This window comes from Cyphomyrmex costatus, unplaced genomic scaffold (genome assembly GCF_001594065.2).
Source record: "Cyphomyrmex costatus isolate MS0001 unplaced genomic scaffold, Ccosl1.0 scaffold214, whole genome shotgun sequence".
Lineage (NCBI taxonomy): Eukaryota > Metazoa > Arthropoda > Insecta > Hymenoptera > Formicidae > Cyphomyrmex > Cyphomyrmex costatus.
The window spans coordinates 1,063,551-1,207,729 of record NW_017276192.1 but is presented as its reverse complement, the minus strand read 5'-3'; the positions used below and the strand labels follow the sequence as shown (position 1 = coordinate 1,207,729).

At 33.9% G+C, this 144,179-nt stretch overlaps 9 protein-coding genes and 1 long non-coding RNA gene across 16 annotated transcripts; 7 read left to right on the top strand and 3 right to left on the bottom strand.

Annotated features, from left to right (window-relative positions):
* The first annotated feature begins 23,721 nt into the window (after positions 1-23,721).
* On the top strand, positions 23,722-34,021 carry LOC108773554 (carbohydrate sulfotransferase 5). 2 transcript variants are annotated; one of them, XM_018539394.1, is made up of 8 exons: positions 23,722-24,411; positions 28,389-28,532; positions 29,489-29,545; positions 30,472-30,605; positions 30,684-30,919; positions 31,023-31,221; positions 31,324-31,503; positions 31,688-34,021. In XM_018539394.1, exons 2-8 carry the CDS (start codon positions 28,413-28,415, stop codon positions 32,007-32,009), a joined length of 1,248 nt encoding a protein of 415 aa, XP_018394896.1. In that variant the 5' UTR covers positions 23,722-24,411; positions 28,389-28,412; the 3' UTR covers positions 32,010-34,021. The 2 variants fall into 2 exon arrangements, with proteins under 2 accessions (XP_018394896.1, XP_018394897.1); XM_018539395.1 differs by lacking the exon at positions 29,489-29,545.
* A 107-nt stretch (positions 34,022-34,128) lies between these two features.
* LOC108773579 (uncharacterized) lies at positions 34,129-36,920 on the bottom strand. 5 transcript variants are annotated; one of them, XR_001940701.1, is made up of 9 exons: positions 36,869-36,920; positions 36,452-36,563; positions 35,792-35,850; positions 35,498-35,548; positions 35,150-35,265; positions 34,874-34,963; positions 34,695-34,791; positions 34,440-34,496; positions 34,129-34,149 (listed from the first exon to the last, which is right to left on the bottom strand). It is a non-coding gene; the product is annotated as an uncharacterized LOC108773579 (long non-coding RNA). The 5 variants fall into 5 exon arrangements; XR_001940698.1 differs by having other exon boundaries at positions 34,695-34,963; positions 35,494-35,548; XR_001940697.1 differs by having other exon boundaries at positions 34,695-34,963.
* Positions 36,921-38,258: 1,338 nt separating this feature from the next.
* On the top strand, positions 38,259-49,832 carry LOC108773553 (HEAT repeat-containing protein 5B). Its single transcript, XM_018539392.1, has 34 exons — positions 38,259-38,465; positions 38,653-38,842; positions 38,965-39,176; positions 39,253-39,400; positions 39,530-39,640; positions 39,714-39,897; positions 39,998-40,158; positions 40,360-40,609; positions 40,686-40,829; positions 40,919-41,169; positions 41,248-41,359; positions 41,466-41,718; positions 41,795-41,904; positions 42,010-42,173; positions 42,623-42,655; positions 43,085-43,159; positions 43,312-43,869; positions 43,952-44,141; positions 44,232-44,401; positions 44,475-44,796; positions 44,869-45,135; positions 45,211-45,392; positions 45,475-45,720; positions 45,904-46,123; positions 46,964-47,239; positions 47,350-47,512; positions 47,601-47,716; positions 47,834-48,118; positions 48,196-48,432; positions 48,644-48,795; positions 48,870-49,083; positions 49,184-49,198; positions 49,297-49,442; positions 49,517-49,832. The coding sequence occupies exons 2-34, from the start codon at positions 38,714-38,716 to the stop codon at positions 49,691-49,693; spliced, it is 6,273 nt and encodes a 2,090-aa protein (XP_018394894.1). The 5' UTR covers positions 38,259-38,465; positions 38,653-38,713; the 3' UTR covers positions 49,694-49,832.
* Positions 49,833-53,792: 3,960 nt separating this feature from the next.
* On the top strand, positions 53,793-57,931 carry LOC108773557 (prostaglandin reductase 1). The gene is made up of 4 exons (XM_018539398.1): positions 53,793-54,063; positions 56,088-56,376; positions 57,067-57,340; positions 57,524-57,931. The coding sequence occupies exons 1-4, from the start codon at positions 53,958-53,960 to the stop codon at positions 57,863-57,865; spliced, it is 1,011 nt and encodes a 336-aa protein (XP_018394900.1). The 5' UTR covers positions 53,793-53,957; the 3' UTR covers positions 57,866-57,931.
* A 1,337-nt stretch (positions 57,932-59,268) lies between these two features.
* Positions 59,269-63,601, top strand: LOC108773570 (prostaglandin reductase 1). The gene is made up of 4 exons (XM_018539418.1): positions 59,269-59,510; positions 61,185-61,473; positions 62,132-62,405; positions 62,776-63,601. Exons 1-4 carry the CDS (start codon positions 59,405-59,407, stop codon positions 63,115-63,117), a joined length of 1,011 nt encoding a protein of 336 aa, XP_018394920.1. The 5' UTR covers positions 59,269-59,404; the 3' UTR covers positions 63,118-63,601.
* Positions 63,602-64,312: 711 nt separating this feature from the next.
* Positions 64,313-67,971, top strand: und (methionyl aminopeptidase und). The gene is made up of 6 exons (XM_018539444.1): positions 64,313-64,563; positions 65,558-65,632; positions 65,692-66,017; positions 66,381-66,785; positions 67,118-67,385; positions 67,483-67,971. The coding sequence occupies exons 1-6, from the start codon at positions 64,419-64,421 to the stop codon at positions 67,686-67,688; spliced, it is 1,425 nt and encodes a 474-aa protein (XP_018394946.1). The 5' UTR covers positions 64,313-64,418; the 3' UTR covers positions 67,689-67,971.
* Positions 67,972-68,057: 86 nt separating this feature from the next.
* Positions 68,058-118,293, bottom strand: LOC108773593 (uncharacterized). The gene is made up of 6 exons (XM_018539446.1): positions 118,191-118,293; positions 116,767-117,232; positions 82,805-82,859; positions 72,596-72,755; positions 70,813-70,984; positions 68,058-70,261 (listed from the first exon to the last, which is right to left on the bottom strand). The coding sequence occupies exons 2-6, from the start codon at positions 117,142-117,144 to the stop codon at positions 70,172-70,174; spliced, it is 855 nt and encodes a 284-aa protein (XP_018394948.1). The 5' UTR covers positions 117,145-117,232; positions 118,191-118,293; the 3' UTR covers positions 68,058-70,171.
* A 4,419-nt stretch (positions 118,294-122,712) lies between these two features.
* Positions 122,713-127,364, top strand: LOC108773589 (dihydrolipoyl dehydrogenase, mitochondrial). Its single transcript, XM_018539443.1, has 7 exons — positions 122,713-122,867; positions 123,633-123,918; positions 124,150-124,516; positions 124,599-124,943; positions 125,068-125,159; positions 126,128-126,453; positions 126,762-127,364. The coding sequence occupies exons 1-7, from the start codon at positions 122,823-122,825 to the stop codon at positions 126,825-126,827; spliced, it is 1,527 nt and encodes a 508-aa protein (XP_018394945.1). The 5' UTR covers positions 122,713-122,822; the 3' UTR covers positions 126,828-127,364.
* Positions 127,365-128,898: 1,534 nt separating this feature from the next.
* Positions 128,899-130,811, top strand: HDAC3 (histone deacetylase 3). The gene is made up of 2 exons (XM_018539445.1): positions 128,899-129,246; positions 129,328-130,811. Exon 2 carries the CDS (start codon positions 129,339-129,341, stop codon positions 130,638-130,640), a length of 1,302 nt encoding a protein of 433 aa, XP_018394947.1. The 5' UTR covers positions 128,899-129,246; positions 129,328-129,338; the 3' UTR covers positions 130,641-130,811.
* Positions 130,812-131,332: 521 nt separating this feature from the next.
* On the bottom strand, positions 131,333-143,293 carry LOC108773599 (cytospin-A). Of its 2 annotated transcripts, XM_018539460.1 has the most exons (10): positions 142,768-143,293; positions 138,129-138,497; positions 137,832-138,044; positions 137,305-137,760; positions 136,689-137,124; positions 134,383-136,314; positions 133,735-133,926; positions 133,395-133,568; positions 132,878-133,260; positions 131,333-132,457 (listed from the first exon to the last, which is right to left on the bottom strand). In XM_018539460.1, the coding sequence occupies exons 1-10, from the start codon at positions 143,119-143,121 to the stop codon at positions 132,368-132,370; spliced, it is 4,599 nt and encodes a 1,532-aa protein (XP_018394962.1). In that variant the 5' UTR covers positions 143,122-143,293; the 3' UTR covers positions 131,333-132,367. The 2 variants fall into 2 exon arrangements, with proteins under 2 accessions (XP_018394962.1, XP_018394963.1); XM_018539461.1 differs by lacking the exon at positions 134,383-136,314.
* Positions 143,294-144,179: the final 886 nt, after the last annotated feature.

Here is a 144,179-nt window from a genome sequence, read left to right as displayed (position 1 = left end):
GTATTGATGGACGACTTTCAGTCGTGGTACTCGTAACCACTTTTCCCGTGTGTACAATTGCCTATTATAAAATTTATAATGCAACAAAATAATATATAATAAGTATAATAAATTGCATTTTATAAAAAAAGAGTTCATGTTTATATTGAACAAAAAAAATTAATTCACAAAGTCATCATTAAAACGGAGAGATTCCCTTAGAAGACATGATATTGTGTATCTTCTACTCTCACTCATTCCTCGTTAGAGAAAGCTACATGACACCTACGCTTCCTATCCTTTTCTATCTGATTTTCACTGCCAGGCAGAGGACTCGATCGGTCTATTCTTACTATGTCTATCGAATACTCCATGGCGTGGACTAGAGAACTATAGATTTATATTGCAGAGAATAAAGATGTACTACTCTGTTTCCAATTTCCATAGTGCAAAATGCGAAAAAGCACGAGAATGTCCGCATCGCCATATATACAAAGTAGTATAATGCATACACCTACAATGGTTTTTCTTCAGATAAAAAGTTCTTGTATTTAACGATGTTTAAAAAGCCTGAATCGAAAACGGAAATGAAGTTTTCGGTCTAGCGGTTATAGTCTATTACAGCCTGCACAATATTTCGATCCAGCCGGTTTTCGGTTCTGATCTCACATAATAAAATAACGGTTCACTAATTATAGTTCGGTTATCAATTTCGGTTTCAATCCGACCTGGAGAGTCCTATGGGTTTTCAGATCTGTATCTAGCTAAATTTTTAGGTACTCTAGCGAAACTGTCCTTTACATGGATACATTTTTGGAATTATTTCAAAATTTTCAGAATGCACAGATTTTAAATTTTCTCTCTCAAAAATATTATATGATGCGATGAAAAGAAACTGTTTACAAGGTTGATTTAATATTTCTTAGAACGAATAAATATTATTCGCGATATATATTCAAACGATTCTAAAATATCCTTCTTTAATATTTTTATTTACACTATATATTATTCTTCTGTATAGTACGCTCTGAGAATAGTCTATAATCGAATTACGCAAGATCTGTTCGCTCATCTACAATGCGACGGCCGTCTCGATTTTACTTTCGATCGCTGACACACAGTCGCTGTGACCGACGAAAGCTGCTCAAACTTTCACGGTAAGATCGTATACGCGACGGATGTGCTGATGTCAGAATAGTCGCACGTTTTCAACTGATTATTTAGCAATGAGCTTGGTCGAGATCCGATAATTGAAGGATGTGAAAACGAAATTCATATCGCTTTATTTAATTTTCTTCGATATTTAGCAATTCATTCTGCATTCTACTATCATTCAGTAAGTACAAATGCGATGTGAAAGCGTCAAATGGAACGTTTGAAAATCGTCGAATATAATTAAATGTTTAAAAATTCATATCTTACGAGCTTTAGCCTGCGTGAATTATATCTATATACCTTATAATATCATTACGTTTTCCCATATTCGATTCGTGAGAACTTGACAATATTATAAGAACGTTGTGATTATATTCTTATAGGAGCCTGATTGGTTGATTAAGACGGATTATCCGAGGGAGACAGCCGCCGCCGGATGATCGAGCACAAAAACCACTAAGTCATTAGCTGCAAGTGGTGACGCAATGACACCAACCTCTATCGTCTTTGATCGATTGTGGCGTAATCTTTGCATCATCTTGCATTCCATAAGGCAATGAATTTATAGATAATGATTTAAGTCTTTCAAATTTTCCTATTCAATAACTGATTTTTCGAAAATTTTCAATTATTGATTTTCAATTTAAAAAAAATATACAGGATGTGTGACTAAATGTTTTAAATATATACAAAGTTTTATCAAAATAACTTGAATAATTTTTAAAATTTTTGAAAAAAAAAAAATTTTTTCCCTTCAACTCTATAACAGTTGAAGTATCTTCGAAACTTAAGTCATTTTGAACATATGTATATGCGAAATTTTCGTTTTAAATTTGTGTAAGAAATCACTCCTTCAAACCTTTTAGATTATAACTTAGCTGTCCATATATTCATTAAATTGACTGTATTAATTGCATAACGACGAGCGAGCAATGTGTATACATAAAAAATATATATTTACAACTGTCTGCAGAACATAACTAAAATTCGTATTCACTTAAATAATTATGGAAAAATTTAGCGCTGTGAAAGAAAAAGCCTTACCCCAGATCTACAATAGGTGCTTTAGCCTTAAGAAATTAACTAATTACCATCGAATTCGAGGAGAAAATTCGATTATAATTCGCCCATTTCTTATGGCTTAAGGCTTAAAACTCTATTGTAGATCCGGGGTTAACCATTGATACCGAAATCTGTGTCACAGTTAGAGACGCAGAATCTATAAAACCGCTTTTAATTCGTATTAATTAAAAAAAACTAATTTCAATAAATTAAAATGATATAACTCGTACAAAAAAAAATATTAAATATATTTTAATAATAATCCAAATTTGCAAATGTAATAAAAAATTGAATTATTTGACATGTTTACTAATTAAATAGATGTGTGTGTATATATATATATATATATATATACATATGTATATTTAAATGTGTGTTATAATCGATTGGCACTGTTCAGCTCCGCGGAAGGTTAAATATATAAGCTGGTATTAGAATTCGGCAGAAGGCTTTAAAATCTGAGGTCTAATTTCTCAATTCGCCTTTCGAAATCTGATCGACTGTGACTATCCTCCATCACGTCTGCTGCGTTCACTTTGCAGAAGATAACGACGTCCCTGAGAAAGAGTGGACGATCGTCGCCGTCATCATGAAATGCGTTTTGACTTCCAGTCGGAAAGGCCGATCGCAGAGCTTTCACCTCACGATCGTCCTCCGAGTCGTCCTCGTCACGAGCGCTCTCACCAAGGTCGTTTCGAGGATGTCGTGCGACCTCTACGTCATCATCCTAACTGGTATATGCATGTGCGCACTTAAGTACACTCTGACTAGATAAGACGGATAAATATTTAAATCTCAGCTAAGGCGACTGGGGTCATAGCATTCTCCCCCGCTTCCCCCCGTTTGCTATAGTTTCGCCTAGTCATGCGCCTTCTGTCTCGAATATGATGAAACAATCGTGTTCCGTCAAACGTTTGATAAACATTTAGCTCAAAGGATATTGACACCAAGAATTTCGCGTTGCGCAAGATTTTAATGTCAGTATATCGAAAGTTTGAAAAAATGGATATTTAATAAGAATATGGGAACAGTTAAAAATATGCGAATAAGTAAAAATCGATCAAGAAATGATAAAATAACTAAAGAAATGATTAAATAAGTAAAGAAAACCACATTTGGTCAAAGTGAATCTTCGTGCTTAGATAATAACGCGGACATACTTAGGATTTTATTTTATTCATATTTTAGAAGAGCAAATTAGAGTTAAGATTTTTGAATTGGGGAAGTGGGGAATAATCGAGTGGGATGAATTATTATACGTTATATATATATATATATATATATATTTCGTATAATATTATATTTTTAACTATCGGTACGTGTATAATATAATATACATACATATATATACTACATATATAAACTATATAAATAAAATCACACACATATTTATAATAATTTACTAATAATTACTTCATTTTTCTCTTAAAATTGTAACTGATTCTTCGAATGCAAAAATTTTAATTTATATCTAACATTAGCCGCCTCAAATTCTCTCTCTCTCTCTCTCTCTCTCACGTGCGCGCGCGCACATGCACGCACACAGAAAATCTTTCTGTGATTTTTACTCAATTTTTTTTCCTTTTTAAAATTAATCTTTTGTAAATATTCATTAAGCATATATAGTCCGTTTAAACGATTTTAATTACAATATTTTTGTTCTTAAAGATTAAGGGGAAAGACTATTGACACCTATGCCCCCCCCTTAGTTAGTATTTTTTGTAGATCTTACAATTTCTAGCTTCAATTTAGAACTTCGTTTTAAAACTGTAATAATTACGGCTAATATAGTTTATTCGAATTAGAAATTGTATTCTCTAAATTCTTTAGAATAGAATCTCATTGTAAAGGGTGAAAAATTGATGCGGTCTTGAAAAAGGGTTTCTCAAATTTTAATATTTAAGAGTGAAATTTCACTCTTCAAAGTGAGATTTACTCTAAAAATGAGTTTCTTAAAGTAATTTTAGAGTTTAAGAAAGTAAGATTCGTACAGAAATAAATATTATAGTAGGTATTATATGTATAGCACCATACGATCTACTTTAACCAAATATATATGACATTCCTCATTTATTTGTATTAAAAATATTAAATCACACGTTCCTAATTTACTTTGTATGTGTATGTGTACTCACAGCATATTTAATTTAAGTGGGCCTGAAATACAACAAAAACTATATTTTATTGAATCGTCTGAACGTAAGCAAAAGTTGGCCAGATAGCTGTGTATCTTGAAGTCGCTCGTGCCAGTTCCGCATAAATTTAAAATTGGTGCAAGGAGGGCGATCGATCCGAGGTGGATTTTGGCAGCGGACTGTTATGATTAGCACGGTCGGCGATTGCGTCGGTTGGGTGCAGGTGTTAAAGCCTTATCGACCACTGCGCGCTGGCTGGTTGCGATTGCTCTCGGAGGGGCATCTCGGCTATTGCGATCCGTTCGGCGTTCGATCGTCGTTAATCGGTCGGTATCTCGTTATCGTGCCGCGTTTAAATCCCTTTACTGCAACGATCTTGTTATATCTGCTGCGGCTTTTTGCATCGCTGCAGTATGGGCTAGCGCTTCGAACCTACCTACCTTCCTTCTTCTTGTATCAAACTAATCCCCATTCAATGTGGACTATATAACTTAGATCACAGTACTTGGAACAAAGTAGTATCAAATTAAATTTATTCTACACGAAAAGAGAACGATATTGCTGGCTAAGGTATTTAAAAATTTAGTCTGATATAAATTTGGAAATAATTTTGTTGGATACGCGCTTAACCGTATCTCATATTTGATCAATTAAACGCATTCGCATCTGTCGCTCGTCGTTGAAGGAATGTGGTTTCGTTGTTGTTTAAAAAATTGAATCATTCCGAATCAAATAGAATGATCTTTTATGTATTTCCCTTGTAAATCAAATGAACCTTCGTTTCATTCTGTGCTGTGAATCCGAAAAGAGTTTCTCAAACCTAAACTTCACGCTATTCAAGAACTCAACGAAGAAAACTCAACGGATCATTAAAATAATTATACTAAAAAAAATATATGTATATGTTAAATTTTAATAAACTTTTGTTTAATAATTCTAAGTAATTAAATATTTACAGCAGAATAACATGTATTTATTTGATACAAAAGCCATTAATCAGATTTTTTATTAATACATATTTATTTATTTACTGTAAATATGTATCATGATTGATAAATTTTTTCTCGATGTACCTAAGAATCTCAAGCATAGTGAGCAATACTGGTAAAAGTAATTACTTAAATGACCCAGAAAATTTATATTTTCGCAGATCTATATCTAGCTAAATTTGTAGATACTTCAGTAAAACTGTCCTTTGCGTATAGATTTCTAACATCCTAAACATTAATCTTGTCGCATACGTTTTACGCTTGTAAGAAGAAGCCGGATACTTGAGCGGAACTATATAGAAAAACCACGATTCGCGAGGTCAAATCGATAACAGCCACGGCGATCGTTTAAAGCCGTCGCGCGTCTCTTTCTCCGCGCACGATAGCGCGACAGTCACATCGAGTTGGTAGAGAGTTAATTGAGAATCCGCGATTTATATGTCCGTCACATTGCGAGTCAACGCTCTCGTCCTCGTTTCCACCGCGGTCTCAGCTGCGATCCAACTACTCGCCTTCTATTCGGCACGCGACACAAACTTGCAGAAAAAGAAAACGGAAATTGGAAGGAAGGAGCGATGCGCACGTTACACTATTCTCCATTTTCGCAAAAAATTCGCTGGTTATATATTCAGAATATCTTATCGCGTAGAATTGCTACGGAGTGCAATTAGAAATAATACGTTGCCGCGGTGTGACGTTACACTGAGAGAAATATATGGTATGGTATGAATATACATTATTTTGTTGATATGTAAATTACAAAAACTTTCTCATTTTTTAATTAAAAAATTTTTGATCGAAACACAATTTTTAAATTAAAAAAAAAAGAAAGTTTTCCTAATTCACACATATCAACAAAATAATGGTTATTCGTATATCAAACATTTCTCTCACTGTACGTTTGTACGTAACATGTCATACTGCAGGTAAGACAGTAGTAATTTTCCGTACATATAATGTGCGATAATAATTATCGCAGTCCAGCTAATAATTAATAATTGTTTTGAACTATAATTTATATAATTTGTATAATTTATGTTAACAATAATACGAAATTCGTGAAAATACAATGTAATTTATGGACGATTTACTTAAATTCCAAGTGTTTAACAATTCAAAATGAAGAAAATTAGGATTACGATTTCTTACTTTTTTAATATTATCATATGACGAAATTGATTTTTATGTATAACTGTCAAACATGAGTTTTTAAACATCACTAAATAGTTTTCGTATAAATATATAGTTAAATCTAGTTTTTATATTAATTTGTGAAAATATTGTAAAACTATCTAGAAATAGTAAAAAGTGACAAATCAATAAATGAATATCACAAATAAGTAAAGAATTGAAAAAGGCCTTATTCGATCTTGGTGTCTAATAATATAAAAGTTACAAATTATTTTTAATTCATATAAAATGTGTACAAATTAGATAATTTGTCAGTCTTGAAACATGATCCTAAACTAGAACCCAGAATACCCGTAACATCATGAATGAACTGGAAGTTCGCTTTGCCCGAATACAGTCTTAACTTTCTAGAAAAAATAAAACATAGTAGAAATAAAAAGTAATATAATTATACAGAGATATATTTATATTCTTATAATACAAATATAGTGTTCCTTCCTTGAATAACTTAATTCATTCTCTTCTATAATAATAAGTAGGTATGTGTGTGAGTACGTGCGTGCGTGCGTGCGTGCGCGCGCGCGCGCGTGTGTGTGTAACGTTATCGTTAGAAGGATTCTATCAAAGTAGTCCCGATCAGCAAATGATAAATAATACTTCTAAATCGATCCTGTGTAACACTCATTTGGATGGTGGCCAGCGATCGGAGAAAATGCAATTAAATTTTGGACGCACGATCTCATTGCCAGGAATCAGATTGGGGGCGAAGCCGGCTGAAGCGACCGATCGATTTCCTGCCTTGCGATTGCTGCTTTATACGATACCTATCTTATACCTATCCATTTTCTCTTCCAAATAAAATTATCTTCGCATTATGCTTGTTAAATTTCTTTTATCGCGATTGTTAGATTTTGCAAATGGAATCCGATATTACTCCTGATTTAATAAAATCAAAAATATATTATATCAAAATATTACGAAATATCCCCAAGCATTGTATTAAAATGTTAGTATATCATCATATTTCGTTGAGTCGATTTTGTTGTACGATTTTGCTGAAATATCTAAAAATTTCGCTATATAAATACAGATTTGAAAATAATGTATCAAAATATTTGAGCACATATTCAAGCATAGTGCAAAAATTTTGATATTCTTGCAAATTTTAATAGCTTGAGTGTTTTACATAATTTTTTTGATGATCCAATAAAATTTATTTTCAGATTTGTGCATGTATGTGTATATTCTAACTGAATTTTTTGATACTTCAGTAAAACTACTATTTTTTCCGTGCACATTTCTCTGCATTTTAATATTTAATATTTTTAATTCAACACGACTGTCTGCGCTGCTCGCATTTTGTTATATATACGAAATAGGCTAAACGGTGTTTCTCATTTCACATATAGCAACGGGTAAATTGATACATTGAATCTCGTTTTGATTGCGCGCGATTGATAAGAACTTTTTTTTTCTCGCTACAGTTTACCGATGACATATGGATTCCGTGTTACACAAAAGACATACCAGCGAAGCGTTTAGCAGCTGCACGTTTAAAACACACAATTCTGATGTATAAATCAACAGCAGGAAATTAAAAACGGAAATGATTAACTCTCCTGCGGCATGTGACTCGTTCTGCGCATATAAAATAAAAATAAAAGTAGAGAGACACGCAGGATCAACCTTTGTGTATATGTAAGCGGGGCGATACATTTCGCCGCCGCAATGTGAAACGCGTCAAATAAATAACGATGCGATACCGCTGCAAAATATGAACGACAATGCGATCGTGTAATATCGTGTGCAGGCAGGCAGTAATAAAGTGCACGTACGTGTTGCAGCGATTGCATCGAATCTTTGGTGAAAGAAAGAAGAGATGCGATTGAAAAAAATTTCATCGTTCGAAAATCCTGATTTCGGAGAGAGGGAGGGATCGATCGACCATTGTGAAGTTCATGATTTCAACAATTTCTTCGGACGAACGATTCATTGTCAAAGAATAATTAGCAGAAATTATAACAGCTACCATTATGCATCATGTGTTGTACGTTGGGAGCTGCTAATTTAAACAGCAGCTACTGAATTTTTGACTGATGATTCAGCTACTACTGAAAGAACAATTTTGCTGAAATATCTAAAAATTTAACTAGATACAAATCTGAAAATAATTTTGTTGGTCCATCAAAATAATTATGTAGAATGGTCAAATTGGTCGCTAAAATGTCAGAACTTTTTGTTGTACCATTGCTCATTATGCAATTATTTTGATGTAACAAAATTCTTTCCAGGTCTGTAATCTAAATGGAAAGAATAATTTTGTTAAAGTTTTTCAAAATTTAACTTGTAGACACATAGATCTGAAAATAATTTTGTTACCCTCTCGGAATAATTATGTATAGAGCGCTCAAACTGGTTCCTAGAATATCCTGTACCTTAAATGCGAATATTGGTAATATTAATATTACATTCGTTTGTCCACTGTTTGTCCACGTTTGTCCACCCGTTATTTTCATTGGTCCACCCTCCAAAAATAAGTTATACACAAAAAAAGATTGTAACACCCCCAAGTGATTATTTTACACTATTACGAAAAATATAATAAGCATAGGGTGGACAAACGTGGACAAACAGTGGACAAACGAATGCAATAATGATTTTACCAATATTCGCATTTAAGGTGCCAACTTCACAAAGCAGCTCTGTAAAGTTGGAATCTGTAAATGCGAATATTGGTAATATTATTATTACATTCGTTTGTCCACTGTTTGTCCACTGTTTGTCCACATTTGTCCACCCGTTATTTTCATTGGTCCACTCTCCAAAAAAAAGTTATACACAAAAAAAATTGTAACACCCCCAAGTGATTATTTTACACTATTACGAAAAATATAATAAGCATAGGGTGGACAAACGTGGACAAACAGTGGACAAACGAATGCAATAATGATTTTACCAATATTCGCATTTACAGATTCCAACTTTACAGAGCTGCTTTGTGAAGTTGGCACCTTAAATGCGAATATTGGTAAAATCATTATTGCATTCGTTTGTCCACTGTTTGCCCACGTTTGTCCACCCGTTATTTTCATTTGTCCACCCTCCAAAAAAAAGTTATACACAAAAAAGATTGTAACATCCCCAATTGATTATTTTTCGAGTTCGTATCGATTGCTTGAGAATTCATTTTACTAAATTAATGATTTTTTCGAAAAAATACGACTGAAAAATATCAAAAAAAACGAAGAACAACTGAATAAGATTAAAAGAAGACGAAAATCTTCATGACTATTTCAAAAAGTGGGGAAATATAAAAATATAAAAAAAAATACGAAAATCAATAATTTAAAATGAAAACAGTTAATTAAAACTAACGGAAAAAAAAGAAAAAACAAATAATAATCTCATAAATTAGACAAATCCAGAAAAAAATTTTAAGGATGTATAAATGCTTAAATTTTTTAAAAAATTAAGTAAAGAAAGAACCTACGTTGTAATTTTAGGGGGATTAACAAACCAGTTTGGTCTTTTCCAGATTTGTTTGTGTATCCCCAATAATTCTGAATCGCGCGCGTAGCGGCGCGCAGGAAAAGGCTAGTAATAGTTAAATAACAGATTTTATTATTTTTAATTTCCATATGTACGTACATATATCAAAATGTAAATCAATCAATTTCTGTGGTTCCAAAGTGAGCATCGTCGTCCATTTAGCGTATGAATTTAGTAAATATGATGAACTAAATTTAAGTTAAATACAATACATTTTTCAGTGAAATTGTCCAATTCTATAATTTTAATCAAATTAAGGATTATTGAGTAAGAGCAGTATATAATAAAAATGATTAAAAACAACTCAAATTGAGTAATTTGACATTAGGGGAACTTAATAGTGTATATATAGTAAATATCTTCATAGTCCAACAAAATTATTTTCAAATCTGTAACTGAAGTTTTAAATACTTAATGGCAAAACTGTTCTTTTCGTAATAAATCTTTTAAAAGTTTATATCTTTTCTAAAGAATTTAATAGTCGAGTCATTTTATGGCTGTCGCAATGTTTTAATAATATCAAGTAGAAAGCATTTTAATCGAGAAATTCTATTTAATACGAAAGTATTTTATAATATGTTTGTACAAAACGCATAATTAATCGCAATAAATAAGTATACAGAAACTTATCAATTGTGTAGATTCTATATTAAATATCATCGAAACTTTGAAGAAAAAAACGTCTGGATGGAAATTAATCTGGAGAAACGCGATAAGACGAGAAAACTGTGGATTAATTATTGTAAAATTTACAATTGTATCCAACACTTTTTTCACATATCGTAATGCTTATCTCCGCAACAATAATTTTATGAACAGTCGTCGAATGAGTGTGCCCGATAATCGAATTAATGATCGATGTGATCGGTTTAATGATCAGCAATGGAAAATACTCCGATCGATAATTGGATACTCGAACCATCGTAAAAGATGAAAAATTTAAAAATTACGCATGTTGTGAAATGCTCGTTAATTTTATCGGGAAATCGTTTAGGACTGTTAAAACGATGGGTCGCGGAAAAAGATCTAGAATAAAATTAAAAGTAAAATATATATGTTTTAAAATAAAAAGCAATGATGAGTTGCTAAAAATATGAGTCTTTTTCTACGTTTTAACCTTTGCAGAACAGAATTGGAAAAGGTAACTTTCAGTAACCAGAATATTTAACGCCAATTTCAGATATTTTCGCCAATTTTAACCGTAAACATTAAAAAATTAATAGATTTGTTCCAGCATGTACACCTCTTACTACATTTTCAAATTTATCCTTATTCTTTCTTTTGAAATATTAACAATAAGTTCTCTGTTCTTCTTGGATAGAATTAATATGAAAGTAAATGCAAAATGTAAAAGTGTAGTGATTAAAAAGTTAGCGAAACTAAAGTCTAGTGTATTCTCTTCGCGGGAGATCGCGCGGGAATTTCGCTATTATAGCAGTGAGTTTTCTATTTTCAACATTAAACTTCGTCCGTGAGTAAATTTCGAGTGAAGTCTCGAATGAAAAGTTTAAGTTCATGTCAATTTACAATTAACGAGGAAGAGAGACTACAAAATCTTTATCCGTTTACATCTTTAATCATATCCTGAGTCATAAAGGTCCCTTTTGCATGAAATATGAAATACCTTCTCATAATTAGGATTACCCTGCAGGAACATATATAAGGAGACGTCGACTTCCGCATCTATTACGAAGACTTACTTGTTAGACTTCCTTGTACTTTGTCCTCATGCTTCGTGCGTATGTTTAAGCATGTTCTCTCTCTCTCTCTCTCTCTCTCTCTCTTACACTGATAAAAGAATCTACATAATGATACGCGTGTGGATTCTGATATTCTAATCTAAAATATATTTTTCGATACATCTAAGTTAATAAAGCTTAATTATCGACATGGAAAGAACAATTTTACTCAAGTATCTAAAAATTTAATTAAATATACATCTAATAACAATTTTGTTCGACTATCAAAATAATTATATTATAATAGATCGTTCAAACTGATTGTTAAAATGTCGTCAAAACTCTTTGTAACATTATGTCTAAGATACCTACAAAATTATTTTGATGGTTCAACAAATTATTTTAATTATTTTCAGACCTGTATATCTAGTTAAATTTTTAAATACTTCAGTACAATCATTCTTTCCCCGTAGAAAATAAAATATATTTTTATACTTGAAGATTTGTGATGTCGTGGAAATTCCCCATGCTGATCCTACTGCCGATTTTCCTGCGTGGACAAAAAAACGCGAATCTAAAGAATCGATATCTAAAGTCAATTGGAAAATTGGGATAAAGTCCATTGAAACTTTAAAGACAAATCATCTGAAATCTATAAGGAGCTCGCTCGCCGACAAAAGACTATGGAAAAAACGAGAAAATTGACATGTACCATTCATGCACGGAAAGAATTATTTCTTAAAATTTACCCTGAAAATACGATAATCGTGAGACATTATATTTTAAAGAACTTTTATGTATAAATCTTACATTTATTAATAAAACTATTATACAATAAAATATAAAGTAAGTTTGATTAATTTTACTGAAGTGCATGGTAAAAATGGGGATCATAAGGTATATAAGAAAGTTAATTTGTGCATTGCATATGACACAATTATTATATATGTATAACACAATTTTAGATATTAAAAGCTTTTAATACCTATACACAACTCTAAATAAATCTGTCTTAGCTATTAAATTCTTAAGCGAACGAATTTATTTAAAATCGCGTACACACATATCATTAAAATTAAAAATTTTTGTCATTTCATCTAACAACTGGATCATGTCTACCTCTATTGCACTACAAACTGGTACATTTACTTTAATACTCGCGTAATCATTCTCAAATGTGACGGATATATAATATTAGCGTCCGCACATATTCCGCAAAGTGGCCTCAACGTGACCCAGAGAAAATAAATCGCGACACTTGTGCGACGACTACAATCGACTTTCCATCACACGTTCCCTTTCAGGCTTTATCATGGACTAAATCACTAAATCCATCGGGGAAAGGACCCCCTTTGATTGCACGGTGACCGAGTGCGCGTGCAGACGCATAGACGCGCGTTAGGTGCATGCGATTGCACGCGATTGACAACACGACCCAGCATGCAGAAATAGATTCGACCGACCGGTATATACAGAGTGTTCCCCGCAAAAGGTGCACGTCATGGCGCACCTTAATATTATTACCTCTTATAGATCGAACTTTGTCGTCTCGCCAGTTAAACTTTCTCGACCTTATTTTGAAGTTATTTCACCAGGTTTTCAAGTTATTCTCGCACGGTTACATCGTCTATTCCCCATCGAATTACAAACATATTAAATTTCACGCCGTTAAAGCGAAATGACATCTTACTATGAAGGATAATTTACACGGGTTGCGATCTCGATTAAACACTGAGAGAAAAAAATTACTTATTTTAACTAAATTAACTTGATTGTCTTTATTTTATTTTGCTAGAAAATGTATATATTGAAGTCAAATATATTATATTAATACATTTGACTTTTAAATACATATATTCTTCATTAAAAAAATAATGAAGTTTCTAAACTACATATTTATAATAAAAATTATCAAACTGTTATTTTTGGACCGTGAAATTTCAAATACTGATGAGAATAAGTCATTTACGACGTCTGCTTAGCCACCCCCCTCCTCCCCCACTTAACCAAATCTTAATTTAAAAAATTGTATAATAATGCGCTATTTGGTTAAGTGAGGGGGCCAGCTAGGCAGACATCGTAAATAGCTTATTCTCATCGGTATTTGAAATTTCACGATCCAAATAAAAATTTGTTTTCGTCGCCTGTAAAGGTGTTGGTTCCTAAATATACAATTATTGCGAGGAATATTACTAAGGCCTCGGTAGTCTAATTAGCTAGGACATTTGCGCGTAAAGCAAGCAATCCGGGTTCGACTCCCGGCCAAGGTAATATTTTTCGCAATATATTTAAATTATTTACAGATAGTTCTACAGTAGTTTGTTAGTTTGAGTTGTAAGTTTGAAAAAATTTCGGCGCGCATTTAGGGATCTACATACGTAGTATATAAATTCACACGAAAATTATAATAGAAGCATTCAATATCCAGCTTGAACGTAAATGGCTTATTCTCATCGGTATATAAAAATTATGTCAAACAATACAATATGTATATCATATTATAGAAAGTTTGTACGCTCATAAATATTAAGTCAAATATTTATAGGGGAGAATATCCAAAATCGGCCCGTGTTCCAAATCGGACCTTTTTAATTTAAATAAATACGGTTAAGCAGATTTGCATGCAATAATGTAAAATCCTTATAAGACACCGAATATGTGACAGTAGTTTGGCAGTACTCGGTCATAACGTTCATAGAATAGACACAAAATATGTTTCTTCGGCTATTATGCATAATTTTTTTTAAAAAAGAAAATCCTTGTAAATCATTATTTAAAAGATGTCAAAAATTTTAACAGTAATTGGTTTAAGACAATTAAAGAGTGTAGAATTCAAAAATATCAAGAGTTTTGTGATTGTTTTTGCGGTTAATTGTAAAATTTGTTCCAGTCGTTCGAAAGAACCCGTGTCCAAATCGGACGTCTCCTTGGGTGTCTCACAAAATAGTTCTGTTAAGCTGATCAGAACTATGCGACCTTGAATTTCGTTAAAAAGTTAGAACCCCATTTTTTAAAAATTATTAAAAAATGATTATTAAGCGCATATGTCATTAAAAATCATATAGAGAACTCTTCGTATCGTCAAAAAGAAGCAGAAATTATCATCAGAGCTATTGTATCTAAAAATTAATTTTTCAAAAATTTTTAATTTTTTTTTTATTATTCGAAATTTTTTTTTACATATCAGAAACTCTAGGCAATCGCAAATTGAAGCTTTTAAGCCGCTCAGAACTATTCCACCTCGAAATTCGATAAAAAGTTATCACCACATTTTTAAAAAATGTAAAAAAAATGTTTATTGACTCTTGTTATTAACTATAGGGAACTCTGCATCTCGTCAAAAGAAAGTGGGAACTCTAATCAGAACTCCTGAGTACTATAGTTGGGGTGCTAACTTAACATACCCGAAGATTTGTCACAACCTGGTTGTAATACTACTGGTGAGCCAGATCTGGTCTAAAAAGAAACACTAAATCAATGAAATATCATCAGACTTAGATTAATGAAATTTTTTATTGATTTTAATTCTAATAATATAAACTATATTTTTATCTTTGAGTCTTAAATTTTTACTTGATACTAACTAAAATTTTAAAATTCTATCTAAAAGTTCATAAAAATAGGAGAGATCCGATTCGGAACTCATGGTTTCAAAATGCGGAATTCAAAATGACCGGAAAATGCGTTTTTATATTTTCCATTATAGTTCGACACAGATAAGAAATACATACGTCAAAATGGTCTGAAGCAAAAATGAAGGAAATTAAATGATCTTTCGAACGGCACCATTAGTTTTATGACTTTATTTACGCCTTATAGAGAACAAAAACTGTAAATAGGTCCGATTTAGACCACTCTCCCTATTATAATAATATATTTGACTTAAATACATATTGTACAATACATTCTTCTCTCATCAAAGAAATAAATATGAATTAAATTAATTTAATCAAATGAACAATTTTTTTCTCAGAGGAAACATGCTAACAATATAAGTAATGTTATATGTATATAGAGATATAGATTATATAATAAAAGCGATATTACTTTCTTATAAAAATTCTAGGTCATGTGAAATTAGAATAAAAATTAAATTAGACTGGTCCCTTTCGTGTTCTATCCACGGTTTCCATATATTGGCGCTATATAGAGCCTGCTTATAGATTTATGATATACCTAAATAATGAATCATTCCTCTGTCATCGGAAACTAATCTACGCCGATATCATTCGTGCAAACAATTCGCACCACGCAGCAAGAATTAAACGAAATTACGTATCTGCCAAACTTTCCACAGTATGTCGCGAATCACAGTCTAGAATTCTAGATGATCGAACAATAGAATCGAACATCTCACGGTTATAGGGCAATCATAACCAACGCGTTCGTATACGGGATGTCGCGGAAATTCCCTGCTCTCGATTTTTCTACCAATTCTTCTATGGAGGAAAAAACATGAATGGCACATCTAAAGTCGCGTTATAATCCAAAATTACAATTGTAAAATTACAAGGAAATTTTAAAGAAAATTTCTATATTGAAATTTTCTATTAACATTTTGCAGAAAATAAAGCTGAAATTCGCCAAAATTTATCAAAGCAAAACAGAAAAAAAAAAAGAAAAATTTCTATTTAAAGAAAATATTCTGAAACTGATATTCCTCATCGTGAATTTTTCAATCAATTTGTCGTACGGCGACAAATTCCTTTCTACTTGACGAAAATTCGCCACCAAAATATCAAATAGAATTGACTGAACAATTCAGTGAGTCTCGATTCTTGAAATAAATTAAATTAATAAAAGTTATAAAAATGACTAATATACTAGGATTACACGCACACGAACACGCACACACACACTCCGAAAGTTTCTGCAAAATCGCGCGAAACTGTTCTCGTGATAAATTAATTTTCTTTCGAAAGTGACAACTTTGAACATGTCTCACGGCGAACGAATAAATATTTGTTGATGCATCAAATGCAAAAATGTTATTAAAAACGAAATAAAGTTTGTATATCGAAAGATTTAATGTAACTATTAATAAATGACACTATTCATGCGCGATGGTGTGTATCAATCGATCAAATAAATCAATAATAACCAAACACTTTATGATAAAGCTATTTTTAATTTAAATTAATATATAAAATATATCTTTAAAATAAAACTTTTAAGATATATAATATAAATGTTATTAAACTGTATATTAATTTTTAGTTTCGTAAAAACATAACAGCAATAAAATTTACATTTTTTATTGATATAGATCTAATTCACCATCTGGTTTACCATTCAATGTCTTGTAATAAACTACAAATTGACGTAATAAAAAAATTTGTGTTTTATTTTATTGTTTTTAATAAAAAAAAAAAGAGTCCAATCTTTTGTCGGTTTTTTCCATTGACATGAACTTTATCAAAAAAAACATGGAGTTTTATCGATCTTGACACCAGGTATAATAAGAAAACGAACTATAATTCAACTTTAATGAGATCCCGCACGCGCGATTGTAGTGACTGGTTACTTCCGGCTCGTATTTCACCTTTTATTGCAACCGGCTGCATATCGTGTGTAGCTTTCGAATTTACAAACATCAGTTCTTTCAAAATTGTTCTCATTATCGACCTTATTAATGTTAGAATAATATGTTGACTCTTTATTATTCACCCAGTCTTAAAGATTTATCATACGTACATGCATACCAACAAGAAAACTGTCTGGTTGAAAATGGATGAATTAAAAAATTTTGATTATACTTACATGTATCAAACTTTTGATTATTTTAATTAGAATTTCAGTGGATTTAAATAAAAAAAATTCTGTTTTGTCTATTTTCAATCAGAATCCAAATTAATCCAATCCAATCAGACATTTATATGAATGCTATTGATATACATTATTATATTTCGCACAAATTGTTAATTAAAAAAATTTTCATCTATGTCTAAAAAATAATAATATATATATATATATATGTATGTAAAATATTATCAATTTTTACTTAATTGTAAATCATCGAAGAGAACAATAAAAATTGATATGATATTGAGATATAATGTCAGAAACACATATCATGTAAGTTAATGTAACGTTCATAAATTTTTAATATATTTAATAAAATAGATTTTCACATACACACATATAATAATAAATAATATTAGTATAGATAGTGTTGTCGTGTTTATAGGGGCCTAAATTATTCCGCAATTAAACCACCATATGTTTATTTAAATAGAGAGCTTTATAAAGGGAGAATTTTAAAAACTTATTAACTGTATTGCGTTTCATCTCGCAACGAATAAATGCGGCCACTAAATTGCAATTGTATCCACGGAGCGATCGTATATCTCATGCTCAAGTTTGCGCGACAAACGGACGGAGGAAGGCAGAAGCGGATGAAAACAGCGAAATTCCGCCGTAACGTGGAGCTATGCAATGAAATTTTGCGTTGTAACGAAGTTTCATTGGAAATCCGGCTACCGTCCTGGTAGCACAACGAAGCCTCGATACAGCAAAAGCTGGAGCATTCGACGTGAAGCTCGTCGTAACGAGCTTACGCTGTAATCAAACGCCATCCGTTGTTTGCGCGTTACATTAAGCTGCTTCGAAAAAAAGGCGAGCGTTGAAAAAGATTCGTGAGACTGCCTTCACTATCTTGCGTGAAAAATGCGATTCCAAAATCCAAAGTACATTGATAATATGTGAGAAAAAACGAGAGGAAATAAACAAATTTATTTATTTATTCCTCACGTACAACTACTACACGTTAACGAAATACATATAACAAGTGCATAAAAAAGGCATTGAATTCTTCTTAATCAAAAATCGGACATGAAATAAATGTAATTAACCAATTATTTCAATACGCAAAACACATAAGATAGACCGAAAATGGTTAAAAACAAAGACTTGTGTAGCCTTACACAAAATCAAGGAGCAAAGTAAGACGATTATATTCAGAAATAATGTTTTATACACACACACACACACGCACATTGCTGATGTGTATTGTTAATTGAGGAATAAATAAATGTACTTAATTTTTTAATATCCCATATAATCAAAGAGTTAACGAACCGCCGAAAGATTCACAAGCTTCAACTTGCGTTATGTAATTAATATTAATTTAATTAGATTTGGTTATTACTTAATCGACACGGCAAATTGAATAAACGTTATCGCGGATCGCCTGGCGTGCGTGACGTTCATCTCATTCGTATAAAAACTAAATTACAATTGTCAATCATCTGACAAATGTTGCTAGATAAGGATATTAATCATATCTAATATAAATAATCAAATAACGTAAACAATAAATAATATTTACATTTATTACATATGATTGATATTCTCAATACGATGATTGGAGGATTGATTCTGTGTATATGTATAATGATGTATCAATCATCGAAGAATTCTTCGATATACATCTCAAACAAAACAAAACTCTAATGGCGGCGGAGAAAACGGAATACTTTTTATCTTAAAGAAATAACTGCATTAATTCGTTTTGTTTACTTATGATATAGTTCTCGTTAACTATTTCTATCTTTTATTATGGATCAGTTAGCTTTGTAAATATGTTATTGTAATTTAATTGTTATTAATAAATGTAATTGTAATTTCGGCAATTAATTGCCCCCCCCCCTTTATACTCCTTAGTTATACAATAATTATTCCGTAAGAGGATTCATAAGATCATTCATAATTTATCGCGAAGAAAATGTTCAGTTTACGGTAAATTTTTTGTTTGCGTTGTTATAGTAAAAAGAATTATTAAGCAGCAGTACGAAGCATGTTGGCCATAAAAGTAAATAAAAAAATTTATTACACGCATCGATAATCACGAAAATATTCCGAATCGCAAAAAAGTGTATCACTTCAATCAGGATTCGAAGCTGCGCGGAGTTTGAGATTAAAGTTAATTCTTTATATTAGAGAATCGGGCTTAATTCTTAGAATTAGAAGAAGCTAAAGAATAAATTGAGAATCGAGATATTAAAATTGACAGAAGCAGGTTTCTACCCATATTCACCAATGTAGTTTAATACAATATTAATCTCGATTCAACTAACTCGCTCTTCTTTATCTTTTGTAGCTCAAAGAAACAAAAAAAGATAAAAAGAGTAAGTTGAACTGAGATTAAAGTTAATCTACATTGGTACAGGCATAAGTAATCACACACATGACGCGTTGTTTCTGCGTGCCAGAAGGTTGCCTTGCGAAAAAGATTACCTGACGTTAAAACGAGCGTTGTACATAAACGTAAATTTAAGGTCGTAGTGCCGCGCGCAAGACGAGCGAACGAAAATATCAATTGAAATATTCTTTAGCCAGACAAATCTCAGACTCAATTATTGGATTAAAGATCAAAGAAAGAAAAATTAAAAACATACATTTCGTAGCGTAGAGTGACGTCTGTGAAATCAAGCAATCTTTGGATTGCTTTCGCAATTTCATCGCCGTGTGCATTGTCCTCCTCCATCATAAAGATCCTGACTATCAGAATCTGACAAAACGAGCAGTTTTGTCAAAACAAAAGTGAGATTTCCATTTATACAATATTAGACTCTTTTGGATGTAGAATGACTCTGGTATTTATGCCTCAGAAGTCAGAAAAAATAGAAAGAGTGGGTGAAATTGCACACAACCATTTTTTTCTGTTATATGTCTTTATGTTATATTAGTATTATGTTAGTTTCCTACTGTTAGGATGGCCATATACGCACCTAAAGGCGGCGACAAAAATCGATTTTTTTTTCTTACATATTGTATTTTTTAAGTATAATCGTTACATGAAATTTTATAAACTACGTTGCTTCTAGAGTCTTTTGAAAGGGCATCTTTTTGAACTTTAACATATTTACTCATTTTATTCGGGCTACGAAACGAAACTCTGATATCATTATTATGAAATCTTTTAAATTTTTCTGTATGACACGGAACAAAAGGCACAGTAAGCCAAGAGAAATCTTTACAATGAAATAATCACGAATTTTCTATTTCTATCCATTTTTTCACAAAAAATTCACAAAATTAGGCCTCATTTTGATCCGCCTAGTCGAGGTGTATGTCCCCCCTCTCCTAACACGTTATTAATAAAATTACTGTCAGTCGAATCGATTTGTCAATGTAATGAACAGAGCGCAACCATATATCATAATTCACATTGAATTGATTATTGTAGAGATTGCGAAGGGCTCAATGGTTATTTGATGATATATAAGTTAAAGGGACAGTAAAGATTGGAATATAATAAAGTATGATACAAGTGTTTAGTTCTTATATTCTATATGTTCAGCTTGATGTCTTTTATATTCTACCTGTTTGAGATATACGGCATTTTTAGAGCGGGTGGGATTTATGCCTAAAGCATAGCATATAAAATGCGCAGATTGGATTCAGTGCACTAAATAAAATAAATGCGTTATATGAAATATGAATGAATTTTATGTCATTACTGTAAAAGATTGCAATTATTATCAATTACTTTTTTTCATATACATTCTTATTCCAACGTTGTAAGCTGCACATTTTATAAGTTATTGTGTCATTTTCACATCTTATTTATAAGCATTATTTGTAAATGAACCACATATTCAGCCCCCCCCCGCCTATGAGTAGCCATGTATTCCATCCCTGTGAGATATACAGCAAAAATTGCAAGGGTTTCAAAGTTACTTTTTTTTAATACAAACAATAAATATTTCAGATTTCTAACATTTTTTTTCATTATAGTAGACAAAAAATACTACAAAATTTTTACTGGCTACCTATATAGTTCGTTTACCTTAAATATAATATTTAATAAATTAAGTTTTTGTTAGATGCAGCGTATGTATGGAGTTACCTTATCTGTGTGTTCCAGCAAGAAACACAGTTCATTACATCCTTATTGTTTGGCATATTAAACAAAGACGGAGTAATAACTGTGTCACTGTTTCTTGCTGACAATATTGTGTCTCTTTTTACATATTTTAGAACTGTCACTCCTAAAGGTTGAAAATCGAACCATCCTCTTACAAGACTACGGTTAAATTTTCACTCCTTAGAATGAGATTCTACTCGAAAGAATTTAGAGAGTAGGCTATCTTGTGCTATGCTAAAGTTGAGAAAAAAAATTGATCATCTCGTGACCGGACTCTATTACCCCGAAAGTAATCGCAAAGTAGGCGCGACGAAAACGGAAAGAAGATATTTACCAGCGGCGACAGCAGCTCAGTCTCGCATTCTCCCGGCAACCGAAATGCTCCTTTTCTTCTTCTTCTTCTTCCTCGTCTCCTCCTCCACCTCCCTCCTCGGCCACGTCCTCCTCCAGGGCCGCCCGTTCGTCGGGACGTCGAACAGCCGGTGGTGATCGTGGCGGATTGCACCGGAGATCGCGGCGCACTTCCCAAACTTCTCCAAGGTACTCCAGCACTCGCGCTGGTCACGCGGAATCAACGCGGGGAGTAGAGCGGCGTGGTGCAGCGCGACGCATCTCGCCAGGACGCGTTCAGACGCGTTTTTCTTTCACCCGTAACTGAAAAGATCCTTCGCCTTCTCGCACTCTTCCTCTCTCGCTAATCGCGAGATGTTACCGGTTCGAGATGAGATACTCGAATACAACGAGTTTTCTAGAGTTTTCGGCTCGCCCCGATGAGTGGAAAGGGATGAAGGACGGGTGGGAGAGAAGGAGAGAGAGAGAGAGACACGAGCGTGAGATCAGATATGTATGTGTGTTGCGTTGCGTTGCGTCGCGCCTGCCGTCGAGAAAGCAGCGACCAGCAGCCACCAGCAGCGACTGGCAACGACGAACGCGATGAACGAGGAGACTGATGTCCTTCAGTCAGACGAAAGTGGCAGAAGTGGCTACGATTCGCACGTCACGTCCGTCGGTCGAGGAGACAGAAAAAGAGAGAGGGAGACAGAGCGTTGGGAGGAAAGGGTTATGCGCGCGCGCGCGCGCACGCTGCGAGAGCAACTTCCTCGCGATAACGAACGCGCCGCTCGAATGTCAGCATCCGACTGACACGACGTAGGGGGACGTAAGAGGGGCAAAGCCAGGCAAAGCCGGCAACGCACTGTAGGAGTACTACTGTACCACCCGGCGCCACTAACGCCACGCGACGGCAACGGAGTGTACATACTTTACTGTTGCTATTACCGACGCAATATGATTGACTAGCTATATATTTTTCGCTAAAAAAAAGATACACGTAAAAAAAAATTAATTAATGCCCCAAAGCTGAATCTGTAGTGCTTGAATAATTTCATATATATCCAGAGTTGTAAAAGATAATATCTTTTTTTTTTTTTAAGAACAAAGGTATATATTACTTTTTTTAAAAACACGTTTTTCATCCTTCATATGTATTTGAAATAGTATTATAAAAAGACTTGTTTAAACATGTTAAAAACATCGATCAAGCACACTAATAGCGTTTTCTCTTGGCTGCACCAGGGTAGGGTGATTGCACCAGTTCATCTTTTTTCCTTTTCCCTTCTCCTGGAGAGAAAGATGAACTAGTGCAAAAGTTCAGCAATAAAGAACAGACTTACTGTCTGAGTGTTGCACTGGTGCAGCCAAGAGAAAATGCTATAATTCTGATATCCAATTCCCCCGCTCCATTGTATGCCAAATTTAATTTTCATTCTTCGAATTAAATTGGCTTATTGTATACGGCATCGATTTTAATTATTGTTAAAAAGATATCTTTATCGTTTAGGGCTTTATTTCCTATTTGTTGTATATTCACATTACGGTTTTAAAAGATTTTTTGTTTGAAAAAATTTACAAAAATAAATTATATGTCAAATATCGAAATATAATTGATGTTAGTGCTAATAAGATCTTTGTTCTCACCGTCTACGTCAGTCTACGAAATATGCGAGAAACCATGATATTATATCGAATCTGGAAAAAGAGTTCTTTATATCTTCTGAATTGTGAGTAAAAAAAACTATGTAGTACATATATATTTATTTATCTTACGATAATTATCGATGCTTGGAAAGGAGCATCATTGATTGTATGTATATATTATTTTTACAAATGCGCTTCATACATGTATAAATCTTTCAGAATATTAATCAAAATAAGGAAAAAACACCGTCTAATATACATCAGCTGGAATTAATTAATTCTTTGGCAGTGCGCTTTTGCTTTCAGAAACGAATGAAAACATTCGGCTTCGGAAGGTTCGTAGCAAGCATTGTGTTTGCACTTTAGCTCTTCACTTTCTTTCTCTTCAATGATCGAATATATCATTATATTTGAAGTAGAAAAATTTTTCGAGCAACACGAACAGACTGTTGAAACAGGAAGAGTGTAGGGAGTGCAGTGTCGAACTTGGGACCCTCGTTTAGTACTGTTTGTTTAGTACATGTTCTGTGCTGCTACACTCTACAGCGGACTGAGCGAACTCTGCATTGCTCTGCAGACTGCGTGAGATTGCGCACCACGGCGCACCACGGCGCACTATTGGCGACTACTGGTACAAGCCGCAATACGGGCTCTGCCGTTCGTTTACTCTCGACGCGTCCGGCCCGACCGCGTCCTCGTTAGTAAGCCACGAGCGTCGTTGGCCGACGCGATGAACGTCGTCGTCACTCTCCACCGGCAGCGCGTTATCCACCGCGTCCTCGAGGCGGCCCGCGGCTCATCGCTGCGACTCCCGTTGTCACTCCAGCGTCGTGATTGAATTGAACTGGCCGAATGTACGGCAGCGAGTGCACGAGCACGATTCCGAGGTGAGAGAGAGAGAGAGAGAGAATTTCATTAGACATTTGGCGTGATTTGGCGAACTAAGGTGATTAAAAACGTAAAGGCCTCCTTTTCCACCTCCTCTGCAGTGCAGTCTGCCTGCCACCGATCCTCACAAATTCTCTCGTGGCCGACGCTTATCTCGTCGCGCGTATACTTAATTATCGAGTGTCCGCCGCCGCGCCGCGCCGCGCCGCACTCCGTCCGCATTCGACCGCGAGTGGTCGCGCCTAGTCACTGCGTCGACATAATTCAATATCATTTTTCTCACCATCGTGTCGCGTTCCCGGAACACGCGAGCGGAACGCGCTGCACGTGCGATCTCATTCCGTAAAGTCGTAAACAAGCCGGTCGTATCCCCATTCGAGCGATCGGAAAGTGAAGTTTGTAGTGGAGCTTCGAATGCTTCGAATTATCGACATGCAAATTCTTCTCATGTTCGCGAAACGTTTTAAATCCATTCTGCGTTTGCGTAAACGTATCGCGGAAAGAACGATTTTTGCTCAAGTATTTAAAATTTTACCTGGCTAAGATAAAGATAAATGCATCAGTCAGTCAGTTAATGAATATGCGGCATCATCTAATTATTGGAAGAAATAACAAAAATGTGTAAACTATTGAATTTTTATTAACACAAAAAATTTATTTCGAGTTCTATTAATGACTTAATATTTAACGAATTTCATCGTTTCGTCCAATAATTGGGTTTTGGTCACACTAATTATCTATACTGATATTGCTGGTATGTTTACCTTACAAATCTGAAAATGATTTTGTTGCACTATCTAAATCTAAATAATTACGTAAAAAAATCAAACGTAACCAGCGATATATAGTATATACTGGAGAAAGTTATTTTCAAATCTATATCTAGCTAAATGTAGTACAGGATTGGAACAAAAAGTTTTTTTTCATCATTCTTTTGCCGATGTTTTCAATAATAATTAATAATATAATACAATTTATTTTGGAAATTTTGATTTCGAGATTTGGAAACCATCAAATATTTTTTATTGTTGAAAGAGCAATTTAACATAGCAATGTTAATTAACATTGTCAAGTGCTGACACTACGTCTACATTTAATTGTTAAGTTGCGGTTATAGTATTCCAACACAACATAGGTATGATGTACAAATATTAAACTTCTTTACAAATAATTGTAATTTTCCAGAAAATTTGGCAAAAAAATTTCTCTGTCTTTTTTGTGGCAACCCTATTGTAAGAATTGACCGACCACAGAGTTAAATATTTCAACTGTGATTCATCAATTCTTACAACCATTTAACGGCTATGCTTACGCAATTTTAGGATGGATTTAAAAAATAACTGGACGTTAAACATACATATGTTTGACTACATATGTTTAATCGCGAATTCTGTCACTTGATCACTGCACATTAATAGCTGCGTTATATCGAGTGCCTAATGCAGTTGCATAATATATGTGTAATCAACTTCACCGCGACAATGAAATAATACATATACTCTGTTAAATAATATGATGATGTCATTATCGGATGTTTTATCGTTTTAAATATTCATATGCCTTTACTTTGCTAATTTTATATATAGCAGCTTTTACTAACTTGCTATAAAATTCGATGATACTCGATCAAAAAATGATTTATTAAGTAAATATTTGTTTACTATTAAGTAAATATGTGTGTGTGTAGTTAATATTACATTCTCAAACAAATATTTATTAACATTTTTTCAAAGTGGGCCAAATTTTGTATTCTTCATTTCATGCTAATTTCGCAAAAAATATCGTTTTTTCTTTTTCGATTTCGCTATTATGTCACGGCGCGGTAACATGTGACGACCATCGCGGTGAAAAAACGGCATTTTCCCGCTAGCACAAGCAACAACGAGTGATGGCGAGACCTCATCTAGCGGATCATATTTCGCGGAAGGTGAGACGAATCGACTCCCGTTTCTGTGCCGCCCGTCGATTTAATTCCGATCGATCGTTTCGTCGCGCTCGTGTCTTATCGCGCCCCCGTTTATCGCCGTAGAAAAGAAAGAAAATATTGTCGCAAGGTTATTCCCTGTAGTTATTTTATTTAATTAGACACACTGCCAATTCTTATCGCGATTACACGAAGAAATTTTTAATAAAAAGAGGGACTCAAACTTTCGTGACCGAGTTTTCATTTAATCACGGTATAATTAATCGTATAACGTTTAATTACTACGAATTGTTTTGCGCTTTGGACATTCGGTGAAAAATTGAACAATCATTTTTTTTCCTCTTCTCGTGTCGCCCTTTGAAGTTTGAAGTTTCATTGTTGTTTGTGAATAATCAAGATTCATTCGCCGAAATGTCATTCATTGTGTAAATTATCGAGTGAATTTACGAAATTCAATCACGCTGTTTTTACAATATCTTATTTCAATAAAGAACGTATATTCAGGGTGCAACTAAAAAAAACGCGTGTATGGAGCATACCATGAAATACAGGATAAGAATCCAAGTAGAAAAGTCTTGAGTCATTTATTGATTTGAGCTTTCAATTCGTTGTTATACGATGTTAAAGTTAGCGAATTAACGCCCGGGTAATGGAGACGTAGCAAAAGACTGAGTGGAGCTGACGAATTCGCGACGGTAACCAGCGAAAGTAAATATCAATTTTCTCTCTCTCTCTCTCTCTCTCTCTCTACATCTCTTGTTTGAAGAAATGTTAAAGATCAAAAAACTTGTTATAATTTTAATGAAATAAATAACCGATTAGTTCATTCTAAATCGATAATTTATTACGAAAACACCAAATCATTAATTTTAGTTTTGCACTCTTTTGGATCTTTAACATTTCTTTAAACAAGATGTAGAGAGAGGGAAGGGGAGAGAGGAGAGAGAGAAATTGATAATTACATCAATAAATAAATAAATATCGTCGTTCTCCTGTCGCGAATTTGTCAGCTCCGCCTTGCTACGTCCCTGTTTTCCTTCTATACCCGAGCGCTAATTCGCTAACTTTAACATCGTATAACAACGAACTGAAAGCTCAGATCAAAAAATGATTTTTCTACTTGGATTCTTGTCCTGTATTTCATGGTATGCTCCATATACGTTTTTTTAGTTACACCCTGATCAATAATATATGAGCTATTTAACTCTCTCTGTGATTCAACCGGGGGGGCTCGAGAACACCCACACGAATTTTCAATTTTAAATTATTTTACTTCAAATTCGGACATGTACGAAAAATGAAAAGGTAACACATCATTCGTATTCTTGAATATTGAGAAGAATATGCCACATGTTTTTCAGATTTTTCTAGAGTTCAAAAATTCTTTAAAAAAATATATAATCAGTCACCAGTGACCCGATTGGATTAGAAAAATAATGAGAAAACCGTCAACCACGGATGGTTAAGGAGAATAAAGAAGTTAACAATTTGTATTTAATAATTATCGTGTTAAAAAATTAACCCTTATAGTATATTCGATTGGATTCGTATTCTGCAGGACATTTCTTTTCTACGAAGAACTAGGAGCTTCAAGTAATTAGTTAGAATATTTATATACACACTTAATAATTTTTATGTATTTGTTAAAGTGATAAAAATTAATCCCGGACACGAATGACCTATCGTGTGTGTACCAATAATATTAAATTAATAAAAAAATATACGCGTATTATTTTATGTTATTGATCTTTTAACATGAGTAAATGTATTGTTAACTTTTAAACACATACAATAAACGCATTGTCAACTATTTTTATTCTTAATACTATCTCGTATATTATTAACCGTTATTTTCCTTATTTGCGTTTACATATATCGCGCTTGAGTAACAGTTATTTATAAGTAATTGTTATCTTGATACAATATTTATAAATAAATGTTTTTTCAATAAAATGTCTTGTCGGCACTTTTACAATTGCGATCATCGTGTTTCCCGCCCCGCGGGAACATTTTGTGCGCCAATCTGCATAAATGATCTTTTGTCTTTTCAAGTTGCTGCGCTTTCTAGGATTAAGGATGTCGAAGCGGCTGAGTTTCTATTGTCTGGTAGCCCTGGCGTCCGTCTGCATCTTCTTCCTAGCGTTTAACCAGCGCTACAGCAGCTACCTTGAGCATCGACTGCAACCGGTGATATCGGTCAGTACAAATTCGGAGGTGGGGATTGCTCTAAATTGAGTCACGCCAAACACGCTCTTTCTGACGGTAAAAGTCTAACTTTTGCACCTAACTCTCTCTCTCTCTCTCTTCTCTTTATTCATTTCTTTTGAACATTAAACGTGAAGCGACGCACGAGGAACCGACTTCTCTTTCTCCCTATTTCCATTCCCTTTCCCTTTCATGCATCGTTTTGCGATCATTTATGAAATAAACTTGTTTTGTTTTTTCAGCTAAATTTTCTTTCCTACCGTTTGTTTTTTCTCCTTTTTCTCCAACGTGAAGAGAGATAAGAGAAAAGTTGAACCGTGTTGCAAGCTGTACTACTGTTCAGCTAAAAAAAAATTAAACTAATATCAGAGGAACAACTGTCGTTTCGAAACATTTTGTAAATTTTGATATTTTCTATCAAAGACGTCAATTTATTGGAAATCAGATCGACGATTGTAAGTTCATGGCTTGTTGTAATTCATCTTCTTTATAATAGCTGATAATTCGTGTGAAATTTGATATCAAAAGAAACACCTGTAATATGATTAATTATCGAAACCAGGGTATCAATCATGTAACTTTTTCGCTAGGACGGAAATGCATTTATGTATACACTCATACATATAAAAAATTTTCACCTTTACGTTCTAGAGAAAAAGTTACATGATCGAAACCCAGCATGTTTGCGCGTAGACTAATACTTTTTATCATTTACTTTCACTTTTTACTATATACGATAGATTCACAATATATGAGTAATCTCGTAGATCGCACTTGCATCCTTTGGAATCATAACACGCTACCTAGAGAAAGAGGGAGAAAGATCATTTTATCTTATATCACAATTATTCCATTAGCGATATATTCGTGTACCTATACACGACGCGATGCGAGACGCACAATAGAAACGCTAAAACGTCGATGCTTTTTTTTCTTCCTCGATATAGGATGTTGAGATAAGGCCGCGGACCACCAAAATCCAAGAGCCGGTAACGGTGAGCCAGGTATGCACGTATCAATCTGAATGCGTAAATGCTACCACTTGTTATTGATGACTGTTTGCTGATAGAGCGCCTTATCTTATCGTAATATTGTTTCGGCAAGCTTAGCGAAAAGCATAGCGTATAACTAGCCACGACTCCTGTGTCCTTACAGATATAACATCTTTTTTCTATTTCCAATTGTTTTTCTATGTTATTAATTCTAATGTGTATATAATATGTAAAACATATATTTTTATTAATTATCTCTTAAAACGTATGTATTTATATTTTAAGAATATTATTAACGACGTTGCTTTTAACAGATAAACGTAAATAAAATAGGATAAGCAAAAGAAGTAATTTACATTTTCAATAAAGTAAATTAATTCGCGTTTTAATTTAAAACTTTATATCTTCCTTCATTGCATGATGCCGCATACTACGATTTGAATTATATTCTTGTTACTTTGTGATGCATCTGTTTATTGTATGTATTTTTACTTGTGTTAGCTTTTTACAAACGCATTTTCTTTATTTCTGGATTATGAATTTAAATGTCTACATTGCTTGTTTATGAAATATAAACGATATTTATCATTTTTATTACATTTTATGGTTTATTCCTTTTTAATAATAATAAAAAAAAAAAAAAACATTAAGATATACTGTTTTATTATGAAATAAACTAATACTCATATAATTCGTACAACTTTTGAATTTGTCTTTGTAAAACTAATAGTGTTAAATTTTAAACGGCCTGCTGTAGAAATTTGCTTTTATGTGATTAAATTTTAAAATGTGAATTTGTTTCTGTTTAGGATATATGATCGCATACCTGTTACGAAGATATAATAACTTTTAATACTGCAATTATGTAATGTTGCTAACAAATAGCACGAGTAGTAATAACTTTTTATTTAGTAATTAGCCCTAATCTGTTTTTTTAGGCGTACATTACGGGATTCGCGGACAATGCTACGATCACTGAAATTCAGGAGGTGGTTGACCAACAAAGAAAAACGATTAAAAGAGAAATGGAAAATTATGAATATCCAAATGGAAAATATGGAATAAATGTGAGGTAAATTACACGCACCAGAGTTTTTTTTTTTTTTTTTTTTTTCGAAAATTGAAACGTTTAACCATTACCCATACATAGCAAACTTGAAGATCTAGTGATGGAGAAGGGTGGTAGACCCATGAGAAGCATAATTCTGACGAGTTGGAGAAGTGGTAGCACGTTCCTTGGTGATGTGGTGAACGCGCATCCGGCCAATTTTTACCATTACGAACCGCTGCTCGACTATGGAATCGTGCAAATCCGAGGATCGCCACTTGCCGAAGAATCTTTAACAAGGATACTCTCTCTGCTGAATTGTGAATACAAGGAGCTCGGTATATACATATATATATATATAATAATTTTACACACTTTAAATTTTTATTCGCTTGAAGGCGCTCGTTAAATGATTGCATACAATCGTAATTATCGTAATAGATCGCTACCTGGATTATGGGAAGACTCATCCTTGGGTATTTAATCACAATACGCATTTATGGCGACAATGCCAAGCGCATAAACGCATTTGCTGGGATTCGCGTTTCGTCTCCAAGTTTTGCCGACTCTTTCCATTCCAATCGATGAAGCTTGTGCGATTGAGGTTGCATGCGGTAGAGAGTCTTTTGGCCGAAGAAGAGTAAGAATAATTATATGACAGTTATGAGAAGACATTTTTTAGATTTTATTTGAACATTATATTCTTTTGTACCATAAAAATATGTGTTCATTTGTATTGCAGTCTAGGTGTACGATTAGTTCTACTCATTCGTGATCCGAGAGGCATTCTGCAATCCAGAAAACATAGGGAATGGTGTCCTGCTAAACCAGATTGTTCTGATCCTGCTTTGGTCTGCGCGGACATGGTATCGGACTTCAGCTCGGCGGTAGAACTGTCGAAAAGATACCCCCATTCTTTCAGGTATAGCACTGCATGACTACCTATTATTACAAAAAATTTTTCCAAACCGTATGTTTAACATTAACAAAAATTTATTCCGCATGCGATTTTCAAACGAGATTATTATTAAAATTCATTACCTACTTTACTAGTGATAATTTTATTGATACGAGAAACTCAAGTTCAATCTTTATGTGATAAACAGAGTAGTACGTTACGAGGACCTATCTGTGGATCCCTACAAGCACGTGCAGGAGCTTTACAATTTTTACGGTTTGAACTTTCACATAAACGTGAAGAAATTCCTGGACACGCATACGAAGAATGATGTAGGCGGTGTATCAAGTACTTTTCGGAATTCCAAGGTCGCGCCATTTCACTGGAGGACCGACTTAGACTTCGAAGAGGTTCGCGAAATACAAAGAGTATGCGCTACCGCTATGCGATTGTGGGGATATGTGATGGCCTTAAATTCCACTCACCAAAAAGACTTCGATCCTATCACAAATTACCGGCTCCAGTTATGACAACTGGCAGACGACATGCTCAATGTAGATATGATGTATAGTATATCGGTATAACGAACGGCAGCGGTCAGAAATGTCGTAGTTCATATAGATATTCTGCGAAAGATGCTAGCGGTCACTCAGGAAGATAGCCATGTATGTAAGGAATGAATGTCGATTCATTTGAAAGAAAAATTTAGGAATTTAGCTTTGCAATGATAAGGTTTATAGAGACAACAGGTTTCTACTTCTTTGAAGGGACGGAAACAAGATACGTTCGTAATTTTATATTGTAACATGATCTAAATCACAGGGTGTTAGAGTAAAATCCTGAGAGCTTGACATAAATTATGTCTAACCATATCGATGCGAACGCAGATGCATTCAAAACATTTCTAAATATTATGAATATTTTAGGAGAGAGAAAGGGTCTTTGTGTCTAATGAATCAATATATTCATTAATATTACTTGTAATTGTAGATAGTTTGTAAAGAGAGATTTATAATGGTCATTACACCGTATCTTTTTACATCTTCAAGAAGTACTCCACTATAAGAAAATGAAATTTTTATATCGATTACGGAACACACAAAGTGCACTCACTTCTTCTTGGATTCATACAAAGTTATTGTTAAAAACAAGACGACCAAATTTAATTTTTTAACTTACTGATCAATAGCTACGTTCAGCAAAGAAAGCGACTATGCAACTGTAAAATTTGTTTAATGAGATCGATCTTGCTTTTAGTTCCTCATTAGAGATCTAAATATATAAATCATATTAAAGAATCTCATATAAAATATATAATTATGTTAAAGAATCTCACAACAGTTGCAAAGCTGCGTTTTCTACTAATGCAGCCATTGACACACGACAGTACTACATTATGAACGTAAAAATACATTCATAGTATGGAAGAATATTTATATCTAATAAGGAATGTATCATGTTTGAAAAGAATTCAGCTATAAATTGTGAACGAAAATTGAATCTCGTAACGTTAGAATATCGTATCTTATAATATCATCAACAGTGTTGGGAATTTATTTCTGCGCCGTCTGATGGAAAATTTCTACCAATGTTCAATGTGTATGTGTACGGAGAGAGAAGTACGAATGCAATATCAATTAGCTCGCTCATTCTATGGAACACTTGATCTTATCTTTTGTTCATGTGGTGATCACAACATTTGAGAAAACAATCACAGGCGGTGTCAAGGACGAGAGCACGAGTTTCCATTCTACCGGCCTTCGATGCGGCAGGCGACGAATTATTGCAGAAGTACATAGACTCGACCAACTTACTCACAAGCGCGTGTGATTTTTATAATGTACGATATGTACGACGTAGTCGTAATGGCACTGCACACTTTAGATACAAGATAGAGGTATTACCGTGAGCTGTTCGTTGACGATTTAGAATAAGAATACTTTTTTGAATCTTTACACGCTACATATATATTGATTATCTGGAGCAGCCTAACTGGCTGACACACCCTCTGTTATGTATTATAGTATATTTACGTTATATATTATATATAATTTAGAGATTGTATTCCTCGCGTCCTTGTGTTATGCACCGAGCGCTAAATTATTATCAGCTCTCTGTGATCGATCAGACCTTACCACGCGTTCACTTAAAGTAGGATCGATTTTAATAAGCGTATATCACACGTATTAAATATTATACATAAGAATTTGGATAATTTGGGAAACGAGATATTACGATCCGGTTCCCTTTTGTTTTATTTGGAGGACAGTTTTATTCGCCAAAATCTTGATCCTAATTATTATTTACATCGTTGCAATATCTCGCATTAAACGAAAATTAACGAAGTAAATGTAATGTTTCTCACATCGTACATACATACGGATGAGATAGCATTGCGTACGACATTGACGAGTCATCGACGCGATTGCTAATACAAATTTGCAATATCTTGGTGCAATCTCACGCCATTAACACTATTTCTCGTGGAATAGGTATCTAGTCCAAGAGGAACGCGTATTTCTTTGCATTTTGTACCTTAGATGTAAAGGTTCTCCAATAAAAATCATATTTCTATGGAATATATTTGCTATTTATTTTTTGTTTATCATACACCTGCGATCGATATATATATATATATATTTTTTTTTCTTTTACCTTCATTTCCTTTTCCTAAAATGTAAAACAAAACTTTTCAAGTAACAAAATATATATTACACAACTAATTTATTCCATTCATACATTTCAGTAATGTTTTTAATTATCACTACACATCATAGCGTATATTTGTAAAAAGCATCATTAAAAGAAAAATAACAAATGTTATGAATGTTTCTTGACAAGTTTTAGATTGTTTTTTTGCATTGCAATAATTTATATCTCTTTTGATTTCATATCACAAATATTAATTTAAAAAACTTAAAAATGTTACATAAATTAAATTAATGTTAACGATTTATTACCTATATGTTTAATATCCTCTTAAAGTACTAACAGGTAAACCTCATTTGATAGCGCATCTGCAACACAAAAAAATAGTAATCTTAGAATTATAAAAAAAAGGAGAATTCTTTCTTTTTCTATCAATAAGATCAGCGAGGGCAAGAACCAATCATAGAAAATACTCAGAATAGCGTAAAATTAACATCATACTTTATATTTTACAATATCTCTAATGTATAATTTATGTAATATTCAATATTTTCTTTAATATTTACTTTCAAATAGCTTTGATATGTCACTCCGTGTAAAAACTTGTAAATAGTGGATTCCAGGTTCTGTAACTTGATAATCAAAGAGGAACTTCAGCGTTATCTGCAATATATTTATACATAATAACCTCATTTTTCTTTTTCTTTATCGCTAATATAACTTTTTAGTTCTGGTGATACTTCACTGTTGCTACTACTACATACAGTAGTCTCTTCCACTACAGTATCTATATGGATCACAGACGTGATTACATTGTTACCGCATATTAATCAGTCTAAAATTAAAACATGAAATATTCTTTATGAAGAAAATATTTTTACAAAAAAATCAAAATTATAACATTTTGATATCAGATTAAAAGTTTAACAGCAAGAGATTCTCAGACATATGCTTGTCAAATTCTACAATCATCATACAATTAGAAAAATGTATTAAATATCAAGAGACACACAATTCTTACTTTATAAAAAATATCATTTTGATGTACAATTTATTATTGCAATTATGCTAAGCATAATGAATATTGACATCTTTAAATTCTTTATTACAGACTCTCCCTTACATAATTTTCACATTCTGAAAAAAAAAAAAAAAATTATTTCTGTTAGTTTTGACAGTTATTCACTTTAATTGCGTTATCGGTAATACATATTAATATACATCAGGAAATCATTTTATCACCACGTTTTTACGTAAGACAGGGATAACTATTCATTCATCATGTCTTAATTATTTAGAAAATAAAACTAACTTATGTAATACAACGTTGTTTCCTATTAAATTATTAAGAAATTTCAGACTTACATACTTCTTACTGGAGAATCCATAGACGTTGGTTCAAGTTTCCTCAAATGAATATCTAAAATAAAATATATTGTTATAACATATATATGTATCTTTTTTAAATTTTCTTTTAACATTAACATTTGTCAGAAACAACATTTTCGTCACATGCATTCAGATTGACTGTAGGCGGTTTTGCATTATATTCTCATCATGCGTGTATGGTTAATTATAATATTAGCAAAAATTATTATATAAATATGTATTGCAAGACAATATATATACTTTTTAAATTTAAGTTATAACATTGATAACTTACATAAACATTTGATTCGAAGAGAAAATTTGTAACAGGTTGCTATCTGCTCTTCCATCTTTCTACATAAATGAGATACATGTATATATTAGAATAGATTCTCTCTATAATATATCAGTGAAAAAATAAAATGCAAACAATTTTATCAGTCAACTGAATCAGTCATAGTTCTCAGACTGGGGCAGTAATTATTCATCATATAATTTATTCGTATTGATATTCACAGTTGGCTCTTATATTTAATAAGTAGTATTATAATAGCTACTTCTAGTTACTCTAATAAGTAGTTTGAAGTAAGTAGCGAGTATGGTAGGAGCATGTGGAAGAACTTAACACGAACACACCTATAAAAGCACATGGTAATTTTCTGTTTAGATTTGATTTTTTTGTTGAAACTTTACTGTGTTAAGAATCTTTCAATATTGTGTGTTCATAATAATTAAAAGTTTTATATTCTGTTTCATGAAATAATCTCTTTGCAATTATCATGATTCATAAACAATGAAAAAGTTTTACATCGAGCAACATTCTCAAATGCAATTTCGAGATTGTCCATCTGCAGATGATCGGAATGATCCAAAATGCAACTCAAACGAGAATGTGTGTGGCGAAACAAGAATGAAAATCCGTTTTATTCGAACATAAGAGAAACAAAATACTCACTAAAATTTGTAATTGTGATGATAAGCACAAGCTAGTGGCTCTGTTCTTCATATGAGAGAAAGACAGAGAGAGAGAGAGAGAGAAAGAGGAAGGCAGCTTTACAAATCCAGCACTAAAAGAGAAACGGTAAAATAAAATCGCGATGGTGTTAAAAGTATGCGGCGATACGACGCCATGGGAACCGATATGATCAGAGAAACGTAAGATTTATAATCAAGAGGCAATCATACGAACGAGACAAAAATGTTCATCACGTTGGGACGAAACGAAACGTATTCGCAAGCTCTGCGCTAAATATAATTAAAAAATACAACCAAAATTATTAAATTCAGAAAAAATTGTGCGCAGGAAACCTATCGCGAGATGCCTAGGCGAAGTGTATACGCAGATGACGATAGATTTCGAAAACAATCTTACCTTTTCACGGTGAACTAGGACGTGCAAAAACACCATGCTCTTCGAGAGATCCAACCGCAAAATGAACGAAAGTAATTACATTTGATCGAGAGAAGCTTCTAGCGCTTCTGCGCATACTCCAGAAACCGTTATGACGGATTTGTATGAGGGTGCTGTCCCATGATACGGAAATTACACCGGAACGGAACAGTGAGACCAATCACAATCGCAGAAAGGAAAGTAGAGTAATGATTGCAGAGATCTGATTGGTCTCACTGTTCCGTTCCGGTGTAATTTCCGTATCATGGGACTCCAGTCTGAGCAAAAGCAAAGCTTTTATTGGATGTCGCCCATCGCATCCAGTATGAACTAGGGTCAAAGTCAAAGTCTCGCTACAAATGCTCCGAAGCGTTTGATTGACCAATTAGAAAAAAGAATTTTACAAATTGACCAATCAAGAAACGCTTCAAAGCATTTGTAGCATCGTGTTGACCGTACCCTAGGCAATACAAATTTTCGAGAACCGTGGAAGTGCGTTACAGTGCGTCACCTCACAAAAGATTTTTAACCAATAATAACATTTTGCTGCCGCAGCGTGCTGCACATGAAATATCAGCTTTAAGTATGTATGTACATACATACATGATTATTTCACGAATTTTACGGTACCGCCGCACCGCCGAGTATCAATTGAGTACCTATAATAGAGTAAGACCGGAAGGACGCCATTGCTGGGCGCCAGCCGGAAACAGCACAATAACGCGCGCGCTTGTTTTTGTATGTCCTACGGTCATGAAACAGTGCTCACATCAACTTCACAGATTCACTACATCGAAGCGTCCAGAAATGGCGGCGACCAATCACGAGGCCGTTACCCCTCATGACGATGCTCTATTATAGGCCTTATTTTCAAGACCGTCTTAAGTTCAGTCTTGAAGAGTTACGAACCAATCAGAGGGCCGCTTTAGCATCTTAAGACATTACTTAATAACGTTTTTCATTGGCAGAGCTAGTGCGCACTCAGTGCAGTTTAATGCCGTTGTACATACACAAATCGATATAGAGAATATGTGTAATAAAAATATAGAAATGAGTTAAACTACGAAATCTTAAATATATTTTATTGTGTTATTTGATAAAATATACACTAGGCATTTTATCTTTTTAATCTTACTTTACCATTCAGATTTTGGAGTAGCGTATAACGGCTTTAATGTGCACTGAGTGCGCACTAGCTTTGCCAATGAAAAACGCTATAAGGCAGTCTTCAAATAAGAACTGACTATGAATACCGGCCATAGGTACTCTAGTATCAATCCTACCGACGCGCCATCAGGCGTGGCTGAATGGAGTGATCCAGACCCAGAGTGAATCAGTCTGAAATAGGCTTAACCTTACGTCAAATTTTGTCATCTATACGCATCATTCGTCATTGTGATAATTTGAAGTTTCGTGGAAGACAATGATGTTGTCATCGAGATGCGGTTAATCTGTATAAGTGCTAAAGTGACGAAGTGACATCCCATGAGGGATACCTATAGTACCCGGTGCCATGAAAATATCTTTGCCCATCGGATAACGACACCTAAATTGCTGTTTCTTAATTGCGTCAACACCAGTAAATACTATCCTAATCGCATCTTATCGCGTTCTTGTCTTGTATATACCAAAACGCGGTAATGAAAAATACACTTTCAAAACGCTGACGTCTTAAAATATAATATATTTTTCCTTAATTTAAAATCCCAAATATGTATGTCGCCAATAATTGTAAAGTGGTAAAGAATTTAATGATTGCATTGTAGGAGGTAATTGAGTGACCGATATTTGAAACCAGCCTGTTCGTGCGTGCATTTATTTAAAACAATGATGGAGTTGAGTCATAGTCTGACCCTCAATGAGGATGCTCTTAATCAAATCCCAGAGGCTAAGCGACCAGTTTTCATCTTTGAATGGTTACGCTTTCTAGATAAAGTTTTGGTTGCTGCTCAAAAGGTATCAGCTCAAAAAAGTTTAACATTGTCCAGTTTATTACTAATAGGAGATTGATTAAAATTATTTGTTTAATAATACCTATGATACATTTTTAATTGTGTATACTAAATTCTTACTCGCAGAGTGATATTAAAGGATGCCAGCAAAAGTTAGTAGAACAATTGACAAGACATATGCAAGGAGCACCTGGTCCACCAACTCGGCGTCTCATTGCAAGATGCCTAGCAACTTTGTTTAGTGTAGGCGACACATTTCTGCTGTTTGATACTGTCAACAAATGCAATGATATCTTGAGGAATAAGGATGATTCACCAAGTTTTTTACCCACGAAACTGTGAATATTGTTAATTTTGTTGATATAAAATGTGAAATATTTCTATAACATGTATACATACATATTGTTCATTTAGAGCTGCTATTTGTTGCGTGGGATGCATGTATGAAAAACTTGGAAGAATGATGGGCAGGTCATATGAGGAGACTGTACAGATCCTAATAAAGTCTTTACGTTCTGCTGAATCACAAACACGGATTGAAATTATGCACACGTTAGAAAAGGTGATAGTATCATTGAAAGTTTTTGTAACTATATATTATATACTATAATATAAATAATTATAAAAATTAGATAAAATAAGTTTATAATTTGACATATATTTATCTTATTTATTTTTGTCCTATAATTAGGTGTGTGCTGGAATGGGATCTGCAATAACCAATGTGCATAAGGAGATATACAAAGTTTCCAGGCATTATCTAACCGACAGAGTAATGGCAGTAAGATGTGCGGCTGCAAAGGTACTTATATTTACGAAAGAAATGTTGATTACATATGCTCCGTTTTTTCAAACACAATAATTTGTGTTTACAGTGTTTGTTGGAAATGTTGAATCATGCTCCGTTTTTATATACGACTGAAATCGAAAGCGTTGCAACACTGTGCTTCCGGGCATTCGAAGGTTCAAATTACGAAGTGAGGTGCTCTGTTGCTAAATTACTGGGCACCTTAGTGGCAATGACACAACTTCCTTCACCCAAGATAAAAAATCTTACAGGTATTCAAGTAAAAAATGTATTATAAAGATATATACCCAAAAATTTAGGCACTTTTTATTTTATTTATCCAAATCTTATTCTAACGCATATATTATGTAGTTGCGCACAACAAAGGTGCTAAGCAAGCTTCACTCGAAGAAGTGTTGAATATCCTTATGTCTGGATTTTTAAGAGGAGGTGTTGGTTTCTTAAAAGGAACCGGTGAGATCATAAAAGGAAGCTCCAGTATAAATAGAGAAGTGCGAGTTGGGGTGACACATGTAAGCTATTATATAAAATGCATTCTAAATTTACAATTTATATAATTGTGCAAAAAAATTTTTTTCCTGTTATTTTGTAAGAAAAAACAAAGCAGGACATAATTTGTATTTTTTCTATTGAGTGAAAAGTATGCTTTTAGCTTTATTGTGGAATATATTTTTCCATGATAAAAAATATCTCATGGATAATTGCTATTACAGGCATACGTGATATTTGTTCAAATGTTGGGTGGTACTTGGCTGGAACGAAATATTGGAGCGTTAATCGCGCACGTTTTAGATCTGGTTACAAATCCGAAAGCCGCGAATTCTCACGTCGAAGCGGTATACTCGCGTAAATGCGTGAATTTTATTTTACGCGGTACCATCGGCAAATTATTAGGAGAAGGAGCTCAAGCAGCTGCTTGTAAAGAGATAGCGCATATTATTTTAAAGCAAATGAATTCCATCGGTAAGAATAACATTTCACACTTTAATACTCGTATAACGTGTAGTCGTGCATAATTTCATTGTGCAAATCTTATTAGATTTCAGTCCGGAAAACGCCAAAGATTGCAATCAAGAAACTTTATTTAGTCAGCATTTATTAGTGTGTGCACTACAAGAAATGGGCAATCTGATACTGGGATTAGGTACCACAGCTACGAATTTGCTATCCGATCAATCTTTAAGTATGTATTTGCGCATGCAAAATATATTTTGTTTTTCCAATATAGAAATAGTAGCTCGAAAAGTTTAGTTAATTATGTATTTATCGCAGGTCTGATTGATGCTATAATGGCCGTTCTGGTACATCCATGTCAAGCGGCTAGACTGGCGGCTTCCTGGTGTTTACGGTGCATATGCGTGGCAGTACCGAGTCAAATAACACCCTTGATCGACCGCTGTGTCGACGGAATTGAAAATATGCGTAGCTCACCGGAAGCTATAGCTGGTTACAGTAGTGCTCTTGCCGCGGTGCTGGGAAGTGTTCGTTTGTCACCTTTAGGAGTCCCTCATACTAAAGGAAAGGTATATTTGTTCTTGTGCATTATGTCCTACTTTATATACCAATCACGCCGGTTTAATTATCGAGCTTTCTATTTTCAGATAATTTTCAATACAGCGGAAGAACTTCTGAGAAGCGCGAGTCAAAACAGTCGTTTGTCTTTAAATCGCACGCATGCAGGATGGCTTTTGATAGGAGCGATTATGACTCTAGGTATAAATGTCTTTTATTTGATAATGAATAATAAGAGCTAGATAAAAATAAATAGAGAGAGAGAGAGAGAGAGCCGTAGGTGCATATATAATTTGTGTGCATACAGGTACGGCAGTAGTAAAAGGCTTGTTACCGAGAATGTTACTTCTATGGAGAAACTCCTTCCCGCGTTCGAACAAAGAACTTGAGAGTGAAAAAGCTCGAGGCGATGCTTTCACGTGGCAAGTGACTTTGGAAGGACGTGCCGGCGCTTTGTCCGCTATGTACAGTTTCTTGCTGCATTGCCCGGAACTTCTAAACGATGATATTACACGGCGATTACTCACGCCGATCGAATCCGCTCTAGCAATGCTGACAAAGTACTAAATATTGATATACTTTTTATACATGTAACGCGGTAAAGAAATATCCTATAATTAGGGAATATTTTTTCAGTTTGTCTCCTGTTTTAAAAAATTATGGCCAGCAATTGAAAGCTCCTGCTGCTATGGTTCGTTTGCGCTTATATGAAACGTTATTACTGCTACCACCGCAAATGTTCGAAGGTATACAAATCTATAAATAATATAATTAATATAAAAAATCTCTATTTGTATTTTATTTCGTAATTTGCAATTTACTTACATTATTATATGATTATGATAACATAGGTTCTTACACGCATCTTCTGAGGATGTTGGTATCGGAGTTCACGCTTACGGATAATCCTGGAAACACGACTACTTCTTTATTGAGTGTGGTTTGCCATGCTAACGATTCTGTGATTCTTGGTACATGGCTACAGGAGACCGATCATCGCACAATAGAAGATCAAGTAAGTTTGAATTTTGAATTTTTATATTCTACATATTACAATATGATTTCTGTTGTATTATTTCCATATGTAATCTTCGTGTCTAATGTCTGGCTAAGTCGTTGCTCGTTTGATCTTGTATAAAAATTAAAAATTTATAGAAGCGTTATGGTGTCGAACACGATTTTTAGCAAACTAATACTGCACGTACATATTTTATGTATGCACAGCTCTTTTCTAATCCAGTAATAAAGGATTGTGACTCAATAACTAAAATACATGTATATTTTGTAAAAATCTTTGTGTGTGCAACTTATTTTATACCTGCAAAATTCACATGTTTTATTTGATAATTACGGTTTCATATATATCTAACTAATTTCAAATATAAAAGATAATAAATACTTTTGCAATTTAAACTTTTATAAAATGTAATTTTTGCGTTAACTTGTAAATACCCTCGTGTTTAGATGGAACCAAACAGAAGGGCAGATTTGGAACATGTGAGTAAGGTGTTCTTTAAAGTGTACCTTTCATTTTTTGTTTTCTCTCTACCTATATTTATATGTATAAAATTATAACATTTTATGAAAATAAACAGATTTTTTTAGGTCTCTATCTTATATCTTAATATGATATTATTTTATTAATATGATTATTTTTTAATTGTAGATTTATTTTGAATACATAATATATGATAGAATACTTTATGTATTGTACATGCTATTATACAATGTTTTATTTATGTCATATTGAGAAATATGATTGTCTTACTTATTTTCATAAATAATGTGTATGTATGTATTAATTTATAATAGAAATATTTTTCTTAGGTTTTACATGAAGCAACTTAATTTTTTATTACGATTTAATACTCGTACACTTCATTAATCTTACTGAATTAAAACCCTATAATACGATCTTTCTTTCAGCTTCAACCGAATAGTGCTGCGGGATCTGGGGCATTGGAACATAATACATGCTGTCTTTACAGACCAATGTCACACGTAAGTTCAAGGTTTAAGTAATCATTTTATACAACAAATAAATTAAATAAAAAATCCATATTTCTCAATAAATTAGTTTCAAATCTGATTATTGTAAATTATATACAAATATATAAAAAAATCTAGAACACAAATTTTGTATATGATTACAGTTTGAAATGATTCCTGGTCCTTTGCCATTGGGTGTAGCGGTGATTGATTTATCAGTCGCATTATTCGGCCAGATATTCCCACGTGTAGCGAACAAGCACAGACTACAGATGTTAGATCATTTTAGCGAGTGTATAAAGCATACCAAGTCCGGGAGGCAAGAGGCAATACAAATGAACGTCTTCACGGCTGTATTGAGCGGCCTGAAGGGCCTTAATGAAGCGAAAACAGGTTTTGGACAGGAAGACGTCAAGAAATCCGCCACTAATCTTATCATCAGCACGTTGGTCAGCAGTAATCCTATTTTACGATGGGCGGCAGGAGAAGCGGTTGGCAGAATGGCCCAAGTGATCTCAGATCCCAAGTTCACAGCGGAATTGGCGCAGACCAGTTTCGATCGGTTGAAATCGGCACGAGACGTGGCCAGCAGAACCGGTCATTCATTAGCGTTAGGCTGCCTTCATAAATACGTTGGTGGAATGGGTTCTAGCCAGCATCTCAATACTAGCGTCAGCATCTTACTTGCACTTGCACAAGATAATTCATCTCCTGTAGTACAAGTAAAATACTGTCATATTGTCTCGTTTTATTTATCTTTATGTCAACTTTGATAAAAAAGTTATAAAATAAATTTTCTTCGAGGTTTGGGCACTGCACGCTTTGGCTCTGATAGCTGATTCCGGTGGACCAATGTTCAGAGGCTATGTGGAGCCTACGCTATCCTTAGCGCTGACTCTTCTCCTCAATGTTCCTCACTCTTACATTGATGTGCATCAATGCATCGGAAAGGTTTTATCAGCGCTTATCACGACGATAGGACCAGAATTGCAAGGTATCCAATAACGTACTCAACTAATTATAGAGCAAATGCTAAATATGACTATTGTTTTCGAGAAAGACAATTGAATAATTGATTTTACAGGCAATACTTCAACGATTTGCATGGCACGATCATCATTTTTATGCGCGTGTGCCATTATGCAGGATCATCAGGATCCCCTCGTTCAAGCCGAAGCAACCGGCTGTCTTCAACAGTTACATCTTTTTGCACCTAGACACGTCAATTTGTCTTCCCTCGTTCCTACATTATGTGTAACGATCCTTTGAATACTAAGAGATATCTTGAAGTCTTCATTATTTCTTATACTTATTTATTTATTTGTAGCGTACGTTGTCAAGCAATCATTTGCTTCTGCGTAAAGCTGCGATATCCTGTCTTCGGCAGCTCGCTCAGCGCGAAGCGAAAGAAGTATGCGAGCATGCGATGACTTTGGCTAATGAAAGCAGAGACACTAATGTGGTAGAGGGTCTTGTTATCACCGAGACCGGTCTTCCAGGCGTATTATTCAGTATGCTGGATACGGAAACTGATAGTAAACTAATCAAAGATATTCATGACACTTTGACAAGCATGTTGCAAATATTAGCGGCCGATAATTTGTCTCAATGGTTATCACTGTGCAAAGACGTTCTCACGATAGCTTCAGGTTACAATCAAATTCTTTAATTAATTATTGACGAATAATTCTTTGAATATAATATTCTATTCCGTTACATAGAATCGAGTACGATCGAAGAAGGCAACGCAGCGAATGCGGAGGATAGCGCCGCTGATAATGAATCAGCAGATGCGGAAGGTGACGACGATCAGGCTGAATTTCACGCTGACGAATCCATTAAACAGCGACCGTCTATTACACCGAGATGGCCAACAAGAGTCTTTGCGGCACAATGTGTCCGACGTATCGTCGCGGCTTGTATGAATAACAAGCAGGCTCACTTTGATCTTGCTCTAGCCAAAGAGATGCAACAATCTAAGGGAAAAGGTACGACTGATGAAGCTCTAATGTTACTGTCTCTTCAAATTTTCCTTGATTTTTAATATTTTTCGGATCTTACAGGAGATTTTCTGGTATTACATCTATCGGACTTGGTGCGTATGGCGTTCATGGCTGCAACGAGTGATTGTGATCCATTGCGACTCGAAGGTCTCAAAACTCTGCAAGAGATCATTGATAAATTTGCCAAAGTTCCCGAACCGGAGTTTCCCGGGCATTTATTGCTGGAGCAGTTTCAAGCACAAGTGAGTCTCAATCTACTACACATTTTTACAATTATGTTATTTTTTATAATGGTTATTATATTAAATATATAAATTTTTAAAGGTCGGAGCTGCTTTAAGACCAGCATTTTCTGCGGAAACACCATCGCATGTTACAGCTGCAGCTTGTGAGGCTTGCAGTGCATGGATCGGCAGCGGCGTCGCTAGGGATCTCAATGATTTGCGAAGGGTGCATCAATTACTTGTGTCATCTCTCGAGAAATTGAGAGAAGGTAACACTCGGCCGCAGCTATATAATGAGAGCTTATCAACGTTGGAAAGATTGGCGATTCTAAAAGCATGGGCAGAGGTATACTGACACTATTGTTCTTCAATTATACCAGAAAGGTTTACGGGTTATCGCCGTGTTTTTCTTCGTTATTAATGTCAACGTTTCGTTACTATTGATCTTCATATTCAATATAGAAATAGTATAACAAAGATATCTATAAATTGTAAGAGAGAGAAAATAAAATTTTATTTTTTTTAACAGGTATATGTAGTTGCAATGATAAGAGACGGATCCGCATTGAATAGCAAAGATACGACTAATCGAAATATGAATCAAGTCGATGAAGTGAGCGAAGAGGATTTTGGAGAATTCGAATTTCAGAGCGAAAGTTTGCTGAGTCTCGTTCAACCAGAGCTTCTTAGTCTAAGTCAACATTGGCTATCTGCGTTAAGAGATCATGCATTACTCTCTTTGCCGCCAGGTATTATCGAATAATAGGAATATAATGAGAGAAATAACAATGCAAAACCATAATGATTACATGTCAACACGTTCATGATGTAATCACCGTATAGATCATAATTATTCTACTCATTTTTAATATGCCATTCATGATTTTAATATATTATTCAACATATATCTAAGATGCAATGAGCATCAAAAATTGTTAGATTGTTAGTCAGTTTAATTCGTGATAGTACTGTGGTAGTTTATTAGTTTGCGTTGTAAGTCTGAAAAAATTTCGGTGCGCGTTTAAAGATCTACATACGTAGTATATAAATTCATACGAAATTATATTAGAAGCATCCAAGATCCAACTTGACCGTAAATGGCTTATTCTCATCGGTATTTATTCTACTTGACTATCGTCAGTCAAGCATTTCCTATACAAGGGATGATAGCGATATTTCTGTAACTTAAAGTGTGTATAATATTTGAGTGCGTTAGTTATGCATCATAATTTGCCAATGTGACTCTCAGTAATCACAATAACTATGTAATAAATTCCATACCAAAATACAATAGATGTAATAAGCTTTAAGTTGTAAGAAATCTTAACTGATCATACTTAATTATCCTCCTCACAACTTCAACTGTGTGATAGATTAATATCTTACAATTTGAAACTTACTATATCTGTTGCGTTTCAAGACTAATTGTGCCGTCCACGGTTAACCACAAATATGTCGTCGTAAATGCGTCAATATTAACGCATATTACTGAGAACATTAATTTTTATTATGACTTTTATATATTGCATGTATCTTTTTTTGGTTCGTCTATTTGGATAAATGAAACTATCGTTATGATATTTTTCCAGAATTCTCCAGTCAGTTGCCGCATGATGGTGGTGCCTTTTATACGACAGACACTATGGAGTCTGCGCGTCCTCACTATGTAGAATCATGGGCACCGATTCTCCATGCCGCGACTCTTTGGCTCAATGCAAGAGGATTTGAAATAGGAGATAATAATCAGGAAAAAGCAACGACGAATCTTACTAATAATAATAACCGTAACAATAATAACAACGATGTTATAGAAGCTACTGCTTCTAAAACTAACACAAATGTTGAACGTTTTCACTTGTTATTTGGTAAGTATGTAATAAACTGCTTGTATATAATATTAACATAATTTACTTTATACGTGTGATAATGTCTTAAAAGAATATACAACATTCTTTTTGATCATAATTATTTATAGGTATATGTATGGAAGCTTTATGCAGCCCTCGCTCTTCCGAATCTCAGCAAAATATAAAGACATGTTTAAATGCGTTATATACATTACTTGATTCAACATGGGCACGCAAGGTCTTCATTACGGATCGTTCCTTACCTATCGAATTATGTAATGTTCTTCATAGGTATGTGTTCTTCATACATATGTGAAAATATGCGCAATCTATTTCTCCATTAGATAATACTAATATTGATACATTTGTTATTTTAAAGATTGCTTTTAACACGAGAGAATTATATCATCCAAATGATAGTAATGGAAGTGCTGAAACAAGTGATGAAAGCAGCGCAGGAAGATCTTGCTGCGAGGAAAAAATTGAAACTTAAAGGTACGCATCTCCAAAATTATTTTCGATAATTTTAACAATTTTTTGCATCGCACAAGTTTATCATGTGTATATATATATATATATATATATATAAAAATGTACATCTTTTTATAAAAGATAATGCATCGGCGCATCAAGAAAACAATGAAACGTTAGAACTTGATTTATTGGGTGAAGGAGAAGGAAGTGGTGAGCTCACGCCAGGCAAATCATTAGTGTTTGCTGTTTTGGAGGTATGTTTGTGTCTCCTGGTGCGGCAGATACCAGCATTGAATCCGAATCCCGGTGGTGCTACTGCTATCTTATCTCAAAAGGGATACGTGTCCTCCGAGAAGAGCGGCAAACTAATCACATCATCCCTTAGTATAATGGAGTCTCTTCCCACATTGTGTTCTCCACAAGGTACTTTGATAAAACGCTTGCTTACGTAACTGTCGTCATAATCAGTAATCTCATAGCATTTATCCCGTTTCTTAAAGGCGCAATAGCAATTTTACCGACACTGCTGTATCTGGCAACGGGCGTGATACGCGAAACCGCGGTACGTACGGACAACGATAGTACCAAATCCGGTTCGGAAGCACCAATTCACGCTGCGTTGCACTGCGTTAAGAGTCTGACTAATAACAAATATGCCCGAGATCACAGGAGTCAAGAGCAGTGGACGGGATTACTACGAAGCGCGCTTGCCAAGATTATCGATCTGGCCAAAACGGGTACGTTATTAACTTTATCCTTCAAAGGAGGACCATAAAACTATATAAACGCGTATTTTTTATTCATAAAATATCAGAAATCAAAATGAAATATACATTCACACGCATATTCCTTATATCGAAATATAAAATATTTATCGTATTAATTGAAGGAATTGACATGTATGTATATATTTTACTTATTTTTATTTTATCTATGTTGTTTTTATAGGCAATGACGAAACTAAAATGGATGAGGTGGCAATGATGCTAGGCATCGCAGTATTCGTGCTTCATGCGTCACCGGAAGTAGTGAGTGCTCCAAATCTGCAATTTCCATGCATTAATCACTTTCGGCATGCGTTTCAATCTGAAAATTTAACGGTGAGTTTATAACGAAAGAAAAGTTATTTTTAATTATTTATTTCGAAAGTAATTTTGAACAATCTTGTACTCAGGTGAAGCTGAAATGTGTGCAAACGTTAAGAACGATATTTCTGCATCCAGAACGTAATATAAGTACTCCATACATCCACGCGCTTGCACCACGTCTGGTAGAATACTTGTATAGCGACAAGAGCAAGCAGGTGACAAACGATATGGAATTAACTTTTACATTAGAGTGCATCAGCACTGTGGAAGCCCTCATAGGACTCGCTGATCTCTCTAATCGTAAGTTATCTGAATTGAACCTGTAAACTTTTGTCATAAAATTAACGCTCGTGAAACATTAATATAAAATGTAATGCGATATGTGTTACACGCTATACAGGAGATGTATTACAAGGTGTGGTTTTCAATCTAATTTTTTAATGTGTTAATCAGTTATTTACTGTATATTTCAAATGAGTTTAACATACGTGTAATATTTCGTGAAATTACTAGGTATTCAAATGCTGACTTTGCTCGTACCAATTTTAATCAATTACTTACTGGAAGGGGACGAGCTCCAGCGTGCTACGAAATATCAAGCGAGCCTCCATCAGCAGAGTTTTCAATGGCTCAATAAGATCGGACCAAAGTATCCGCAGGTACAATATTTCGAAAATATGTTCTAATCTTGAGTGATATTAGTTGATCTAATGATTATTTTATTTTTTGTTAGGAATTTAAGACATTGATGTCACAGTCCACCGAGCTGAAAACGAAATTGGAGAACGCTGTAAGGACTAATCATCAGCAGGCACAACGGCACACGCGATCGGTCGATTCCGTAAAACCGCAGATCAAGATATCGACGCCATCGATCAAGTTAAAAACCGACTTTTCCAACTTCAACTAGAAGCAGATCGTATCTGCTGCAGATAAGAAATGAGAAATAATTTATTAAAACTTCGTAAGACTAAAAAACGATATTAATAATTTTATCGTAGATAAAACTCGATCGTGTTAATATGACTGATTTCACCCAATTATCAATTACCAGATAAATCGAATTAATTGTTGTTTACGTTTTAGCGTCGTGATAATTATAAAGTGATATTTCGTCGTTAGAGAATCGTACTCGACTGTACTTAGAAAAAGAGGATTATATATAGAAATTAGCAACATTACACGACGTATATAAAGGAATAAAATAATGAAAGGAATGGAGAAAATTGATGTCAGATGATCAATTAATTGCTACTATAAAATGATACTTATCTTACATTCTCTTCATCCCATTTTAACTTCTTTATTAGTACAATAACGTTCCTAATTTTTCATTGATGCTTTCCAAGAAGATAACTTTATATCAGACTTTCACATTGTATATATATCTAGACTTTTTAAGACACAACATATAGAGATTATTAATTTATTTAGTGATACAAAAATATTGATATATAGTATATTTTCACCTCACTATTTCGATGAAATTGTGAACAAAAACAAGTAACAGTTTAATTCCATGAAAAGTATGATGTTAAAAATTATACGACTGCAAATATAATATGCACAAAATAAGTTATAAAGATAATATAATATATATATAGATATTTCCGTGCTCATTTAAATCATTAATTTACGATTCAAAAGTTTCATGTTTAAACAATTCTTAGTGTTTAACTGACTGTATAATTAATAGAATTATTTATTAACAAATTATAGTCACATGGATTTCCTTGGGAAAACATTTGCCATAAAATGGACGATTAAAGATTATTATAAAATACAGACTGTTTTAATCGAGAACATATTTAACGTTCTTCTGACAAGAAGACTGATAACCTGTTATGTTTTTACTTAAAATTTTCAACACAGATTTTTAACAGATGCAAAGAAAGAAAGAAACATGTTTGATTTGGATAAAATTGAAAGTAAAGTGTAGCGATTTTATCGAACGAATGTCTGATGTAACATATCGAATTGTACTGAACATTTTTTTGTAATATCAGAATTTTTTTAAGAATAATGATCATTTTTTCAAACTGCAATACAATGTACGAGGAGCGCCTTCGGTAAATTAATATTACCGTGTAATACTGGGCATTACAGCGAAACGATCTGTAAAATTTAATAATTTTTTTGTATTCTTTGATCTTTGAACGTGCTAGATTGCAGCCCGATGTGAACGAAAAATAAGAATAAATCTCTGCGCGAAATGAGATATATGTATATGTAAATTAGAAGATATAATTCAGAAAGTGGGAACTTCGAATTTGACATTGGTCATATTACTGTATTTTCGCCTTGGAAAATTACAATAGGTGGATATGTAGATTAGGTACAAATGTTTAGACAAATTAGATTATTGCAGCAAGAATATTAATCGATGATTTTATATGTGAATTATGGAGTCGCGATTTTGTTATCCCGCAACAATGTCACTGCAAAATGGAAGGAATCAGCGAGAATTTATCATAGGGAATTGAATGCTTAAAGATTTCATTTTTCCTATCGCAGAGAAATTTTGCGTATACAAACCTATCTATCAATTTTCAACTTCCATTTCGAAGTTAGGCGGGACGAGTCTCGCGATGTCTGTATAAGTATGTCTGTGTAATTAAGTTTCAACTGCACGGTAGATCTGATGTAGTGTGTATAACTTTGTAGGACAAATTAGGATGAATTATAAATGTGAAATGAATTATGAGCTCGATAGAGATGTTCTACTATTTTTATATGGTTATTTTGGGAGCCCATTGAGATTGTTTGTAACTTTTAATTGCATGCCGTAAAATCGAGCACGGCCAATTATACATAGACTGTTTATCTGATCCACCGAACTTCCATGCACGTTTAAATTTTGATTGACAGGAATTCTTCTCCAATGAATATGGTACAATTATACGTAGCGTTGTATTACATAACTATTGCAGGTTTGGCAAAAATAAAAATAACTGATTAGCTAAATTAACTTAATCACGCATTCTGTTGTCTTGATAATCCCGTACAAAACTTTCGTTTTACGATTTTATCTTGCATATATTGTTTTATTTTCGTCAAGTAATGTTAATATTCCTGATAAAAAAAATTGATAGAGAACGATCCTATCATTTTGAATACAAAATCTGATTCGTAAATTGACTAATTTGAATCAAATCTCTTATAGGAATTTTGTACAAATCTTATAGAACTTGATAAAATACGATAGAATTCATAGCCGATCAATCGTGATATTCGTAAAGTCGACGATAGAAGATGATATAAACTTATATAAAACTGATAAAAATGCTATCGTTCTTAATCGTTCTCTATCAACTTTTTTTTACCAGGGATGGCAATTCAAAAATTATTCAATTCCCGAATTACCAAACACCAGATTCTGATGAAGTTTATCGGTCTGCGCCTGTCCTCTTTTTATTATAAAAGGGAGAACCTACTTGAGTAAAAAATACCCGAGTGCATGCACACTCGTTTTAAATAGTTTATGCGCGAATACAAAGGCCACGATAAAGACGATCGTATAGAGAACATGTTTGATGATCATGACTATTGTTACTCGTTCTTTTCACGATAATCCGCGAAATCATACGACGAGGAGTAGATTCGAAAATTTTTAACGCAATTGCGTAAATAAAGGCAAGGAAATTCCTACGTAGTGATGAATCATTTTGTAAACGCGAAACGAAGAAGGTAGATTTAAAATTGACGAAGGGGAGCTGCCGCCGTGGAGAATGAATAGAGGTAAGAATAAAATTACACAAATCACAATCATCATGCACGTGTCGATTCGTGACCGCGTATTAAAAATAGCACGGTGTGAACAATGTGATTGTGAACGTAATTATTTCATCGCTTGGATGATGAGGTAAAAATTTTCGTAAATATGTTTGCACGATCATCCTGCAACATTTACCATGCGTTCGTTTATCGTTTTAAAAATAAGAAAAGAATCCGTAAGCTTCAAGGACGCAATAAAGAGTAATTATTTATTCGAATGAATGGTTTTTGTCACTTATTAGTGTGGTGTTTTTAATTGCGCGATGTCTTCTGCGCCCGACTTCTATTGCCCCTTATTCTTTCCAATTTGTTTATAAAACTAACAATATAACAAAAAATGTTATGTAGAATATATCTTAACTTTTTAACACAACACTTGCAATGTTTCGCAGACTAACTGAGTGGAAAAATTTTTATATCATTTTGCAATTTTTACAATTAACGAGATATTAATTACTAAAGGTTACTAAATTAGCTATTTAGTAAAATAGCATCGCGTATAAATTTTATCAAGCAAACCAGAAAATTAAGATATAAATATATGAAATCGATTTTGTATTCAATATGGAGATATTCTATTATTTTTACATAAATATTTTAAGGATATACAGAGATTGTTTATAATTTATAAATAATAGTTTAATTTATATATATATATATATATATATATATAAAATTATTGCTTGAAATAAAAATTTACAAACCTTTTTACTTAAAACTAATAAAGAGAATTTTTACTTAATCTTTTTACTTAATTTTACGAAAACTTTTTTGTTATAGAATTTTGAGTTACAAATTTTGGTACACCCTATATATGTACATCTTATCTACTGAATAACTTTTATGTGTGTTTAAGTTGCGTACTGATTATGGTAGGAATTCGCTTCTCCGATGAAAATGCGACGTGTACAATAATTATTACATATATAGTGGTATATTACATAACTAACTATGGCTGTATATGGTTTCGAAAGTGAAATAAAGTAGATAATTGAGATAATAAGTTAATAGCATTTTGTTAATGTGATAATTCTGTTCGATATTTTTATCTTAGCGTTTATCCCGCTTTATCTAAAAAGGAAACTATATTAGTAAAATATAATTTAAACGGTTCTCAAATCACTATAGAAAACAGGTTTGTGACCTTTATTCCTTGCCCCCTCTTTAAGAGTTAGAACCTACCTGATAAAACGAGTGTCAAACGGTTTATGTACGAATATAAATAAGATCGTGGAGAACATGTTCAAAGCAGTGCAGCGAGAACGATCGTGAACAATTGTCGATTTATCACGACTGTCGTTATTCGTTTCCTTCGAGATAACGAAATCACACCATTCGCAATAACGAGATCAGACTCGAAGAGTGCTTGGATCCGAAAGTGTTCAACACAATCACGCAAGATGGTGAAGGCGAAGAAATACATACTGGTGAATTATTTCGTGAACGAAGCAAAGTCAACGGACCTAAAATTAGTGGAGGAGGAGTTGCCGCTATTACAAAATGGAGGTAGAAAAGATTACATAATCATATATTATGATCGTGCCCAGTGTGTTGCGCCTAGATAATTAAACATTATCTAGATATAGATAAGATAAATTACACAAAAATGTATCTTAGATAAGATAAAGATGATTTTACATTAATCTAGATAAAAAATAAAATTAAAAAAATTTTATCTAGACAATTTTTAAGATAATTTTATTTTTAAGTATAACTAATAGAGAGTAAAACGATTTAGGATACAAAAAAATGCTATTTCATATTTTTATAAATTTTTATTTTTTAAGAACAAAATAAGTTGTTCGAACATTTCGTCTGATAAATGATTTCTACACGTGTGAATTAATATTTATCATCTACAATTATAAAGAAACGCTCTCTTGGCACTGATGATGGCAATAATGAGTTATACTTAAAAATAATTTATTTAACGTGTGGATACAAATTAAGAATATCTATTTTCTTAAATTTATTTTCTAAATATGGAACCTTCTACTTCTTTAAATGACTGATGTCGCACTAATCTCAATTTTTCGTCTATAGAACGAAAAAAATTATCATTCACTCATTACTATTATATTACTGGAAGTTAATTTCTTATAATACTCTTGTACTACAATCTTATCCAATTTTACAATTATCCAAATGAGATAATAGATAACCTATATTCTTAATAATTCTAGATAAAGATAAGATAAAGTCATTTCTTCATCTAGATTAATTATTATCTAGATAATTTTTTATTGAAATAACAAAAAATACTGATTGTGCCTGTGAGCTAATTAATATAAATGCGTTACTGTATAAATGGATGGTTAACAAGCGCGATTGTGTTTAATTCAATTTCTTTTATCTCCGCGTAAACATCGTTTTGTGAAAAAAATTAATAAATTAAAAAAAATATTGGATTAGATTAGATTAGATTTTATTCAAGAGTCACAAACAGTGACAAATCAAATTTCGCACGACACGATAATCACTTATAATTGCAAAAAGAAATAATATAAATATTTCATTAACTGCGTGAAACATAAAGCTGTTAATTATATATATTTTTTGTGTATTGGTGCATTTGAAAAAAAAAATTTATAATATAAATATTGATACAGTTTTAATTTATATATAGTAAACAGATTATTGTATATATACCACACTATTTAAGAGAGTTTTATTTCATGGCAGATAATAAATAATAACTTACCGTATAACAGCACAAATGTCGATATGTCGACTGCAAGTCGACTTTGTTAAGTCAGGCTCTTCAGAGTCGACCGTAAGTTGACTTTACCATATACATATGTCTAACAAACGTCCCTCAAATGTCGACTTTAGGACATCTAGAAGTAGACATTTTTAAAATAGTCGACCTAAGTTGACTTTAAGTTGACTTGTCAAAAAGCCGCACATATATATGTAATATATATCCGCATGATGGCTAAAATCAGCTTACAGTCGTCTTTAAAGTGGGATATTGTATAACTTGGAGAGTCATACATTGTCTCTAAGTTGTCCAAATATTGTCAACATACGAACGTCTATTTTTAGATAGCAGTATAGGTCGACTCAAAGTCGACTTAAGTTGACTTTGTGCTGTTAGGATTATAATTCAGAAATTTATAATTCTTAGTTGGTATGTATTGGTTTTATTAATTATATATACATATATATATATATATATAAAATTTTATTATGCAAAAAATCATAAATTGAAATATATATTATATATTTACGTTATTATAAGCCATAATAATTTAAATTTGAAGTATTAATGTATAATAGTGCTCTTTTATTAGCACATGATATTAACACACTGCATAATAGATCGTCAAAGAATAGAATAATTAGCATCTAAAAATAAAAACGAGGCAAATGGTACATTATTAAAAATATGCAATTTTTTGTTCATTTTTAAAATATAAACTAATATTAATAATTAAATTATAAAAATCGGTACTGATAGTTCTCTTAATCTTCGTTAAGTTATAATAAATTATTTTGTGACAGTATTTATATCTTTCTATTTCTTTTAGAATATCTCGTGGAAACTGAATATCTTTCTGTTGATCCATACATGAGACCTTATGTGCGAGATCTCCCACTCGGGACCACGATGATTGGTAGTCAGGTAGCAAAGATCGTAGAATCTAAAAACCCATCCTTCCCAGTCGGCAAGAAAATCGTCGGAAACTTGGGCTGGAGAACTCACACAATTATCGATCCAAAAACCGAGGATCTGTTTTTCAAACAAAAACCGTATCTTTTGCCAGACATAGATGAGCTGCCGTCGTCTCTTGGTCTTGGCATGCTGGGAATGCCGGGGTAAAATTTTTATCAATATATTTATCCGATCGTCTTGCAATTATGTGCACATGCTTGTTATCATCTCTCACGCTATAGAAAAGCTATGTAAATTTAAAAGGCGCTGTAAAACGGAATATTTTTAATTTATCATTCGAACTTTGAGTTGTATGTAGATAACATAAATTATGAACCAAGCAACATTTAGCATTAAATTAGAGATTTCTATTTGAGATAAAAGTTCAATTCTTTCATGAAACATATATAAGAATATATATATATTTTGATGTCAACAACAGCAAAGATATACATATATAAATATATAAAAGTCATATATTAAATGTTGAATATTTTGCGATTGCTATAACACTATACAAAACATTGCCGTTAAGTCATGTGTGATACAGATGATTTTTCACGAATGGGTTATAGTTTGAAACTTTTTATATTTTATGCAAAAATGGTATACTTTTATCACTAAATTTTTCACGAACTTTCATATGCTACAATCTTTTATTGTCCTCGAATTTTGGAAAACCCTATACAATAATTTACAACTCTTTCTCTCTCTCTCTCTCTCTCTCTCTCTCTTTTTCTGTCATTCTTGTTTACAGTAACACAGCATATAAGGAAAACTGTAAACCAAAAGTCCCCTTCTTGGCTTTGTTAAAAACACTGAAGTGAATAAAAAATATTCTATTCTATTCTCAGTAACACAGCATATTTCGGCTTGTTGGAGATATGTAAACCGAAATCTGGCGAAACAATCGTTATCAGCGGAGCCGCAGGTGCAGTCGGCTCACATGTGGGCCAGATCGCCAAAAATCTAGGCCTAAATGTTATCGGCATATGCGGCTCCGATGAGAAATGCAAATGGCTTACTGAGGAAATGGGTTTTGATTTTGCTATCAATTATAAAACCATGCCAGTTGCAGCCAGATTACGCGAAGTTGCTCCGCAAGGCGTGGATTGCTACTTTGACAATGTACGTATATATTGATAAGAGATATTATGCCTTTTTTAAATCCAATTAAACACGAATTTTTCAATATGATAAAAAATAGCTATCGTGAGTTGTAATTTTCAAAGTTTTTATGTTACATAAAATTTTGTCAATACAATCTGTGATTAGTTATTGAGATCTAATCCACGCTTATTGAATTTGCAGGTCGGTGGGGATATCTCCGGTATAGTCATGTATCAAATGAATCTATTTGGTCGAGTAGCCGTGTGCGGCAGCATATCGAGCTACGACGCGGATACCTCGTCCTTGCCTAAATGCGCAATCTTACAACCTGCTTTAGTGACAAATCAACTGAAGATGGAGGGCTTTATTGTTAAACGTTGGTCGGACCGATGGAATGAAGGAATCATGCAGAATCTGCAATGGATACGCGAGGGCAAACTTCGTTACCGTGAGACCGTCACCAAAGGCTTCGAGAACATGTTCGATGCTTTCATTGGCATGATGCGCGGCGATAACATCGGCAAAGCGATCGTCCAGGTGTAGATATCACAATATCAATAGGCATTTCGAAATTTTTTTGTTTTAACTATTCCTGCTTACTCGCAATTCCACAACTGTATTTAGAATGTTTTCCATATTTATGAGAGACTGAAAAAAATAAGTCTTGAATTTTGTATTCTCTCTCTGTTTTCGAAGATAATAATCGTACATTTAGATTGTAGACATACAAATTTTGTAAGGAAAATCAGGATGAATTATTATATAAACATCAAATAGAGTTTTATATACTCGATAAAGATATATTCTACTATTTTTATATGAATATACTTTATATTACTTATATATATTGTATACTTATATACTTTATATATAATACTAAAGGATCTATTAAGATTGTTTAGAACTTTAGAATTTTTAATTGCGTGCCACGGAAAGAGTATTATATATACACATACAAGATATACATTGTATATGTTTACAACTTATTCATTGAAATGTACGTTAAGTGAGACACTCTGATTAGCAGAACTTTTATGTCCAAAGAATATAATATCATATAATTATTATACGTAAAATATATTATATAACTAATTGTTGTAGTTTCGATGAAAATAAAGATAGTTTTAGATAAATTGATTCTAATCGCTTGATTCTAATCTGTTAATTACTGAACAACATTTTCTGATAAGCTTTATCTGTAGGTTGACGAGAGGGAGGATTGACATTAATATTTTAGACTATTCTTTCATTATGCGTTTTTATTTTCGTGTTTTATAAGATAAATGTTGTTGCTCTTATTTTGTTTTTAGTTATAAAATTGTTCATTAATAATTCGAAATCTAAATCTTTGGCAATATCCTGATACACGTGTAAAATTGCTATATTATTTGAACATTTTTGTAACATTGTTGCTCGAAGAAAATTTTTTAGACGCGGAAAACGACCTTTCGTTATAGAACACGGAATTGTTAATAGTATTTTAATTAATTCAGTCAAACTAATTATTTGTTAATTAAGTATTAGTTAAGTGTTTATGAAGTGTTCATTAAGTGTTAATTTAGTGTTTACTTCTGACGAGGTTCTGACGTATGTATGGAGTTCCATAGCTTAGAAATTTGTATGTATGGAGTGCTCCAGACCGACCCTACTGAAATCGCCGGCTCTGGTTTCTATACTTACTCCCACTTTAAGGCTACGTTCAGAAAGCGCGCTATTAGCGCCATTTGTGTAATAAATACTATATCCTTGTCTCATGTCTAATAGACAATGAAGACAGAATGACATAAATAGCGCTGATAGCGTATTCCCGAACGCAGTCTAGAGCTTATCTGATTGAATCCTATATATCTATATCTGAGCGCGTTTGATTAAATACTTCATGTACTTACGAATATAAAGATCATGGAGAACATGTTCAAAGCAGTGCGACGTGGTCTGTCGTGAGCTCATTGTTGGTGCTTCATCACGCGATTGTCATTATTCGTTTCCTCTTCGTGATAATAGATATAGTAATAACGAAATCATAGCGACGGGATTGAACCTAATTACGGAATTAGAAAGTGTTGAACACTATCACGCAAAATGGTGAAGGCGAAAAAATACGTACTGATAAATTATTTCGTGAATCAACCAAAGCCGACGGATCTAAAATTAGTGGAAGAGGAGTTGCCACCGTTGCAAGATGAGGGTAAAAAGATTAAATAATTGTATTGTAAGATAAAATAGAAGTTAAATTTATTTGAATTTTATTCTCATTTTGCATCTTTCGTCAACGCTCGTGAGCGTATCAATAAACGTTATTGCAAATAGGAGGTGTGATTGCCAGTGCAATTGTTCAATTTGGCTTTTTTTTATTTCTCTTCGAACGTTGTCCTTTAAAAAAATAATTAATAAATTAATTTCTCATAGATAATCCAGTTTTGATATAAACTAAAAAGTATATCATTACATACACCCTCAAATGTAATATATAATAGAATGAATTGAGAATTCTTAATTTGTATTATTAAATAAGATAATTTATTATTTATTAATAAATTGTATTTGTTATCTTATAAATCCTTTACATTATAACTTTGTCAATATGTGTGAAGTATGAATTTTTACAGAGTTTCTTATCCGAGATTAGATTTTATTCAAGTACTTTTAATTTTTTTATTATACGACTATCTATTTTATTAATTGGCTTTTTAGTAAACGAGGACGAATATATTTGAAATTAATTGAAATGGATTCAGATATATTCAGAAGTACGCTTTCGCGAACGTTGAAAAGAATCATTTTCAATTTCTACGTATTTTAATTTATTTATAGCGAATTGCGAAAAATATTTAAACTGCATGTAAATATTTTTAATTAAAAATATTTACGCATTTACATAATAAATAAAATTTCAAACCATTTTAATCCATTCTCATTTATTAGGTCATTATATGCATTAACTTTGTCAACAATAAGATATTTATATTTAAAAATAACAAAATTTCGATTAAAAAACACAAATAAATACAGTGCATGACATGACAATACTTTGTGCGTGCGTGCGTGCGTGCGTGCGTGCGTGCGTGCGTGCGTGCGTGCGTGCGTGCGTGCGTGCGTGCGTGCGTGCGTGCGTGCGTGCGTGCGTGCGTGCGTGCGTGCGTGTGTGTGTGTGTGTGTGTGTGTGTGTGTGTGTGTGTGTGTGTGTGTATACACATATATACGATTTTATTGCAAAAAGAAATTTAGTATGAATGTTTTATGAACGCAACATAAAGGCGATAATTTTACATGTTTTTTTATGCGTTATAGTGCAATTGCAAAATAATTTACATATAAATATTAATACAGTTTTAATTTATATGTAATTAAACGAATTATTACCACCAGATTATGGCATTATTAATTAAAAATTTTTACGATAGACAATTTACAATAAAAGTAATATAATACAAAGTAGCTTGTTAGAGAATCGCTTAATTTTCTTTTAACATTTTCCATCGCGTAATACATTACTTGCAATTTTTCGAACTGTAATTACCTATGCAAAATATAAATAGTTCTGTCATACAATAAATCATAAATTGAAATATTGTATGTTTATATGTTGAGTCATAATTTAAATTTCGAAGTATTAAGTCATTTGCTTTATCAATGCTATACAGTGTAAATAACTAAAGAAAGGATAATTATAGCATTTAAAAAATAAAAACGAAACAATAGTACGTCATTAAAAATATGTATTTTTCTTCATTTTGAGATATCATAGTAATTAAATTATAAAATCAGTACTGATATCTCTCTTAATCATAAATATTAAATTTATCGCGGTCATGATGAATTATTCTCTATGATATTATTTATATCTTTTTTTTTTTTTTAGAATATCTCGTTGAAGCTGAATACTTTTCTGTTGACCCATATATGAGACTTTACGTGCTAAACTTTCCACTTGGGACTACAATGATTGGTGGTCAGGTCGCCAAGATTATAGAATCCAAGAACCCGACCTTCCCGGTTGGTAAGAGGATAGTCGGATACCTAGGCTGGAGAACTCACACAATTATCAGCCCAAATATCGACAACTCGTTTGCCCAACAAAAACCGTACCTTTTGCCAGACATAGGTGATCTACCGTCGTCTCTTAGTCTTGGCGTGCTGGGAATGCCTGGGTATAAAGATTTTTGTCAACACATTTGCTCGATCACTTATTTGCTTATCATCATTTTGCGAAGAAACGAGTAAAATTTAAATAGACTCTATAAAACCAAATATTTGTCGTAGCGATGATTTGCATTTAAATTTTGGGTTTTGTGGAAATCATATAATATATCACAGCTATGAACCCCGCCCCAACTAGTAGTATATATTAATTAGAGATTTCCGTTTGAGATAAAATTTTATGAAACATATAAGTATATTTATTTCTGACGACAATAACGAAGAAAAGATATAAAAAGATGTAAAGATATAAAAGTCATTAGGATCTGCAGTCCGTTTGACGTGCAATGATACTTATTAGACATTGGATATTTTGCGATCACAGATACTATAAATAAAACATTACTGCTGTAAATGTTATCGCAGCCATATGTGATGCAGATGATTTTTTAACCAACGATTAGGATGGCTTATTCTGAACTTGTACCTTTCTATATTTAAAAACTATTTTAAGAAAAAAATGGCATACACTTTTATTACTCAATTTTTCACGAATCTTTATGCTGCAATCTGATTTTCCTTAAAGTTTGCATACACCCTACATGCAATAAATTATTTATAACTCTTTCTGTCTCTTTCTCACTTTCTTTCTTTTATTCTTGTTTATAGCAATACCGCATATTTCGGCTTGTTGGAGATATGTAAACCGAAATCTGGCGAAACAATCGTCATCAGCGGAGCCGCAGGTGCGGTCGGCTCACACGTGGGCCAGATCGCCAAAATTCTGGGCCTAAATGTTATCGGTATATGCGGCTCCGACGAGAAATGCAAGTGGCTTGTTGAGGAAATGGGTTTCGATTTTGCCATCAATTACAAGACCATGCCAGTCGCAGCCAGATTACGCGAAGTTGCTCCGCAAGGCGTGGATTGCTACTTTGATAATGTATGTATATCATGCTTTTTTTATTGAACACGAATTTTTTATTAAACGTGATTTTTTTTAAATATGACCAAAGATAACCATCGTTTGCTGTAACTTTCAACATTTTCATTTCATAACTATAATCAACACGACTATCAACGATTAATTACTATTATCCTGCGCTTCCATAGGTCCATAGAAAATTTGTATTAAATCAATTTGCTTTATGGACCAAAAGTTTTTCTCTCATAATGATTATTTTTGACATTCCTAACGATAACGATCATCATACAATAAAAAAGAATCGTTTAATGGAAGTTCGTAGGGGGGCACAAAAACAGTTCTAATTGGCCCGTTTTCTTTTTCTTCCTAACGCTTGTTGATTTTGCAGGTTGGTGGAGATATCTCCGGTATAGTCATGTATCAAATGAATCTATTTGGTCGAGTAGCCGTGTGCGGCAGCATATCGAGCTACGACGCGGATACCTCGTCCTTGCCTAAATGTGCAATCTTACAACCTGCTCTAGTGACAAATCAACTGAAGATGGAAGGCTTTATTGTTAGACGTTGGTTGGATCGATGGAATGAAGGAGTCATTCAGAATTTGCAATGGATACGCGAGGGCAAGTTGCGTTACCGTGAAACTGTAACAAAAGGTTTCGAGAACATGTTTGATGCTTTTATCGGCATGCTGCACGGCGATAACACCGGCAAAGCGATCGTCCAGGCATAGATATATATATTAATGCACGCGCGTTCAAGCTGGACAAAGATGCAGCTAAAACCTACTCGTCGCGAGCGATTGAATGCGAGTGATTAATTGAATGATACTATAAGTAACAATCCATTATATTCAATAATCATTTGCTCGGCGAGAAGAATTTTATAATTGCATTTGCAATGTTTTCTATATTTTGGAGATGGAGATAGAAAGAGAATGGGTTTCGAATCTTTCGTACTTAATTATTTTCAAAGATCCTTAATGTTTTTAAATAATAATCAGGCGTTTAGACGTTTAAAGAGCCGGAATTAATTAGCGTAAGTTTGGGAATTAAAAACGTTTGTTTGCGTTTCGTCCAAAATTTGACGATCCGTGTGATCGAAATAAAGAGAGAAAGAGAGAATATATGGGTAAACGTTGGAACGGACGCTTTGTATCGCAGATGCACGCACAAAGGCAAATCCTGATGTTTGATCAATAAAAATGTTTTATAAAACCTTTTTGTTTTTTTTCTTTTAAGAAAAGTTCCTATTACTAAAAAATTCCTGTATAAAATAATATAAATTATATAACTTGGTATATTATATGTTCGCGTATGAAATATATATATGTATATTTTCATATGTATAAGTTTCAATAATATTGAAAAAGTAAGCTTTGAATTTTGTGCTTTAACACTTCCAAACATCGCCTTTACATTTTTTAATATTAATCAAAATATTTAGGCATTTAAAAGACCAGTGTATACTACGAGTATATATACCATGAGATAAATGTTAAAAGTTTTAGTACTACATTTAGTGAATATTTATACATTTTCTCAGTATATATACATTATGTACATGTATATATACACACTAAAATTAAATATCTTTATAACGATTCTCTTTTCTGTATTATCTACTTTATAATAATTTACGTATGTTTATTGTAATATATTTACATACGACAGATTTTCGTATAACATTAATATTAATAAATACATAAAAAGTTTCACGTAAACGTAAAATATATACGACACAACTCTACACTGCTTCTGAATAGCACGGACGAGAAGACTTGAAAAAAATTATAGACATAGCATAGAAGAGAACCACAAAAAGTCGTGGACATTACCTACGTGATCATGGACATTGACCACGTAGTTCAATGTTCACATTTTGTGGACATAGAGGCGCTTACACATAAGATAATAGATAACAGGTAATTCGCGGCCTTTGCGGGCATAACCGCTCTCATCAAATTTCTCTGTGCCCTGCTCTCAGCATTCTCAGTCCTCTGTAGTTTGCCGTTATTCGCGAAAATCAACGAAAATGGCAGCCGTGTTGGACGAGGTTGGCAAATCCGCTGAAAAACTTGTGGACGAGGAGAAGGACGAGATTGTTGATGGGGAAGACAAAACCGGAGCAGCAGAAGCGTCGAAGAAGAAGAAGAAGAAGAAAAAGAAGAAGAAGGCCGGTGCGTTTTGTTCGAGTATTGTCCTCAAATGACGAACGTGTCTTCAAGTGTTACATCTCATTTTTTTGCGGCACACGGTTTCCAGTTGATGATGATTTAACGAATTTTCTATCCACGTCGTGATAGAACCAGTCACAAAGTTGTCGGGATAATTCACTCAATTATTCGTCTAAATGTTCGTCATTTTAATTCACAAGGTTTTGTTTAAATCGGCACAAATGCCTTGAGTACGTTGTTCATCATTAAGGTATTTGTATTTAAAATGGAGTAATGTAAACTTGAGAGAGAGATTTCAAGGTTTTTGGAAATTATTGCTTCTTTGAATGTAAGGTGACGTGGAAATATTTCATGTCTATGTGCATACATTGATAATTGTATTAATTGACGAAAATTCAATTTTGTGTCGTTATTGAATTTTATATAAGATTTATTTTTAATGATTGAATTAGTGTATACTAGCTCTTTGTACTTGAAATATATGAAATAGGTATATTTTTGATATTTGGCAAAAGCAATAAGAAAAGTTCTAGAGCAGTTTAGTGCTAAAATAAAAAACAAACCCTAGTTCTTTGTGACTGCCTAAAACTTTCTCTAAATCACTTCCTCTTTTTGTCAAACACTTTAAACTTATAGATATTTATTTTATTTTAAGTACAACGGTATACTAGTTCAACTACGAAAAACAATCCTAAGATTAAACGTGTAACTTTGAAAGTGACAAACTTGAAACAAATTATATGATATATATTGGAACATTATGACTTACAGGAAGAACTGCACTGATTATAACTCTTTTAAGCTGTAAACAATTTGTATATATGTATGTGTATCGAAAGCCAGCATATATATATTCAATAAAAGAATTGCATTGTTGATCCCAATGAGAAATGACAATGGAATCGATGTCGAATTGACATCAATTTGATGTTGGATTTCATTATCATTTCTCACTGGGATTCTCTATGAAATATTTATAATAGAAATGTTTATGCAGGTGCTGGAGAAGCTAGTGCAGATGTGCCAGAGGGGGAAGAAGATAAGGCCAAGGATAATAATGCAGTGGCCGAAGGTATTGTTAGTAATCTCTAGAGTCGCAATGATGGCAAATTATTCGGTTGAAATTTTTAGGCGCCACAGAGGTGACGGAGAACAACGGTGAAAGCGAAGAAGCCAAAAAGAAAAAAAAGAAAAAGCGTAAATCCAAAGATAAGGGCGGTATTAAGCAACAGACGGATCCGCCGAGTATTCCTGTGTCTGAATTGTTCCCAGACGGCAATTTTCCAGTGGGACAAATAATGGTTCACGGATTTCCTGGTATAGACGACAGGATGGCCAAAATGCGCTTCACGAGCGAGGAAGCGCGCGCCCTCGACAGAATGCATAATGATATTTATAATGAAGCCAGACAGGCAGCCGAAGCGCATCGACAAACCAGAAAGCATATCATGAAATGGGTATGTAAATCTATGTTACTACGAGAAAAAATGTTTAATTATCAAACATTACATAAATTTTTAGAATAAAGACTTTGGACTATGTTTGGCTATGTAAATAGTATATAAAGATGGTTTCCAGCAAAAACATAGATGATGTAGTGTAACACAGTGAATTTTTTATTCCTTGTTTGACATTGGCAAACAACAAAGACGTAATTAATTACTCATTTTTCACTCTTTAAAGTGAGATTTTACTTTAGAGTATAGTAGTCAGCCATAAAGAGTATGTAGACCTACTATATCATCTGTGTATCTTAGAAAACACTTGAAATCTATCTCACAGTTTCGCAAATAATAAATTTTCTTTAATGAATTTCACAGATCAAGCCGGGAATGACTATGATAGAAATTTGTAACGAGCTGGAGAATACAGCTCGGAAATTAATAGGAGAGGATGGTCTCCTGGCTGGATTGGCTTTCCCGACCGGTTGCTCCCGCAATCATTGCGCGGCCCACTACACTCCGAACGCCGGTGATCCAACTGTTCTCGAATACGACGACGTCACCAAGATCGATTTCGGTACTCACATTAACGGGCGTATTATCGATTGCGCATTCACTTTGACGTTCAATCCCAAATACGACAAGTTGATCGAGGCTGTTCGCGACGCCACCAATACTGGTATCAAGGCCGCTGGTATCGATGTGCAATTGTGCGATGTTGGTGCTGCTATTCAAGAAGTTATGGAATCATACGAGGTGGAACTGAATAGTAAAACGTATCCGGTATGAAACATGGAATGTTGTAAAGAATATCATTCTGTTCAGTTTAATTAATTCAGTTTTTTCTTGATATATATAATTTCCTAGTTATCTTTGAATAACACAAAGTGTCTTATAAGAACATAATGTGACTATCTTTGATAGTAAGTATCAGTTGATATTAACTAACATAGAGTTTTAGAAATACATGACATTCCTAGTTCACAAGTGCTTAAACTTTAATTCGACATTTAATTGCGAAAATATATGAAAACAAAAATTAATAATTAAAATCGGTGAAGATAGTGATAAGAATTTAATCGTTCACAATAATTATTTAACTAAATTTTTTGCAGGTGAAATCAATTAGAAATTTGAATGGCCATTCGATTTCACCTTACCGTATACACGCCGGAAAAACGGTACCGATAGTTAGAGGTGGCGAAGCAATCCGAATGGAAGAGAACGAATTCTACGCGATTGAAACTTTTGGATCTACTGGTAGAGGCGTGGTTCACGATGACATGGAATGTTCACATTACATGAAGAGTTTTGACGCCGGTTTCGTGCCATTGAGATTGCAGAGCAGCAAGTCTCTTCTTAACACTATCAACAAACATTTCGGTGAGAAGCCTAAAGAATGCTCGATTAGTTTAAAAAAGCATTAATTAACAGCAGATCTCTGAGCACTGGAATACTCTCTCTTTTATTTATATTTTAGGTACTTTGGCTTTTTGTAAACGTTGGTTGGATCGCGTCGGTTGTACCAAATACCAAATGGCGCTGAAGGATCTTTGCGAAAAAGGCGCCGTGGAAGCGTATCCGCCATTGGTCGATGTCAAAGGCTGTTACACTGCTCAATTTGAGCATACACTCGTTTTACGTCCCACATGTAAAGAAGTAATTTCTCGCGGTGACGACTATTAAAGTGCAGCCGTTGTTTTACAAGAATTATTATCGGATATCAAGATGTATTTTAATCTCGACATAACATCGTTGTCAAAGCATCGTACTATGCAGTGTTCGATGCGAAGAATAATCGTTGTAATACGTTAGTAACATTTCTGAATGTATTATCCGTAACTTCGGTTTCTTTCTCGATCGCAAACAAGTATCGTAGCAAGATTCGACATGGACGGTAAAAACGTATATAACAACAACAATCTAAAATATCAAATATGCGTATATCGTTTGAGAATGTGTCTCCTTCGCATTTTTCCTTCTTTTTTTATTTCTATTGATATATGTACTTCAAGAAAAAGGGTCTGTATTCGCTGTTATATGTCTCTCGCAACGTTTTTTTATCCACTTTATTACTGGTTCCTTACACATTGGAATGAAAATGACGAGGTTGATGTTTAGTGTTGAATAAAATATATTTGGAATCCGAGATTTTATCATTGCGACGATCTCTCTCCTGAATGTCTTGATTAAGTTTATGTTAAACTAAATATGACAAATGTAAGTTAACAGATACATACACGTGACAACTGTACAAAAAGAAAACGAAACATATTTTCCGTTTGTGGCTCCTCTATTAATTGGATATACACGGATATATTTCCTTAAATGCGAGTTATATATTATAAGATCCTTGTGCGGATCGCTTGGTAAATTAAAGTTGTAACAAACTTAACGGTTCACATTATTTCCGATCTAATGATGCTACGCGCACCTTTGTAAGATTTGTCAAATGTAATGAGCCACAAAATATACGTAGTTAAATTTAATATCGATACTTAAATACGATTAATATAATTGTTACTATGCAAGGCAGACGTGTCGAATTTGTTTTACTGCCACGTAACGAAGTATACAAGAACACATGGTCCCGCGGAGTTCTGACTTGTCTCTTGTCTCCTAGCGGAAACTACTTTTACTTTCAGGTGGCATCACTTTCATGTAATCGTAAAAATTATATAATTTTGTCGTTTACCTGGAAATAATATTAAGCTCGAGATGATAGCTGCGCTGATTCACGGCATCCAAAAGCCATCGCGACAAATCGATATTTTAACAATGAATCATGTGATCAGTTGCATGTTATCTTCACGGAATCGTCTATCGTGAATGAGTTTATTTATTCCGTCATGTAAGAAAATGAAAACGAAGTAATGCCACCATCAGCGATCTAAGCATCGTACAAAATACATTCTATCTACGTGCCCGAAATCGTGTCGAAGATCATGGAAAACATCGTCGTGACTTTCTGGTGAGAAGGGAAGGGAAAGGAAAGGAAGGGATTCTCGCCTTCGACACGAAGAGAACTCTTACAAGAGATGCGAATACGTATCGCAGATATCCGGGCATTCGCGACTCGTGCTCGAGCGATTAATCCTAAACACAAAATGATATCAATTTTTCTGTTTCACGACACGATAGATTTTATTATCAGTGCACAGACGAATGTGCATTGATAATAGCGATCTTTGGCAAATATCCGTCGCTGGCGATTTTTATGACACAATTTTGTACATTCTTAAATTAAAAAAAAGAATATTAATATCGCTTAAGATCAAAGGCTCGGAGCAGAGACAATTTTCTATTTGAATATAACCGGCAAATATCGTTCACAATTAAATTCTTTCGCGTTGTCTCGCCGTCTACAACTACTATCTATTGTCGATCTATATTGTGCTATTATGATCTATATCCGATGCCTTCGCGACGAAATCTCCGTCCTTGTAAGAAAAAATACGTCGATTATTGTATCCAAGTCAGCGTTAGCACGTACAATATAACTGGATTATCGCGTTTACCGTGTATAATAACGTTATCGTGTCGACATACTAATTGGTCGTCAAACGCATACTAAGCTCGACTGATCTACTATTAATAAATGAAGACACGTGGTTGGTTGTTGATTGTATTGTACATTGAGATACCCGATATGCGATACGTTTTACAAGAACCACTCGCGTGCCGCTTGATCTGAGACAATACGCATATAACACTATAATTTACGATGTCTAAATTGACACGTCATAAAGATGGTCTTAATTTTCGAGACACGATGTGTTTTTTTTTTGGTTCTTTGTGTTGTTTGGGAATGGATTTTACGACGGATTGGCGCAGCGATGTGGCGCGTTAAGTACCCACGAAACGTTCCTCGAGATAAATCCCCAGCGATCCTGCTCGTGATAACAATGAAATGCACGCTCGTTACGTTTCATTGTGTTATCTTAACACGTTTAATATTAAAACCTGACGTGTCTGTTACAACATACAACGCGCCAAATAACGCCGTTAATAATCCTTGTGTCAAGGGAATCTTATCGGGTTATGCATATGTACACTCATTGCAATCGATAAGGCGCTGAAGAGTGGAATTACGAGCCGCCCATTCGAGCGTATCATCCTCTTCACCCAGACGCGACACCGGTTTGCACGACCTTCGATCTTCACCGATTTCACTGGGACTCCGTGCGCGGCCTCAGCTTCGCTCTCGCCGTTATCAGGAGATTACTCGGTGGCTCCGTCGTCGCTCGCGATTGCTCCTGCTATATATAATATACAAAAATTCTTTATTTAATAAAAAAATTCAGCGTATACAGAATTTAACTTAATAAGTTGCATATTTGTGAATTGGAATCAAATTATATTTATAGATATATCTTTTGTGTTATTTCTATTGTTATTTGAAGTTGTATCGCCTAGCGATTCAAAGATATTAGAATTTAAGAATTCTAGAAAGGAACTAAGGTATCAAACGATCGATAACCTTTGAAAATTAAGTTTCAAAGTTTAAGAATTTTAAAAGGAAACTAAGATGTCAATCCATGATTTTTGAGAATTAGAGGATTCAGGGTTTAAGAATTCTAGAAAGAAAACTAACAATAAGATATTAAACAATCGATGATTCTCAAAGATTAGAATTTCGATAAAATATAAGAGACTAGAAGCTTAAAAATTGAGTATTTAATTTCTTTCGAGGATTTGGAAATGTGAAGATTCAGATCAGTCAGAATTCAAAACCTAAAAATATAATATGTTGATATAAAAATTTCACAAACGACGATTAACTATAATTATGTGCCCTATCTCGAATTACCGTTAGTTGAATATGTCTTGCTCTCTGCTCGATCGCCCTTTGCAAGGCAGTCCTAGGATCGTCCTTGTAACTTTCCTCACGAATCCTCTCAGCTTCCCTCCTCGACGCAGCTTCCCTCTGTTTCTCCAGGGCACGTTGCAGCTCACTTTTCTGGTTTAAGACGCTCTTGCCGCTGCAGAAAACAAAAGTATGCACAATTTAAAAGAAAAGCGATTGTAGCTGCTATAAATTATGTAACAACAATAATCTCCAGAGAGTGTAAATGCAAATGTCACGAATAAAATCAAATATACGAAATAAAATTTTGTAAAAATTCTTAATATAAATAAATAAAATACGTGTGGATTTTTGTGTGCGTGTAGTATATAATATAATATAATAAAGATACGTTCATTTAATAGACAGAGATGAACGCGTCGTAAGATTATGTTGTCTTGATCGCAAGTGAAGAAATCACGTGTGTGAATTGGCGTGAATTACGTGCCAAGGTAAAAGTCGGTAAGCGTGAACCGCTTAATTCCATCGAAGCGTGAAGAATCGCAGGTGCGGTGCGGTGCAGAGTACGAACACGATCACGTACTGATTAGACGTAAATAGGGAATTAATGTGGAAACGTATTTGATCCTATCACGATTGACCGCGATCGAAAATAAGTATACGTAATCACGTGAGAAATAATGTTTTATCAAGTGAAATTTGAACTCGTATGTATGTGTGTGATGTGTTCTACTACTCGATCACGCTCGGATTAACGCACAATAAAAGTAAATTCGTTGTATGATAGTGGCAGCTTTCATCAGGAAGTTTTTACACGTGGCTAATCGGCTTTCCATTTTCATCGCGAGTATTAATCACTTCTCATGGTATTAATTAGTATATTAATTAATTTTGAACGCCTAAGAGAAGCGATAAAATATTTACTTTAGGGAGGATCTCTCTCTCTCTCTCTCTCTCTCTCTCTCTTTCTCGTTCCGGCCTTACCGCAGACGGAATAATAAAAGAAACCGTCTGTCAAAACGAAAAACTTCTCATCAAGAATTCACAGTTAAAGAATTAATGAAATAAAATATATTCAGAGAAACTTTGTATAATGAATCTATTAAGAGAAATTTTTATATAAAAAAGACTTTAAAAAAAGAAAATATCTTACGCAATTAATTCTGTCGTAATTTTTGTAGAAAAGGAATAATATACATAGTAAGATATACATACACACACGCACGCACGAAGCATTTTTAATTTAAGTTTCCAATTTCTATAGTTTATGTCATTATTTAAATCATATAAAAAGTTTGTATTACACTTGAAGAAATTATACTTTATCTCTATTATAATGAGATACTTTTGTAGAGATTATTTATTTTCGCGTGCACGTAATGTGCCCTATACCGCAACGGTTTTGCATGCGGTAAATAGCCAATATCTCAAGCCGTTGAGTTATTTCTCTAACCCCACGCAAAAGCGTAGCGTTATGAAAAATAACGCAACGCAGTGGTAGCGCTCGTACAAATAACAACATGGAGAAACGCGCTCCCGCGCCCCACAATAAACAATTTACCACACATGTTACACAACCTGTACTATAACTTCTCTCATTACAAAATTATAGCGTTAACTTAATTATGTTAACGCTATTGCATTATATTGCGTTATGTAGTGTTGATTTAACTTTGTTTTGTTATAAAATTTTAATTAAAGAGCATTTTTTCACGACTCGGAATAATTGAGAGAACAAGAGAGTAAAAGCACACACAATTTCGTGTTTTGAAGGAACTCGACTTACATTTTCTGATTGAAAAGTAACTCCCTGTGGAGGTCCTTATGATTAGTGGAGGTAAGGCAAGGGTTATATGGTTTCCTCGGCAAGATTAGACCGTCTGGTCCCATATGAGGAGCCGGTGGTGGTGGAGGTGGTACGCCTAGAACCGGTGCCATTTTTCTTCCTGAAATAGAAAATACAACAAATTCAAAATAAACGATCATCTGAGACTCAAGCGGTGCATCATATTTGCACACAAATAGCAAGTATCGCTTTTTAATTCTAATAAATCTCCAATTCTCATACAAGAAATCGTTTTGCTTTTCCAAGAATTCGAAAGGATAAATTATAGATAAAATTGTATCATCATTTATGTCGATGGATTATTGTAGAAAGTAGACGTTTAGATCGTTGAAATTGTTTATGTTGAAAACATTATTATTAATATTAACAACACAAGAAATCTGTTCGTGTTGTTTGTGCTTTTTTTTGTACTCAGCATCTTTGCTTTGTCTCTTTTCGTTGCCCGAATATATAAAATATAATATTATATAATTTATATCTTATTTTAAGTGTAAACATTTTTTAGGATTTTAAGTAAATAGATTTAAATTATTTTTTTTTTAGTATACATATATAATATAATATTACATTATAATATAATAATTGAATAAATAATATTCAATTTTCCCGAGTTACTGAACAAATGAATTAGTTTTACTCTTTATTGCTAACATCTTTCGTTTGGAATAGAAGTCGCGTGACTGAAGTTGAATACTAACGTTCACTCATCTTTTTAGCCTGATTACAAAATTGCCACGTTAATTCAATTTTGTTTACACTATGGAATTTTCATTAAAGGAGAACTTTTAAACGCTTCGGAATAATCGAGAGAACGGGATGCGAATATTTCTCCGCTGATCCATCTACAATCCTGAAGATTAGGTGAAGTTTTGCGAATTATTTTCTTCTCGACGGAATAACGACTCGACTAATGCACACGATCACTCTCAAGTTGGTACTAAAAGTACAGCCTATGATGTAAGAAGACCAGAAATTAATTAACATTGCGCATAATAACAGCTGAATATAATTTGAAGTAAATTTCTGATTAGTGCAGGCAAATTTCTAACAGCAGCTTTATATTAATTTATAAAATTTGGGGCCAATTTCTGATGTCGTCATTATCCAAACAACACGTATGTCCGAAAAACAGAACATATAAGACGTTTTAAAGATATTAAAAGATATTAAAAGAAAACAAAAGATGTCTTAAAGGTGTATATAAAAGACATCCTGAAAACGTCTTATGTCTCGATTTTGAACTTTTGTTGTCTATATGGATAATATGAAATTGGTTCACCTGATTTTTCTTATTTCATGGTGCATCCTAGTGATAAGTATTCACCTTCCAACAACGCTATTCTCGTTCTAACTGAGCTACCCTGCTCACACATCGTCGTGGTATCGCGAGAGACTTGTGAGACACTTCCTCAGTATGTGAGACGTATCAAAGAGAGAAGTTCTATATATTTTTACAGGGCTTCGCGAGGATACAGTTGCGTTAATGGGATCAGGGGGCCGCGCAAATGGAATAGAGTCGCGGCTCAAGGTGAAACAAACGGCGTGTTTCCGTTGCGATTGAACCGGGTCGAACGTTTTAACCCTCTTTCTTCTTATAGGTCTACATTCGAAAGGCACGCGAGAAACACGACGGGTCGCTTAGGCCTAAGATACGATTAACAATCAGACAATAAAAGACTTTCGACGCGTTAACATCAGACAACATAGACAAATAAGAGAGACGCTTAGTTAAGACAACCTTGCTAATTGGACAGTTTTCAATATTAAGTTAAACATGGACTACAGGTCCAAAAAATACGGAACATTCGGGTTCAAATCTCGTATGAGATAATTTTTCGCAATAAAATTATTTACAGGTTTTAAGATGCTTATCAGCATCAGGTTATTAAGATCTCTTTAAGATATTTATGAGTATCTATGTATTGTATATTAAATTACTTGTCATTTTAATTTATGACATTATACTCTAGTTCTGCTAGGATTGCGTTTCAAGATTGAAAATTAAATTTAGCGCGCAATTTGCAGAATTGAATCAGTACACAAATTCACTAAAGATCCAGTTTGACCGTTAGAGCCTTTGTTTCTTATCTGTTGTGTAATCACATTACAGTCTTAGAAGATACTTGTTAGTTTAATACGGATAAAAAGGATGTGATAAAATTATTAAAAAGAAAAAAGAATTGGACGAATGATTACAAGGACATTTGCCACGACGTTCGTCTTGCGTGACCGAGTGTATGTTCTACTTCCGTTCTCTTTACCAGAGAAGACGTAACGCGTTTTCAGATAAAAATCGAATCGTTTCGAAATCATAGCTTCACGCTGAGGAATCGCGCAACGAGATTTTGTTTGCTGTCGAATGTGTGTTTTGTATCACGATTTTTGTCGATACGCGCTGAAAAGGTTCGCCTACCTTCTGGCAACATATTATAGTCGTCCGTTTGCTTATCATTGTTTATTTAAGATTATTTATCATGGTGCTACCAGTATAGATTGATACAATAACATGTCATTTCTGTCAAGATAACATTGTAAAATTTCCAGTCAAGTGTTGAAAAACTAAAATGACATCTTTCAATTTACGTATTTAAATTGATTTTTAAAATGTATTCGTTTGTATCGACGAAAATGTTATTATTAACATTAGTTAATATTAACAAAATTATATTATTGAATTAGTATAATATGATATAATTATTATTAGCGTTAAAATATAAATGAAATACTATTCACTTTTGCATTTTAAAGATTAAAAAAAAAATACCTACATACCTATGATGTGTAACGTAATAAATTGAGGATCGCGATTTACTTGCAAATTCCTCATGCAAATTGCGAGTTCGAAATATTAGAAGCAGCTCGCGTTAAAGACAATATTATTTTTAGCGCCACGGAAAAACGAGCAAATTTATTTCGAGCTGCCCGATGAAATGTTCGATCGAGTCACGAAATGAGGCCGCGAAAGTGAGCGAACGTTTCGTTCACGTGCACCACACGAACTGCATACGCGATTTTATGGAGACCCGGTGATAAGAAGAGGTCACGATATTTAATCAAGAGTGACCTCAAATTAGAAATGTGGATAAAAAATCCAAATTAAATGCATAAATTAATTAATTTTATCGTTAAGTGTGCTCTTCTATTGAATTTAAAAGTTGTCGTAAATACTACGCGTGCAATGGAGAAAACGCTCTTTCCGCTTATTGAAAAAATATAGGATATTGTCAGGGAAAACATTTCTCTTAAGCCTCTGTTATATTCACAGGCGGATGCTTTGTTTATTTATTCGCAGTCATTGACTTACCACGGCGGTGCATTGATCCGAATTTTTGAAAGCATAAGATAAGCCAGCAATACTTAAGTACATATAGTATGCAACGCATCATTAATGTAGATAAGTGTGCAGCACCAAGATAAGCGCGAGTATTCGAGTCTAACAATTATAATAGATATGAGCGCACGTAATCATTGAATGATGAATGACTGAAAGTATATCTCATTTTTTAATCTTTCTTTTCAATGCCAAAAGATATTCAAATCGCATGTGTAGTAAGGACTTTCTCAATAAAACAAGACTGCTAATTGCTTCATACGGCAGCTGCAGTACTTTACTACCATCTCTCGCATCGAGTTTACATTAATACTTTTAACAAAAAACGTGACAAGTTTTTTGTATATCATATTTGTAAAATGAAGTTAAAACTTCATATTTCCACTAGAAAGTACGTATAGTATAATTTATTTGATAAAAATTTGATTGATTATCACGTGCTGCGCTTTTACACGTAAATTCATAATAGACGTTCATTTTAATTTACAGTGTTTTGACTTTACTCGGTATTCGTGTATTTTCATCGAACAATGTTTGGTTTAAATTTATCGAAGCATGATGTACAGAAAGATGACGTTATGCATGACAATCGAAATCGGAAGCCCGTTACGCGATCACCTACTTACGCACGTCGTGCATCGTCAGCCTCGCATAGAAAATAATCACTGATCCCGATTCAATTTACAAGAGATTGCTACATAAGTTAACTTAACACTTATGTATGTGCCGACCCCATGAGAGATATATGCTTTTAGTAATGAAAATTTCTACGACTTGATCGTACATTAAATTCACGATTAATGCAACTTTTTAACTTACTTAAGCCACTGATAAGATGTTTTTCTCTACGTGAGTAGAGAAAAATCAATATAATATATTAATGTCTCTTATTTATCCATCTATTTATATCTTATTTACTTATTCATCTTATTTATTATTATCTTTTTAAGAAATAACGATATTATCATGCGATTAAATTTTTATTATAATACCAACTATTAATATAAAATACACAAACAAACAATTTTTATGTTTAGGTACATCATAAAATGTTTACCCAAAACATTTTTTATGTTGAATTAAATAGAGAGAGAGAGAGAGAGAGAGAGAGAGAGAGATGCTAATAATATTAAATATTTTTATAACATTTTTAAACAATCTTGACGTTTATTTATCAGTTTATACGCTAACGATTTCTAACGATTGTTAAACGTATATTGGGGACTGTGTTAAGTACTTGGATAGTTGATTCATTGTTCACATTATATAACGTGCAGTTGAAATAAATTAAAATTAACATCTACCTATTAAGTCTGCATTTTGACAAACTTTAGCAGAATCTCGACTATCTCGAAGATTCAGAATGAAAAATACAATGCCTTAAAAAAAAAGTTGTGAAAAACGGCATAAATCGTATTCCGTCGAGTGCTCTTTTATTGCTCATTCAGAACTGAAAAGAAGTTGATAATGCAAAGCCGAAGAAAGTGCATGCAAGTAGCAGGATAACACGATTATATAAGAACGCATGTGTCACGTTAACCACTTTATTGCACTTCAACAGAAATGATTGAATTTCAATCGACCGCGTGCGTAAAGTCACACGGTGATATAATTCTTCTATACACGATTACGTTTCGATTCGACTAAACGTTGCACAACGCGTGCTATATAATCATAAATTAATAAGATTTGAAATAAATTGTCAGGATTTATTGAAAATCCTCTAATCATACGTTACATCAAACGATAATAAATGCATGAATCGATATCTTTATTTCAATGTTTCTCAGAACTCAAGAATCATTTTATTTTGTCTAAATAAAAATACTTAAACATGTAAATTTATATATTTTATTAATATATGTAGAATCTTTCACGATAATCTACAGAAAAGGATACGACCGAGAAATCTGTGGATCGAAAGTCTCAGAACAAAATTTCATAATCTCAAGGGTCTCAGTTGCAAAAGATTTCGGCGATGTAGAAACATAGAAATATGATGATCCCAGAAAACGAGCTACGACAATACAATTTCGGAAGAAAATCCAAAAATGGTATCAATGAGACTTTAAGATTTAAATCTTATAAGCTTTAAGTCTTAAGGCGTGTAAGAAATTGATCAATCAACAGTCAATATAATTGGTCAATTTCTTCCAATTTAAAACTTAAAGCTTATAAATTTTACGTTTTTTAAATTTAACTCTCATTGTAAACGTCGCTTAAGACGTTAAAGATTACAACATGTATTATAGTTTTCCCAATTATTTACGTTCCGATAAATGAATTGTGACTTAAAAAACTTGAAAAAATATTCAGTCAAAGCAAAATTTTTTCAGGAAAATATATCGTTTTACTAATAATAACTAATAAAGTTTCTTCTCAAGAATAAACATTCGGAGAAGCCCGAGCATTTTTCTCTCTGTCTCTCTCTCTCTCTCTCTGTGTATGTGTGTGTGATTCGTTAGTTCCATTCCATTTAGTAATTTGACAATCGTAACGAGCCATCAGTAAAGCATTCTCTAGACGTGGGTGACCCTTATTGTCGTCGCGAGAAGATCCAGACCGGATCTGAATCGTTGGATTTTACGAGCGGAAAGTGAATTTTGCGCCCGGAACATCCGGCGAGGCGAAGCGCGACGCGTCGTTAATCGCGCGTGGAGCGAAGCGTGGTTTACAGCTTCGTATATGGTAACACCAACCGTAGTCGCTTACCCCGAAGCGAAACATCGAGGGAACATGTACGGACATGCGCAGGATAATGACGGGCGTTTGCAAGATCCGAATCGAAAGTTTACAGCCGCGAAATATTTTCTACAACGACACTTTCCTCGATCTCTCGATAAGCAAAAACTGTAACTCTCACTTTCGATCTGGATGGCGGCACGGCAATCTTCGGAGAATTACAAAGCTACAAGGGTCAGTCTCACTATGATTAACTTAATCGGCTGATTCAATATTGCCAACTGCAAAATTGAAAACACAACTTTCTATAGCAGCTGCGTGAAGAACGACATGTAACATTAAAATAATTAAAACAATTAATTTTATGTACTTTGTTATTATACATACACATGCGACAATAATAATGATTAAATAGTCCTTAACTTTTCACCATGCCAGAACATTTTTCCAGTTTTGCAATTGGCAGTACTTGCAATTTAATAGGCCGATCAAATTAATCGAAGTTGGTGAGACTAGCCCGTAAAGAACTATCAAAAGAGACTGTAAAACTTTATCTGATTGTAAGTATCTCTGTCCATTCTAATTTTATGGTAAATTCACATTACATTGGATTAATACACATTAAAGAGATTCCTTTTAATTAAATATCGTATTAAAGCTCCTTGCAATAAATCTATAAAATGGGCAGATAAACGATAACGTTCTGTTAATCTCTTAATCGCGATACTTGGCAAAATTTAGATCGTAAAAAGACTCGTGTGGAAAAATAATGCAATCATAAGCATGGAAAATACGCGATGATAAACAACGATGCAAAATCATCAAACAAGTTCTTATATTAGCTTATTAAAATAAATTAGCTTCCTTCGTTAAATGAACTTGGTTTAATCGTGTATTTTGTGGAGACTTTAAACTCGAGTGAAACCGTGCGGTGGTCAAAGTCGTAACAATTAAAGCCATAATCGCGGTTACGGTATAATCGCTAATTATTCATTAACAATTAAAATCTAATTACGAAACTATCAGCAGCGATAATTACGGTTATCCTTGAATCCTGCGTGCAGGAGAAAGATTATTAAACCCATCATGAGCAACGCGGTCACTCATGCTTTTGATCGCTTTACAGACTTATTATGTATAGTCTGACCGCCGCGGATTAAATCGAAGATGACATAATGATCTAATAATTCGCGACGCGGTACAGACCTGCGATATTCCGTTGTATCCCTATTCACTTCCTTCTTCCTACTTTCACCGCTGAGCTTACCTAACTTTATCATCGCTACACGTAATTGATTTCCAAGTTAAATAAAAACTGCGTAGAAAAACGAACTTACAACAATAAAAGCGTTGCTAATTAACGCATGCGTCACTTTAAAGTTAACATAATAAGCCCTTTAACGACGAATAAAAGATAAAGGTAAAAAATATATATATCTAAACAAAAGCCATTATTTTGTTATAAAATAAAATAATGATTGCTTTTTTTTAGATATTTTCTTAACTATTTTTATGTTTCATTTTCGTTAGTTTTTTTTGTGAATAATTATTATGTCAATTTTAAAGCGTTTATATTTAATTCAACATAATTTCCCTGCGTTAATTAATTTTATTTTGTTATAAAAGCTGAATAAAAATCTCAAATTTAGAATTAAATAGTAAGGGATATGTTACGCGCGCGAATCACAAAATCAGAAAAATTATTTGAGCAATTTATATTGTTCGAAAATTAGATGAAGCTTGTTGGTAATAAATGAGAACGGTACGCGATAAGAAAATTATACACTGCGGGGTCATTCAAATTTCGGACGTGCGAAGGGATTAGACCGAGAGGAGCCGGGGACCTGCATGAGGATGACGTGGTGGATCTCGAATTAACGAGTCGTGTGTGTAGAGTGGCGAGGCGGGCGAAAGGGATGAGACGCGCGTAAGCCAGCTCGGGACGTAATTTTCAGGCAGATGTGCGGCTGCGGAAGGGAGATCATTGCACTGGCAAGGAGCAGCTGAAGTAGCGTGAGAAAATGCAGCCGATCATCGTCGTCGCGTCGTTGGAGGCGCACACGGTGCTCATCCGCTCGTATACTCTCGTCCGGGATGATAGTGACCGAAGGGCAAAGTCAGGGCCGTCGCAATCTCGCGCCGGGGACGTGTGATATGTATGTTACGTTACGAGAAAAAAACATGCTTTCTGCTTCACGGCATCTCGAGAATTATCGAGAATTATCCTCGAGAATTATACTGTTCTATGTTACTCTTATCCTGGTGCTACATAGGTGGCATTTTGCATTGTATCATATCTGAACTTTAGGTGTGGTATGCATTGCTAACTTTACACATTTATATAATTGATAAACTATTATAGCCTCGGTATTTTGGTATTAATAGTAAGATTTTCATTGCAAAATGATCTCAGGAATCCACTCTTAAGTGTTATTAGGGACGTATATCCTCTATACAGAGACACGAGCTACTTCCTGTCGAGCTACTTTGTGCCCTAAATAGTAATCTCAGGAGGTTAGAAGTACGACAAGATAATTTGTATTTCAGTTTTTGAACATGGTTGGAGACACTACCGCGTCTCCTTAAACAGATTAACGCAGTATTAACACGCATCTGTCTGTGACACATTTGACTTCGCGGTTTCTGGAGCAGTGCGATTACAATCAAAGAGACATTTTTTTGGAAAGCTTAATAAATTAGTGATTTTTTAAAAATACTTTTTGTTATTATCACAAAATTAAATATTAATGACGTTTATTATAAAGGGCTCGCGATATCGTCATACGTTAGAAATACAAAACAAAGATAGAGATATATTTTTAATTTTTAACTTTTACTTTTTTAAACAAATTGAAATTGAATTAAGATTCAAAAAGAGATGAATATGATAAAAATAAAAATGTGTGATTTAATTTACATTATTTACAAGAACTGGACGAATATATTTGAAAGTAAGGATTAAATCCACGAGTACGTATTGCGAGCAGCGCAATTACTGATGAAAATATATAGCTGTAGTTTTTGTGAAAACATATCGAACGCGATACAATTAGATACACACATGTCTCATAAGCGGTAATAAATACGCCAATATATGGCGCGCTTGATTTGCGAGTGGAAAACCGTGTAGTTAATTATAATATAGTGAATTATAATATATAATAACAGAGTTGTAAAAACCGAGAGCTGTAAATTTCCAGAAGTGCAAAACGTCCTGAACATTAGAATCCAATTAGAACAATAATTAGTGATATATAAACATCACGTTTCTCCTCTAAATAAAATCGCATGTATTTTTTATGTATGTAGTTCCGTACACTATTAAGACTACTTTTAGAAATAAAGAGAGACAGAAAGAGAGGGGAAACATTAGTTTCACGAAGTACTTAACATTGACATAAAACCAGTGTAGAGTCGGCGATAAACTATGTGTGTTAAATTGTGAAAGTTATCGTTTAGACTTAAGTGACTAAATAAAAGCAAGCACAGTAGTTTAAAAACAAAACTTCATTACTTATCGTTCGTCATAAAAAAAATTACTAGCTACATATTAATAAATAAGTTAAAGATAATTCGCATTTTGCTCGCATTTATTCCTAATTCAAATAACGATTAATTCCTAATAATTATTTACTGCAAACTGTTGATGAATAAAAATCTTCCAGATAAATTCGCAGTAACAATTAAAATAAATTCAACAGTATCATTTTATTAATCTTTTTACAGAACTGGAAAGCGACTATAGCGCGCGCGGCACTGAAAATGTTTCGTATACCTCTATATCTTAAGATTACAATAATGAAATAATAAATTGTAACAAATCTTATTCGAAGAAGAGTTGTTATAGAGAAAAGTTGTTTTTAAAAACAGACCTAGCTCTCTAATAAATAGATTAAAGTTTGAAAGAGAAAGTCGAAAAACTTTCGTACAGTCCTGAATTGTCTCATTAACGATTCCTTTGTATGCTGGGAGATTTCGTCAATGAAACTAAGGTACCGTTGAACGTATCGAATGAATCTAATCTAGTCGCGTACGGTCGTCATCGTTGATTGCGTGCGTCTCTTTACGACGGATGAATGAGAAAGAAAAAAAGTGCAGAGACGGGAAGACAGAGAAAATTATTTCGAGTGACTCACCGTTTGTCAAACCGTCGACGTCGTCCGAGTCGCACTTGAGACCGTTAGTAATCACCTGAAACACATACGTAAACTTGATTAACGGCAGCTTATGATTAGGATGAAGTTAACGTACAGAATCCAAGGGAAGAGATTGTCTAATGAATTGTTTAGTTCATTTGTACGTCTTTTACGTGAAAAATGATGACAAATTATGATCTATGGTAATTAACAGATAAGCTTGTAATTTCATCGACATTTTATAATTAATCATCTAATTAATTTCTGAAATTATATATATATATATATATATATTACAGCTGTCCATTAAATTTTCGCATTTCTCTCTAGCTATCTAGCAGTCTTTAATTTGTTAATTTCCATGACGATGCGTCATAACATGCCGTTTTTTTCTGAATTATTAAATTACTCATATCATCTCATAAATTATTACATAATTAATCTGTATACGGTTTTGTTGAAATATCTAAAAATTTAACTCTGAAAATAGTTTTATTTGAATCAAAATAATTATGTAGAACGCTCAAACTAATTGATAGAATGTTAAAACTTGTTACAACATTGTTATCAACGCTTGACAGAATTATCTAATAAAACTATACCATATTTTCAAGTCTGTAATTATACAGTTTCATTTTTAGCAAAACTGTTCTTTGCTTGTATAGTATTATAAATTACTAAAGAACCACGTTCACATAATATGTATTATAATCATTTAACTTTTAGTAATGTTTAATTCACGAGTCTACTTCTCTTATAAAAATCTAATACTTTCCAATTTAATAATATAGCCAATTTATTACTGAAAGATTTTTGTTTCGAAACGCAATCAACAAAACACTACTTTTCCTGCACTTTCGTGCAATAGGTAAGTATAACTGCGCTCGAAGAGGCGAGGAAAGTCATATTCGCGCGGGCGGCTTCCTGTCGTCATCGTTATATAGATGATGATTTCACTGAGATATCGCTCTTACTTGGCCGTACGCCAGCAGGATTCAATTACAATTGCGATCGCGACTGCAGCCGGGCTTTTGCAAAACGATATTGCCGTACGTTTCCACGGACTCGTGTAAAATCGGATAAAGCCTGCACCGGCTAGTATCTCAGAGATGATGACTAGTAATTGCAGCGGTTTTCCATCCGGCATGCAGACGACGTTCACCGATACACAAGCGGTCGTCTATCATAATCACTAAGAATATATAAACATGACGAAAATCAAGTATTACGCATGGGAAACGCATGTTAATCGCGCTGAGATCAACCATCAAGCATATGCTAATGACATGGAATTAGTTATTCGTCTTGCGATGTAACGCGAGAGATACCTACAATCCTGGGAAAGCCGTTCTAATCCCTAAACGCGCAATTTGTTTCCGCTATCCACACGAGAAAATCCTGTCGAGTTTCATGTAGGTCTTGCAACATGAAAGAAATAATGGAGAAAATATCTCTTACTGACTGATACATCAAGCACAGATATATTGTGGAAGGATTATAATTATCTTTACAAAAAATTGATTTACAAAAAAGAAAGATATTTAACACAGCTTTAAAACATCTTTATCGTGTGCACAAACAGTACGATTTTGCTGAAATATCTGAAAATTTAGCTAGATTTGAAAATATAATTAGATGGTTACGTTCGTTCGAATGTCGTTCGAATGTGCGAGAATTTTAAACATCGTAATGAAATTCTCACAAAAATATAACAATTTTTTATCCTTTTATATTTATTAAAAATTGATATCTCCTATGCATTCATTATAGGATTAAAGAAATAAAAGATCTGTCGATGCAGAATGCGTGAGAAGCAGTTTCACTTTCGTATAACTGGTTATGGAACACAATGATTACTACGGGTCCACGAAAAGAGTCATCGTATCGAGCTCCGTCCGATAAGTAAATGAAAACATCAATTTATATATACATATACAATGATGCCTGAACATCAGGACCAATGCTGAAGAATCGTAGTTATCATTACATAACAGCTTCCGCCCTTGATTTCGGCCGCTGTTGATTTCGACCGCCTTTTTCGAATGCGTAAATGGAAAAAAAAATCAAGCAATAACAAGCGTTTGCAGCGTTATATTTTGCCATGTATCGATGATTGTTTACAAAATATTTAAAATGATAAATTTTATATCGATTTATATATATATGACGATATATTAATATGAGTTTATTTATTTCAATGTATAAGTAATTCAAAATTTCTTATTCACATTAAACATTATAGTATTAAATATATTTCAGGCAAATCTATGATTGGTTTTATGTCATAATTCAAAATAGAATTTAATTTACAGTTTCATACGTTTTGTATTCTATAATATACATATACGCATATATTTTGACTCCTCAAATGTTTCTCGTCTTATACCTAGTCTATACACAGAATTATAAACAGAATTCTATCACTAATTACAAAAAAAAAATTATCTAAAACGAGCATTAATCAGCGGAATTTCTCGTTGAAAGCTCGAAAAGACGATACAAAGAGAAGATTGCAATAACACTGGTCGTATAAATCTCAATTATAGAATGCTTCTTTCACCATTCATATGCAAAGTTACTGAAACTAATAGTACAAAGCCAAGGTGCATGCAAGTAACAGAATTGTAAAAAAGCACACACGTGCAGCTTTAGTCATTTTACTGCGAAAAAACCTGATTTTTCACACTATTTTTCCCATACTGCTTTAACTTCTTCAGGGACATTGGCATATAATTGTCGTGTTGATAAAAGTGAGACGAGTCAAAAATTAGCATTAGAATTGGAGTGTTCAAATTTTAAAAAGCCACGACGATATATATAGTTTTAAAGAATATATATAATTGAAAGTATATAACATATACTAGAGAAAGAAAATGAAATTGTACATATTTACTATTTCAATTGAATATACAAATTTAAAAAATGCTCTCTAGTAAAGAGTAAAATGTTGCTAATTTTTAGATGTGTCACTTTTCTATCAACGCAGTAATATGTCTATATACTTGCTTAACTATTTTTTAATTTTAATAACGCAAACAAAAAATTAACTACATTATAATTAACTACAATGATGCAATATTCTTAAATCTTTTCATTCCGTTTTTCTTCGTTTAATTTTACTGAGGAGTTAAAAATAAAATAAAATAAAATAAGTATGATTAAAGAAAAGATTAAAAATATTATGTTTTTGTAATTTTAGAAACTCGTCTGTAAGAAGGCTAATTGTATGCGCATTAAAACAACGAGATGTGTAAGCTACAATATTCGATCTCTATTGATTATCTAGCGATAGATGCTCGTATTTATACGAGGCGATCGGCACACGATAGGTGTTTCTTGCATTATCGCAGTGAGGACTATACGAAAATCATCATTTTAATCTGCGAAAGCTGCCAGGTGAAAGAATCGGGTCGCTTAACGAATACTGATTTAGACGCGAGAAAGAAGCAAACTGTGCCCGTCGAGAGTCAAGGAAAATCGGCTTTGCGTCGTGATTTGCACACAGTTCGACGTTTCTCCTCTTGGCTAAAACGAAACCACCTTACCATCGTATATAGACCGTAAGCAATTTTGCGGAGCATCCATCTACCCAAGGTATTGTATGTAACTTGCCGCGGCGAAAGAATATCTACTTGTATATAGCCGCTAATTGTATCCTCTCGCACGCGTTCAACCGCACGCGCTGAAAAAAGTGTTTGGGTTTTCGCCCTCGCCTCGTTGTTTGTCGACGGTGCTCGCGCGTTGTTTAGACCGCATGTGTTTACATAAACGAGTCGAGACTCACTCGGATTCGGTAGGGGACCCACGCCACCGACCCATGCCCGGTGTTCTCCGGAAGGAAGTGGAAGGTATTAATATTTCTCGCACGACACCAACAGTACACGTACGGCGGGGGGAGTGGCAATTGTCGGCGATGGTTTACTCAATCTACTTGCATTTGCGTCGCGGCGGGGAGAAAACACAAAGCCCAGCTCCCTGCTGCAGCTGACCGAATTTCTTTGAAGGGATCGGCCATTCGCGCGGTGCGGGAAAAAAGACTTAATTATTAAAACAATTCCAAGAAAAGAGAAGGATAAAGACAGAAATAGAGAACTTTGTTAATGCATGTGGGAAACTTAACATTCGTATATCGTATACGTATTCTACATTTCAGTCGTGATAGCGTAAGAAAACGCTGAAAGAGTTGAACGAAAGCAAAACTTATGCATGGAATTCAATTTCATTAATGATTCTAAATGATATGAAATTAATAAAAAAATTCTTGATAGAAATTATTTTAACTACATATATGCATAAATAATATAAAATTTAGTATTTATATAAGTTATTTTTTCAAGTATTAAAAAAAAGATGTTTTTTTATATTTACCATCATTGCTTCATCGATTAATATTAATACATATTATATCATTAACAGCTGTAAACTTTTATATAAAAAATTGATATTGAATATTAAGATAAAAATTGACAATTATAAACGTAATACATGTATATAGACTGTACGTATTCTTTAATTATAATTTTTGTGCTCTGCTAGAGAAAAAATTGAATATAACTTTCAATTTTATCAGCACGCCTCTTAAATTTGATAATTTAGGAAAAAAGAGAAAGAACGATATTCAAGTTATCCCATTCTAGAAACCGATAGTGACAATAGGAATGCACGTTCTAATCTTACTACGTTTATATAGATTTCGATTAGGTATATCCATCCTCCGATACTTTGCTCACATCTGATTATTCATGAATAAAGGGTTGACATAATGTATGTGCATTTTCTTCGCATTGCTTATCTATACAGGTATATACAGCTTGGTTAAATGATACCTTATTATAATTATTATTTAAAGTTTTATCTTTTATTTCTCAAGAACCTTTTAAATTTATGTATAATATGCCGATAACCAAATAGGTAACAATGCAGATAAAAGAACTGCAGATGAATGGAAAAAATATAAACGTCTAATAGTCTTTTAACCAAGATTATAGTACATCCGAATTATACGCATTCCATCGTTACAACGCATCCGCTTGTTTCATTCAATGAGGCGCGCGTAACATCGTATCGTGTATATAACAATAGGCCGAAGAAAAGTACATTTGCATAAACGCGGTATGAATGTGGCTATAACAATTCTACCCAAGTATTTTTTACGATACAAAGTTAGAACGTGTTTTCTCCACGACTAATTGTAATAAGAGTAATCGCCGCGGTGAGCAAGACTAACGCGAGAGGAAAAAATTGCGAGCTCCAACCGCGACGCGCATTTCAAAAAGTTACGCTCCTCGCGAAGATTATCCCGCAATTGCGCTTCCAACGTGATTCTCGTCTCGTGGCCTCTTGCCTCCGTTTTATCGGAGTCGTCCCCGAAACGGCCAATTTAACGTTCAAACACCCGGCGCATAAAAGCATGCATTTTCTCTTCGGCACAGAGCGATAATTGTCCGTGCACTCGCGCGATTTATTTCCACCATCCAGTTACAACCGTTACGAGCCGAAGGAAGCCGGGGCGCGAGAATATGGTATCAGGACCCTAGAGAAGTGCATCTAGTTCTTATTATCATAGATCGCTTGGAAAGATTATACATTACCATGAATATTTTCTTTCTTTCACATTTTGAACTTCAACGTGCGGAATAAAAAGATGCACGTATTCTTTTTTCCGCAAGTAAAGCGAGGTAATAATTGAAATCGCGTAGGTAATTTTAATTTCAATCAAATATACAAAACGTACGCTAGGACAAAATTTAGTGGCGCTTCAGCAAAATTATTGATACATTTTTTAACACTAACCAATTTAGCCAAGACATGCAGTGTATCACCTTCTAATAATGTAAACGTCTAATTGTAGGATTGATTAAAAAGTTTGTTTCAAATAATTGCGCACAATTTATAGCGCTAATTCCTAATTGTTCGTTTTTTACTACATTTATGCAGTATTATTGTTTACTTCGAAAATCTTTGTTAGGATTAGGTTTTGTATGTTTGATTGAATACAATTTGAACATTTCTGTTAATTTATCCAAATTATCTCTCTGTGGATTCCATGAAATTTCAGTTTGGAACAGATTTATTTGACGAAAAATACGCACGAGAATGGAAATTGAGAAAAGATTTCAGAACGTAAAAGAGATTTTATTATCCTATCAATTTTTTAAGCGACTTCATTTTGACGTTATTTTACTTCGAAGATCGAAGAGACAAAGATACATTTGAAACCGAAGTCTGAAACAGTGTCATTTCACATGTCCGCTCTGCCTGTCGCGATTGACTGAAATCTGCGATTCAAAAGAAGAGTGTGTTCGCGAGAGTGTTCGAGAAGAGATCGTAAATCTCGCTTATTTCCGTTTACATCACCCACGATAATCGCTTGTTTTTAAAGACTATCTCAAGCTGTGTATATAATTGGCACTACGATGCAGTGGTCGTGACGGAGCGATTTATAATTCCTACAGTCTAAAGACGCTTCCACTGCTGCTAGAGTACCATAGTTAACAACATAAACTTTACGACGTGGCGGATATGCCGTGAATATCCTGACTATTTCTCCGAGAATTCCTTCTACTTTCGATTTTCTCCGGCTACAAGAGTGTCGATGAGCAAGAAAGCTATAAAGTACACGGGTCAAGAAAATAAATTCGGTCACTGCACTTTAATAAATATTTAACGTACATATCGTTTTCTTACTTGAAAAGTAACATAATGTAAACAATGTAATTTTCGAGTATTATGAATGAGTTTATAGCTATAAATATTATTCTATCAATAACCATGAAAAGTAAACTAAAGATTTAATTAAAAAATCGTCAAAATTATCACAACTTAAAAAAGGTGGCACACCTAAAAGAAATTATCCAAATCGTCACAATTAAAAGTGAGAATGGTCGCGTTCAGCAGACTCAACCGTTGTGGAGCGGATCTGTGAGAGCTCGCTGCTATTGGATGATCTAAAAGAATATACCAATAGCATGCAGCGAGCGCTCACGGATCCGCTCCGCAACAGTTGAGTCTGCTGAACATGACCAATGATTTGTAAAACAAAAATAACATTTAATGTTGAAAATATATACTCTTTTTGCTAATATTATTATTTTGATTATTGTTGTAGAAATACTGAAAGACTATATGATATACAATTTAATACCGAAAGACAGTAATTTAATTACTTTTATTTTAAAAGTATTAAAAACACTGTTGTTATCAATGCTTTTAGTACTTCGAATAAGTATCGTCTTGATACTAACATAAATCGATCAGGTGTAAGAGTTTCCTGTAAGGATACTTAATTTTTAAGTTATATATTTATTGTTAATATTGATTATCTTCTGTACTATATTAATTTAATACTCAATTTAAATGGATAAAACTTGTTTGTTTTTATACTCGTTCTAAAAGATCCTTACATAGCTTGTATGTTGCAATCTATATAGGTACATATCTATGTGTGTAATAATGAGGTTTATAAATAGTGATATAATTGAACGATATGAAAACATAATATCAGTTTTGTGATTAAGACAAGCACGCGGAAGTACCTGTGTTCTCGATAAGTCTTGCGTAAGTTTTGAAAATTTTAACTGCGCCACCGAACGTCCGCGATATTGCGCTGCTTTCGAATGAGGGACCTTAAATGATGATAATCATCGGGAATGACCGATTAAGCACATCTGTGATATCCGGCGCCGCGATAATCAGGATGATCACACACTACGATGATCACGCCTGTCTCTTTCATAATATTCATATAACAGAAAATATGTGACGTTATGTAGCAAGTGTATGTATAATACAGTGAATGCAGAGAAAGTATTCGTACAAGAGAGAGCTTTATAAAAAAATTTATTTTTAGAAAGTATAAAAACATTAATAAGCAATTGATTAACAAAGAATCAAATAGATAGATTTCTCAAATTAATTTACATAAAAAGATGTATAGTAATTGAAATATATTATCTTCATAATAAATATAAAAATGAAAAATTATAAATGTACATACATTATAAATTATATATTATTTGAAAAAAGTACAGCAAAAAATTTTCTGATTGTAAGATCATAAACACGATTATTTCCGCAGAGCTCTTTTGTTTAATAAATTAATAATGAATGTTTATTTTATAAACATAAATTTTTCATAAAAATCTCCACTGTAAATACTTTTTGCATTCACCGCGTGTGATTCCTTTTATATTTCAATATTGAAGGAATAATATCTTTGAGACTTTGTTCATTTTTCGCATTCTAATTTGATAAAGAGATAAAAATTGCAAGCTATGTTAACCGTTGAAATCCCGAGAGTAAAATATCCTCCGACTTTGAAAAATTATCAAATTTTTATTTACTTAACTAAAATTATTCAGAGCCACATGGCTGCGTCTTTATACATTTTACGACTACGCTCCGTTTTATAAAAAGATAAAAAATTGTCACGCCTCAATGAAGCGTTTCAAGTGAGATATTTTTGGGATTTGCGACGTAAAAACGACGTTTTCCGCCCATCGAGAATACCAATGGCGAGCGAAGGTCCTCGAGAAGCAAGTCCTTCGTTTTATCGGCAACGCGATCGGTCAAGGATGCTCCGCGATAAATACGGAATTCGTGCTCATGGCAACACATCGGTTTTCGTCCGCTCCGTTGGACATAATCAACACGTTCGCGCTATCGAGGATACCGAGGGTAACGGTCAACGCGTCATGCTAATAAATACTTTGAAGAATCTTTGATTGATCAATTAGTAAAATTCTTTCTTCTGATTAAATGCTTCAAAGTATTTGTATGGTAAGACTTTGTCCTAAATAGGACATTATTCCGTTTAATTTCTCTACAAGCTGTTGAGAAATGTTGCATACACTCCGAAAGCATATGTAGCACACGTGTTAACGATCGGAATGTACGATGCGGTCATCTCGATACGAAAAAAATATGCCAAGTACTTGCAACTTTGACTGTCGAATCTTTCGCGAAAGGCAAAGATTCTCTATAGTTTGAAATCTTTCGAGGAATTCGACGATTTTTCAAATATTCTCAGAAAATATTCGTAAATAATAAAGATTCTCGAAATATTTTCGCAAATCTCTCGCACACAAGATAAAGCGCTTTTGAACCGCCGCGCCGCCGAGTCTTTAAATAGCTTCGGAGTTTTTGCAAGCAATTACAATCTAAATACTTTCGAATCTACCATACCCAGTAACGGTTCTTTAAACGTGTTTACGCACAGTTCCCGTAAGCAACGAGAATCTTGTAAGTGTAAATATCCTTTCGCATCGTGGTAGAGGTCCTTCAAGGGGCTTCCGAGAGAAATATAATAGAGACGATTCTCACGAACATCGCAACGATCATGCTCAAGTGACATAATAATCAATATTAACCCTCCAGTGCTGATGATGGGTCGACTTGACCCATTCAATTACAAATCTCTTCGACAAAAATCGTCAAACAATTCAATATTCTTTATGTTTGCAAATATTTAGATTATTTTTATTAAAATATACTAATCATAGAAAGAACGATATTGCTCAAGTATCTGAAAATTTAGCTTGGCATAGATCTGGAGAAAACTTTGTTGGAGCATCGAAAAAATTATATAGAAAATTAATAAGTAATGTTGCAAAAAGTTTAGACATTCTGGCAACCAGCTTGAGCGCTCTGTTATTATTTTAATGGTTTACAACAAAATTATTTTTAGATCTATAGCTCTAGCTAAATTTTTAGATAATTTAATAAAATTGTTCTTTTTATACATATATGTGATATTCGTGTTTTTACATTTATGAATTATGTTATTTTAATTCTCTCTGAAATTGATTACACGAAAAGAGCGATTTTATATATGAAAGTGTTGAACAATTCAGCCAAATACAGATGTAAAAATAATTTCGTTGGACTATCAAAATAAAATTATGTAGAACATTCAAACTGATTACTGTACAAAATGTCGAACATTTTTAAAAAGAAAACACTATGCTTTTAAAAATATGTTTTAAAACATGGATTAAGCAGATTTTAAACAGTGTTTACAACGTGGTATTATTTCCCAACACTGCAAAATCGGATGTAAATATTATACATACTGATTACGGCCACGCCGCGCCGCGCCGCGCCGCGCCGGCACCGCGCCGGCGTTAAACAGCACTGTTTTGATCTGTCACGCAGCGGCAGCAGCGCGAAAATATCTCGTTACTTTTACTCTTATCCGGCCGCCACGCGTGTTATGACGTTACGTGTTTGCCACAAGTTGCTCTCGCACTCGATTTACAACCCACTCGCTCGAGCGCGCGACGCAAACTGACAGCCGCGCGACCGAGAGACAGGCACACACAGAGTGCACATTGTGCCGGAGACGCGGCGCGGGCGCGAGGTGAGAGGATGGGCTCGAGCGACGAGCACGCGACCCCGTGGGTGCGTTGCGTTGCGTTGCGTTGTATAAGTAACGGGGGTACCTCTACGCACCTTCTACGGCAGCAACGGCCGTGAATCCGCTGACATTCACGGAAAATTCTACAAAGAAGACCTTACAAGGGGGTAAAGAGAAAAGAAAAAACCACTTGGCGTCGAGACGCGACGGTTGATTTTTTTTACCTGCCTCTCTATTTTTATGACATGTACAAATAGTATACACTCAAGGATAACATTCTTATTGCGTGTTTAAGGACCTTGCTCTGAAAGAACTTGAGGTGTCTAACGAGAGAATGAAAATAGAATATTTAACAATAAATAAGTTGTTCATAATTTCAATTCACTTATACGTGTGTGGAGACGAATAAAAGGTTGAAGAAAATGGAAGTAACATATGCATGTATGTGTTGTTTATTCTTTCTCGAAATGTGCGAAAGCGTATAGCACAGCTTGGAATTTTATATTTTTAAATTTACGATAAAATTTAATTCTGCGTATGTGTAAAGTATAAATGTGACTTTCCATATATGTTTTAGATACTTTTTGGAAAAAATGTTGTTTATTATGAGAGAGAATGTAATATGACACTTTTGTGTCATTTTGAAATGTGTGGAATATCAGTGGTCGTATTTAACAAGAATTTGCGCTATATAAGAGAATGTCAAACGACTTTCCTGAAAGTCTTTGGCTATTTCCTGAAAGAATAAGAAACATTTTCTTTCTTTTCAACGTAATGCTATACTTTAGTGGCACGAAATGTGTGAACGGCACAGGAATATCAGCAGCCAGAGAGACACGTGTCAGTTGCCGATGTCTCTGCTCATCGGACTGTATTGCAATCATAGTTTTGCAGGAATTACGGTCGTGTGGGAACAGACAGGATAACAATTTCATCGTTACAATTATTTCTCATTTTTGAAAGGTGATTGACAAATGCGGTTAATTATAGCTCACGTTCAGCTATCGATTCAGATATTAATCACGATCGTGATTTCATTCGATCCATTTGAGCGTTATCAAGTGCTATTTATCTAATGTAAAGACCCTCTAATCAGAGTCTGGAGCCGCGTTTTGTAGGCAGGGTCTCTACTTTTAGCAAAATTACGCGAGAAAGAAGGCTATATATTTATTTTCTTTATCTTTTTCTTCCCTCCCCCCTCCCCTCTTAGGAATTGTTAAAACAAAGCGGACTAATCAAAAGTAGTTGTTCCGTTGACACTGATTAAAGGGTCTCTAATAATCGAAAGAGTAATGCCTTTTCAATTTCTTTTTCGACGATAAGTACTCAGAAAGCTTTTTATTTTCACAATCAAAATGTATTGTGTTCCCTTCCTCTTCCTCTAAAAGTAGTTTGGAATAACATTATTACCTTCCTTTGCCAGTCAATTTCGTAGAGACGATATACATTAAACATTCACTTGTGGTTCATAGCACCATAATGAGTCTATATAGTAGTGCAAATCGTCCTCTTAACAATGATCGTTATCGCTACGAAGCGATTGCGAATGATTTGCTTTTTTGACACATGGGATAATCAAACAGACGAAACGAGAACGAGTAAAAAAAAGAGACCCGATCGACACTCGCCGAGATCGTGCGTACAACTGAATCTCAACAACCGAGAAAACGTGCTTGCCATTGAAAGCACTTGTACCACCGCGGCATACACACTTTCACTCTCTCATAATCGACAACAGACCACCGTCGTGTGTTTGAACGAGTTCATTCGTGCAACTTTTTTCTAGTGTGCCGACATCGAATTATAAATATCAGATAACTGAAATAAGGCCTTATGAACTCAACCATAATACTATGTAATAATATATTGTGTACGAAAAAATAACAAGTGTGATTTTTGTGTGAATTATCAAAAATGAAATTCAAATTCTATTATTATGAATTATCGTTATATTTGCTTCTATTGTACAAACATAAAGTCGTATTAACCGAGTGCCAAAATTCATCGGAAAACTGCAGTTACGATGCAACTTTGCGATGTAAGTGCAGCTGAAAGCTCAAGAAAACTTTGTTGGAAATTGTAGTTAATTGAAAAGTTGTAGTACATCACTTGATCGCAGTGACAAATGACAGTCGCATTAAAACGTCGATAAATTTGCGTTAGTTTAATTAAAATTCAATCGAATCTCTTCTGAGTACATAGATATATTATTATGAATACTAATCACATGCACTCATAAAATTTAAGACATGAGACATTTTTCTGACGTTACATACTCCACAACTACTCTTCAAAGTAGAAAATTACATGAAAATTAATTTTCAAGCTTAAAGAAATACCATTTTGTGATAGAGAGTTGCACTAAAATACTTTTAATAAATATAATAGTTACAAATATGTAATGGGCGTAAAGGTCTCTGTTCGTGAGTTTTAGATTGTTGCTGTGATCCGAGGGTCGGAAATATTCTCATGCAAAAAAGTATCGAAAATTGGATAATAAGAATATTTTGCGTTGCCACGCTGCAAACGCGAGGCGAATTGTCCGAGAGATCGAGACTAATCGAAAAGCTGCGAGATATGTTTTTCAGCATTGAACGGCGGAATTTCTGTCGCCTTATAATTCACAACGCCTTTCCCTTACGTGACTCCGTAATTTATAGCATTTTAGAAATTAGACATGCGCTACTGCATATCTTATCTACGCTGTTTATCCCGTGTGTCTATATGCAGAACGAGCGTGACCATCGATGAAAGTCTGAGGGCCGTATTAATTGCGGATACTCTGCAGTTGTGATGCACAATGTTACGCTCAAATGTATGCAATTTATACACAGAGAGTAGCAATTAAAGGAAACAATCGCAAGATATGCGTGCATGGAAGAAAACGACTTGGTCAAAGTTTAAAAACTGATTTAAAAAATGATTCAGTTATAGAAAATAATTATTTAAGACCATTAAAATAATTGATCGTAGAATGTTCAAGTAATGATGCTGCAAAAAGTTTTCACATTTTAGCAATCAGTTTAAATGTCCAATATATAATTATTTTGATAGTCCAACATAATTACTTTCAGATTTATATCTAATTAAAATTTTTAATATTTCAGTACAATACCTTTTTTTTTACGTTCTAATTAAAATACAGAAAAATTGTACAGAAAAATTAACCAAAACTTGTAATTAATCGACAGTGAATTAACTTAATTAAAAATGAATAAATTAATTAGTATTTAAACATAGTATTCCACACACAGAAAGAACAATTTTGATAAAGCATTTAATTTAGCTCGATAAAAAATAATTTTGTTAGAGTATCAAAATAATTATGTAACTGCTCAAACTTGCTAGAATGTCATAAAACTTTTTATAGCATTGTTCTTAAATTTCCTACATAATTATTTTGATATAACAAAATTATTTTCAAATGTGTAATATAGGTAGGTATATTTTATGGTATATTCGAATAAAATCGTTCTCTTCCCTGTAAGAATTAAAAAAAGAAATTGAATAAATTAAACTGAGATAAAATTTAATTTTGATAAAAATGAATATAAAATTTGAGTATAAAATTTTTTCAAAAAGTTTTTGCAATAGGCTTATTGCAAAAAGTTTTGACATTCTAACATAGCTACATAATTATTTCAAGCCTCTCATATAATTATTATGTCTATCAAAATTATTTTTAAATCTGATGTATATAGCTATACATTTTTAGATACTTCAGTAAAATCATTCTTTTCGTACTTTGCTTCAAACAATGAAATTTTTAATTAAAAAACCGTATCAACTGATTCTGGTCTTTTTTTTTTGCGTGCAAGGGTAATATGTCGTTACTCAGCGACGTAATGTACAAATTGACAGGGTTTACTGAATGACGAATGCTGCGGTTAGGACGTTTCTCTCTTTCATGACGAACGACTCTCTGGTCGATTGAACATGCGTATACACTCTCATGTGCGTTACGGTGCGATGCGGCGCGATGTGGTGCGGTGCGGTGCGGTGCGTTACTTGCGTTCGACCGTTTAGAAAGCGAGCGTACTCAGCGCGAATAGCTTTGTTTTCTCGCCTCCCTGAGAATCGGGAAAAGCGAAACCGAATGTGCGTGCGTACATATGTACTTCCTTACGCGTCGCGCGAAAAGACAATATGAGGAATGGGTAGTGTGCTATACAGGTAGTCGTGCACCCGCACGATATCCGACAGTGCGAATTTCTATCTTCGATTGATATCAAAGGGAGAGGAACGTTTGATTCGCCTTGAAATCAAGTTGATTTAATGTAGCATAAAATAACAGCCCGGAGAAAGAAGTGTTTCTTTCTGTGAAACTTTTGCGACGGCGCTATAACGTAATCTTATATAGGTACTCGTAAATTAATGTAAACAAAAGATTATTTTTAGAGATTTATATAAATTCATTACATAAAAAGAATTACAGTGTTTATTACAATAAACAATAATTTTTTTTAGTATTTATATTAATTTAATATGTACTACTTGATATTTATTTAATAAATATATTTAAAATATTATAATAAATACTGGAAATCCCCCCCCCCTCTCTCTCTCTATGTAATAAATGAATATAAATTAAAAAAATTATTACTTGTTCATATTAATTTGCGCAAGACTGTTCTTTTGCTGTCTGTAATATTAGAAAGTTTGGGACATAAAAAAATCTGCCGCGCGTAATATAAAACAAATTAATATAACTGAGAAAATTGCGTTGTCTGCATATTTGTATTATCTTTTCCATTTTTAACATTTTGTTACAAAACTGCCAAATAAAAGAGCTATACTGATACCCGATATTAATTGGAAAGTCCAAGCGTTTGCTGTGGAGATTTCGAACACCCAAAAAATCGAAATAAAATATCCACCAGGATGGACAGTTACAAATTATGGCACATCGATCACCTTAATTATCATCGCTTCGCAATCGTCGCTCTGTACACGTCACTTTTTCAATCCTAGTCTGTCCATTTCACGGTACTTGTTCTGCTAACAACATTGCAATGTCGGCAACGCGAGAAATCTTGTCTCCTTTTTGAGCCACGATAATAAATTACCGTTTTCGCGTCGTTAACGCGCCACTATGCATCTCACCAGGGTTAAGCTGTAAAAGTAATGTAATTGTAAACGTATAAATTTAATTGTAAATCTATAAATCCATATATATGTGTTAAAATCCTACGTCAAGAATTTTTTAATTCTCAACGCAAACGAATCCATAAAATAAAAATAAACGAAATACCTATGCTCATCGTGAATTCATATCTCACATACAATTATTCTTCGCTCTTTTTCTTTGGCAAAAATATCCATTATTCAAAATATTCTCGTTATAACATTTCTCGCTTTACGCTTTTCAATTACAGTTTTAATAAATGACACTACACTGTTCTCCAATAATGATATATTCTTTTCTTATTTTGTATTAACGCAGAGATTTCTAAAGTGTAGGTCGCAATCCATTAATGAGTAGCAAGTTGATTTTTGGTAAGTCACGAAAGATATTAGAATGTTAAATTACATTTCATTACATTAAGAGTACTGCTCCCTTTCATGACTTCGTAATATGTGAATTGGTTTTTCAACGATGGCAAAAATTAAAATTAAATTGCGATATAAATTATAACTATCAAACTTCTTGCACCAAAATAATGAGTCATTTTAATGAAGACATTAGGATATTATTAATAGATATGACAAACAAGCGAATTTTTCATACAAATTTCATATATATGGAAAATACATTAATAAAAGTGTATTTAATAAAAAATTTAAACAAAAGGAGCAGTAAAATTAAATCTAAATAAATAATCGATTTCCAACTTTTCCATATTCAGTAAAGCTAGGTGGGTCGCGGAGTTTACTATTTTAAAAAGTGGGTCGCAATTCACAAAAGTTTGGAAATCCTATATATGTTAACATTATACAACAATTCGCCACTAGTATATGAAATGTTAAAAAAAGTTTTTTGTTTAATTGATATTTTTTGTACTTATATATATATATATATATATACGTATATAATACAAAAAATATATACTATACATATATGTATATATTTAACTATGTGATTTACGGTTTTTCTTATGACAAGTTAACATACTTTCCAAGCATTCGCGGACGCGTGAAAATTGCAATCGCGATCGCTTCTCGCTCGCAACGCCGCACAATTTTATGAAAATCGACGAAAATTAGTATGAGCTGTTCTGCTCTCACAGTCGTGACAAATTTTTCCGCGCAGAACGAATTCTTAAATCTTAAACGCCGCTTTCCGCCGCATTCACGCACCGTAAAGTTCTTACCGGCAAAGGTAATGTCCCAAACACTCGCTATCGTTAGAAAGTAAAATACCAAATATCAGAAAACAAGTCGCGGAACAGTCTTCTACCATCGTGCTGCTAAATGTCGCCGGCAAACAATAGCGAAATGTATCTTGAGACGACAAGCTCTCACTTCCCTCGATGGAGCGACAACTTCTCGACTTACGCGGACGTGTCTAGTAATAAAAGTTGCTTCCGAGCGAGTCCAACACAAGGTGCAGTTATGCAGATTTTCTATGCAACATGAATTTTCCATGTTCCGATAAGAAAATGGTACTCGCGCATTATTCGACAGTTGCGGACATGACGAGAAACAATTGGCCTTTGTTTGTTTGTCATTGGCAGAATTAATTTTTGGATCTTATATATTTCGTTCGCTTTAAACTTTATAAATTTGTTAAGAATTGAAAAATTCTTGACCTAGAATATTAATTAAAACGTATGAATTTATATAGGTACTTTGTTATTTAAGACAGAAATTCTTTAGACTTAAAATTTTTGATTCGTGTATTTAATCTCATATACGAATAGTTTTGCTGAAGCATCTAAAATTTAGTTCTTTTAGTTACATTAAAAAAGTGTACTAAATATTAATACATATTTTTTTTAATGATACTACTAATAATAAGTAAACATTTGCAATAAATAAATATTTACTCAATGAAAAATGATAGTTAAATCAAATTAATAAATTTGGTATCGAATAAATATATTACATTTAGTAAATATTTATTTAAAATTATTCAAACAACAAATATTTATTAAAATTTTTTTTTAGTAAATATATGCAAATCTGAAACTAATTTTATTGAATCATCAAAATAATTATGTAGGACACTCAAGCATTGCTGACAATGCTGTAAGAAATTAACATTTTTCAGTTTAAAGTATCCTTGTATAGGTATAATTACTGTTTTGATGGTTGAAACAAAATTATTTTCAGATCTGTATCTAGTTAAACTTTTAGATACTCCAACAAAATCGTTCTTTCCGTGTAGATTCTGATGTGGTTTATACAAAGATTGATTCATATACGTTCTCAGTTAGCAGACAGACACACACATAGAATGATACTCATTTGGAAATTCGTTTCGGATTTTTGTTTCTCTGTTTGCAAAAATATTTAATTTATTCATCTTACAGGACTTGGTTAGAGAGTTTAAGGGCATGAATCGTACGCGTCTCGTCATTTTCTAGTTCTATTTATCTTACAACAGAAGTAGAATTTTGCAAAAGTCGAGATTAATCTTATACAACTCGTTTCCACTATAAGGCGTTAGCTTAAATTATATCAAAAAGCTGAAATTTTATTACAGGGCAGACAAGATAGCGTTCTCATTGAATGTATACTATGGAACTACCGCGTTCGCTTTTTCCTTCGTATGTACGAATCAAATAATAGACGTCCCTGCGTAAGAAAGTGTTAATGCACGGTTATTGCGGGAGCAAAGCGCTTATCAGTACGGTAACGACGTAGTCATTGAAGTATCATCAAATTACAGCCGTTTCTGGCTAGCATCCGTGAAATCAGCACGTTGTCTCTCTTCCGTATATTACAGTAACGAATCCTTCACTGGACTATGACATATACGAAATACACAGTCGCAATCGTAGAATTATAGAATAAACTATCTAACAGTTTCTTTCCTCTTGAAAATAATGCCGACAGCTTTGAAACATCGATGTTTCCGTAATTCAAAAGATCATAATTTAAACATCTTATTTCTATTTTCTTCAATTCGGAATATGTTTTGTATTAAGAAAATTTGATATAAAAGAAAAATTATTTTGCTGAAATATCTAGAAATTTAGCTAACAAAAGTTAAATCTGAAAATACTCTTGTTGGATCATCGAAATAATTACGTAATAATTCCAAGCATGAAGAGCAATGCTGCAAAAAATTTTCTAGCAACCAGCTTGAGCGTATAACATAATTATTTGGATGCTTCATCAATACAATTATTTTCAAATTTGTATCTAGCTAAATTTTTAGATATTTAGATAGACTTCAGTAAAACCACTCTTCTGTACATTCGAAAAAAAAGACATATATAATAATTAATAACTAGAAAAATAATTATATAAGTTTTATATGTAGAATTAATGTATACACAATTGAATAAATCATTTCGCAATTATTACAATTATAAAATAGTTTATTCAATTATGAGTACATTGATTCTACATATAAAATTTGTATATAATATATATAGATATTTGTCAACATAATTTTGTCTGATTGTGAGTTTAACAATTAGAAGAGATTTAATACAAGATATATGTGAAAAGTTTACAAAATCTAGTTAAATTCAATATCATACTCTAATTATTTCAACAATTGGAGCTTTTATAATCAATTAATAAATTAAATTTTATAATCTTTCTAAGTCAAGTATAATTATTCATATTAATCAATCCGTATGTAAAATACCGTTGTATCTTGTATATTCAATCAGAACGAGTCTATAAAAGCGTTCGGATCGGAAGCGAACACCTGGCGATCCTGCACGCTACGTTTCTCTGCGGTGGATTATGTAAAACAAAAAGTACCGGTCCAACAGGATCGCCCGCAACATTCTATCATTGGGGAAAAAGAGAAAGAAAGAAGGAGAAGAGGAGAGAGGGAGAGAGAGAGAGAGGGCGCGTACATTGCATCTGCTCTCGTCGTGATGCGAGGCAACTCGATTTTTGCGTGTTCCAAAGGCGATAAACGTTGGTGAAAAAGCGCGTTAACGAGCGATTAGCGGCGTGTTAAAGTATTCACAACTTAGCGATGTAGAGTCGTTTCTCGCGTCAGCTCTACTATATACATCGACGCCTCGAACAAGACATTCCTATACTGTTAAATTCATAAAGTCAAATGATACATGAAAAAAAAAAAAACAATTTTGCTGCAATATCTAAAAATCTAATTAGATCTGAAAATTCTAATTTTGTTGCATCATCGAAATAATTATACATATGAATCACAAGCATGATAATAAATATTGTAAGAAATTTTAACATTTTGAGCATTTCATCCTTTTCGTGAATATATACGTTAATATGGATGTTGTTTAATTTGAAACTAGCCACAGAGAGAAATGAATCGAGTTGCACTTTATAATGTAGAAAATATTGTATTATTTAACTCAGTTGATATCTAACAATATACGTCGCATATTCTTTCCAATCTCCCTCGGTCTTAATTAAACTTGTTAGATATGTTTGTTCGACCTATAATAAACACATGGCATCTTCTTTGTCCTCGTAAAATCTTAGGGTCTCGGCGGCGGCGACGCTTTCTCGTATATAGAAATCGCGCGGTCTGCGGAATTATACGGGAGGCGTCCGATATGATCTATACGCGCGAGACACTTTTACTGTCTCCTTCATCTTTCTTGACGGGCGTGCACACGCGAACGCGCGATTTAATCGATTCCGCTTGTGATAATAAAGTGTGACCGTCTTTAGAAAGCGGTCCTCTTCCACAGATCATAGCATCGCGTCTGCGAGCGCAACGTTTACCGTTACTTTAATTGAGATGAGTCACGTTGCAAATGTTATTAATACAATAATCGGCATGGTAATGACTGAAGTGACGGCTCGGGCGATGATTTCTCTATGTTGCAGCAGACTGAACGCATGTATTACATGTTTCAGTAATGAAGGAAATATCCAAGGTATATGCAAGCAGATTAACTCAATCTATCATTAAAATAGAAATTTGAATTTTTTCTAATCAAGTCTCTCTATTTGTCACCTGTCTCCATCGCGCAGTAATGCAAGATGTCGGCCGTTATATCAGGAAATAAATACGATCGAAGGATCGATACACCCGTCTGGTTAGTGATGCGTATCACGGTCGATCGGTATACAATATATGTATTGGATCGTTAGAAAGTAAAACAGCATCACGCACATTAAGATGCCGGGACTTAGCATCTATATGCAGCGAGCAATACAGCGACGCAAATCTTTCACTTTAATACGCATATCGTGACTATGGACAGAACTGTCAGTTTGCATTTATGTAGTTTTGAAATTACGAGTTCAGTGAAATAGCACCTTTCTGCATGCGTATTGAATTTTACGCGACGCATAGATTCGGCTAAATCGATCCTTTCCAAAGAGAAACGATGGATCGACGAACTCGATATCTTGATGAATAAAACAGTCGAATACGATCGCGTTCGTATTCAAAGCCTTTATGATGGATTCTCATGATTTAACAAAAAGATAGACGATCTTTCGCCTTAACCCAGGGGAATAATTACTCATCTATATTCATCTCATTTTTATCGATTTATTTCTAAGATTATAGCTTTAAGATTCTATATACTAATGAAATAATTGTCAATATAAATGAGGTGTGAATACATGCCATTTAGTTCGATTGCATAAACAATCATGTATGACGATTTTTTTACACTCCAATTAAAAGTCATTATTATTAGATATTATTTATTTACATATACTACTGATTGTTTATTATAATTTATTATTTACATAGTATTTCAGATTATTATGTATATATATTTTATTATTATGTATATACATTTACTTAATATTTTCTTAAAAAATATTTAAAAAAATGTAAAAAATACATATAAGAAAGATTAATAAAGAAAACTGCTGTGAGACTGACAAGGAGTTTGATTTTGTTGCTCAGTGGGAACGTAAAAATTAAGATTAAAGTATTTATACAGGAAGAAAAGAATGCTTTACCTACAAATTTAGTTGGAACAGAATATAATTTTGTTGGACTATCAAAATAATTATGTAGGCATGATAAGTAATGTTGTGAAAAGTTTTGACATTCTAATATTCAGCTTGAATGTCCTATTTAATTATTTTCAGTCCAACAAAATTATTTTCAGACTTATCGAAACTATCGAACTAATTGTAAGTTTTTTTAATACTTCATCGAAACAGTCCTTTTCATTCAGAGTTTCACATGTTAAACAAAATTTCCGGGTTGAAAAAAGCGACGTGACACGGGAAGTTGAAGAAGTTAACTTTGGTATTTGTTGCTGTACACGAGTCGAGAACTCATCACGGATAATAAGGGAAAAAGTGGCGACTCGATTTCTTTGGCGTCTACGTTAAAGGGAACAATGGTAAGTGCAATTTCTAAGAGTGAGAGAGAGCGCGCTGATTCATCTTTCTCGGTTTAAGATTCATAATCGCATTTTAAAGGGCCGAGTGAACTGTTCGTGGAACAATCACGGCGGTTATAGAGGTTACACTTTACTTGCGACAGCAATGTGTCCTCGAGATCCGTCTCGCCATCTTCGCAGCGCCCTTACGTTTAATTACCGTCTAAAGAGAAGGAGACACTGTCACCTTTCATCGGAAAGCCGTAGGACTGTTTTCCCATATCGGAAATGAGTTCGCAGTTTCTCGCACTCTGTATAAAGAATACGCGTGTCTCTATCTCTATCTACCATACGGAAACTAGTTTCCGAGCGTGGCGCGCAACTAGTTTGTAGTTAATTAATGCTGCGAGACCAGCAACCCGACGCTGACGTTACCGATTCGAAAGTACACGAAACATTTGTGTCTCGCGTGGTGCGACGACTTGTTTATCTATTGTCAATTAGTTGTAAAACCTGAGCAATAGATCGTGCGAAATCTTTGACAGTGTGCGTCAAAATGTGCAACTTTCGCTTTCTTACACTGTTTAATTCATAGTGTCAAATTATACAATGTAACTAATAATTATTTTCAATCATTTATGTAGGTCGCTATTACTTCTACTCGATATATGTCTTTAATTTAATAACTGAAACAATGTAATTATAATAGCAACTCGATTAAAAAATTATATTACATTTGACTCTAATTTATATATTTACATGAACGTTGTTTATTTTAAACTAAATAATCATAGAAATGGACTGATTTGCATTTTGATGCAAGTGAAAGTTAAATGTAACAAAAGTTATCTAATTCAAGATTGTCATCGTTCCTTTGATATAACAGTGTAAAATGGTCAAACAATTAAATAATCATAGTTTGTTAGCTTTATTACTTTAATCCCAAAATCAAATAATCTTTCTATATATAAAATATTTGTACATGAACAAAAATTACAATATATATCTTAATCAAAATTCTTCAAAAAAATTGTTCTATTTTTTAATTATATATTCACCGTTAAACTAATTCCTGTAAATATATTTTATTATTCACTAAAATTATTATATATTCTAATAATGAATATTTAAATAAGATTATATCGAATTAATTCCATCGTAGGCATTGTAAATTAATTTCATGCTAATTAGCGATTTCGTTAACCACTGAATAATTGTCTAACTTTGTAACATGTCTAAGCACGCAGAGACCATTGATAAGCGTTATCTCACGTTAATTATTCGAGCATATCAAACTCCATGGTGTGAAAAACTGTTTATGCTGTCAATAGGAAGATTCCAAAAGTATAAATTAAAATATTAAAACGCAATTTCTACTCTTTACGAAAAACTCGGAAAGAGATGCAGAAAAACTTTAATTCTAAAGCAGTGTGTTCAATTAAAATCGTAATTTCTTTACGACTGAAATCAACCTACTTTAGGACTATAATTGTATTAGTTATAATATTGAAACAATAAAATTGCATTTTTACTGTATTGAATGTGTAATATCGTAATATTGAAATCATATTCATAGTGATTAATTAAAATCAGTCATTACCTGTATAAACTTTAATATTTTATTTGTTATAAATGTAGACGTTTACGAAATCGCGTATGAGAAGATCGGTTTTATTGAAGATCTGCGTATAATTTTGTCAAGCAATCAAAATAATTATATAGGATGCCCAAATTTTGCTAGAATATCAAAACTTCCTCATTACGCTTGAGATTTCTAATTATTCTGATCATCCAACAGAATGATTTTTCAAATGTATATTTGGTTAAATTTGTGCAGATACTTCAATAAAATAGTTCTTTTCGTGTGCCATCATTTATGTAATAAAAACTATAAAGTATCTATATTATTGTCATTTCTAATCCAAATAAATATTTACACAATTAGAGGTAAGAGTAAAAAAAAAAACTTTTTGTAAAAAATGTGCACAATTTAAAATATTTCCGCTGTGGCTAGAATCGTGCGATTATGAGAAACTATCGCGAATTGGCAATGACGAAATACTCAGAGGTCGCGGAGCTAGGATTTTATTTCGCGACGCGCCATACGCACATATACGACGCGACGTGATACGACGGGCGTGGTACTTACGTCGCGAAGGAACGCAAAGGAAGGCGTTTTCCCGTTGCGTTACGCAATCGTCGCCGACGGACGCTTTGCCCGTTGTTGTATTTTACGCCGACGCGACGACTCGCGCGAAGCTTGCTTATTTGCACTCGGTCATACATTACACGCATAATCCGCATCGCGATGTGGGCGGCGCGAAAGAAAGATGAAATTCCAAGGTCGCGATACTGCGCGGCGCCTGTGTTTATTATCATCGAGGATTTGCTATCATCTTTTGGCCACTACGTAACCACCTAGATAAACATTCGAGTCTTCAAATTCCTTCGTAGCGCAGTCATCTCTCAGACATGATAATTTCATCGACCTGAACCTGGATTCTTGAAAAAAAATCCCTGATCTTTACGAGCTCTTTTGTTTCAGTCAATATAATATATTATATGCATGATTGAAAATAAAAGAAGTAAATTTTTTTTTTCTAATAAAATCTATGATTCTAGTTGAGACAATTAGATAACCAAACATACGATGATCAGAATTCTAATGATTAAAATCTTACTGATTCATTCATTTTCAACCAAAAATTTTTTTCGATGTGTAATTTGCATCTAAATGCAATTATTTTAAATTCCGAGTCTGATTTTGTGCTGTAAAATCACGAAGTAGTAAATACTCAATAATAGATATTTACAGAGAGAGAGAGAGAGAGAGAGAGATATAAAATATACATTTCCAATTAAAAACGAATTCTCTCCTTGTTATCTTTATCGTTGTCTGTCTTTTTATCTCTCTTGCATACAAACACACAAATTATTTTTGATTTTAGTTAATATAAACTGAAAACGCAATACTTCGTGTACGATCGATGGTGCACTGAATAAAAGTTGCGGTGCAGTTCGACTGCGTGTAATTCTGCCGATCCGGCCGCATTGTTGCAGTTTGCCGATATTTGCTGAACTGCTACTTGTGGTTTCGCCAAAAAAAAAAAAAATAATTTATTGTAATGGACGCTTGAAATTGAAAATTCAACTAACAAGGAAATAATAGCAAGATAAAAGTTATTAGAAAAGTAACAATTGAACGTTTCATAAATAGTTTATGAATATATGAATATGAAGTAAGAAATAATAATAACAATCTCAAGATAAACATTTTCAGAAAAACAGCTTAATATTTATTTAAAAAATAAGAAATCTTCTCAAATAAAATACGATTTAGCATATATTTGATCTTACGTCAAATTTTCAAATAATCACATTTAATTCAAGATAAACGCGATAAAGAAATTTAAAGCTAAAATATAGTTAATATATGTGTAAAACTAAATAAACCGAGGATTTTTTATCTCTATAATTCTAATAATAATAATTAGTAATTGAAAAACGCAACATTTGCTAACGTATGTTTTTTTCTTATCGATGTTCGAGAAATGTGAGCTCGACAATTTCTTTGATATATTTTCGCTTCTATGCGTCATGTACAATATGATACCACACGATTCGCGTAACGATCTGCGTCACGCATGTGCAACGCGTGGCAGTGAAAACGTCAAAGTTAAAATTTGTATCACAATTTTTTCATATACGCGAGAACAGATCGCGTAAAGAGAAATAATTTTCTATTCGTGTTTAAAAAGTGTTACATAAATAAAAAATTGCGATGTCCTTTCACACTTTATCCTCGAATATCTATGATATCATTGACATTTGTACGATATTAACTTGCAAAATTTCTTGAAAAATCACAGATATTACGGTATAAATATACACTATAAAAATTATATGTAAAATTACATAAATATAATAAGTATAAAAATTATATAATTTATAGTGGAAATAATTAAAATTGTGCTTTTTATTACAAAAATGTGTTCTTTTACCTCTAATTATATAAATAAGTACAATAAATATATATATTATACTTATATATATCAGAAATTACAATAACAATAGTATATTAAAAAATTTTTAATATATAATATAACGAGGTAATATAAATATAACACATATAGTATTTGCATTTTTACGTTCATACATATCGATAACATAGCTTAAGAAAAATTTTACATAACTCGTTGACGAATTATTAAGTAAATATTTCTATAAACTTATGTATAAATGTAAATTTATGCGAATTCTTTAATGTGCTATAATTAAAGAAGAATATTATTCGTAACTTTATATTTAATTAAAACTTTAATTAAAATTTTATTTGTAAAAATTGTATATAACTTCACTTACGTGTGTGTATAAATATATACTTTCAGTAATGGATCTCAGAATTATCCACTATAATTATAATTTTACATGTAACTTTTTTTAGTGTAGTGTATCGTGTCAAAATATCTCTCTCTCTCTCTCTCTCTCTCTCGTTCTCTGTAAATATTTTCCTTTACCTGTGTCATCGACTGTTACTTTCGACCATCCAAATTTCTTCGCAGACAATTTAATTGCGGAAGCCACGAAATCGACGTCTCTGGCGTAAAAGAGCGTTTAAAAAAATCGTCGATCAGAACTGCGAGTCAGAATCTCGATTTTACAAGCCCGGCTAATGTTACGTGTCGTCGCTAAGCTGCGAAACACTCGTTCTATGCTCTTCGCGAATAGGTGAAGTCACGTAGTTGTACTTCTTGCACGAGGGGAAGAAGAAGACACACAGACGGGATGCAAGATCACGGCTATCCAAAGCGGCGAAAAATGTTTAAAGCACGAGTAAACATCGAACTGGCGAAACTACGCGCACGCTGCGACCTGCGCTGCATCGTGGTGCAGACCATGCAAGACCACGCGCCGACTCAACAGGCTGCTTTCATACCGAAACCGCCGACAAGAGATGCAACGTGGGGATGCAGCCTGCATCTGGTTGGTCGATGCTCTGGATCGAGCAACCTTGCGAATGCAACGTGTACCTTGAAGCTTCGTATCATGTTTTATGCAATACATACAGCAACGTATATGATTGCATAACAACAGATATTGTCTAAGATATGAAGACACAATTAGAATTGAAATTTTTAAGTATATTGCTTATTTGTTATAACGACACAATAATGACAACTCGAAAAGCAAAGTTGTCTAGAAAATATTTAAACATTTTGAGTCATTAAAATTCTGTAATAATAATTTGGAAATACTTTTGGTGAAATTGTTGATTTTAGAAGAATAAAAGTATGTTCTTTCCCTTTTGTTTCCCTTTTTTTTTTGTGAACAACTCCAAAATAACAATTTTTAAGTTATGGCATATGATTGACAATATTTATACTCTATTTTTATCTTTGAAACATTGACAAAACGTTTCCTTTGAATTTTTGTTTCTACTATTTTGAATCTACAATTTAATGAGAATACATGATTAAGAATACTTAATTAATCGCTCGTTATAATATTATATACTTTGTAAACGCGGATGATAAAAAAAACTTTTAAAGAGGTTGACTCTTTTCCTGTTGAAGAAAGGCGACTATAATTTCAGGAATTACAGAATTTGTGCAAAATAATCGATCATAAATTCAAAACAAATGCTCGTCACAGATTTTTCTTACCGCCCGCTATCTCTCGATCAAGCAGACAGATTATTAGCAAGCAATCTCGGCACGATGATAATTTCGTCAAGAATCGATTATTGAATATTTATCGCAACAGCGTTCCCGAGCCGCTTCTATTCGCCTCGGCAATTAATCGTCGTCCCCCGAAATAGCGGCTTCCTCGTCAATATCGTAATGCTACTCGCTGCCTGTCGGTCGTCGACCCTCGTTGCACCATATAACCGGTGTATTTCGAGCAAATTTCCAGCTAAATCTCAATTCGCCGGTTCATCTCAGTTCGCACAAGCACGCTTCTATCTCCTTACGACATTACGGAAAATTACCATATGTACATCGTGATTTTTCTATTGGACTATCTCAAGTTTTTATTTGCATTGCTCGCCGTTACTTCCTGAAATTCCTGAAAAATTTGCATACGCGCCAAAACGACAAAAGCGAGATGAATTAATTCTGCGAGAAACTAGTTCCCACTGAACTGAATTTATCACTTGCATTGTATAGGTACACGAGACTAATTACAAAAATAATAGCGGATCGTTCAGCAACTTAACTACTTAACGAAGAAGAAAAACATTTGCTTTTCTGTTATTTTGAACATACAAAACTTTTTAAACTCATGGGAGACAGGAAGTGTCAAAGATACTAAAAAAAAATTATAATTAAAAAAGTATATTAAATTTGAATAAATCATTATATTAAAAAACAGACACATTAAATTAGCAATCTAATAGTCTGTGGATAAAACCATGAATTTAACAGAGTTTGCCTTATTACATTGGAACGTCGATATTATTGATTTGGAAATGACTCTCAATGGATTTTCTTATTTTATAATGTTGTAATTAACATTCTTAAAAATAAAAAAGTCATAATCATTCGAGTTGTTATAACAAACAAGTAAACGCTAGCCAATATATATATATATATATATATATATCTCAAAAATACGTTCTTAAGATTAAATGCGGTAGTTGCGGGACACCCTGTATATATACAGGGTGACCCATTTTAACTTCCCCACCGGATTATCTTGAAGGGAATGCATTTTTTGAAAAAGAGTTTCAGATATAAGTTTTAGTATTTTTCCCTGGCTATTTAATGGCGATATTGAATTTGACCTCGATTGTGAATGTGAAGGTCATTTAAAGGTCAAGTTAATTTTTTTAAGTGTGTCCGCGCGCGTGTGTTTTGTGTGGTGTGTCACAGCAGGGATCAGGACCCCATGGTTCGTCAGTTCCACGGTATGTACGTAACATTTTTTCAAACAATGCAATCCCGCCGAGATATTTTGTCGTAACGGACGTCTGGAACTTTCACTTTAAAATGACCTTGACGTTGAACTGTAGATTATTGTCAAGGTCATATTCGGACGTGAAATTTTCCGCTCTTTCCAAATCTGCGATAAAAAATAGTGGTTCCCATTTAAAAAAATTAACTTGACCTTTAAATGACCTTCACATTCACAATCGAGGTCAAATTCAATATCGCCATTAAATAGCCAGGGAAAAATACTAAAACTTATATCTGAAACTTTTTTTCAGAAAATGCATTCCCTTCAAGATAATCCGGTGGGGAAGTTAAAATGGGTCACCCTGTATATATATATATATATATATGTTTGAAATTTTATATTTCCCTACCCAGTGAACACAATTAAGTTACATGTAACGTATCTCTGTTAGTTACAATTTCTCATCCAACAATATAATTGTAATATATTTAATATACACGTGTTATATTACAGTCATATTGTTGAATGGGGAAATTGTAATTATAATAGATACGTTATATGTAACTTTATATTCACTGAGTAATTCCTTTAGATATACTCTTAAATTTTTAACATTCTCTATTTATTGTGAATATATTTCATGTATTTAGATATATTACATATTTAATATATTTAAATAACAATAATTTTAATTCATTGTTATGACATGTATATTGTAAATTATGCGTTATCCTTGTAAAATTTGCGTTTTCTTCTAAGTTTAATTGAAAATAAGATTGTTTACATCTACATGTCACGATATTGCCCAATTCTTGAAACTCTTCGCATTAGTGAATACTTGTTACCCTTCCCTTTAACTTCATATAAGCATAATTATAAACCTATCTGATAATGAAGAACGTATCCAATTGCTAAATCCGGGAGAATTGGTTTGTACAGACGGGTTATATGATAAAAAAATGATAAGAGTCTAGAAAGTGACGCGGAGCCATAAAACCGTACAGAGTTTCTTAAGTCTCTCAAGGATAGCAGGCATACGCGTATCAAGTGGTATAAATGCTAGTTTCGAATCTATTTACGCAACTTTATTACCGTACATGTATAGTGCACCCCATCAGCATAAATAAAGAAACAAGTTATTACGCAGACTCCAGTAAGTCGCATTACCGACGAGAGATTTATACAATATAAATGAAAAATAAGTATGTTTTATAGTAGTTCACAAATTTGGTGAAAATTTTACGAACGCTTATTAGTATGATATTGAGTATAACATATATGCCACAGACGAATATTTATATATTAATATTTAAATTTTAACAAATAATATAATCTTATTTTACGACCGTACATTGTTAAACAATAACAAATATGATATTTGTTATTGTTTAACAATGTACGGTCGTAAAATAAGATTATATTATTTGTTAAAATATACGTCGCCTGAAAAATGACGTTATTATTACTACTCTTATAGACAGATATTGCGAAGAATATTATTACGTCGACTCGCCATCAGAGGTCTATTCAATTGATATTCGTTAAATTTCTCGCAAGTGCTGAGATACACGTGTGTCTCTTTATATAGAGTCTCGATTTAATAACTTACACTAGCGTCTAAGGTAGGCTCCCACTACATTACCTTACTGATGAGTCCAGTAGTGGAAGCCGGGACGAAACGCCAACTTGTGATATTCTTCGCAATCTTATTTTTCACAGTTTTCAATTATCATTACTTTAATATTGAATTTTAATATATGTCTTTCAACATATTATTAAGATCTAATAAGATGCTATAAGCATCGAAATTTGTTAGATTGTATTGTCAATCTAACTAAAGTGATATTACCGCGGTAGTTATTTAGAGTTGCGTTGTAAGTCTGAAAAAATGTTCGGCACGCGATTGAGAGAACTACATACGCGGTATATAAATTCACACTTAATGATAATAAGCATCTTGATCTAGCTTTGACCGATAGGCTTCGCTTTGTGTTTAAATTTTAAACTATATAAATTATATAGGTAAAATAACAAATTTTAATTTTACAAAGACTAATTAGCACCGCACGCCATACGCAAGTATTTATAATATCTGAGTTTTTAAATATGTAAATTTTAGTAACGAATTTTAATTTCTATGTTTATCTTAAGTAACAGTAGATTTCATAATTATAAAGAAAGTAAAATGAGTAATATGCTTGCCTAATAAGTAAAAAGCTTGCATAACCAAAATAACAGGCTCCATTTTTGTTAAGACTTTTTTCGATACCTCTTTTTTTACATACACTTTTTCATCTTATACCTTTTATACTCGAAATATCTTTGTGTTTTGTTCTCTAACTTTCTATTAAAGTTTATTAAAAATTAAATGTCATTACGCAGACTCTTCAGCAAATTGCATTACCCAAATCTGTATGATATGAATATATATAAACGATAAATATATTTTAACAATACGTGAAAATTTCACGACGCTAATTAGCACGACACGTCATAAACGAATATCTATAGTAAACATTTTTAAATATGTAAATCTTTTATAATTAGGGAATTATATACCTTGATATGGCTTATTTTCTCAATCTGATATAAAGTTAATTAAAAATGAAATGAAGAGAATTGCTTCGTTCAATTTCACTTTAAACATACTTTACGATACTCCGAGTTCTGAATGATATAAACAAAAAATGGTACATAAAAAATTTCTACATTTCTTGCACAATAATCTTCACATTATTCCTGATCAATAAAAGGCGGAATTTATAATTGTTTGGGGAAACAAATCTCGCGCTTACATAAGTTTCGATGAGTTTCGAAAAAAAAGCGTGACACGAAATTTCATCAACAAATGCGAAGGCCGGCCGACGAATTCGCGCGAGCTCGTTCGCTGTTTCTTCGACGAGACGTGACGCTTCCTCCGATACTTCGGTTCGGCGATGTTCTCGCGCAGGTCGATAGTGCACCTGTACACGTCGACCAAGAGATAAATTTCGTGCGACTTGGTCGGAGTGGAAGTATTCTTGCTTCGCGGTTCAAGCAGTGCATTATCTTTAATCTTCAGTATATAGCTATACACAATTAAATTATTATATAGTATCCTATATACTGTTAGATGCTCAAAATGTAAATCAGTCTATTTCTGTAATTAATTTCAAAGAAAACAATTTCACATTAACGTATGCATTCCCTAAAACTTTTAGAATAAACTCTTTTTCCAGACTGACTCAATTTTTACTTTTTAAAGTAAAAATCAATTTCGATGAGTTTAGAGAGAAAGTAATAAATTAAATTTGAGTCAAATTTAATTACATTTTCTTAAATTACATAGTCTAACTACGATGTTTTAGTTAAATTAATGATATATTAAACAATGACGACTTGTATAGAAATGATTAAAAATATAATTTAGCATTTTATGAATTTAACAATGTACGCATTTTTTTTCTTTAAAATATTATACTAGAAGACTAAATAAATAGATACTATATTTACACAAAATTTGTAAAATATATAATCTTACAAATACTTTTCAAAGACGTGAAAAATATATAAAAAATTGTTAAATATAATAAGAATTACTTAATAATTTCTGTAAAAATGATGAAAATTAATTCAAGGGCCATTTTGGCTCGAGCTAAACTGATACATTTGTATTTTATTTATCTAATACTATTCTGTTTTTATTTAACCCGATTATTGTTGCTAGCCGAATAGAACCCGTTTTGGGGATCGAGTACCAATAAAGAAGAACAAGAAGTCGGCTGAGAAATATACCGTTGCGACCGGATCGGGCACCAAGTCGGTGGCAACGTCAGCCACCGGGTCCAAAACACGTCTCTCCGTTGCGTTAAATCAAACAAGATTTCTTTATTCCATAAAAAACACGTTTCTTCACTGGAAAATTCGACGCAACCTTTCCAATTTCCAAAGCGAAAAACACCCGTGACTCACGTTCGCAACCTACCGCTTTATCTAAGATTTTTGTTGTCGCGCAATACGCGGCAGTCACGTTCTCGGTGTTATATTGCTACTAATCGATAAGGCTTAATTTCTCCACATATAGAAAAACGGGTTAAGTGAGCCATAAAAAGTAGTGAACATCGATGCTTGGAAAATGCGTCGTAAGTCGTGTAAAAACATTAAGGTGATTACAAGTTCTGGAGAAATTACAAAAAGAAATAACGTTCGATTTCGAATTCTCGATTAAAAAAGACTTTCAAGATGTATGTAGAACGCTTTAAATATCGTTGGATGAGTATCCTTGAATAGACGCGTGATATATTTAGCATTTAGCTTTTTTCTAGTTATTTTATGAGAATCTTGTCGACGTTGATAACTAAATCAAGACGAAACGTGAGCCAATCGATGCTCCATATTGTTTCTTTATCTAATGACCTGATATTTCTAAAAAATAGATGCTTGAATATAACACTATAATCCGATTATTATCCCAATAACTTTCTAATAAAATCTCTAAATGAGAACAATCAACGACGAAGCGAATGGAGTCGGTAATTAATTATTTAAGTCTCTTAGTCAATCAATTATTTTTGTAAATGTTTCTTTACAGTAAAGTGGAAAGTGTTATGAATTTGTGACTATACAATAGCATGATAATATAATCAATTTATCGATTTAGTTTATGACATTTTTATTATTCTTACACTCATTTATAATTTGTTAATTACACATCAATATTTTATTGCATTGACATACTGAAGATGGCCTGATTTAGTAATCTTGGCCGAAGCATCTACGTTTTATTACATTCTTGTTAACATAAATATTTTAAATACAAGACTTGCGCGACAAAGATCTTGCGTGTTACTTTTATGTTCCTTCTATTTATTATTTATAGTCTTTCTATATATACATATATATATAGAACTTTAAATATAATTATCAATACTAACGTTATAGCAGTAAGTTAATAACTGCAAAAATGGAACTTGAAACCACAATTATTTTATCATGCAATTACAATCACAAATACCAAACACTTTTCTCTCAGGGTCAGCTTTTCATTTTTTAACTTGTGATTAGATTTAACCCGATATTTTATCCAATGGGTTTCACTCATGTCATTTATGATGATCCCAGTGAGTAAAACATCAGCTTAACCACAAGTTAATCAGATAATGAAAAATTGGGCCTCTATGTGGTTTATTTACAATCTTCTTGCCAACTTTTTCATAATTTTTTCACGGAGTCGACTTTGCAAAAAGAATGATGAAGAAATTGACGAGAAGATTGTTTTGTCTTCCTGAAGACTCCTTTTCGGCTGCACGATTATTCACACATACCTCACTCGCCTGCTCGCAAGGGGAAGGCACTTTGACAGAGAGTTCCCTCGGGAGATCCTCGATGCTCGCGGCCGTACTCCCGGAATCGTCGTCCACACGTGCGGAGCCAGGGGTAACGCTGTCCTCACCGTCGCCGTCCTTTTCCTTCGACCGCTCCTCGTGCTTCGAGAGCAGTTCGCGCTGCTTCTGGAAGAATTCAGGCTCGCTGAAGCACTTCTCGAGGCTGGCGGCGCGCTGGAGAGACGTCGGCGAGTTTGGAGTCGAGCGCGAGAACTCGAGCTCGTCTCGTAGCAGGTTCTCTGCGCTTTTGTTGCATATTCGCGGTGGATCCTGGTCCCGGAACGTCCTGCGCTGGCTCTTCGATACCTCGCACATCATGCGCTAACCAGAGAATGCCCTTCGTCGGGAGAAAGCCGCGCGGCGTACGTCCAGCGACATTTCACGCGTACATTTCGCAGACGAACGGCTGAAAGAATTTCCGATGATTATTTACGGATCAACGAGAAGACTGTGAATATGAAAGGACATTTTAAAATAGATTTTGAAACGACGTTATCAATATATATAGGTATATGTATACTGCGCGATTGTTATATGGAAGAACAATTTTGCTAGAATATTTAAAAGTTTAATACTAATCTGAAAATAATTCTATTCAACTATCAAAATAATTACATAAGAATTTCAAGCATGATGAGCAATGGCTGCGTTCAGTAGAGAAAGCAGCTTTCCATACTGTTGTGAAATTCTTTAACATGATTGATTTATACATTATTAGATCTAGTGAGGAACTAAGAGCAGGACCAATCATGTTAAAGAGTTTTATAATTGTAAAGCTATTTTTCCTGCCAAATGCAGCCGATAAAAAAAAGTTTTGACATTCTACCAACTAATTCAAGCATCCTACATAATCCCGTACAGCATAAATGTCTAAATTATACCATAAGGAGAGCCTAAAGACATCGTCTGCAGTATATTCGATATGTTCGAGATATTTCTGCAGTATAAGAGTTATCTTGATAGCTAACAAAATTATTATATTTTTAAGTCCATAGTTAAATTTTTAGATAAAAATTTTCGCAAAACTATTCCGTCCTATCACATATCGTTCAATTTGACTTTACTTCATACATCTACGAGAGACAACGTTGCGGCTTATCCTCGAAAACGAAACTGCTTAACTTGCGTAACATCGGCGAATAAATCGAGCTATACGTCAAGAGCTAAATATATCTCATACAGGGTGGAAATAACACGATATCTTCTCGATCGCGCTCGTTTGCAGCGTCAAAATTTTTGACATTTCCAACAGAAGGGATATGCAATCGTACCTTACGCATCAATGCACGCGGGGTTGGATCACAGGGCGGACGCGTAGATTCACCAAGGTGAATCGGTGATTGTATAACATAAGTCACTCTTACCCGTTCCGTCTAACGAGATCCTTTACCCGGTTGATCCTCCGCAGTTTCGCGACGTGACGCACACAGACACCACCAGACGCGAGACTACCACTCCGCGAGGGACGACCACCCCGCGTGCGTCATGCGGAAGGACATCTGTTGCCCCGCGACACCCCTCGGCGAGCGAGACGTTCACCTCTCTTTCTTCTCCCTTTTCGCTCTCCATAAGTCTCGCTTTCTCTCTCGCACGTACAAGGGATCGTTACGCTCATACCACGCACGCGTAATGTACAGGGTGACGCGTGGAAAAGTGGTCTGGCGCCAATGTCGATGAAACTTGCTACACACACACACACACAAAAATGGTTGAGTAATTTTTTCTTTAAAAGACTGTAATAAAAATATTCTGGCTATTTTTGATGAATTTATAATAAACTATACTTATCTGAAAGTAAAAATATTAGAGGTTTAAGATAATACATTGTAATTATAATAAATTCGTTCAAGTAATTATGTTTCACAATAAAGTAAATCACACACTATCTCAGAAAGTGAGCACAAACAACTCTTAAATTTTACATAAGTGTGCGCTTATCTCTATATATGGACCTGCCAGATCTATAAAATTTATTAGAATTCAGCGCATATATTATTTTATATTTTTTTCGTACATTGTCTCAAGAGTATAACATTATACTATTATATAATGATTCACTATGTTCATAAGGAATTTTTTAATTTTAGTATAATAAATTCAATTAAAATTATACGATAAAATATTCTGAAAATGAGTGATTTTAATCTAAAAAAAAAAGTTAACATCTAAGTGGATATTTTCTTTTGAATTCTGATTCTACTGATAAAAATGTAAAACAAATGATATTTATTGTAATATTTTTAACTCTATTGTTCTTTCCTTTTTTATTTGATTGTTATGGATTTAAATTGAATAAAAAAAAAAGTATAACTAAATTTAGTTACTTTTTTCTAACTTTAAAACTTTTTTTTACTTTAAAATTTTCTGAAAAAAGATTAAGAAGTTAAAATAAGGAGAAATAACTTTGTGAATTGCGATTTTAGTTTAGTTTGCAGTCTATTTTTAATTTAATTGATTGTAACGTTTACTGAGAGAGAAATTTATGTTTTATTTAAAAACATTTTTGAGAGAAAATTTCTTAAATTTTTTGTACAAGAGTTGAAACATTTTTTAGAAATACTAAAAAAGTTTATATCTTTTCTAGAATTTTTTATATTGTATGTGTGAATTCTGAAATACTAGTAAGATTACTTATTTAATAATTTAAAAAAAAAAAAACAAATTCTGAAGAATTTTAAGATGTTTTTAAAAATAATCTTTAGAGAGAGAAGAGAGGGAAGGGAAAGAATGTTAAAGGATGAGAAATTTTTAAAAGTATATATTATAATATGAGAATGTTTTGACGTCAAAGATTATTTTCATTTTTGCGTGCAATTATCAATTTATTTAAAATGCATGTATCCTTGCGCAAGAGGGGCCCTTCCGAGTTTCGTTTCCATTACTGCTTATTCATGTAGTATCTCTCTCTTTCTTTCCTGTCCCTTCCTTGTCTCTCCCTCGCCCTTTATCTATTCTACTACCGACCCTTTTATTATTATCATCTTCTCTTTCTCTCTCATTATCCCGCTACCCTCTCTCTTCTCGAGTTTCGCTCTTCACCCTTTCATCCCCTTATCGCCCTAATTCATACTTCCTTCCTCGTCATTTTTTTCCCTTTTCCTTTCGTTATGCTTTCCCTTCTTCCACTCTACAATGCGACCTAACCCACAGAGAAAACCGAAAATCGTGGGGCTCTCGTCGTGAATTATACCGACATGGGGATGCATAGGCGAGACGACGACGCTGGCGGCGTCGTGACGCCGCCTAAAGTGCTCATGCGTCAATCGATCCGCGACTTTCGCCGAAGGAAGAAATTCTTTGGCGTGTTTCGGTGTCTTTATCAATCGTTGAAAGTTCATCCTCCACTCTCGTCGATCTCGTTTCCTTTGAAGCTGCAGAATGAAACAATTCGATGCTCATTTAGCAAACGATGAATCACAACAGATTCTTTTCTCTTCTTTCTGCACATTGATTTTGAAAATGACGTCGTGGACAGTCTGACACATTTTTCGATTAATTTGAAACTCTACTTATGAAATAAATAGAATTTTTGTAATTGTTATAAAATCGAAAATACAAATATATTACATTTGTAAAAGGAAATTATTACTTTTATACAAGTCATTAAAAATTATTTCTCTTACGTATTGGAGTACAAATTAGTTCGGTCCGTTTTCCAAAAGATGATCGCCTCCAAAGACGAGTCATTTTTTCAAGATGGAATTCAAAAATTGCCTGAGAGATGGGAAAAAGTAGTAGCCAGCGATGGACAATACTTTAATTAATCTGTTTATTCATTTTGTTTTGAAATAAATGCATTTTTGAACATAAAAAACGAACCGAACTAATTTGTACACTTATATTATTTTCTTCTTTTTTATCGTGTGCCGCCATAACAACATTATGTTAATAACGTTGTTAGACATCATAATCCTTAGACACGTCAACATATATCTCTTTCATATATATATATATAATTATCTTTATTTTGTTTTTGTTTTTTTTAGATTACTATAATGAAATAATTGACATGGATACAGATATTAATTTATTATTTGGTTTTGCAAAAGCAATAGACATGGCTTCAAGTAGATAAAGATCTAAAGTGGACACTGAAATATGCGATAGATGTGTATCTGTACTTAAAAAAATAAAAGTTAAGACGGAAACGAAAAAATATCTCGCATTAACACAGAGGTTCGAAGCAGCAGTAAATGATGTTTTAACCGGAGCAGACAACCAATCGGTCGCTAGTAATTATGAACTTGATTTCGAGACACTGTGTGACGAGATACACCGCTTAAAAAATCTGGGACAGAGCTGTACGAGTACAATGGAACGGAAAGAATTTTCTGGTACAAGGAGGAAATACTGTTATTGAAGATCTTAGCAACGCAATCCTATTGCACATGTCAGACGTGCACGTTAGAACGACTGCCATGTATTTGGCTTTTATCATATAAAGGCCCAATAGAAAAATAAAATATATCCGCGCGAGTGGGATATGAATTAGTAGGTGGGAAAAGGATGGCAGATAAATTTCAAAATAGAGATTTTGAATACGAAATGAGATTTTGAACTCGTTTCCGACACACTATATGCAATCTAACACAAAACAATTTGCAAAGTTAATAGAACAAACTTTTAACAAAAATCAACTAAAAATAACATAATATCAATATTATAATTTTACACTCAACAATGTGAGAGTAACAATTTCCAAAACGTGAAATTTACATTATATATTCGCTCTTTTGGAGTGAGATTTAATTCCAATTATTTAGAGTTGCTTAAAGTGTACATTGCATTTACATTGTTGAGACTGAGTGCTTCACAATTAGTGACATAAATATCGACAAGTATGAGATTATTGTTAATAAATAGTGTTTACTGAGCTAAGTATTAATTTTCGAGATTGATGTATCTGTAAACTTAAAAAATGATTAATCGAAAAAGGATAGACAATTATCATTCTTAACCCTTAATAATCCTATAAGACTATGATACACAGAAAAACTTAAACAATAAATAAAAAGTAAGCTACAAGAAAATTAACATGTTGGATTTGCTATATTTGCATATTATGCATGGCCTTTTAGGACCATGGAATACAAACAAACTTAAGCATAGTAAGACGTAAGCAGCAAGGAAATTAACTAAAGCCTATTCTACAATTGCGTAAGCATAATGTTGTAGTTTTATTGCTTAAATTTTTTTGGATGCCACGATGGCTCTTAAACGCTACACTCTATGGAAACAATACATATACCAATTTAATTCGATTGCTTAATGTTAAAAATGAAAAGATGTAAAAAAATTCTTTTCAATCAAAACACCAAATATTATGTATGTTTACTAATAAAAAAAATTTTAAGCAATGGAAAAAATATTGGAAAAGTATTAGAAAAAGAAAGCCGCGAATGTCATATCAAAAAAGCATTTAAGAGACTGTTTAACTGACCAACTTAAATAAGAGCAGAAAGGAAGATAACCTAATAACATTAAAAGATGTTAAAAAGGAAACACTTTTTTAACATTTTTAGATCTAAATTTCAGACATATTGCTTGCTAATTAGTATAGTAAGAGCAGTAATAACATAACACGTGATATTCTATACTCACGTGACGATTCAAGAATCATATGTATATATTCGCTCCCGAATAGAATTGTTTTGCTGTTTTTCAGAGATGACTTTTTTTAATATGCTATTTTAACGAAATATATAGCATTATACATATATGTACATGATACTGCACGCACTCTTGAATCTTTTAGTAGTACATACATATAGAAAATATATAGCTGACAGATAGATGGAATTCCTGGCGCCATCTTTTGACGCCTTTTGCAAACTGAGTGTGTTCTGTAATCACTGAATTATCAGCATATCTTCCGAAAGGCGAACCTGCGTGATAACCGGTAGACCTTTTAGTTTCACTGCCGAACTTTTTTTCCCCTTTATATACCTCCTTCATTTATTGTCGGAATTAGAGGTGTATTTTCATATTTTGAAGGTATGATGCAAGCCAGCTTTTGGAATCTGGTGACCACGTCGATCAGGGTAAGTCACGCGTGAATGGATTATTTCGTGCAGGATGTATTTCACGATATCGCTTTCGTAACATCTCGTAGTCATTCCTCGTTCAACATGATTCTCGTTCTTAGTGAGAATCGATGATTATAACTACACAGACCGCTAGACCTATCTCTTAGATTTTCAGGACTCTTGGAAAAACTCAGAGTTTCTGTAAAAGTAGCTTCACAGATTGGTTATGTCATTTCTTTCTCTGTGTTAGTATACCACCGAATCTGTTCTTTTAGCTTTTACGTTACACCTTCTACATTCAAAAGAATGAAAAACAGGTTTATGTATACGTATGTACACATACGCACACATATATATATAATTTTATTATATGTGTACATGTAAAGAAAACTATATTAACGATTTTATATTTTTGTTATAATTTTTTATACACACACACACACACGTGTGTGTGTGTGTATATAAAGAACTTGTTACAACAGTGGGTTAGTTCACATTTTGTAAAAACTAAATTAACTCTAAAATTACAATGATATTTGCATTCTTTCATCACTTTAACTGCAAAATTTATTCAGTCTATTTTTACAAAATAGATTAGTCATTTTGCAGTAAGTCTTCTACATACAATATTTTTTTACATATATTAAGTAACATTATTGCAGTAAGTTCTCTGCATTAAATATTTTTTTATTATACATACATTTTTTTCATTTTTAATTATTATTTTTTGCCAAGTGTGCTCATTGGTCATTAATTAGTTTTATTTTTATTTGTTATCAGCCAATATGCATAAAGCGTGTTCTACCAGGCATGACAGCCATCCAACAGCATAGATATGCCAGTACATTGGATGCAGATTTAGTGGTGATTGGGGCTGGTCCCGGTGGATATGTAGCAGCGATTAAAGCTGCACAATTAGGCATGAAAACTGTTTGCGTGGAGAAAGGCTCAACTCTAGGAGGCACGTGTCTCAATGTTGGATGTATTCCATCGAAGTCACTTTTAAACAATTCACATTATTATCACATGGCACATAGTGGGGATTTAGCAAACCGTGGAGTTGTTGGTCAGTAACTGAGTTAAGCTCATTTTTACCAACGTAAATTAACTTTAACCTTGGTTTAATCTCAGTCTAATCTTGATTACACCTCTTTAATTTACTCTTTTTCTACTTCTTAGAACTAAAAGAACATAAATTGAACCGAGATTAAAGTTAATCTATATTGGAATAAATGAACATTAGGAAAATCATTTATAGAGAAAGTTAAATTGTATGATAATAGATTATTCTTTGCAGTATCAAATGTTCAATTGGACCTCAACAAGCTTATGGAACAGAAAACAAACGTAGTCAAAGCTTTAACAAGTGGTATAGCGGGCTTGTTTAAAAAGAACAAAGTTGAGTGGGTTAAAGGTCATGGAAAAATCACAGGCAAAAACCAGGTCACTGCCTTAAAACCTGATGGATCGATGGAATCGACTATCAACACAAAGAATATTTTGATAGCAACTGGAAGCGAAGTTACGCCTTTCGCTGGTATCGAGATCGACGAGAAACAGGTTGTGTCCTCAACAGGTGCACTGTCCCTCAGTGAAGTTCCCAAGAGGCTTATCGTTATCGGAGCTGGTGTCATTGGATTGGAATTAGGCTCAGTTTGGCAGAGGTAAATTACTAAATTTACAATAAAAGTATTCTTTAATATTAAGAGATAATCATTCGTTTTCGCTAAAATATTATCTCTGCAGACTGGGTTCCGATGTAACGGCTGTTGAATTCATGCCGACAATTGGTGGTATGGGTATCGACGGGGAAGTTAGTAAAACTATGCAGAAGGTGCTCGCGAAACAAGGACTGAAGTTTAAACTAGGAACGAAAGTCACAGCTGCTAACAAGCGTGGCAATGAGATCGTGGTTTCCGTCGAAGATGCGAAAGACTCGAGCAAAAAGGAAGACTTGACGTGCGACGTGTTGCTGGTGTGCGTCGGCAGAAGGCCGTACACGCAAAACTTAGGGTTGGAGGATATGGGCATCGAAAGGGACGAAAAAGGAAGAATACCCGTGAATAACCGATTCCAGACTGTAGTGCCTAGGTAATTAAAATTTAATTTGGAAATTAAATGTCATTTTGCAATTGTAATTTACTCCAGTATACATATACCTGCGACGAAATATCTTATTGACTCCAAGTAACTGTTTTCATAATTAAATTCGCAGTATTTATGCTATTGGTGATTGCATTCACGGACCAATGTTGGCTCACAAGGCAGAGGACGAGGGTATAATTACAGTGGAGGGTATTACCGGAGGTAATTTTTATTTGCATTTTAAGTATTATTTATTAGCTTATCTTATTTTAAGCCAAAGATAGAGAAAAATTAGAAAGTAAAATTAAATTCTTTATTCTTCACGTACAGTATACGTTAGTAAGATATTGTTGTATATGCAACATTATTTCTCAATATAATTGTTTAGCTTTGTAAGCATATTGTCTGTAACAGTCGACAAGTTATTCAGTTTGCAAGATTTTTGTCTGTCCACGAAGCCATATACATAGACCGCTTCCTAAATTCTAGATCTATAAAAATTAAACTCTTCACACACAGGACATCCTATGATCCTGGTCTTACTACTTCTGATGTCCATTTGTTTGAATTATTGAAGGAAGTCCTGCGTGTTCAGTGACAAATTCCAATTGTCTTAGAGTTTAAGGAGCAATACATACGTGGCTTAATACGAAGCAGCCATGCTTCGCAGACAAAATCAGAAGACTAAGGCTAATTCTACAATGTGCTTTTTGTTTCCTGTTTTTTGCTGTTTGTTTCTTGTCTTCTTGATCAAAAAAGCAAGAGACAAACAACAAGAAACAAAAAGCACATTGTAGAATTAGTCTTAGGACTACGGCACACAAAAAAAAACTTAAGCAGTAAAAAGTAAGCAGTAAGTGAATTGACCAATCACAGTAGAGTCCGTAAGACTTCTAAGATAAGCAGTAACCAATCCAACATGCTCGATTTTCTTACTACTTACTTCTTACTGCCTTAAATTTTTTGTGTCCCCATGGTCTTTATGACACAAAATGTGTTGCAAAGCTGTACGATTATATTTAAAAGTGACGTTGTCACTTATATATTTTGCTAACATATGTGTATTATGTAAGAAGAATAAATAAATTTGCTTTTAAAATTTCCCCTCGTACAAATACGAACTTGTTTCTTTTTTTTTTTTCGTTTGGTGTAATTAAATATGAATTATCTCGTACTTATCTAATGCATAGGCGCGGTTCACATCGATTACAACTGCGTACCGAGCGTGATATATACGCATCCGGAAGTGGGTTGGGTCGGCAAAACGGAGGAAGATTTGAAAAAGGAGGGCATTGATTATAAGGTCGGCAAGTTTCCGTTCATGGCAAATTCCCGAGCGAAAACAAATCTCGAAACGGACGGCTTCGCCAAGGTACTTGCCGATAGCAACACGGACAAGATCCTGGGCGTCCACATGATCGGACCGACCGCAGGAGAGCTCATCAATGAAGCAGTTCTTGCAATGGAATATGGCGCCAGTGCAGAAGACGTTGCCCGTGTATGTCATGCACATCCGGTAAGAATTTAATGTAAATTTTATAACTAATAGTTCGCGTTTTGTACATATCTTTATATGATTAATCCTCTTGACACCAATTCATCATTTGACATTTAAAAATCAGGAGACGCGGTAGTGTCTCCGATCATGTTCAAATTTAATTTTGTGTAAAAAGTATGAAAAAATAATCCTTAATCTTTTTTAATCATATCACTTATTATACTTAACTGTTAATTCTTGCTGAAATCGACTCTGACCTGGGAAGATAAATTTAAATAGAATTATTTTATCATAAGCGTGATTTATATATTTTTTCTTTCTTTTAGACGTGCGCTGAGGCACTCAGAGAAGCTCATCTGGCAGCCTACTTCGGCAAACCCATCAACTTTTAAGATCTTGTAGAGAATAAGCGAATTACACTTGTTAGTTCATATTGTGAATGTGTTCAGCATTAAATGTGCCTGTCTGCAAATTTTACTGACAATGAGATGACTCGTTTCACAGACAGACATGTTTAAGCTCAACCAGATGTATGATTCACATGGCTCTTTCGACTTTACATCGTAGCCTGGATCTAGTCTACGTATCAACGTCGTACATCGTGCGAATCACATAGCGCGTCGTATGAGGGATTACAATTGTAAATAAAAGCTGAAAGCTATTACGCGAAGGTGTGACTTTATCTCTGTCACGTGATTATTGTATTTATTACGAATAAATGAAAAAAAGTGCGGCATTATAATCTTTCGGATTCTTCGAATCCAAAAGGAAATAAAGAAATATAAATGTAAATATAATATAGATAAGAGATAAAGAAAGTGTAACATGTTATAAAATCAAAGTGCACTGCAGAGAAAATTCCTAAACAAATTATTTTATATATATATAAAAAAAGGATCCTCATGTATTATAGAAACAGAACAAAGCATTTTAATTTTATCGAGGGTCTTTATAAATAATTAAAGTTAATTTTTTTTCAAGTCATTGTCTTATATTCCTAGAAAGAAAACAATATTCATTTTATTGCAATCGCAGATGCATTTTGCATTTTTGATTAAAAAAATATATAAAAAGTCATAATGATTCAATTATATTGTTCAATGTTGTTTTTGCTTTCTGGAGATCTGTTTGTGGTTGCTTGAAATCCCTAAAAATGTTCGTACTTAAAATATAAATATATATTCAAGTGTTGAGAAGAGAGAAAATAAAGAATTAAAAAAGTGCTAACAGATTTAAGGCCTGTCATCGACGTATAATCAGAGTGAAGAAAATTTCCAATGGTTGTAAAATAAATGTTTTGCTGAATGCGGCCATTGCTATGTGTAGGAGCAATGAGATATTAAAGACTGACTTTGGCTGTGTTCAGCATAGAAAACTGATCATTAATTTTTCGATACGATTGATTCGTATATTTTTAGATTCAACAAAGAACTAAAGGCAAGAATCAATCTTATTAAAGCATCATTGATCTTACTGATTAGTTTTTTTTTATTGAACGTGATCATTCGCTCATGGGAGTTGGCATGTTCACCACATGCCATAATCTGCTTACCTGAATTTAATGAGGGTCTTGAAGTCGAAACTTTCATCTGTTCTTCAGACAGTATTGTATTCATTGCAATATCTATCGGCACTGTTGCAGATTCATCAAGATCTGAGATAAAATGAACAAGTATTAATATATTGTATAATAAGGGTGATAACAAAAAAAAATCAAATAATAATACACTCTTGAAGAAGCTTATACTTGTATACCTTTGCTGATTGATGATCCTAAATTCAGTATGTAATTTTCTTTTTCGTAGCGGTGAATAGCCTAAGAGGGATCGCATCCACGAAGACTCTTTGTAAACTGCTGCATCAAAATGGATGGAACAGATGCGTCCTACGCATATAAAATGTGTTACTTTCATTGTATGAGTCTGTAATGTATGTAAGCAAGGATGTATGACTTATACATACCATTTTTTTAACATTTCTTTTCCACACGCTTCTTTTCACTGTAGTATTAACGGTTTCTCTTTTAGGCTGCGTTCGGAAATATCACCCAGGTTTTACTCACGCAGTCTTAATTGGAAAGCGATAAAAGTATATTTTTTAATTCTTTTTTCCGGTGATACTATTTTTTACGCACTTACTTTTGACAAATACTCATTTTGGTCTTTCAAGCTGTCAGTTCAAAATTACAACGGTGTAAATGTTTAAATTTGCCGCATTTGCCTAGTCCGTTTCTTTCTTCTCCGATCCCGTCCCGTCTATCGAAACTGCACGCATGGTGGAAATATTTTCCACCATGACTGCACGTATACCATCCCAATATAGGTCTGTTCTTTTTGACTGAACTTGTAGTACATACATACACCAATTCATCTTTTTCCTTTTCTCTCCTCCAGGAGGAGAGAAAAAAGATAAACTGGTGCAAAAGTTCAGCCAAAAAGAACAGACCTATGGTTACCCCTTCCACCATGATTGAGACGATTCAGCTTGAATCAATCCATGGTGAATGAATGAATCCACCACAATCCACCATTGTCCACCATGAACCACCATACTCGAATTATCGGCATCTCGTTTAATCACATTCGTCCCGTTGTGAAATAAGTAAATCTTAGTTTCTTATAGTTGCGGCAGATTAATTTCACCACAATAAACACGATAAACACCAAAGAGCTCGAGAGTGCATCGAACGCGGAATTTTTATCACTCGTCGGGGTGAGTTAGGTAAAAGTTAATTTCCCAAAAAGTTACAACAACGCGGTGACAGGATCGCGAGAAGGTTAGATTAAAATTTCACTCTGGAAAGAATATGAGGTATGTATCTGTATTTTCTGTTTAACGGATGTTGAATATGTTTGCCCTCGTAGTGACGCTCACGAACCTTCCATTGCGTAGATAACCTCAACATGAGCTACAACAAGAAGGTGGCGTATTTCTACAACCCAGAGGTGGGTAACTTCCATTATGGACCGGGTCATCCTATGAAGCCGCACCGGTTGTCCGTGATTCACAGCCTCGTGCTTAATTATGGCCTCCACAGGAAGATGCAAATATATCGACCATACCGTGCCAGTACCCATGACATGTGCCGCTTTCATTCGGAGGATTACGTGGAGTTCTTGCAGCGGGTCACGCCGCAGAATCTACAAGGCTATACCAAGTACCTGAGTCACTTCAACGTGGGAGATGACTGTCCGGTGTTCGACGGCCTCTTTGATTTTTGCTCTATGTATACTGGTGCTTCATTAGACGGTGCTACCAAGTTGAATAATAATTGCTGCGACATTGCCGTCAACTGGAGTGGTGGTCTACATCATGCCAAGAAATTCGAAGCGTCTGGCTTCTGTTACATTAACGATATCGTGATTGCTATATTGGAATTGCTTAAATATCGCGCCCGAGTGCTGTACATTGACATTGATGTACATCACGGAGACGGCGTGCAGGAAGCCTTCTATTTAACTGATCGTGTTATGACCGTATCGTTTCACAAGTACGGCAATTATTTCTTCCCTGGCACTGGCGACATGTATGAGATTGGTGCTGAGAGTGGCCGTTATTATTCTGTAAATGTGCCATTGAAGGAAGGAATTGACGATGCGTCGTATATTCAGGTTTTCAAGCCCGTTATATCCCACGTGATGGAGTTCTTCCAACCAACGGCGATAGTGCTTCAGTGTGGTGCCGATTCCCTTGCAAATGACCGACTCGGATGCTTCAGTCTCAGCACAAAAGGGCATGGCGAGTGCGTTAAGTTTGTGAGGGACTTGAATGTACCGTTACTGACTGTCGGTGGTGGTGGTTACACATTACGAAATGTTGCTAGATGCTGGACGTATGAAACGTCTCTGCTTGTAGATGAGCAAATCAGTAATGAGCTCCCATATACAGAGTACTTGGAGTATTTTGCGCCAGATTTCACCCTACATCCCGAGGTCGTAACCAGACAGGATAACGCTAATAGTAAGCAGTATCTTGAAGCAATCACAAGACACGTGTGTGACAATCTCAAAATGATTCAGCATTCGCCGAGCGTACAGATGCAGGACGTTCCGTGCGATGCGTTACCACCCGAAGAGGAAAGGCAACCAGAACCGGATCCAGACTCTCGACAGAATCCACAAGACACAGACAAGATTGTCGAACCAGCGAATGAGTATTATGCCGGTGACAAAGATCAGGATAAGATGGATACGAACGATTCGTGATAAAGACAGTATTATAGTGTTTACGATGATGTGAACAAGATTACACTTGATCCTTTTTATGAAGTTCAATAGATTCAATAGAATCCAACAAATCCATTGTATAGTTCGAAATTGATCAATTTCATGATTCTGCAAAGAAACTGCCGAGATTAAATCTTTTCTACGACTGATTCCAGGACAATAGTAAGATATTATCGTGCAATTATTCAATTTTAACTTTTGAGACTATTGATGTATATGAAACATGACGAACGAACGTTGTTTAATGCAATGTAAGGATGCGCGATACGTGTATATCGATGCGTTAAAAATCATTTGAAAATCGTTCTTTTGGTGACAAAGGAATACATTTTTTTACAAAAAAAATCGATTAAAAATAATCTTAAAGACGATTTTCAACCACTATTTTGCAAAAAAATTATTTCTTGACGCATTGATACGCGTTATCGACAAATGTATCGCATACTCCTAATGTAATGTGTACTTTTAAATACGACGCAAAAGTGTAAATATGAAAACTGTACAGAGACTGATTTGTTTATACTAATGACGAAACACACATATTTTACTCTCAAATAAATCTTGCAAAAATTTGGAACAAACTTATAAAATACACTTATATTTTAGGTAATCAAGCCATTTATCTAATATTCAGAGAAGGAACAATTTCTTCATTGCAAAAAACGATACGGTTACTCAGGATACCTGGATCTTAAATATCCATTAGGCAAGTTTATTGTTTTACATCAGACAGCAATATTCGTATTGTCTACAATGGTACAACAACGACGATAAGGACGATATCAATAGCGATAATAGTGTAATAATAGTAATAGCAATAACGATAACGTCTGTATCTCTGTCTCGGGGCTATCTTGCTATATCACAGAGAACTTAATCTTCGCACGACATAATTGTTCCTTCTAGAGCTTTCTTTTTTTTTTTTTTCTTAACAAGAGTAGAAACGTAAAACGATTTACTCATGAGTATGGAGTAGGAGAGGAGGGGACGGACCTCTCTGCTTGGTAAGAGCACTAAATGCGACTAATTGCAATAAATTAGATCTCTTAAATTAAGGCGCTTTGTTCTGTACATTCGTATTTTGTAAACTCTACAAAAAGTCTCTCGAAAAATAATACACGTACAAAAATAGTCGGTACGAGAGGAACGCAAATACTCGATTTCCGATTTATTCTTTGCAAGAACGGTGCAAAAGACTACAATGCATGTGTACTCTTCGTGAACGCATAACGCCGAGCTTTATCTTTGAGGAACACCATGCGCAGTTTTATTCGCGACTACTTTCGTCTGCAGAAGACTACTCGCGAAGCTTATAATTTCTTGGCTCCTCTTATTTGACATACGTAAGATTCTTCCCAAATTCGCTTGTACTTTACAAAGCGCATCCGCCTTGTGTACGTGTGGTATATGTATGTTTTCAGTCTCATAGTAACGGCAATTCCATTTGGTGTTTGGTCTTCCATCGAATTCTTTGCATATATACTCCAATGGCCTGTACATTCTTCGAGTCGAAACTATATACAACACATAGAGAGGAATATAATTACGTAGGCAGTGCTGATTCAGCGATCCTTGACAAATTTTGAGAATCTTTCTTGCAGCATAGCTTCCTTCTTCATTATAAAAATTTGCTTGACTAGATACTATTGTTCTCTCTCATGCCGCCTGTGCAATGATAATAGAAGTAATGCACTGAAAGTGATCAGTTACGTTTCGAAGTGCTTGTAAATGCTAGTCACGTATGTCATGACTTGCTGCCAATCAGGTCGCTCGAGTTGACACATTTCACCGATGTTCTGTGGAAAGAATAATTTATATTACTTTCAGAAGAGAATGTATACTTGTAACAAAGCTAGATGTACTAGAACCTTATTCAGTCAAAGCGGATCTTTTGGTTCTTAATAATATTTCTATGCAAAATCTTTAAATACATTTTTCAGTTGTATAAATTGTGCGCTGATTTGATGGTTTTGAATTTGTATTTAAAAATTTACATAGAAAAAAAATATTAAAATCTTTGCAAAAGGCTTTGATCAAATAAAAAGATTTTTTTTCTTATTTATATATTATTCATTTTTATCAATCTATATTTTCACTTATTAATTAAATGTATAACTGTACGATTGAAACATGATCTTATAAATTATTTAAATGCATTATCGTATTATATGTATAATTTATGCGTTTAAGAATAATTTAAGTATCAGTTAACTTACCAAAGTAGTTGGTATGCCAACACTTTCGGCAGCAGAGAAGGCGATCGAGAAATTCCGCCGCTTTTCGACTGGCGTCAACGTATCGTACGGTACCTTTCGCGGCAGATAGGAATGCAGAATCGCGCATAGCGCTAGGCCATCATTCCAGGAACTGCTAAAGTTAGTTATATCAATATTCCGATAACCTATCGTTTTATTTTGACACCACTTGAGCAAGGCGTTGCGCTTGGATCCACCATTCTTGACTAAACCACACAAGGGATCTTTACGCTCCGATAGATCGGTGACGCTATTTCGACGTACGAAGTCAATCGCCTTGGCATTCAAAGCAGCTGAATCCAGCAGCTCACCTGGACTCAAAACCACAGGCGTTGATTTTGTCTCTGCGCGTCAACAATCAAAGCATATGATTAGGTATCAAGAATCTCCCATTCTAAAATGCATGATTATCTTTATATGATTATCTCTTATGGTACAAAAACCTTCTTCAGTTTGTGGGATTTTAACCGATAATTACCTGACACTGGTTTTTTTGTGATAGTAGATTGCGTTTTGTTGTTGTTTGTCGAATTCGCCGTGCAGATTAAATTGTTGATCTGCTGTTGGTCCCTGAGAGGAGCTTTTAAAGACATGATATCTGTAGTTCCAATAGAATTTAGAGACGATGTAGAACTGCTACGACTTCCAGGTCCTAAATCGTAAAATCAATTATTTCCGAAATATATTAAATTAAATAATATATTTTATCAGTTATATATATATATATATATATATTTTACATCATAATTTCAAGGAAAGTGTTGTGGTCACTGTATATTGACAATCGTTTATCTCTAAAATTGTGCGATTATATTTACCGGCTTTAGCTTGTTTCGTGGCATTTTCGATGCTCTCGATCAGGCACTTTACGGAAAGCCTCGAGTCTTGACGCGAAATATTCGCTTTCCTACGAGCAGCGATCTCTTGTTGCACACTCGTCAGCACGGATTGTTGAGTCTCCGTCGGCGTGCTGACTGGCCTTGTAGGTGGTTGTATTACTTTTTGGTTAGCTGAAAGAATTTCCAAGTATTCATTACAGCATTCAGCGAATCGCCGTACACAAATAATTCTTCGAACAAGTGATAAAAAAGCAATAAGCTATAAATGTTTGTACATAAAATAAAGCACAGGTAATCGGTGAGTAGTATATACTTGGACGATTTCGAAAGTCTTCTTATAATTTACAATGGAAGATAGCACGCTCGTACGGATTAATTCAGTGAAAGGACAATACAATTTCATGATAAAAACTTAAATAAGCGTGTAAAGATATCGAGAATTCGAGAAACACAAAGAAAGCTGATTTAACAGTTAACCAAGGGATAACATGAGCGGCACAATGTAGGTGCTAGCAATGTGAAGATACGCCAATCTTGTATTCTTAGCTTGGACTGAGAAATCAGGACGGACAATAGATCGAATTTTTGCGATACAAACGAGTTTCCCACATTAAGAGAGCGACTTACGGTCGTAAGATTCGCTCATTTGCTGTCCCGACAGCGTCATCAATTCCACGTCCTCTACGATCGTCTCAAATTTTTCTCTTAAGGATGACGTCCGTCCCATCGGTGAGGATTGATTCGGCTCCAAATGCGCATTATTTTGCGACACCTTAGGTTTTTCGCTCGTCGTGCGGAGCTTACTTTTGGAAAAAGTCGTTTTCTCGATCTGAAAATCGTTCTCGTTTGCCAGTATGCTACTTTGCAAGAATTTTATACGAGTTAATCGATTTGTCTCGCTTAGATTTGAATATGTTGATTCTTGCAACTGTTCAATGCATGTCAAAGATCTAGCTTGTTTTTTCTGGTTAATAGAATATTTTGAGATCAATTCCGAAATCTCTGGTTCTTTCTCTGAAAGATTACTCAAAATGTCTTTTGACGTGCCCGATGAAATAACTGGAATCGATGAATAATATCTAGATTTATATTCGATTTCTGAGGGCGTTAATAATGGATATGATTTCCATCTCATCAGAGGAGCGTTTAATATATCATGAGAACTCTTTATTTTCTCCCGTTTATTATTTCCATTCTTTGTTAATCTCGACAATTTTATTTCGATATTTTTATCAGATGAGTTTGGTATTTTTGAATCTTCAATCGTGTCAAAAACTTTTTTATCTTCTGGTGTAGCATCAAGAGACAGAGATTTTGTCATAGTTTGGTCATTATTATTGTATGATGTTTTTCCTTTTGTTATTTCATTTTTTACATACTCTTTAAATAAAAAAGATTCATGATTCTCGTATTCTTTCATTTCTAGTAGTTTTTTATCGTTTTCGTGTATTCTATGACGATTGTCAAGTTCATCTAATGATTCAGCATGATTTCTAATTTGTGAATCTGCGAGCATTTTTGATTTCGAAGTCGTTTCAGTCAAGATAGAGTCAATTTCACAACTCGGTTTTAAGTCAGGTCTTTTAAAAAATAGTTTTTTCCTTTGTTCAACCTTGTCGCTTTCTTTTGATATTACACACACGGAATCTGAAAGTGATTTTATATTCCTAAGGTCTGAATCTAGTAGTTTCGTCGAGTTGCTCCCAGCAGTCAAATTTTCCGCTGTTGCTATTGTATTATCTAGAGATGACGGATTTATTTCGATATTGACTGGAGAAGGCAAACTGCTGACTTGCGGATTGCTGTAACTTCTCTGCAACAACCTTCCCATTTCTGGATCGACTTCAAACTTAAGGTCGTTCATCGCGCTCTCCACACCAGAAAATATATAATCTTTTGGTACGAAGAATCGACTATTGGAAATGTTAATGCCGTATAAGCCTCCGTTAGCGTTTTGAATACTACGAATGCTTTTCAATAAGGAACTCTTGGCCACCGCGTTTTTATCGGATGTATCAGTAACGGTAATGTACAGTTTCGGATAATCTTTCGTGATTATTGGAGATTTATCGAATGAATTATGAGCCTTATCCGATTCAAAGTCGTTCAAATAGAACTTTGACGATTCGTTCTTCGAGACTTTTAATTGTCTCGAATTTTCATTCGTTAAATATTTGATTGCTCCATCTGTAGTACATTCGTCGGTATGTTTACTGTCGATGCGATTCGTAGGATCGAATTCAATCTTCTCTCTGAAAATTAATTTGTCTTCCACTTTAACAGTTTCCTCGAGTGCTGACGTACCCGCTGTTATAGCCAGGTTATTATTCGATAAATTGAGTCCGTTTTGATTCGCAGTATTGATGTCTTCAAGCCTCGTTTTATGCGAGTCCCAATCGCTCATCGTTGCTTTGAATAAGCTATTTCGTAATGCGTGCTTTCTCGTATCGTATCGCTTCTTTAGAATCATCCGACCACGCTTTAGCAAAACACTCGCTATTTTCTCTTTACTTCCGTTAGTGACATCATCGAGTGTTTTGCAACTCGCTACAGTGCTATCTAGTACGCAGTCCGATTAAGGAAAAAGGGAACAATTATAAAATTAATAAAATTCACACAATAGCTATGTATATAATAAAATAAAAAAAATTAAAAAAAAACAGGAAAAGAAAATTAATATTTGTTTTAAAATAATACCGTTGCATTAAAGACTATCCTTTTTTCCGACGATTTACTACAATCCTCTTGTATGTTTTCTTTCTTCATAGAGAGTTATGTGTTAGTATATCATTTTATATAATACATTTTTATATACATATATTGTATTAGCATTAAGTCTTCATGATCCTGTACGTTCGTCACGTATCACAATATACTATCACATAACAGCTTCTGTTTCTTTTAAGAGAAATCCACAATTTCCGCTTGTTTACCTTTATTAAGTTTATCAAGTTGTGCTTCCAGCGCTCTCAGCTTATCTCTCTGTGCCTTGTTCTCCATGACCACGCGTTCCAACTCGCTCTGAGCTTCGGTCTTGAAGTCGTTGGCAACTCGCACAGTCATCAGCAAATCTGTCTGGAACTGTTCCCACTCCGCGCTTTCCTCCTGTCTCAGTTTACGTTCGTCAGCCAACGCGCGCTCCGACTCATACTGGTGCGTTTGCGCTTCGCGTTCTCTGCGTTGTGCTTCGCTCAGCGCGGCTTTCAGCTCTCGTTTATCCTCCAGGTGCCGTTGGCACTGCGTCTGCAATTCTGCCAGGGAGTCTCGGACAAGTTGCAGTTCCGTGCTCACAGATAACCGTTCATCCTTCAACTGATTCAGCCTGTACTCCAAGTCGTCTATGGCGGATTTCGCGTTATTGCGAGCCACCTAAAATTTTATATGCATAAAAACTATCTTCTTTATTTATTACAAATGAAAAAATGTAGTTCTATATTTCTCACAGTTTTAAAGAAAACCAGCCGCTTTTTCGATCAAAATTTCTTGAAAAGTTGAAAATTTATATATATTCTACATATATAAAAAATAAAAAAAAAAAAACAAACGTACTTTATATTCTTCCTGAAGCTGCGAATACTGATCTTTCAGTCGATCGTGGTCGCAATGTGAACGTGCCAACTGTTCCTGCAATGCTGCTGCTTGCGTTTCGAGCGTATCTTTCTCCCTTCTGGCCGCGTCTAACAGTTCATCCGCTTCACTCTTATTTTCCAGCTGCCTCGATTGCTCCAACTCTTCGATCTTTGCGCGTGCGTTCTCCAACAAAGTCGCTAATCTACTAATTTCTATACTTCGATTCGCCCCCTCCTGCCTAGCTTCTGCCAATTCCATGTCCAATTGCTTTCGTTCGATATTCGCCGCGTCCACCGATGCCTCTAGTAACTCGACGCATTTCGTCAGACGCTCAGTCTCTACCGCACTAGCGTCAGCAGTTGCTCTCAAATTCTTCAGTTCACTGGTCAACTCTTCCTGCTTCTGAAGTAAAGTCTCTCGTTCCTCTTGCGCACTCTGTAATCACAATGAGTAATCAATAATCAATTGCCATTTCACGTTTACGCGTATAAATTTAGTACTCTCACTTTCAGGAGGTCTACAAGCTTCTGTTCCCTTTCTGTATTATAACCCTTAGATGCTTCCTGTGGTTGTTCTTCTCTTAAAAGTAACCCCTGTAAGGTGTCAACCTTGGAACGAGAGTCTTCTAGCTTCTCTGTCTGACGGCACAATGACTCCAAAAGAACTCCTTTCTCCTCGGTTAGCCTTTCATTATCTGCTTGTAATTCTGTCAGTTGTGCCTGCGTAATCAATACTAATTCGTTAAAGAATTCTTCTCATCTCCATGCAGTGTCTTTTTCATTTATTATTGGATAAAATTGTACCTGCAAGTCGCTTAATTCCTGAATAGTCGCCTGCAATTCCTCGTTTGTGGAATAATGCGTTTCCTCCATTTGCAGGATCCTATCCTGCAAGCATGCAACCGAAATCTCAGACATCGAGCTGGAGGAGTGCTTGTCCCAGTCCGGTGTGGTGCACTGAGCTCCTTCCTGAGGTGTACTGGTATTGTGTGCAGATCCATCATCCTGAGGAATGGCGATGGAAGCTGGTGCAGAGTTATGAAGTCTTGAAGCATCTAGCAACAGTTGCTGTTTCTCCGAATCTGACAGTGGAGAGTGTGCCACGTCCCTGAGACGAGCACGAACAGCGTTGTTCTCTTCAGTAAGACGTTCTAGCTCCAGACTATGCTGCTCCTGTTTATCAAAGTGACAAATACATTGTGCAAACCATTGTTCGACAACTCATATAAAAATGATAGAACAAAACGGTTTAAGATACGAATATAATATCTCAAGAAAAATCAGATTTCAATGTATCTGTATATCAAAACAGCATCTCTGTATATATACTATACTAATTATTTAATTACAAATATTTGTAAATCAACGTTAAACAATTATATTATAGTCTTTTTTGCAAACAGGGACTAGAATAGTCTCTCATGCGACACTCCGAGAAGAAGAGGATCATAAAAAGCGTGATGGAATTAGATAAAAAAAAGTGTTGAAAAACAATCGTGAAAGCGGCGACGATGACGTTCATAACATTCACGACCTTGCTTCTGTTTGGGAAAAATAAAAGGAACGACGACGCTGCGAAGAACGCGACGCCTCGTAAATATCAAGCGTCGAAGGGGCCAGAGGGGGAAGAGATATGGAGCCAATCCGGATTCGAGGTTAGAGTCAAACGACGTGCGAGCATTCGACGAGGACGATACACGCCGGTACAGTTCACACGCAAAGCTCGCGATTCACACGCAACGGCTCACAGCTCTACTCCGAGACGGGCCAGGGGTTTACCGTAGGCGACGAGAAGCAACGCTTTTTCATATCGAATCCACTCGGCCTCCCCGGCTCTCTTTCTGCGTAAACATCCCCGCTGCGTTCTACGCCCTCTGGCTCCGTTTTCGAGCACGCAAAAACGACTCTTTATGCCCCCTCGCCACTTCTCGTCACTCTATCGCTGTCTAACGGTTACGTCGGTTACACTACACGAGTCTGGGACTGAAACCGGTATAATTTATTTAACGCCGAGTTCAGATTCCTGACGTTGTGGCCGCTCGCGATGATCGGAACGTAAGAATTGATTGAATTGCGAATTTTTCATTTCTCCGCAGCGTCAAAAATGCAACCGGGTTGCAGTCATTGTGTTAACGGAAAGGACTCTACCGACATCGTTTCTAGCAACGATCATTGGAGAGGGGAAATGAAACAAGGGGATGCCTCCTACGCGTGAAACAGTTTTGTAGTCTTTGCAAGGATACAATAGCTACAGATTTTTACACATTCACGCGGTTAGAATGAAACAAACATCAAAAGGAGGGTTAGTTGGCAAAAAAATGTTAAGATTTGCAGATAAAAAAACCTAAAGGAATATATACATAATATATGTATAATGGAATCATTAATTTTATTTTCACGCAGTGTTAACAGTTTATCGTAGAATATTGAAGTAAGAAATTCTATGAGAAACATTTTGGAGTCGATATTTTGTTTAAAAAAAATTTTGTGTGTGTGTGTGATTAAAAATAAACAAAATTTTTATGCATAAGACAAAGAGCACGATTTTCTCAACAAAAAAATTATAGTTTGAAATTTAAAGTAAGTAAATATCAGACGTGTGTTAAAAAACAATTCGAATAAATTTCAGAGAAACTGTCGACTCTCTCTGAAGATGTAAAAATCAATTGCATCAAGTACGTAAATTATTGGAACATTCTTAGCATGCTAACGATTTGACCAAGAAGAGAAGTGCTGTACTCTCTAAAACTTGTAACGTAAATCTTATTTTGCAGAAAAATGAAAGCTTCATTCTTAAAGATTGAAAAATTGAGCCATTCTTTTTTTTCAAGATTCGTTCAATTTTTACTCTTTAAAGTGATGTCCCACACTCCACATTTAGAGATTAACAACGTAGCTTTTATTAATCTTAAATAGAAAATTAATTGGAAAATTAAAATAATAATTTAAATAAATTTTGGAGAACAATCGACTCAGAATTGATCGCAAGACATAATAAAAATAAAAATCAATTACATTAGGAACATCCTGTAGCATCAAAATAGCGAGATATCTTTTACTGGATCGATCTATTTAACCGTAATTTAGATGCAAAGCGGATATTTTTATAGTCGACTGGTCGTCCTCGACCGTGCCTCACGTTGTCTTCCTTGTACGGTTGCGAAAACACGCGAGAAGGAGGGATGCACGTGTGCAAGGGACACGCCAGGTACGACACAAAGGGGGAAGGGAAGAAATTAATGCGGGACGTCAACTACAGATGAATCAGAGCGGCGCTACAACGCGGTATAATTCATCATTCATCGAGCGCATTTTGCGACGCACTCGCTAAATGCGCTTTGCATTCCACACGTTATTATTTCTCAACCGACAGAAATGGAGTATCGACGATATGTATATCGCGTTTCAACTGCTCGAAGAGAATCTCTTCCTCTAGCAACTACAATAAATAATGAACTAATAAACTGAATTTTAAAAGGACAATTATATCGAATTGGTTTAATTCTGGCAAATTTGGAAAAAACAATTAACTTTTACATCTGTGTGAATTAATCTATGTACCTGTTCTATTATAATTCGGAATTCACAGAAAAATGCAGTGACGGCAATTATAATTTTAACTATACCAATTTTATATGTAGGGAGATTTAAGATACATAGTTAAATAAACACACAATACAGTTGCGATAGCTTATTGAAACTATATGAAATAGTTTATTCAATCAGGTACAAAAATTTTATTGACTTATCAAAATAAAATAATATTCAAACTGGTTACTAGAATGTCAAATATATTTTGCAGCATTGCTCTCATCATACTTGAGATTCTTATGTAATAATATTTTGATGTGTTTTGTAATGGTTTTACAAAACTATTTTTGTAAAAATTATTTTCAGATCTGTATCTAGCTAATTATTAGATACTTCAGCAAAATTGTTCTTTCCACGTATTAATTTTACATATAAAACTTGTATAATTGTCATCTTTATATACAATATTATTGCACTATGTCGTTTTCTCCATCTGTGAGTGAAGATGCAGATGAATTTTAATACAGAAAGATATTAGAGATACTTGAAATTGTTTTATTTAAAGATGGTCAAAGCGCTTTATATATAGATATATGGATACTAATTATATAAAATAAAAGATTCCATCTCTTGCATATCAAAGTAAACGTATCCAAAATAGCGTGCTTCAGTCGCGGGCAGTGCGAAATGAGGGGAAGGACAAACGACATTATTACAGAATAATACTGGATCATGTGGAGAATGTCCGTGGAAACACGTTTTTATTTATAATATGACTTTTCGCGTCTGTGATAAGGAAAGAAGTTATTTAAATCCTTCTGTCTCTACGGGACGATTTTAAATTGCCGTTGACCTACTTTAATTTGGAATCTTGAAGATGAGAGAATACGAGAACAAAATAAAATTATTCGCATTTAGATATTCCGAATTACGTTGCATACCTAAGAAAAATAATGCTTAAAAAGAAACAATCACTTTTAATTTTAATAAAATATGATACAACATTGAAAAACATCGAAAGGAATAATTAAAAAATAATTAAGAGACTATTAGAAGATAACGTAAAATATATATCAAAAATATATTTCGTAAAGTCTAAAATATAGAAATCACGCGATGATTTTTCCGAATAATTTGTTTGTAGAATTAAATCGATCCACATAATGTAATTTTTCCTTATAAAATTCAAAGCTCGCTAATTCAGTTTATAACAATTTACTCGAAAAAATATCTTTTCATGAGCGAGATACTATGCGTATTCCTTACAGAAAAATGACTTCTCTAAAAATAAAACATTATTCTTTTCAAATAAATCGACGTTGTTTAGATATTTTGGTATTAAAAAAAAATACAACTACGATGTTATATAAATAAATGCAAATTTGAATATATACCTAAAGTAAAGTTTCTCTAAAGAAATCACAAATTAGCAGAAACATCACACACAGATACGATTTTTATGAATGATCGTCATGCAAATTGCAGACATCACACGGAAAACGGTTCAAGTATTTAAAAATTTAGTTAGATACAGATTTGAAAATAATGTTTTCTTGACTATTAAAATAATTATATAGGAAGTTCAAACTGGTTGCTGGATTGTCAAAACTTTTTGCATCGTTGCTCATCATGCTTAACTCGAGTGGTTTTCAAAATTTTGGAAAAACACGAAATTTTTCCTTCAACTTTAACATCCTTAAATCTTTGAAAGTAAACCGTTTTTTTCGCGACTTGAATTTGTACGAGGAATCATCCCTTAAAATTTAAAGTATTTACAATTAATATGCGTCACTTAGTATAGAGCGGCAACATAGACTGCTTGAAAATGCTATGAATTTTATGTAAAGGTTTGTGCTAAACAGTCGCTCGTATAAATAATTAGAAATTATTTGTCGATGTTTCGGATGCTTACCTTGAGAGTAGCTAGCTCGACACGCAGTTCACGCAGCTTCTGACCATCAGAAACCGCGTCACGCAGATTCGCCTCGAGACGCGTGCGATCCTTACGCAGGGCCTCGACCTCGCGCTCCAACTCCTGCATCCTGGAGACCTTGACAGGGCCCTTTGACGCTGTCGTTGCTTTGGGCCTGGCCGGCTCCTTGCTGAGGGAGCCGGCCCAGCTGTTTCCGGTCGGCGAAACGTCGCTCTTTGCCTCCAATGAGGAGGCGCTCGGCGCCTGCCGCAGCGACGCCGATTGCTGCTGTTGCTGCGCCGATTGCTGCTGACTGGGCTGTCCTCTGCGAAATAGCGATTTGAACTTCATCATGGTCACTCGACTGATCACCGCGTAATTCAAACAATCCTGTTTCTCGTAACACGAGAAAAACACTTCGGGAAGAGTTCGAGAGAGAAGAGGAAAGTGTTAAACGGATGACTTTTCTTTTATGAGCCGAGTTTTATCGACGAGGAAGAGTGCCTATGATCTGAAGTGGCTCTTGTCGTCAACGAACAATGACGTCGTTGATCGTTTTCGTTAACGAGCATTTCCAGAACGAAGAAGAAAAAACCAACGAGTCGGCACGACTGTCATACTGTTGTGTTTCTCTTCCGATTACGACGTAACGAAATGTAATTCATCTCTAGGTCACGGATACGAGTTCCTGGCGATTATCGCGAACGCGGGGGCGTTCGATAGACAATCCTGTCTCCTGATTAGATTCCCTGAAAGGACGCGCGGTGTCGGCCTGCGGTGAGACGATTGAATGGAGCTCTGGAGGCTGCATGTGCGTCATCAAGGATGTCAATTCTTTTTAAAAAATATTTCTTAAATCAATACATAACTTTTCCATGTCACATTCACGTGTAAAAAAAACAGAAGATCACTTCTGCAATGAGATTTTTTCGAAATTTAAATGCATTCTAATAGTCTACTTAGAACTCTTATTAATTTACATAGGAATCATTTAATACAAAAAATAGAAAATTTAGATGACACTTTTGCAATGAGATTTCTTTGAATTCAGAATGCACTCCGATAGTTTATCTATTATTAAAACTGTTATTGTTAATCTAATATATGGGAATTATTAATTCACATATTTACGCGATAACGTAAAAAAAAAAAAAAAGATCTCTTCGAAAGCACTCGGACAGTATATATACAGTTATGAAAGCTTATAGAACTCTTATTATCGATCCACGTAGAAATCACGTACATTCAATCTATATCTATCTATAAATTCACGCGAAAAATAGCAAATCTAGATTAACACTTCCGCAATGAGGCGTATTCCAAAATACACTCCTACTTAAAAATTTTATTATCGATCCACATAGAGATCACTTAATCCATATTCACGCGATTAGTATCACTTTGAGGATAAT

Excerpts from the sequence above, each read along its gene's own strand:
- LOC108773593 (XM_018539446.1), bottom strand. The coding sequence starts at position 117,144 with ATGATGTGCGAGGTATCGAAGAGCCAGCGCAGGACGTTCCGGGACCAG. Across the intron at positions 72,756-82,804 it reads CGTCGACGGTTTGACAAACG|GAAGAAAAATGGCACCGGTT; the intron begins GTGAGTCACTCG and ends TTTCTATTTCAG. Across the intron at positions 70,262-70,812 it reads CAAGACATATTCAACTAACG|CAGGAGCAATCGCGAGCGAC; the intron begins GTAATTCGAGAT and ends TATTATATATAG.
- LOC108773554 (XM_018539394.1), top strand. The coding sequence starts at position 28,413 with ATGTCGAAGCGGCTGAGTTTCTATTGTCTGGTAGCCCTGGCGTCCGTC. Across the intron at positions 30,920-31,022 it reads TTGTGAATACAAGGAGCTCG|ATCGCTACCTGGATTATGGG; the intron begins GTATATACATAT and ends TTATCGTAATAG. Across the intron at positions 31,222-31,323 it reads AGTCTTTTGGCCGAAGAAGA|TCTAGGTGTACGATTAGTTC; the intron begins GTAAGAATAATT and ends TTTGTATTGCAG.
- und (XM_018539444.1), top strand. The coding sequence starts at position 64,419 with ATGGCAGCCGTGTTGGACGAGGTTGGCAAATCCGCTGAAAAACTTGTG. Across the intron at positions 66,018-66,380 it reads GAAAGCATATCATGAAATGG|ATCAAGCCGGGAATGACTAT; the intron begins GTATGTAAATCT and ends TGAATTTCACAG. Across the intron at positions 66,786-67,117 it reads TGAATAGTAAAACGTATCCG|GTGAAATCAATTAGAAATTT; the intron begins GTATGAAACATG and ends AATTTTTTGCAG.
- LOC108773553 (XM_018539392.1), top strand. The coding sequence starts at position 38,714 with ATGATGGAGTTGAGTCATAGTCTGACCCTCAATGAGGATGCTCTTAAT. Across the intron at positions 41,360-41,465 it reads AGGAGCGATTATGACTCTAG|GTACGGCAGTAGTAAAAGGC; the intron begins GTATAAATGTCT and ends GTGTGCATACAG. Across the intron at positions 41,719-41,794 it reads GCTCTAGCAATGCTGACAAA|TTTGTCTCCTGTTTTAAAAA; the intron begins GTACTAAATATT and ends ATATTTTTTCAG.
- LOC108773557 (XM_018539398.1), top strand. The coding sequence starts at position 53,958 with ATGGTGAAGGCGAAGAAATACATACTGGTGAATTATTTCGTGAACGAA. Across the intron at positions 56,377-57,066 it reads GGCATGCTGGGAATGCCGGG|TAACACAGCATATTTCGGCT; the intron begins GTAAAATTTTTA and ends TTCTATTCTCAG. Across the intron at positions 57,341-57,523 it reads TGGATTGCTACTTTGACAAT|GTCGGTGGGGATATCTCCGG; the intron begins GTACGTATATAT and ends TTGAATTTGCAG.
- LOC108773570 (XM_018539418.1), top strand. The coding sequence starts at position 59,405 with ATGGTGAAGGCGAAAAAATACGTACTGATAAATTATTTCGTGAATCAA. Across the intron at positions 59,511-61,184 it reads GCCACCGTTGCAAGATGAGG|AATATCTCGTTGAAGCTGAA; the intron begins GTAAAAAGATTA and ends TTTTTTTTTTAG. Across the intron at positions 62,406-62,775 it reads TGGATTGCTACTTTGATAAT|GTTGGTGGAGATATCTCCGG; the intron begins GTATGTATATCA and ends TTGATTTTGCAG.
- LOC108773599 (XM_018539460.1), bottom strand. The coding sequence starts at position 143,121 with ATGATGAAGTTCAAATCGCTATTTCGCAGAGGACAGCCCAGTCAGCAG. Across the intron at positions 133,569-133,734 it reads CACGAAACAAGCTAAAGCCG|GACCTGGAAGTCGTAGCAGT; the intron begins GTAAATATAATC and ends TTTACGATTTAG. Across the intron at positions 133,261-133,394 it reads CACAAAAAAACCAGTGTCAG|AGACAAAATCAACGCCTGTG; the intron begins GTAATTATCGGT and ends GTTGACGCGCAG.
- LOC108773589 (XM_018539443.1), top strand. The coding sequence starts at position 122,823 with ATGATGCAAGCCAGCTTTTGGAATCTGGTGACCACGTCGATCAGG. Across the intron at positions 124,517-124,598 it reads TTAGGCTCAGTTTGGCAGAG|ACTGGGTTCCGATGTAACGG; the intron begins GTAAATTACTAA and ends TTATCTCTGCAG. Across the intron at positions 126,454-126,761 it reads GTGTATGTCATGCACATCCG|ACGTGCGCTGAGGCACTCAG; the intron begins GTAAGAATTTAA and ends TCTTTCTTTTAG.
- HDAC3 (XM_018539445.1), top strand. The coding sequence starts at position 129,339 with ATGAGCTACAACAAGAAGGTGGCGTATTTCTACAACCCAGAGGTGGGT.